Below are 144,179 nucleotides of genomic sequence, written 5' to 3' on the forward strand. Positions count from 1 at the left end.
TGCAAGGATGAATGGCTGTGAAGCATTTTTCAGACTGCAAGTATTATACTATCATAAACAAACGCAACAAATTATGGCAAATGGCACCTGATGTCTTTGAAGGCTGTGGCTCCAGCAGCATTTTTATTAGTGTGACACTTCAAAGAATGAAATTCCTTGCAGTAATGCAAGCTCTGTGCTGTCCGTCAACTTCACTTTAAGAAAGCAAAAAGGAATGTCTTTTCACACTGGAGAGAATTTAAGGCCGGCAGCACTGCAACAGATCTACCATTGTGCTTTGTTTCACACATCTTCAAGGTTGTAATTGTAAATCTTCAGTAAGCAAAACTCCCAGCATTCCCACAAAGTGGGGAGCTGCTTCAAGGAGCAGTCATCCCCACTCAATACAGCAGTCTCAATCTCACCAGGAGTCTGTTAATGCACTGTCTGCAGCTTCTCTCCCAGTACCCTCATGGGTAAGAATGTGGGGAAACATTGTTTACAGGGAACCCAGTGGGATCAGATGGAAGAGCTCACTAGCCTCTGCATTTGTAGTAAAGTACACTGGTTTATTTAGTTGATATGCTTCTTTACAGAATGCAGAAAACACATCTTTAAAATAATTATATAAGGACATAAAAACACATCAGTGGTTGGTGAACACTTTTAATACAAGATTCTCTCCCACTGTTACAGTGTCTAGTGGCATAAATAAACAGCACTGGTGCTTAGGGGGAAGGCGGCTGATGAGAATGCCATTGTTATTATTCTGTTCACTGCCCCTTCGCCTCCAGTTTCTATGGTGACAGGTAGGCCCAGGCCTGAAACTGTTTGTGCTTGCGCATGACCAGTACAAAGTGGTATCAGTTGCTAGGGACAACGGCACTGTTTGGAAGGCCCTTCTGACTTGCAGCATTTGGGCTTAGGAGGCTCTGTGTATTGATAACTTGGGAGACATTTGAAAGGCAGGCCTGCCAGTGTAGGTTTTGGCACTGTGCTGCCATGGCTAGTGGCTGAGAAAGGGGAGGGCTCTTACAAGCAGGTTTCCACCATCTGTTTAAAAGTAGCGCCACTTGATCCCTTTCCCTTCAGCTAGCACGCCTATGTGAGTACTGGACCACATTGCCTCTCCTCATCTCAGACATACAGCAACAGTCGAGGGGGTGAGGGGAGGGGAGGGCAGAAGAGAGGAAGTTTGGTTTTGCAAAAAAAACAAAACAAAAAACAAACAAAAAATTTTGTAGGACAAATGTATGCCTACCAAACTAGTCACAGGAAAAAACTGAAGGCTCCTTTACAGCCATCCTCACTTCAACACATACCGCCCGCTCCCCCCCCCCCCCCCCGCCCACCTCAGGGGGCAGAAGCAGAGTGCAGAACTACAAGGGCCCTTAATCAAACTAACATTTGATGTGGATAGGTAAAATCCTGTTCAAGTAGGTTTTTTTAAAAAAGGCTTGATGGGAAATGCCACCCAGCAAGTTCAGACGTGCAGGTCATCTGAACCATTCATCCACTAGTTAACTGGCCATGTCAGCACACAAACATACTTTGCAAAACAGTCAATATGGCTTAAAAAGTGTCTGCTTTGTGTGCAAAGTCAGCCAGAGGCTGCCCAGCCCCCAGCCAGGGGATGGACTCATTATTGCAAAGGGTTTTGTCCTCCCTCTTAATGTACCAAAAATAGTCTCAAATGGACAAGGAAAAAAAATCCGTGCTTAAAATGTCTTTGTCTAAGGAAAAAAAATGCATGGGAGTGACCTTGAGGGCAGCTCTAACTTCCCAGGAGAAAGATGTGAAAGCTCACTTTTCAAAAAGGCAAGAAACTCAGACATGATTCTAATATTTAAAACAGTGACTATGAAAGACCAAAAAGGAAAACAAAATAAAATCCAAAAATGAGCAAAGCAGTCAGTCCCATTGAATTGATACTAAGAAGCTAAGCTCATACAAACTGCTGGCAGCGTTACCGTTTTTAATTATTTTTTAATAAAACAATTTGAGGCTGTATCAAAAATTTAGTAAAAAATTAGAGCTGAGAGTTCACTGATTTTAACTATGAACTATTTCTGGCGCTTTTTATTTTCCCAACCGCCAGACAGCTACTATTGTGTCTGTGTGTGTGCAGAAGAGAACAGGGAGGGAGTGGGATGGGACAGCCAGACGAGACAGGGGAGGAGGAACTGTTCCAATACTGTGGTCTAGGAGGAATTCTGATGTGAGGAAACTGCATTACACTACGTAAAAATATTGCATCTTCACCAAAATATCTCAAGAGTGTTTCAAAAGCCAGAGTTTGCCTTCCAGATGAAAAATCTCACAACAGCACCATGAACCTTGCAGCCTGAGGATACCACTGCTGGGCCTCCAGTTTCCCAAAGGCAGCAATGTCACTACATAGCGAGATTTGACAAAGCCTTCTGATAACTACAAAGAGCTCCCTAAACTTTTTTGAGAAACCTTTGGCTGTCAACATGGCATCTGTACAGCAACAGCAGGGTAGAGCAACAAGACCTCTCTCTCTCTACCTTTTGCAAAAAGACCCCCACCTGATGACTGATTTGTATAACGTGTGAAAAAATAGGATTCCTTTGATAAAAAAAGACGGTCCCTCAGCCTGACTGGCATTGGAAACACCCCAGGAGCTTATTTGTAGTAAAGCACTTCCCCTCCCCTTCCCCAAATCTATACATACAAGTTTAGGTAACAGCGATTAAATGTAAAAACTTAATGTTGACCTCAAGAAAGTCCTCTGAATTTAATTCTTAGGCTATGTTTCATGTTATGCCCTGTAGCTAGACACACGTGAATAGAAAAAACAGTACAGTTAGTTTTAAAGGCAAACAGCAGAGACCCAGCGTGCCACCCCTAGTGCTGCCTGCATGTCCAGCCAGTCTCCCTTTGCACAAGTTCACTGATGCTTTGAGACACCTGCTGTCAGAAATACTTTTTGAGCCAAGAAGATTTTTTTTCTATGAATAAACAAAACAAAAGCTGTTAGGCAAAAATAAAACCAGTCTCCCGAAAGTTCCACAAGCACTCTGGTGTAGCAAATGCATTTGGAGAGGGCCTGCTGGGACCGGGCAACATTTGAGATTCTGGATGTTGGTTTTCTGGTTGGCAATGGTTTTGCAGGCCAACGATCCTTACAGACAACACTGGTGTGGAACTGTAGGCCCTATCTCCACACGCATCTCTTGTTCATTAAGGAGGGACATAAGGGGGTGGAGACCTGTACGGGGTCATGTTCTTCGGGCGGGAACCTTTACCTTCCATGGGTGCTGTGAAGGGTGGGGGAGGCTGATAGGGAGGTGCATTAGGGTCTTCATCCCGCAGTGGTGTGTACTCCCCTATGGTGTCTTGGTTGAGTGGTGTGGTCTCTGGCATGTTCTGATTTGGGTACTCAGGGGGTGGGAGAGGGGCTTTCTCTTCCTGTAGGATCAATGGCATGCTGGAGGAAGGAGGTGGTTTAGAATCATCCAGTTCATCTGCAAAGATTATTGGTACTCCCTTCTTGATAAAGGTAGCCTGGTCTTCTATGGTTAGTTTGCCTTTTCTCTTCTTGCGATAGCAAATCATAGCAATAATTCCAGCAATAAGCAGAATGGCTGCCACCACAACTGCAGGGATTACGGTGTGTAGATATACATCATCCTCACTTGTCTTTTCTGGATCTCGCCCAGGAAGCACATCTGTAGGCGGTGCAGTTGTAGGTGGTCCTTCTTTAGTTACTGGAATAAACTGAATGTGTCTGCAGCTGCCAGCACCAACAACAGAAATGTTGATGGGCCTAAACTCTGGTTCTAAGGCATTAGAGAAAGCTTGGCTTGGAATACCAAAATCATCAGAAATTTTTTTGCTCAAGGCTCGAATTTTCTCTTTTGGGCATGGTTCAAAAGGCAAAGTATTGTTTGTCCACTCAACTACAATAGAACCTTTGCTGATGTTGTCTATGGTAATAGTACTACTGTTTCTGTCTCCGAGTGCAAATGCCAGCTTCTTTACCAACAGAATTTTCTTATAAATGTCATTAGTAACTGTATTATGGTCTCCGTGGAATTTGGCCTTAAATTTAACTGGAGGCACCTCATCAAGTTCAAGTGCATGGACAAATATTTCAAATGCATCCACAGCTGTAAGGCCACCTTTGTCAGTGGCATGCATGAAATATTCATGAATGCCTGAATGGGTGCGATTAGGCAGCCCATACATTAGCTGACTAGTGCTATTGAATTGCACCCAAGAATTTTCTTCCAGAGGTTGTTCACCTAATAGCTTCATGGTCAGCTGCAGTTTATCAGTGGTGGTATCTTCCTTGTCATAGAAAGTATCTGAAGGTATTTTAAGCTCAAAGTAAGTGCCCACCCATGCATCTACTCTGTCAATGTGGTTTTTTAGCACAGGTGGATCATTGGGCACACGGGGAGTTCCAATGGTAGTAGTGCGCATGCGAGTTGGTGGTGAAGCTGTTTCCTGTTTAATGAGAGGCGACCGAGTAGTCCCAGGTGTCTTTGAAGGTCGAGGAGTTTTGGGACCTTTTTTAGGAGGTTTTCGTGTTGTAATATCAGTGGTTGATGGTGTGGCTGGTTTTGGAGTGGTTCCTCTTGGTTTCTTTGTTGTGGGTGGGGTAACTACAGCAGTAGGTTCCACATACCCTGGCACAGTTGGCTGAATTGGCCCAGGGAGAGTAGTAGTTGCTTCTCCCACTCTGGTTGGCTGAATTGGTCCAAGAGTTGGTGTCTGAACAATAGCACCTCTTGTTCTAATAGTGACTGTGGGTTTCTTAGGCAATGGTACAGGTTCTCTCACTGGAGGAGCTGTTGTTTCAGTAGGAGGTGCAATGGCTGGAGAAGTGGGTGTTGGAATAATTCTAGTTGGGGGCTCTTGGAGGCCAGTTGTTGGTGGTCCAACAGCAGTCACGGGTGTTGGTGTAGCATTAATTTGCCGCCGAATTCTCTTTGGAAGATTAGGTTTCTTGTTAGCAATATGCCAGCCAACTACAGGATAGCCAAGATGGGCAGACATTGTACCTTCTTTAGCTGGAGTTTCAACATTGCTTATGTTTGGGACGCTATTTTGGCTCAAGGAACAGCCCAATTTCCAGGAGAGTAAAGCTCCATTTTCCACCACCTTCTTTGCATTCCCTGGTCCAGCCATAAATGCTGACATGTCAAAAAGTCTATTATTTACAACAGGAACTAATTTCATGTTAAAAAGTTCCACTTCTGAGAAGCTTTTCATGCGATTTAAAAGTTCAATCCTTTGCTTTGGTGTCATTTTTGTTAAGTCAGCATCCAAAATTACAGTCAAAATAGTGACTGGTTCCTCTGTGCTACACACAAACGGTGCTGCTTCATTTACATCTTGTGAAGTCACCCGTACCGACTGAGGTTCGTTGTGATCTTCAGGATGAACCTCAATTGAAAAGACATTGGTGGTTTGGGGTATGTAGCTTCCATTAGATACTAGTTGCATTGCATTCACTGAAATATAATGAATGCCCTTATCTGTATCAAGTGGGAGACCTTCCAGGGTGCTACTGTCTGGGTCCCAATGCAGCCAAGAAGGCAAAGATTCTTTTCCAGCTTCAGTGATCTATGAAAGAGAAAGGACAGGCATAGTAAATTAACCCTTCTTTAAGAAATCAGTAAGATAAAATCTAAGTTTATGCAGAAGCAGTCCCTATTGTGTGTCTACCACAGTAGAAGCATTAGTGATAATTCTATTCTGGTTTTAATATGAATACTGATTTTTAATTTATCTGAATTTTAAACTCTGTAAGCTGCCCTGAGCCCGCTTCAGTGGGAGGGGCAGGGTATAAACTACATAATAAAAATAGATCAAGAGCTCATTTTGCAAGGACAAGGAGGCTGAAGACAACTGCAAGTTCATTGGTTAAAACAAGCTTGTAACACACTAGTTACTGTGGCAAGTAAAAATAATCTCCAAGTAATATTTATTAAACAGAAAGTGATGTTTTCTTTTAGGTCATTTATGTATTACAAATGATATACATATAGCAATGTGCGTGAGTGAAGGTAGGCAAATATCCTTTTTTCAGGACAGTAATCTTCAGAGACTTGTGCATGGCTAGGTACATTGTACGATATCCTCCTGGAGGACCTGTTACTCTTTATTAAAGGATAGCTTCCCATGATCACCAGGAAGCCTGGTGCAAGAGTAATAACAAGTTAGAGAAATATGAGAATTACTTGTTGCATTATAGCCATGGATATGGACAGGACACACAGGAGCAACATGAAAGAGATGGTAGATAAGTTAACCAAATCCTCAGCTATTATAGGGCAAAAGGTAGCAAAGTTGGGAATCTTGAAACTAAAATAAAAGAGCAATTTAATAAAGTACATTGGCCAGTTACAGACTGAGAACTTAAAAAAATTCTGATGCCATTTCAAATATGTTTGGTGCTTAATGAATACCAACACTCCTAATCCATACATTTATGTGAAAATTTTCCTATTTTCCCTCATCTCTAAAGCCTATTAATTCTTGTCTGGGGGTTCTCTGCATACTTTAAATGTCAGTCACAAAAGGATACCTGGCCCAACTGTCCTCTTTATCAAACAAGGCCTATCCTCTGTTGCTAATAACACAGAAGAAATCAGTTGCACTACTCATGCTGAACTATTTAAAAATTACAAAACTGGTTTTCAAGTCATGTACTTTACTCTTCCATGGAGACAGGTCAAGATGGGTAGCTTTGTCAGTCTGTCAATAGCAGTAGAAAAAGAGCAAGAGTCCAGTAGCACCTTAAAGACTAACAAAATTTGTGGTAGGGTATGAGCTTTCCTCAGTCACTGCTCACTTCAGATGCTGTAACTCACAAAAGCTCAAATCCTGTCATAAATTTTGTTAGTCTTTAAGGTGCTACAGGACTCTTGTGATTTCTTCTGCTTTTCCTGTAAGGTAGCCACAGCAATCAGAACTCAAATGGTCTTATTTGCAGCATGCCTGACTATTTTAATCAAGATGAGTGAGGAACTCCCATTCGGCTGTGCACTATCTGTGAGCACCAAGGATTCATACATGCAGGGAGACGTTCAGGATTGCATGCGCTGTTTATGACAGCCAGTAAAAGTACTGTCTGACCAACTTTATTGATGCAAGGTCCAAAGCACCACACATCCCCCCAAAAATTAAGAAACATAGGGATTGTGTTTCTTTGCCGAACTTGCCTATACCAGCTAAAGATCCATTATAGTTGGCTCCACTTGTGGCCAAGAACCAAACATTTGATTAGATACTTTCCCAAAGTAACTGTTCCATGGAAGATGGCAATGATTAGAGTCCAATGACTAATATGAATGTGTACTCAGTATCCTGTGGCTTAATTTAGCAAGTGGAAACTTAAAATAAGCAAAGATCACACTTCTATACACTGAGGAAGACTAGACAGAGATACCTGCATTTGGTTCACTCTCTGCCCTTGATTCTCCCCTCCCCTTTCACTTCCTCACTTCCAAAACTGTATGCACAATAATATAGTTCACATTCTACTGGGAGATGCATATCCATCTTACTGAATTTTGGGGAGGAATGCACTCTCAGGATATATCCAAGCAAACTTTACATATAACAACTCTATCATTTATGTATAACACCTCTAACAGTTAGAACAGGGGTGTTAAACATGCAGTCCGCAGGCCACATCTGGCCTGTGCAGGTCTCAAATCCATCTCCTCAGCAACTTCCTTCTCTTGCTTCCTTTTGCAGGGCAGCTGCAGCAGCACTGTAGCTTTCTCTCCCCCCCCCCCCCCGCGCTCCCTCAGTGGCTCTTTGCTTCCTGCCTCCCTCTCCCTGCCCCCAGGCACACAATTGAGCTCCATGGCTGCTTCCTGTGGGAGACATACAAACTTTGGCCCTTTTCGCAGTTGACATTCACTCCAGGTTTTTTCAGCATTAGATTCAAAGTGATTAAGTCTGCAGCAAAACAGCATTCAACCCCCCCCCCCAGGGCAATAGTGGGGTGAAACTGGGCTGACCACTGATGGGAAGTAATATAATGCAGAATGGGAGGGGGGCAGAATATACAGAGGGCTGGATTAAATTTTAGTGCAGAATTCCCTAGAGGAGACTGCAGTGAGCATGGATTAAAAACAAAGTGCAGAAAGGGCCTTTCATTCTCTCTCACACACGTGCACACACACAGCTTCTGCTTTCTTCTGCAGGGATGTTCCTCCTCTTTTGGTGAGGAAAGAGAGAGAAAACAGCTTCAAGACCTACAATGTTTTATTCCAGGTATAAGCTTTTGTGTGTAAGCACACTTTGCAGGAAATGAGGGAGGGTGGGTGGATTCCACCAACAAGCACAATGTACATTTTGGCTTATTCTGAAAAGCTGTTCTTTTAAAAAACAAATGGATTTCTCTGCTATCTGGATTCCTTTTCTTTCAAAAAAGCCCTAATTAGAAATCAGAACACCTAGATTGGTCCTTATATCTTGGAGAGCGAAGTGATTTCAGATGCCAAATGATAATAGCACATGTTGATAATGAGACAGGAAAACTAGCTCTCAGTTCAGCCCAGGAGGATGCATTGTCTTGAGCTTTATTATTAATTGCAATTCAGCAGTCTCTCTTTCTGATCTTTTGGAATTCTTTTGTAAGAGCACTGCTACTCTTAACTGAATGTTGTGGTTTCTAATGTCAGACTTATGTCCATTTATTCTTTGCATCCTCCTGGACTGAATCCTCCTTGACCAAATTGAGATCTAGATTTCCTGTCTCATTACCAATGATGGTATCTCCAAGCCTACTACCTCTCTGCGTATCACATTTGCCTGCTATTGCCATTCAACATCTGAAACCATCTTTATAAAGTTTGTATCTCTGGTACCTCATGTTGCATTTTATGGCACACATGACCTCGTCCAACAAAGTGACATTTATCTCCAGATCTGACCCTTGTAACAAAGGAATTAGATACCTCCAGTCAGGGGCGACCCGATGCCCCATGGTGCCCTAGGCAGACTTGCTGCCTGGAGCCCCCCGCACCTCCCTCCTGTCTTCCCCACCTCATGTCAGTTTCAATGCTGGATCTGGCTCTAGTGCCGGTTTCGGTTATCTAAAGCCCCCCCCCCCCCAATCACTCGCTCGCTTGATGGGTAAAACTGCGCCGCGCTCAGTTTGTCAGGACCAGTGTCCTGAAAGGGCAGCCTCGCTGTTGCTAACTCCTCCCCTCCCCACTTTCTGGATAGAAAAGGTCCTCCCATCCAGGAAGTGGGGAGGGGAGGAGTCAGCAACAGCGAGGCCACCCTTTCAGGACACTGGTCATGATAAACTGTGAGTGCGGCCCCGTGGCGTGGTTTTACCATCGAGCGATCGAGGGGGGAGGAGACTTCAGATAGCCGGAGCAGGTGCTAGAGCCGGTTCCGGCATTGAAACTGACATGGGGTGGGGGAGGGAGGAGGAGGCGCAGGGGGGTAAAGCAGGTGTTTGCCATGGGGGGAAGGCTGAATCTGCCACCCCCGCCCTGCCGGCACCCTAGGCAACCGCCTAGCAGGGAAGCCGGCCCTGCCTCCAGCAGTTAGAAAATTCTTGTGATAGTAACACTGCACCCACTGATAGAAGAAGTATTTTGCCAAGCTCTTGCCCAACTGCTAGAGGCCTGGACATTGCTGCAGAAAGCTAACCTTAACTACACTGCTACTGTCACTCCACTCTTTTCACACCATATGGGTTTTGGAGCTATTCTAATAAAACTAGACTTTTGTTTAGATAGGATGACTGACACTGAACCATAAAATGAAATTGCAAGCCCACTGGCAACTCTAGTTCCAACTGTTATCTAGATCACAGCTGGTTACTCAATAAGAACATTTTCATTTCTCTGCAGCTCTGCAGCACTCATCCATATTTTCACATTTGACAAAAAGTCAGTCAGGTAACAAGTTGCAATTATGCACATGAGACTGAATGCCAATAAGGGTGAAGCTTCCTTACAAAACTAAACACAAGAGAAAAACACAGTGGGTATACAGAAAATTATTCCACATTTTAAAAAAATCCTGTTTTAGCTCTTGCAGGGGGGATATTTAATAAATAGAGGAAAGCACAAAAGTAAGCTTGAAACTCAACATCAAAAAAACTTAAGATCATGGCATCCGGCCTCATCACTCCTTGGCAAACAGAAGGGGAAGACATAGTAGTGACAGACTTCACATTCCTGGCATCCAAGATCACTGCAGATGGTGACTGTGGCCATGAAATTAAAATATGTTTGCTCCTTGGGAGGACAGCTATAGCAAACCTAGGCAGTATAATAAAAAAGTAGAGACATCACCCTGCCAACGAAAGTCCATATAGTCAAAGCCCACTAGTAAAGTATGGCTGTGAGTGACTGAAGAAGAAAAATAACCCATTTGGAAAAAACTCAGTAACCATATTATTACAAAGGTCACATTAATTTATGTGTCACATGAAGAATGAACTTAAATAATGAGAATATTCTATCATTTAGCAAATTACAACCTTTGTTAACTTCCTACATAACAGATAAAATGGAGAGAATTTGTAAGTTTATCAGCAGAGTAAAATATTCCACAAAGATGCCAAGTCCTGAAGAGACTATTTACAACATTTGTTTTTACAACACAAAGATGACACAGAAATCATTTTTTAAAAAGCAGAGAAAATTCTGGGCTCAGTGCACATGAATCTCCACAAGTGATAAAAACTGGTTTCAACAAATCTTTAGAATGTAACTTCAAACATTTACACAAGTAGTGGATGTTTACCAGGCAAGGCAAAAAATAAATGGCAAACAAGGTATCCACAAGTGGAATTTTGAGATTTGTTTTAACATTCAGAATCCCCTGCCCAGCATGTGTGTATATTTTGTATATTTAGAATACCAATCTGGGCACAGTTCAGCCAAAATATAATCATACATCTGATTAATTTCAACAAGTGAGATAAACAAAATCACTGTCACTTAAATAAACAGGACTGAAAAGTGCTTTCTGTTGACTGGATCATGTCCTGCTTTTACCTATTATTGCCAGCCACTTGGAAGTAATGTACCATCAACTTCCTTTGGGAAGTCAGCATTTTTTAAAAAATTGGCCCCTCAACTTACTGCACTCTTTCCCCCTAACAACCAATAGTCCTAGGTCCTTTATGCTAAGAGTTTACCCCTCAAAATCTGAAATGCTTGTTAATATTTACATGGCACAGTGGTAACTTAGTTAAAGTAAACCTCTAACAGCTCTGATCAAGAATCCTAATTATTGTTTGATATTTTAGGCAGTTACCTAAAACTATCCATAATATAGAAAACAATCTATAGTTCGTATTGCACATTTTGTTGTATGTCTTATACTGTTTAACTGTATTATCTTCTAATTCTATAACCCATTTGAAGACTCCACAAGAAAGGCATATTATGAATGAAGTAAAGAAATGACATCACGACAGGTCCTGAAGAAGCAAAGGTCTCAAAAATTGACAGGTGAGAGGCAAGCTGTGTTATATCTCAGGCGTCGCCTGTTTAAATTCCTGTATATTCCCCCCCGCCCTGCAAAGAAACAGAACTGTATTGTGTATCAGAACTACATTCTTTGTTCTTTATTCCACACCTCATTATCTTTCACTGATAGCCTAAAATGGCACCAAAATGGATGGGTAGGATGGAGACATGCTCTGATTTTGGGACAAGTAGAAAAATCCAGGTACAGGACACAAAAGCATGACTTCTTAAAAATTCTGAAGGTTTTTAACTCACTATTTGAAAGTTTTTAAACTTTACCTATGAGGGCTTCAAGTGTGCATTTAAAAACAGGGTCACTACCAGTATACCTTTATTTTTCATGTCCATTCTGCTAAAAAAATCTCTTTATTACAAACTATTCTTGCTTGTGGCATATCAGTATCAGTACAATAAATATTGGTGGTAGACAAAATGGCAACAACTGACCTCCCAACAGTAAAGCAGGGCTTTGGTGTACAGAAAATAATACAAGCATTGGCAGTTTGTACATAACATATACTGAAAGTCTCTCTAATTCAGTCTGCTCAGGGGCCTATGCCCCTAGCTTACTGTTTCAAAAGAGCAACTAGAGTGGGGATGTCGAACTCATTTGCTATGAGGAAAATGAGAACTTATTATTTATTATTTTATACTTTTCTATCCCACCTTCTCTGCAAGTGAACTCAGTGCAGCTAACAGTCAATTAAACACAATTTAAAATTACAATTTAAAACAGTAAAAATTAACAATTAAAATATATTTCATGGTGCTATTTGTCTGGCCAGGCTGCGTGTTTTCTAAAACGTAATGCCGGGTAGCAGAGAGACACACTTTATAAAATACACAAAAAAACGCAAAGGAAGCTCTGGCTCTTTCCCTCCCTCCCCAGGAGATGAGGAGGGGGTGGAGCCTCAGCCAATAGAAGGAAAAGAGGCTTGATTCAGTAGCTCTGCTGTGCAATTGAAAGAGCATGGCAAAGCAAGCTGTCCCTCTGCCCCTTCCTCCCAAGGGAGGAGCTTCAACCAATGGAGAAAATAGAGGGTTTGTTCCATAGCTCCTGTGCAATTAAGCAAGCCTGGCAAAGCAAGCTGTGACACAGAAGGAAGCAAGAGAGGGAGAAGAAAGACTTGTTCGCTGGTCTGATAGGAACCTTCCAGGGGCCTGATTTGGTCCCCAGGACGCACGTTTGACACCCCTGAACTGGGGGTTCCCATAACCCCATCTAGAACAGGTACAACACAGATGTTTCTCTGCCTTGACTTCCTTATGACTGTATAGTTTTCAGGAGCATCTACACATCATCTTCCTTCCATGTTTTCCTCCACCTTGCTGTGATTTTCCCCAGGCTTGGTATCATTTTGTTTGAAATACTGCAGTCAACGTGCTTTTGGGCACCATGTTAACCAGAAGGTGCACTTTTTATTAGGTTCTACCTAAGTAAGGGAGGCGTACTAAAACTAGGCAGAATGCTGGAAGTTAGGTGTATTGCTGCCTACCAAGGTTTCCAAATCCACAATAAGAACGCTTTACTATCCATTTATACCTAGCTCCAATGATGGCACATTTTTAAAGGCTAGGTCCATCTAGAACAAGAACCTTGACTCTTGGAGACATTTTGCATAAACTCTTTATTTACAAATTTGGAAAGTAAAAAGGGGTTAATTTAAAAAGTAGAAAAGCACTAACCCTAAAAGAAAATCCACCACAAAAGACATCAGTAAACATTTTTGCTTTTAAACAATCCATACTGCTTCTGCAACCTCAAATGTCTTATGAATTCATCAAGTTCTCCACCCACTTTTCTTCATCCATGAGCTATGGCTATTATGTAGCTGAATTGTTCACCTCTCACCCAATCCCTCCTCCCGATTACAAAAAAGCCTCCACTGCCCTAAATAAAATAGTAAATCTTCACTTAAGAGGCAACTCGATTACTAAAAAGATGATCCTCTTACACAGCACAATGAAACTTTTGGCATGTGCAAAATATATGAATTAATGTTGAATTGCCTAATTTAAAAGCAATGTCTCAAAATTCAGAGCTTGATTTCTGCCAGAAAAAGAAAAATGTTGTACATGTGTTACTGCAGGTTCTTTCGAGTTGTTTGATTAAAATCAGGCAGTATTACTACTAGTTTGTGAAACTGACTGGAGAAAAACAGAACCACCTCACTGCATACACTGGTCAAGCTTTACCTTCTCTGCAAGTTCTCTATTAATTTAAAGGTCTGCTTGCACGTAAAAATGCAAGAGGAACCTTATTCAAGGAGAGGGGCTTATTCTGAGACTCCCATCAACTGAAGTCACCAACATGCAGAATAGCAAAGTGGTTGGGCAGGACACTACACCCAGTAGCAGGAATATAACCGTATAGGTCATTTAGGGCTTTGGGGCAGGAGAAGAGAGTTGCATTACCACCTTACAACAGCAAAAGCTGCAGCATTCAGGTACCTCCTATTAAGACTGTATAAAATCCGAAGCCCTGAAGCAATTCAATTTGAGAAAGGTTTCCGTGTCTGGCTACAAAATATCAGCACCATCTCTGAACTCTGCCATTTCATAAAAGACAGAAATATCCCCTCAGATACTTAAAGAAGAAAGCCTGTTTTTGTTTCCAAATTACGTTGGTTCAGTTACAAATCACACACCAAGAAGCTTCCACAGAGGATAGTGTTGTTCTTATGATTCATAGCAGAAAAGTAACATGTACTCAGAATTTAAGGACAATGCCCTAGGAGAATTTATACATATATAAATAGTAGAATTATAGAATCAGAAGGGATCTCCAAGGTCATCTAGTCAACCCCCTGCACAATACAGGAAATTAGATGCACAGGACACATGCCAAGTAGGTTAAGAGCCTCACCTCTAAAGCTCTTATCTAGCCAATTTGAAACTGAACAGTTAGGTTTTGGATCCAATGAAGGTATGGCTAGATATGCACATTTAATGGTGGGTCTGGTAGAAACAGCAGAACTTCTTTTTGATGCATTCCCCAAAGCAGTGACTTCCAGATAATTCTTGGAGATGTAGTTAATGAGTCCCACATTTGACATATTGATTACTACTGTATTTCATGTCCCCTCAATCAATTTTAAAATCTGAATATTTTCAGTTGTTTATGCCCCACTACAGTAGCTGATGGAAGTTATAAACTATTTATATTCACTTATAGGCATTTAAATAACCCTGCCCTCAACACCAAGGCCATAGGACTTAAAGCACAGAGAAATGTTTGCACACACCCAATAGGTGCACCCTTTTGAAAAGCCACTCTTCATTACTTGAGAAGTAGGAAACCACCTTAACTTTCAGTGATGGTTTCCTAGACAGTACGTGATGCTGTTACCAAATCGTGTGTGTGTGTGACAATTAAGCGGGGTGACAATTAAGAAGCTTCACAGCCTTGTAGAGCTATGCACCTGACACCCACCCCAGCAGCCCTATCTATCAGATGGTACTGCTGACAGAAGAAATGCCACCCCTGGCAGCCTTGACCCACATGCTTATTAGACCCCATGGAAACTACAGGAAAGAGCTACAGTACTTGCTTCCACACATTTGTGGAATCCAATTCCAATTTTTTATATTAGTCTAAATGGTGAAATGAAAACATATAACTCATCTTGGTTACTTCAATTTTATAAGCTTCCTCAGAATTCTAGCCAATTTTGCTGAATTTGGCATCAAGCTAAACATTAAATAAAAGTATTTGTAAACCCAGGTGTATAATGCATAAAGCATGTTAAAATATATCTGCTCTGACTATTCACATGTTTAGAAAACAAATGTCTATTTATAGGTAGCTGAATGTACATAGCATGACTATGGAGCACATGAGGCTGAAAAGACTATTTTGCCCCCCCCCCCTTTCTCAGAGCAGCTTCCCAATCCATGTGGCTACCCAGCCCATGTCCATGAGGGTCTCATAACCCCAAGCCCCCACTTTTCTAAGTTTAGAAAGGACTGATGATGGGAGATGAACAAGGGAAGATCTGCAATCCTTGTGCCCACGGATTGCTGGATCCAACCCAAGGACGGCTGATCAGTGTCTCCTCTCCTAAAGATGGACTCTCCCCCCTCTGGTTATTTGTTCTACTCTGACCCTTAAACCCACTAAAAGCAAGTAAATATGAAAAAAACCAAATATATTAACTTTAGCATGACCATCGATACCAGCACACATTGTCTTCTTGAACTTCAGATTCAAACCAATTATGGCAGAAGTTAGGGTAAAGCTATTATGGTTCCCACCCCTGGACTCCTAATAGTAAATAGCACTGGGAACTAAAGCGTTCAACATTCAGCAGAAATCCAGACACCATTAAAAGACTGTGAATGCTGAAACCTTTGGGATTTATGCATGCCATGGCACACCAATGAGGATTATACATTTTGGCAGAACCTCCTGAGTTCACTATATTGAATATCAGGCAAGCCAGATTTTATGCTAAGATCTGAGACTCATGCAGTCTGGCACTCTGTTTCCCAAAGTGGCTAACCTAACCCTGAGAGTAGGGTGAGATGCAGATATTTATTCAGTTTGTCCTAGACATCTTTAGAAGTTTATTTTTGCTACCATGGCAGACAGAAAATCTAATTCTTCTTTAAAAAGCAATCTAGGCCACTAGCCATTACTATGTTTTATAGCAATCATCATCGTGGATACAATAAAAGTCTTACAGGTGGCTCGAACCTCAATTTTTATTGGAAGTTGTGGCTACCACAGGAGTGGCCTTGCACTCTGTCTATCACGACTCCCTGCTGTCATTGGGTAGCTTCGCTGTGACCCGCTTACTGCTGGCCCTGTCAAGTCAGAACCCCATCAGTCAGCGTCTGACTTCTGACGAAGACAGTTGTCTGCTGAGAGATTCTCCTAGAGTCTTACTGATTACTACTGTCTTTCCCCAGTCCCCAGTCCATCTCCCTGCCCCAAAACAATGCTGCGACCGTTTTGCCACCTCCAGCGAACACTGCCTGCCAAAGCTGCACTTGCCCAGTACACTCCCCCCACCCTTACTGTTTGGGAGGTGAGGTATTTATATTTATAAATATGCCAGAAAATCCTCCTCATGTGGCAGTATGCCACCTCTTCACTTACAGCACAGTCTGTGGTTGAATTCAGTGTGAACTAATATTGTGTGTCACACATACTTGCTCTGAAATCCATTTAATAGCTATATACATGGAAGCTAACCCTGACAGAAAACAGTTAAATCTCTTCAACAGAAAAGGAATGTTCCAACACAACGAGGGGGAGGGGCAGTTCAGAAGCAGATAAACAGGATCTCTATACTCTATATTCTCTAAACTCAAGCTCCCTTTCCACCTGCAAATAGTCTTCACTCTTTCTATTCAAATTAGGCTACAGTAGGCTGCTTGCTTTAAGAGGCAGGGAGCCATTTGAAGGCTCCCTTTTGCTCCCCCCCACCTACAAGAAGGAGGGGGTGAAAGGCAGGCTTCTAATAGCTGCCTGCCTGCTTGCCTGTCTTCCTGTCACTTCTCTGTCTCCCTCCCTTCCCCTTTATTTTATTCCTTTCTTCCAAACTTTAACATAACTCTCACTTCATTCATTCCTCTCATTCTTTCTCTGTCTGTCTTTTTCTTTCATTCTATCTTCCTGTCTCTATGTATTTAAAAGTAATTGTTTACATTGCATATCGCTGTCACTTCTGTCTTGCTTTGCAATTTCTTAAGACTTCTACATTTATTTTTTTTTAAAAAGCAACGAAAACAATTTCATCCTGGAGTTTATTTATCTATTTATCAAATTTATGTGCCCTGCCCGGCTGCTGTCACCTTCAAGGCAAAGGCATCCGGGTGAGGCATTGGTGCAGCTTCTCTGAGCTGGCCTTCCCTTGCAACAGAGGCCCAACTCAGAAGAGAATGTGCCCCACCTGGCTGCTGTTGCCTTCAAGGTGAATGCAGTCATGTGGGGCATCAGCACGGCTTCTCTGAGTATGACTCGGAGAACCTTCCGCAGTGCATTCTCAGAGGTGCTCTGAGCAGGCCCGGCTCCGCCAGAGCCTGTCCAACCCTCCTTCCACACTGCTGCATCTGCTCTCCCCATGGGCAGGGGCGTGGTGGCAGGGCAGGCAGTTGGGGGGCACAGGACAGGTGCTGGCCTGGGGTGCCCGAGGCCCTAGCACTGGACCTGCCAGGGTCCCGGGCAGGTGAAAGAGGTGGTAGCAAAGGAAGGCAGCCTCCAAGTGGCAGAGGCCCTAGCACTGGACCTGCCAGGATCCCAGGCAGGTGAAAGAGGCGGTGCACGGCAGCAATGTGTGCACTGCCACGCGGGGGACAGGAATTCTTGCCTCGGCCTTCCTTCTTTTCAAATATCAAAGTAAACCTCCATAAAAGATGAGGAGCATAGTTTTAAATGTAGAAGCATTTTGAATATGAGTTTGTAGCAGGTGGATTCAGTGCTCAGTAGATCTGGAGCAAAGCTGAATGGAGAGAGGGCCTTTCACTCTTTTCTCTCCATCTTTTCCCTACCATTCTTTCTTTCTCTTTCTTTCTCTCTTTCTTCTGTCTATCTTCCCTCCTTCTTGCCACCTACACATTTATCACCCCCCTCCCGAATATTTTTTTCTAGGGCCCGTTGTATTTCTTCCTACAAAGGGCTTTACTGCTAGTCATAAATAAAAGCCCTATTGCGGTGACAAATCTGGGGATTTTCATTGGTTGGTGTGGCTTACGCAGCATTGGCTTGCACTCTGTCTCTGGTGTGCCATTGGCTGATTCTGCTCCCCCCTGCTGGACCCATCAGGCAAGAACTCCACCAGAAGGCCACTGACCTTTGTGGGAGACAGTTCTCTGCTAACAGGTTCTCCAGGGGGCTTGTTGATCACTACTGCCACTCCTCAGGGCCTGTTGTAGGAAGTCCAGGACAGTCCACCCCCTCTCCCACCCCCCGCACAACAATATTGCTGCAAAGCAAGCAGTAAATTGTGATAGACTTGTTCATGAGAAAAAACAGTAGCAGCTCCTTCTCTTCAACTGACACAAAAGGAATGTTCATTCACAACAGGGAAGGGCCAGTTCCACAGCAACAGATAAACAGGCTGCCCCCTTTCCAGAGATCAGATCCCCTTGAGGAGAGGGGGAGTAAATGCCTTCAATTGGGTGGGAAGACAGCAAGGGTGGCAGACCCAGAGCCTCTTTCTAGAGCCAGTTGCATTTTTCTTCACAACGGGCCTTTCTCCTAGTGAATTCCAGTTCCTTATTTAGAGAACAAGAATGTCCCTGCATTTTTTCAAAAAACTAATTCTCTTACATTTCAGTACTATCTGGAAACCATGAGCCACAGCTGGGCTCTATTGACCAAAGAGTTTTAAGCATGAGTCAAACAGTCAGAAATTTAAGCGGGAAAGATATTCTAAGGATTGAGTCTTGCAAAATAAAGGCAAAACCAAAATACAGAAGTAAATTGTTTTTTATATTTTCCTGAAGATTCCAAAGTCCATGATCTTATTTACTCAATAAATCTCCTTTATTTTGGGACCACCCAAGAATTCAATACATACTCAATCTAACCTCCAGATACCCATTGCATCCACTAGAGGGAGCAATGATGTTCACACTGGAATACTAATTATTCATTTATGTAATACCTACAACTAGGTATTTTACAATTAAAGGATAAAAAGATATAAGGGGCAGCCAAAAAGCTTACAAACTTTAAAAGGCTAGTGCACCAAGCCTTGAGTGTTCAAACATATAAGAGACAGCTTTTTTTAAAAAAAAAAAAAAATCAACACACTCAGCTTCATCAAGAGCTCTAAGACAGGGGTGTCAAACTGATTTGTTAGGAGGGCCAGATCTGACATAAATGAAACCTTGTTGGCAAAGGCTATGTGTGTCATAAAAGTAATGCCAGGAAGTGGAGATACAAACTTTATAGAGGACACAGAAGTGCTATAACAAAAAAAAAAAAGATGCTTTCTTTGTATCTCTCCTGTGGGATCAAGGCAACTGTGCAAGGGAAGCGTTGGCTCTTTCCCTCCCTCCTCAGGTGATGAGGAGGGAGAGGAACCTCAGCCAATAGAAAAAAGAGAGGCTTGGCTCAGTAGCTCTGCTGTGCAATTGAGAGAGCCTGGCAAAGCAAGCTCACCCCCACCCCCAAGTGAGAAGCCTCAGTCAATGGAGAAAATAGAGGGTTTGCTCTGTAGCTCCTGTGTGCTTGAGCAAGCCTGGCAAAGCAAGCTATCACATTGAAGGACACAAGAGAGAGGGAGAAGGAAGCAGACTTGCTTGAGGGCCTAATAGGAGCCCCGGCCACCAGGTCGCATTTTTGACACCCCTGCTCTAAGAGGATGGAAGCCAGCACAAGCAGCACCCTGAGGACCTCTGTTGCACATATTAGATTCTTGGCCAGACCCATTTTGCAGATGTGGAACTGACAAAAGGTTGCCCAAGATACTTGCCTTTGAGTCTATTATATACACTCTGTGATTGACGGTATTGTTCAGAGATCAGTAAAGGTCTGAACAGATGTTCCAGCTAATACCATCCTGTAACTCCCACTGTAACGCCTTCATTTCCAGATGTACCCATAAAGAAGCTCTTCAGAGGACAAAGATTTCTTCTCTTGCACAGCAAGAGGGCATGCATTAATTTCACTGGGTGGTTACTGTGAAACACTGAATGTCCAATGAAATGCTCCTTTCATTGGCAAAAGCTGCCAGTCTGGAAGAAAAAAACAATTCATTTAGTCTATTCTAGCTGGATGATGTGTTCTTGGATGAGCCTGTTGCTTGCACCCAGCTATCCATTTTTGTTAGAAGTCCTAAACAGGACATCAAACTTTGAACAGTAGCTCTTGTTTTTATATAACCTTTTCATATGCAAAAAGCCAGAGGAACAAAAATCTATCAGACAACATTTGTACCAGATACTAGGTGCTTATTGATGATCAAGGCTCCCTACAAATCATCACTTGCTACTGTTTTTTTATAGTCAGCAGATACCCTTTTTGCCTGAGTTGGCACCAGGGTTCATGCTGTGACCTTCATCCAGGCCACGCACTACCATATGCTGTTATTCACTGGTTACCACTCTCCTTTAAACTCACAAGTGCTGGAGGAAGTCATTCCTAAACAGCACTGTTGAGATTAGGAATTTTCAACCCAAGAAGTTGGTCTATAATCTGAATAATCTTTTCAAGTTTGGAGCTTGTTAATGAAAGTTAAAAGGCCAAGCCTCTGCACCATAGACAGCATGCAAGGCTTTGGACAAAGGTTCAAGAGTTCCTTTCCAGGGGCCTCTGTGATCAGATCCCCAAGAGCCCACAGGTGTTACTGAACCACTGCAGCATGTGACAGGCAGCATCAGGTTCCCACAGACCCAGGCACGCAAAACTCTAAATCCATTAGTTAACAGGCAGCCTGCCAACTGCTCCCACTGCATTAGCCTGAAGCTTTCACAGAAAGTGCTCTTTGCACTATGTTGACCCTAATCTTGAGTTCATGTTCAGTTAGAAATACATGGGTTAATCTCCTTAACAGAAGCCCAAAAGAAGAAAAAAACAACATAAATGACTACTCCACTTCTGAATGCAGAACTACTAGCAGTAATAGGGACAGACTAAGGTCCTGCACATGTGACTTTACTAACAGCAGATAATGAGCCTGTTTGGTTTCTGCAAATGAAACTCATCAGATCCTGTTTGTGGATGAAATCGCCTTAATATCTGATAAGAATAAACCTGTTAAATAAAAGCCTTGCCAGCAGATGGTAACAGTTATTGGCCTTGTGAAAAGAAGTCTTGTTTGAGCCCCCAAAGCAGCTTTGTTCAGATTTATTGCCAACTGGTTTATCAGTCACAGAAACACCATTTAAATGAAGTCATAAGCAAAGTGGAACCTATTAAATGAATGGGATTTGGTTTTGCTCTGGGCAGTTCAGTGCCATCTCTACGTCAGCTAGCTAGCATCCTTCAACCTGTATACTGAACATGTCAAAAATATAAATGGCTTAGGAATCTAACTCCAGTAGAACTCCACACTTCCGTTTTCCTACAAGTCATGGAGCCTCTAAATGGACCTTTAAGGCTGGCTGTAGCTTTTGAGGTAGGTCCCAATTGGCCCATCACTCTACTCCCAAAGAAATACCAGCTGTAAAAGGCTGGTCTGTTTTTCAGTACAGAAGTCAGAAGTCTGCCCAATAATGTTCAACAGAACTCATCATCACCAACTTATCCACTAATTGCTTCTTTTTTTAACTGGGTATCAGTTCCTTACCTTGCCAAAGCAGGGCTGGGTCTGGGAGTTTATTAGGTGGATAGTTTGCTCTGCAGAAGGCTGAATAATCTCTGTGGGATTTTCATCAGCAGCATGACAAGGGAGGAAGGTACGGTAATTATTTGCTAGATTATTATTGCTCCCCTAAATTTTACAGCACCCATTCTGGCAGAAAGGCTAATGACATCTTTAAAAGTACGTTCAAGGAGAAGAAGCCATTTTTAATTTGTAGTGGCACTGGTGAGCCTAGTACCAGAATAATACAGATTTCTAGATGCTCACATGGCTTTCTGTAAGGCATGATGTCTTCTGCAAAAAAAAAAATGAGTGGCTTGTTTTCTATTCTTTTCAGGCCACTATGAAAAGGGCTAACATAGTTATATGTGCGAAAGAGTAAGTTTACTGTAGAACATAAAAAAGAAATCATGTCATCTTTAAGACTAATCAAGTTTATTTCACAGCATAAACTTCTGGGAGTCAGAACTCATTTCTTCACTGAAGTAAATCTTTCTGAATGAGTCCCTGTGCAAAGGACTGAAACAGACATTATTATCATCATTATTATTACCTTTAATTTATAACCCGCCCTCTCTGTAAGCGGACTCAGGGCGGCTAACAATCATGTTTATTACACTTAACAATGAGAGAGGTCAAGGGTTCCAAGCTTCTCATGGGATTCAGTTGCCAACAGCTGAATGAGATATCATCAAAAGATGAAATACCAACTCACATCTGGGCCTATACAGAGATGTGGGCTTAGTAACTCACTGTACCTGTTAACAGTCAGCAGATGTTAATAGGTTCTTCTACCTGTTGAAATCATACTATTATACTGTATCACACTGTATTTCCTTGGAAAGGACTTGTTTTGCAGACTTTTGCCTGATCTCTCTGCAACTTTATCTCTCAGCAACTGAACCCCATGAAGACAGGTCAAGATGAGTAGCCATGTTAGTCTGTTTGTAGCAGCAGAAAAGAGCAAGAGCCCAGTAGCGCCCTACAGACTAATAACATTTATGGCAGGGAATGAGCTTTCCTGAGTCACTGCTCACTTCTTCAGAAGATAGCTCATACCCTGGCACAAATTTTGATAGTCTTTAAGTGGATTCTTGCTATTTTGAACCCCATGAGAGGCTGAAATATGTGACGTCTCTCAGCATTAAATATAACCACGTCTGTTCCTGTGCCTTGCACATGGCCTCATTGGGAATGACCTGCTACAAAACTTTGTGCCACAACTCTGCCTCCCCTCCCACCTCACACTGTGATTGTGATTACAAAGACTGGTGTGAATTTTTCATTTCATATTATGCATCTGGAGTAGCAAGGTCTGACTCATGAAAGCTTACGCTAAAATAAACTTCATCTCAAAGTGCCAACTGATTTGCTTTACTTAGCTATATCTGAAGAGACAAGCTACAAGAAAATTGTTGTGAGTGGGTAATTTCTACAGACTTGCTTACAAAGCTGAAACAAGTCCATTTCTGATGCTGAGATTTCTAACACAAAAATCTGAAAAACAAGCCAAGAGAAATCTGAATGTATTACAGACTACCAAAAGTAATCTGAAGCATGTCAAAACTTAAAAAAAAAATACTGACAGTACAGATGAAGCATGTTTTGGACTATGACTATCTGGCACTAAAATCTCAACAGAAAGCTGCTGGCAGGTCACAGATTGCTAGAATTAAACAACTCTAAACCAGCAACTAAGGCATATATTTGGGAATGAGGCTGATGAAATAGCCAAAGAAATTTGTTGCCCCTGGAGCCTTCAAAGTGAAAGCTTAGTTTAAAAAGCAAAACTATGATTATGGAAGCTATTTATCCCAGTTACTTAATAAGATAAAATGGCCTGTATTATGAAGATTACAAAGCCATAACTAATCAGCTCATAACAGCCCTCCTAATTTTTGGAGTTTTATGAATTCTTCATAAAGCAATTCAGATCACATACAAATAGAAAGTTAAGAGAAGGAACAATTTACTTCCTGGGGAAAAGGGCTACCCAGAAGATCAGGCTTGTATATATGGATGCTTTCTTGATCTTACCATATCAACATTTAGAGTTTTGCTTTGCAGGAACCTCTGAATGTTCTGTAGCTGCCTGAGACAAACACCTCTCATTTTCTTTTAGCTTCCTCCATCTGAAGAGCATCTTAGTGAGTAAACCTGAAGATCTTCCATTTATTTATTTATTTATTTTTAAAAACCACACAGCTTGGGAACCACTTAAGAGCTCACAAACAGATTCTTGCACGCTACTAGCAGCTATCAGTAGCTATCACTTTCTCTTGACCTTCGTGCTGTAAGGCAACACCCATTGGGCTTTCTACGAATGTACTATGCAAACAATGTGGCTACCAAAGCAATAGCTTGAGTACAGAATACTGAAGTAGCTCATGCACAAAAATGGTTTATTGAAGCTTCATCAAGTTAAGAGGTCTACTTTAAAATACAGCAGAGTCAGTGCAAGGGAGATCCTCCTTGTGGCCAGCCAGTGTCAGAGGCATGGCAACCAAGGCATTTAGACTTCAGGGCACTGACTAGCACACCCAGGTGCCTTTAAACAGGCACAACATCATAGGATGAGACTGCCTTCTCTTCTAAATTACATTGGTTTATCTGTTTTGAGCAACACCAGTTCAGTCTCTTCACTAACCCTTTGTATTTTGTAGTCCCCCACAATGCCAGTGCAATTAACCAAGGTTGAGACAGATACAAATGGTGCTTCCATTAAAAAGAGGGGAAAGGGAGTAGTGTTGGCACCACCAAGTGCTCCCTGATTCTTTACATCTCTGGGAAACTGTCCTGTACCTTATTCCATGTTCTTCCTGCTGCCATCTACAATAATTGGTGTAACTGTCTACTTTGTCTTACTGTCCCAGACAACTATAAAATCCACCCACATGAGCTACTTAATGGCTGAACTTCTTCTGGACACTGCAACACTTTCCAGCAGGCCAGAAATGGTCATGGCTTCAGGTCTGTTGCTTTTCCTTTTAGAGAGCTTGCCCATTTAAGGCCAGAAGTGTCAGCACCTATGCCATCTTGGTGACTCCTTGACTCTGGGCTGTATGCTTTGGAAACTTCATTTGCTGTATAACATGGTGGCTTGCCTCCTGGCAGGGGCATCAGAACAAACATGTTTTGCCAACCTTAAAACAGTTTCATTGGCTGTCTACATGTTTCTTGATTAAATTCATATGGCACTAAGTTCTTACCTTCAAAGCCATTTATGGCCTGGAACTCACATATCCGATTGCATCTCCTATATATTTTAAATATAACTTTATGATTCTCTTACTGTTGGTATGTTTGTGGGCTTAATGTTTGTAGCTTCTGCATATTGCTAGCCATAAACTTAGAAAAGGACGCATTCCCTGTAATACAAAGTATGCTATCACAGACACCAACATTGTTACGGTCCAGGAAAAATAGCTGCAAAGTTGTGTCAGGGCAAGCATTTGTTTGCCCCTTTCTCTTGCTTCCTTAGTTTGTTGCCAGCTCAGCCCCTCATTCCAGTGTCAAATTTTAGATTCCAAGGAAAACATTCCAGACATCATAATGTGATTGTCTTAGACATACTGGAAAATACTGCATAGTTTTCTTCCATCATTATCTTGGGCATTTGGACTTAAAGAGCACTGAACCTAGGGGTTTGTTGTTTTTCTAGAAGTACAGACATCATGACATGGATGATGGGAAGGGAGAAAATATGGGCACAGCAAAGGGAAAAAGTAGCTTTGAGATAATAGGGCTTAATATCCTCACCTGGATAATTTCTCCATTGGAAGCTATTAGGTCTGTTGGGATGGTGACTCTGAAGGAACGACCCACTACAGCAGAGCTGTCTGGAATCCCCACCACTGCTGGCACGCTCTCTCGGAGATCTGAAAGCACCGAATGCATTGAGGCCTCTAGCTGATTTTCCCAGTCCCGTACAACTTCTGAGGCCTCACTAGGCCAGTGGCACTTAACAGAAGTAGTCACCATCAGCACCAGTAAAGTCCTCCCCAGCACTGGGGGCAGCTGTATAAATCCAAGAGTCATTCTCTCTGCATGCACCATGTACAGTATTCTAGCCAGAAAAGGGTATCCAGAAGCCAGCCAGCTATGAAGAGCCACAGCTGTGTATCTACCAGTTCCTCACACCAGATTCATCGTTGCCAGGCTTGAGATCTGTAAGGGGAAAAGAGAGGCATATGATTGTAAACTTTACTGTGTAACTTTTAAATGGTACCCAGGTTTGCCAGTTGGCTAATACATGAAAACTTCTGGCTGCTGAAGTCCAACTGCCCCACACTGTGAATGCTTCCTTTTTAAATGCTACAGAAATGCAAGAGGCCATTCCCTTATTCAAAACAGTTCCTAGACAATTTTAGATAAGCAAAAGCAAATTTCTGCCACCAAAATGAAATTCATTTTTGCAAGACATCCCACCTATACCCTCTTCTCTTTTCTTCCAAGTAATAGGATGGCTTTGAGCCCAGCATCTTGCACTGGGAGCACCTCCATGGGCTGAACAATTCCTGTCCATAGAGTGCAACTTTCTTACCTCCCCCATCACTGCAGCTTAAAGTGCTCCCCAAAATGTTGTTCCAAGTGGGCTTCCTGTCCTGTGGAGCAGCAATTCAAGGGGCATTTTGGCTGCAGCCAAGGGGGTAAGAGAGAAGGTCATGCTCCACAAGTGGAAACTGTTTCATCTGCAGAAATGCTCCGGTGGATCCAAGCCAATATTTTTTGTAAAAAAAAAAGGGAGAGAGGGAGGTTTAGTGTTGCAGGAAGTCAGATTTATAATTTCAGACACAGAAGAAACAAATGTGTTTATCACCACAAATAATAAGTGGAGTTCTTTTCCAAGCTCTGTCTTTGTTAAAAAAAAATAAGGCATACTCTAATGCTCAGATGCCCTTTATGCAAAGTACCAACATTACGCATCCACCAAGACTTTCAGAATTGCTGTTTTTTTCAAAAAAAAAAAAATTAACTTGCTTTGTTTTTCTCTCCCCCCCTCCCATGTTCATTTGTTCAAGATGCTAGCAGAATAGGCCTTAACCCATGCTAGGATTTTATGGAAGCATTCCATTAACAGAAAAGAATGTCTGAACCAATGGCTGATCTTTAGTATTCATTAGAATCTTAGGGATGGTTGTGTGAAGCAGTTACTGATTGAAGAACAGAGGGAATGGAAGACACAGAGGAGAATCACAGGGAAAGACAAACAGGCAAGACTGTCAAATGGCTTCTGTGGCTGCAGTTCTAACACCAGGACAAAATAGTGCTGTCCTTTACTCTGTGTAGAACCTTCCATCACTACTGTATGACAAATCCATAATATGTTGAAACTGGCTGATACACAGCAAGATTCTGGCACAAACACCTCCTTTCTTCAATTCATCAGTGTATTCAAAAGGCCTGCAACTCCATCACAGATACAGGCAGGTGCACCTATTTTTCCCACCTGTGCAAAACTATATGGGAGAAATAAACAGGCAAAACTATTTGGGAGAATCTAAGTTCAGATAATGGCTTAGTTAACACTGCAGTGTTTCCACAGGCAGATGGTTTTCTGCCCACTTTCTCCCCTTCTGATCCAGCCCAAGATGCCCCCTGAAATGTTTCTTCGGGGACACGTAGGAACAGCATAGGAGGGTATTAGGGGTTGAGCAGAATGAGAGGCAAGAAAGTCATGGTCCATGAATGGAAATCCTTCTAACTAGAGAAACACTCTGGTGGAGCCAAGTCTGAAGGCACTGTTACAGGCAACCAAGCCTAAGCAAGGGATTTTGTCTGGTGCCACTGTGGTCATCTTTAAGTCACAGGGTGACGTGTGTCTTGTTTCCTTGAGTTTGACAATTTTACAACAGAAAGGTTCCTTTCACAGGAAACTTTATTACTAGCTGCTGTTATAGCTGCTATTCAATGTGGAATTTATATCGTTTTTGTTTTATGTATTAGAAGTCATCTTGAGTGTTTCAACAGAGGCAGAAAGATGACACAATACATAATATAAAGCACTCTCTTTACACTTTTAGAGGAATGGGTGTGAAATAAAATTATTCTGATCAAATTCTTTGACTCTGGGGTTTTGTCTAAATTGCCAGTAATGGCAAATGATTAATCTTTCCTTGCTTATCATACCAAGTAGCAGCAATACCTTTGAAAATATCCTTGACATCTAAGACTAGCTGATCACTGTTCCTTTAACTATTTCTTCCCAGGAGTGGGGGGAAATAACCCTTGTGAATCTAACAAGAAAGCAGGTGGGATGCAAGCATTTTCACTCAAGACATACTTGGAAGTCTTTGCTTGGCGCCCAAAGGTCATGCAGATGCCTGTAGGAGGTACTTCTTACTTTAGTAAATAAACCTATCTATAGCATTTCAAAACATGCATTTCAATGTACAGAGTTTTTCAGGAGATTAAAACAAATAGTCTCAGACTATTTGTTGCCAGTAGTAGAAAAAATGTTTAAGGGTATAAAGATCAAGAATTAAATTAACACAAAGTTCAGTCCTGTCAAAGATGAAACAAAAATGGAGGAACATTTCATTGTGACACCATCTACTGGCCTGTAAAATACATTCCAGCATCTATTCTTGGAACAAAAAGAAACATGGATTTGAAGCATTATAAGACTTGGCAACAAAAAGACCAGACTTGCTCATGAGCATAGCAGGAGTTCAGTTCAGGGATTCTGAAACTTTCAAGCAACATAATTACAATAAAATTGCCCAGTTTTCCAAAGTAAGCTTGGGTGTTCTTACATCATATGCCACATGGATAAGCACAGACTAGAGCAGTCAACACAAGCTTGTTCTAGAAATGCTTTGGGTCAAAATTGTGGCCCAAAAGGAAGTTTAACTATGGGAGTATATTATTGCCCACCAGATCAAAAGATAGAGGATGATTATAATATGATGAAAGAAATATAGTGGCTAAATATAAAAACTGTCATAATAGGTGATTTTAAATACCTGCAGATTGATTGGGTCAATATGTGTTCTGGTTGGGAAAAAGAGATTGAGTTTCTAGCCGCCCTGAGCCTGCTTCGGCGGGGAGGGCGGGATATAAATAAAAAAAAATTATTATTATTAGACACTCTCAATGACTGTGCTATGGAGCAGATGGTCACAGAACCTACCAGGGGTGGAGCGATCCTGGATTTGGTCCTAAGTAATGCTCAAGACCTGATGAGAGATGTAAAAGTGATTGCGCTGCTTGGGAGCAGTGACCATAATGTTGTTGATTTCACCATTTGTATAAATAGGGAGTTGTCCCAAAAGACCAACACAACCACTTTTAACTTTAAAAAGGGTAAATTCTCTGAGATGAGGAAGCATGTGGAGAGGAAACTGAAAGGAAAGGTAAATAGGGTCAAAACCCTTGGGGAAGCTTGGAGGCTACTTAAAACTACAATCTAGAAACTCAGATAAATATATACCACAAATCAGGAAGGGCACAAAAAAGTATTTAAAAAGCCTGCGTGGTTAACAAACGAAGTACCAGAAGCTGTAAAAGGTAAGAAGAATCCTTTAAGTGTGGAAGGCTAGTCCAAGTGAGGTTAATAAAAGGGAACACAGGCTGTGGCCGGGGCCAGCCCTACGACGCCTGGAGCCCCAGGCAGACTTACGCCCACACGCCCCTGGGCTGACCTCATCCCCATTTTCTCTCCACTCCGCTTTCCTCCCCCAGCATGCTCGGATGCCAGCCTTGTGCTTACCTGCTTTGGCAGGCATCAGAATAGCGCTCTCTCTTAATAAAGAGCAGAACGAGGCTTCGCTTCCCCCTCCCTTCCTGTTGCGGACGAAGCCTCTTCCTGCTTTTTATTATTGCAATGCCGGCCGAAATAGGTAAGCACAAGACTAATATCGCTACTCTGAATGCGCAGGGGGGGGGGGGGCGCAGGCCACCTTCTGTGTCTCCCCCCATCGTGCTCAGAGTAGTGATGCTAGTCTCGTGCTTACCTACTTTGGCCGGCACTGCAATAGACCCTTCTCTTAATAGAAAGCAGGAAGAGGCTTTGTTTTCACCCCTCCCTTCCGGAACAGGAAGTAAGGGGGGAGTGAAGCCTTGTTCTGTTCTCTATTAAGAGAGAGAGAGCTATTCTGATGCCCGCCGAAGCAGGTAAGCACAAGGCTGGTGTCTGAGCATGCCGAAGGGTAGAGGTGGCCTGCCCACCCCCACCGAAATGTCCTGCGACAGTCAGGCATTTGTCTTGGGTGCCCGGGGGGGGGCCCAATTCGATGCCCCAGGCAAATGCCTAATTTGCCTAGTGCAGGGGTAGGGAACGTTGGATCTCCAGATGTTTTTTGCCTACAACTCCCATCAGCCCCAGCCATTGGCCATGCTGGCAGGGGCTGATGGGAGTAGTAGGCAAAAAACATCTGGAAAGCCAACGTTCCCTACCCCTGGCCTAGTGGGTGAGCCAGCCCTGGCTGTGGCAAATCTAATGCAAGTCTGTGATCAGGCAGGCAAAAAGGGACTATGAGGAGAATATTGCAAAAAACAAAGACCAACAATAAAAATTTCTTCAAATATATAAGAATCAGGAAACCAGCCAGGGAGGCAGTGGGGCTTTTGGATGACCAAGTAAAAGGATTACGGAAGGAGGACAGGGAAACTGCTGAGAAGCTAAATGCATTTTTTTGCCTCCGTCTTCACTGTGGAAAATAAGTGTTTGCCCACTCCAGAACCATTAATTTTGGGAGGGGGGTTGAAAGACTTGATTCAGATTGAGGTGATGGGAGAGGAGGTCCTACAACTGATAGACAAATTAAAAACTGATGTCACCAGGCCCAGATGGCATGCATCCAAGAGTTCTGAAAGAACTCAAAGGTGAAATTGTGGATCTCCTAACAAAAATATGTAATCTTTCATTGAAATCTGCCTCCATTCCTGAGGACTGGAAGGTAGCAAACGTCACCCCCATCTTTAAAAAGGTTCCAGAGGAGATCCAGGAAATTACAGGCCAGTCATTCTGACTTCAATACCGGGAAAGTTGGTGAAAACCATTATCAAAGTGAGAATTAGCAGGCACATTGATGAACAAAAGTTATTGAGGAAGATTCAGCATGGGTTCTGTAAGGGAAGATCTTGTCTCACTAACCTGTTAAGAGTTCTTTGAGGGGGTGAATAAACATGTGGACAATAGAAGTTTACCTTGACTTCCAGAAAGCTTTTGATAAAGTTCCTCATTGAAGGCTCCTTAGTAATTTAATTGATTTTATTATTGCGATCATTGGGGGGTTTTTTCACAAACAATTTTATTATTTTTTTCATATTTTTACAGGTAGAAACAGTTACATAGCTGTACAGCAACTGAACTACATCTGTGTCTAACAGCATATTCTCCCATTAGTTGTCAAACAAGCAATTATTGAGTCTAAGAATTACAAGATAAAACTCTCCAATGCAACTTAAGACAAAATAATACTCTTATAAATTACACATCTGTTGACAGAGGCAGTATATTGAGGATCTATATCAATTTTATCCAGAACCGGGTACCATTTAGCATAAAATTTCCCAATTGCTTTAACAATTGCTGAGAGTTAATATCAGCAGTAATTTTCTCTAAAGTAATATACTCCCGAATCTTACGCATCCAGCTATCTACACTCAGGGGACCGGTGGACTTCCAGTTTTGTGCTATGATGGTTTTGGCCGCTGTTTTAAGAGTTATAAGTAATGAGATTTTGGAATCTGATGCTTTCAGATTGCCAGTTATTTGAGAGAATTACCTCTGGTCACCTAGGAACCGATATGCCTGTGATATTTTCAATTAGGGGCAAAACCTTGTTCCAAAAGGCTTGAGCCACCAGACACCCCCACCAGCAATGAGTGAAGGAGGCAACTATTCCACATTGTCGCCAACAGAGTGAAGATTGAAGTGAGCTAATACGAACTAGTTGGCGTGGCGTGCGATACCATCGTGCCATTACTTTATAGTTTTGTTGCAAGGTATTGATTGAGTTTGTATGAATAGCTTCAGTTTCCCAAATAAAGTCCCACTGGGAACTGGTTAATGTGATGTAGCTTTCCTGTTGCCAATGTGCACAATATGAGGGCTGAGTCTCACAAGCTTTTTGAATTAATATATTATAGATTTGCGAAATAAGACCTTTAAATTTAGGACAGGATCTAGAAAAAATATTTTCAAATTATGTCTGGGGGCGGGAAGTAATTTCTCGACCTAAGGGACTATTCAAAAAGTGACTTAGCTGTAGGTATTCAAACCATGGAATCTTGGTCAATGTTTTCTTTTCTAATTGAGCTTTGGTTAGTAACTTCCTGTTTGAAAATAGTTGGAAAATAAATGTAACTGACGCCTTCTTCCAGGTGGCAAATGAAGAAAAACGCTGCATCAGGAGAAACCATGTTTGCCCTGTAAAAGAAGTTAAGAAAGACAATCCAGGGGCCAATTCCTGAAGGACCTGGTCCCAGACATTGAGTAAGGCTTGTATGAATGGGTACAAAATTTGCCAACCTGGTCTCTTTTTTCTTAAGTCAAATAATTTGGTTCGAGAGGGAAGAGCTCCCTTCGGCCTGGGTGGACGTTTTGCCCACCATTTCACAGCCAGTTAGAGCGTCACAGGCCCGGGTAGAATAATGGTGTTTTTCACCTTGTTTGAGAAATTTGGAAAGATTTTGGGTAGCCCAGGAGGATCTGGACTTACCCTTCGCTCTTCCCACCATCTAATCCAGGTAAGATGTGGTCCCAAACCAGGAGGAATATACAATTTGTGTGGAGCAGAGAGAGAGCAGTTCTTTCAGGCATCCACCATGTTCCACAGCGCCCCCCCCCCCCCGCGATTATCGTTCTATGATCTGATGTAAGTCGCCCTGAGCCCGCCCTAGCGGGGAGGGCAGGGTATAAATCAAACTAAACATAAACATAAGCTCAAGAGTCATGGAGTAATAGGACAGGTCCTCTTGTCGATCAAAAATTGGCTAATTAATAGGAAGCAGAGAGTGAGTATAAATGGGCAACCTTCGCAGTGGAAGATGGTAAGCAGTGGGGTGCCGCAGTACTGGGTCCCATGCTGTTTAACTTGTTCATTAATTATTTGGAGTTGGGAGTAAGCAATGAAGTGGCCAAGTTTGCAGATGACACTAAATTGTTCAGGGTGGTGAGAACTAGGGGTGTGCAAAAAAAATAATAATTCGGAATTAATCAGATTTGGAAATATACGGGGCCAAAATATTCAGAATACCGTATATTTCCGAATACCGGTATTCAGAATAGCCGTATATACTGAAGATATATGGCTATTTCCAAATATATGGCCCAATTATACCCTATGGGCCATTGAAATCAATGGCAAAATAGGGTATACTGGAAGCCACCTGGAGGGGAGGGGGGTTGAGGGAGAGCCCCCAAATTCACAGGGGACTCTCCCCTATGAACTTCCCAAGTCCCAAAAAGATTGGGCCACGGGTTCCCATTCCAGGGGCACCCAAAGAGGGTTCCTCTAGCCCACCATTATACCCCACGGGCCATTGAAATCAATGGCAAAATAGTGTATATTGGAAGCCGCCTGGAGGGGAGGAGGTTCGAGGAAGAGCCCCCAAATTTCCAGGGGACCTTCAAGGGACTCTTCCCTATGAACCCCCAAGTCCCAAAAAGATTGGGCCAGAGGTTCCCATTCCAGGGGAACCCAAAGAGGGTGCCCCTATCCCACCATTATACCCTATGGGCCATTGAACTCGATGGCAAAATAGGGTATAATCAGAGGCTACTGGGGGGCAGGGGTTTGAGGGAGAGCCCACAAAGCTGCATGGAACTCTCAGACTCCAAAAATAGCTCTATAAAAACATGAAAGTGACCCAGCCCACACACCAACCCCCTCACAACAACCAGAGGTAATTAAAAAAACCCAAAATGTGACAGAAAGAAACTTAACTTTTAACAACCCCCCCCCCCAAAAAAAAAACCAGAACCAGGAAAAGGAACAACAGGGACACGATGAAAAACCAACAGTAACAGATCTAAACAGATCACTGAGAAAAGGCCAACGAACTCAACTGTTAAAAAGGTGACCTTTTTAACAATGAAAATTAGGCGAAACACCCCCCCCCCCAAAGAACCAGAAGAGAAAAGGAACAGCAGCAGCACAACACAGCAGCAACAAATCAAACACAGAATCCTTTTAAAACAGTAAAAAATTGACTTTTAACAATACAGGAACTTAACCAACCCCTCCCCCCCAAAAAAAACCTTCACCCTAACCCCAAGCCACCCAAATCAGGAAAAGTAAAAGGACGCTGCACTTTTAAAAGTCCACTCACTAAAGTTAGATATAGGCAAATTGGCAACCACCCCACCCCAAGCCCCCACCTCCAGCAGAACCCCCTAACCCCAAATAAGCTACCTACCCACTCAAATCTGGATAAGTAAAGGGATTCTGAGTCTTAAAAAGTCCTTTTACTTTTATCCTAACTAAAATAAAAACAAGAACGCCAAGACTGTCTTACCTTAGATGCCTTCTCCAGGTAGGTCAGGCAAGACTGAGTGAGAGCAGCAGCAGAGGCCAAGGGCCAGCGCAGCACAATCTCTCTCACACACCAATACCAACACAGCAGCAAAGGAATGAAGTCCAGCCAGGCAGACTCCTTAAAAAGGTTTTCTGGCTCTACACAGAGCAGTTTCAAAAAATACCACTGCTCTGTGATTGGCCAAAGAACAGTGTTTACTTGAATACCCAAGTAAACAAAAGAACAACAATGTTGCTGATGGCTGGGGGATTAGCCCAGCCATCAGCTACACAACAGCCCTGCAAAGCATGCATTTGAAATGCTTTTTGCAAATGAATGCTTTGGATTGGCTGCTGGGGCTTCTCTCCCCCTCCCTCCCTGATCCCAGGGAAGCTATGGGAGAGGCAGGAAAAGGCTTCCAAAGGTGGGAAAGGAGACAAGCAGCTTCCCTGAGGCTGCAGAAGCTCCTTTCCCACCTTTTACATTGAGTTCCGTATACTTCCGAATATTGATTCGGAAGTATACGGGGAGCGTATACAGCTCCCGTATAATGGCTTCTAATTGGATTCGGAAGTATATAACGCCACATACTTCCAAATCAGGGGGTATTCAGTCTATTCGATTTGGCTGAACCGTCTCTTAGTGAGAACCAGAGACGATTGTGAGGCACTCCAAAGGGATCTGTTGAGGCTGGGCGAGTGGGCGTCAACATGGCAAATGAGGTTCAACATGGCCAAGTGCAAAGTAATGCACTTTGGGGCCAAAAATGCTAACTATAAATACAAGTCGATGGGGTGTGAACTGGTGGAGACTGACCAAGAGAGAGGTCTTGGGGTCGTGGCAGATAACTCACTGAAAATGTTGAGACAGTGGATGATTGCAATAAAAAAGGTCAATGCCATGCTGGGAATTATTACGAAGGGAACTGAAAACAAATCAGCCAGTATCGTAATGCCCCTATATAAATCGATGGTGCGGCCTCATTTGGAATACTGTGTACAATTCTGGTCACCACATCTGAAAAAAGATATTATAGCATTGGAAAAAGTGCAGAAAAGGGCAACTGGAATGATTAAAGGTTTGGAACACTTTCCCTATGAAGAAAGGTTAAAACGCTTGGGGTTCTTTAGCTTGAAGAAACATCGACTGTGGGGTGACATAATAGAGGTTTACAAGATTATGCATGAGATAGAAAAGGTAGAGAAAGAAACACTTTTCTCCCTTTCTCACAATATGAGAACTCATGGTCATTCAATGAAATTGCTGAGCAGTCAAGGTTAGAACTGATAAAAGGAAGTACTTCTTCGCTCAAAGGGTGATTAACACATGGAATTCACTGCCACAGGAGGTGATGGCAGCTACAAGCATAGACAGCTTCAAAAGGGGATTGGATAAGCATATGGAGCAGAGGTCCATCAGTGGCTATTAGCCACAGCTTATCATTGGAACTCTCAGTCTGGGATAGTAATGCTCTGTATTCTGGGTGCTTGGGGGGGGGGGGGTACAGTGGGAAGGCTTCAAGTCTCCTGGCCCCACTGGTGGACCTCCTAATGGCACTTGGGTTTCTTGGCCACTGTGTGACACAGAGTGTTGGACTGGATGGACATTGGCCCAATCCAACATGGCTTCTCTTATGTTCTTATGTTGTTTTCACATGCAACCAACATCAAGTTAGCAAATATGAACAGTAATAAGGTGCCTTTTCCCAGAATCACTTCCTTGATCAGATCTTACTGTATTTATTTCACTCACACAGTTTCAAGTACATCTGTCACTAGCAATAGGGAAATGCAGCCCATGGGAGCAATCTAGAAAGGAAAAAAAGCATGACTGCTGAAAACCATGTGCCCCAGAAAGGAAAAGTTACTTAATTTTTGCTATTTATTGTGAACATCCACTGCCAGCCCTAAATCACCATATATTCCAATCTCATAGCATTCTGCAAAAAATGGTCTAGTAGCAAGACCAACTTAAACTGATGGATGAGACTACACCAGGAATTTTGGCTCAGACATTTATTGGGAGAATGACACATTCCAAGCTGCCTCCTACACTCCAGCCACTCATTTCTTCATTAAATTGAAATGGCACAAATATATTTTTTTAATACTACCAGGTATACAACATAATAAATGGAACATTAGATCGCTCAAGCCAATTAATGTGAAACTAGAGTTATTAAGAAATCTCCTCTAGAAGCCCCGATTGCCAGCATTCATCAGTTCACGTTTGGAGAAACTATCCCAGCGTCTTGCATTCATAATACCTTTTGTAATGTTACCAGACTTCAAGGAAGTCATTCCAGTCTTGTCTAAAGACACTATAAAATTCATTCATTTGCTGCATACTTAAGGCCATTATCTGTCACTCCAAATTCCAAACATAAGTGTTTTGCAAGTTTTGATAGTTCTTCAAGAAATTCCATATGATCTGAAACACTGTATTCATGAAGACAGATTCAGATGTGTAACTGTGTTGGTCTGAATCAGAAGAACAAAGTTTGAGTTGGATAAAACTTTGTTGGTCTTAAAAGTTGCCAATGGACTCAGGATGTATTCATGGTAAAAGTGTTGCAGAAGATCTACCATATTATTTGCTACTGTGCCCAATATGTAAAGAATTAAGCTTTACATATCTGTAAATGTCAATCTTTGGAAGGATCTTTTGGTCATACAGACCGGGGGGGATCAAATTTGTGCCAGTCAGAGATAGTGATATTCTGGAAAAGTTTGTGGGTTTCACTTCTACAGCTGCAACGATGTGATAAAATTATCTACAAGTGATTAACTGTTTTTAAAATAACAAGTCTGATTGGCGCCTTCTCTGTGCTTTTTATGCTTTCTAGAACTATGGTTTCATTAAAATTTACCAAAGCAAATTCATGCATTAAGTAAGGCAACAGAAACTGGAAAAACCACATTCCTGATAAGAGGGGGGAATAAAATAATTTGGATAAAAAACCTGTTCAGAAGGCTGCAAGCAAACTCACTGAACAGAGCTGAGGATCATAACTCCTCTCCCCAAGAACAGCACACACACAAGAAGTGTACTGGGTTCAGAAAACTCATGACACACCATTTCTCAAATTGGGATTGGACACAATTTTGCACTTAGAATGTCATGACTGAGGGTTCCCCAGAGTTTTGTTCATAATTTCAATGGCATTGCTAAAGAGAGGGAATACGAACTCTGATACATGTCTGATCACGAAAAGTAACAGTAGCTTGGAAAACACCATGCTGAACAGAACCAGAACACATGAATTTGGAAGCTAAATAAAGACAGAGGGACTATGCTGCAAATGAGCAAGTATACCCACTAATATTTAGAGAATGGGGCTGCATTAGTTTAAAAGGTGGGTTAGTGCGATGACAGAAAAACTGAGCTAGCTAAGCAAGGGCATTTAAAGAAGGCTGTTTTTAATTCTGTCAGATATCTTCTTGAAGAATGAAGTGTTAATCTTTGTAATTATGTTTGTTCTCAAACAATACAAGAATTTAATGTAAATCAAATATTTAATAACCTTTGCAAATAACAAAAGGAAGAAGATGCTACTACTCCATTGTTAAATGATAATTTATTTATTTACTAGGAGTAAGGCCTGTTGTGAAGAAAACTACAACAGGCTCTAGGAGGCAGTTCTGGGGGAGTGCCCCCCCCTGCTGTCTTCCCACCCATCCAAGTGAAGGAATTCATTCCTCCTCCCCGCCCCTCAAGGGGAGCTGATCTCTGCTATTTGGAGAGCAGTTGTAATTCTGAGTGATCTCCAGCCCTCACCTGGAGATTGGCAACAGTGGTTCCCCATGAGGAAATGGCATTGTACCTGTCTGAGGTCCCATCCCTCCTCAAACCCCAACCACTCCAGGCCCCTCCCCTAAAATATCCAGAAATTTCCCAACCTGGAGTTGGCAATCCTATCTCCTTCCTTTATCTGCACCACTGACTTCAGCTTTTCATTGCCCCCCCGTTCCCTGCAGCCTCTACATAAGATAAGGTCAGTCTCTCTCCCTGGGAGGTGGGGCAAAGCAGCTTACATCAATCTCCTCTCCCTCCTTTGACCTGAACAACAACCCTGTGAGGCAGGTTAGACTGGAAGTAAGCCCTAATGCCTATACCCTCTTCAAACTCCACCACAGAATCTCCAGGGATTTCCCACCAACCTGGAAAGGTATCACTAAAGGCTGCTGGGTGAGTGCCCCCCCCTCGCTGTCTTCCCACCCACCCAAGAAAAGGCATTCTCTCCCCCTCTCCACTTCAAGGGAAGCTGATCTCTGCCATCTGGACTCCAGACAACAGATCTCTCTCCCCATCCTGGAGAAAATAACTTACTTGGAGGGTGAACCGTATGACATATTCCCTGAGCTCGCTCTCTTTCTTGACAAAAGCAGCCTGGGTAGCCTAGCAACAGTCTCTGGCTAGCACTTCCCAGGGGGCAGCCATGGGCTCAAAGGAAGCACTCTCAGTGGGGCCTGTTATCCTTGACTATTTCTGTGGCCTTTGGAGGTTGTATATGCTGGGAGGCCTTTTGTGAGGCCGCAGTAGTTCAACAGCCCTTTCTGAGGCCAGTTGACAGGACACAGAGAAGAGTTGGAGATGTGGCTGTCTCTGAGGTAAGACTGCTTTTGGCAGTTTGTTCAACATTCCTGGGCCTGCAGTAGGCAGGGGAGTCACCCAATGGAAGGCCAGCGATGGTGACTGATGTGTAATGGTCCAATAGTGTGTTCCCACAATAACTGCCAGAACTAAGGTTGGTTGCCTTTTACTGACAGAATCAGCTTTGCTGGCTAGCAACAGCCACTTGGGTGGGAGAGAGGAGCAGACTTAACCAATGGCATGCAAGTATTCTTGATTGAGAGTTTGACAAGCCAAAGGTTGATACCCCACAGTCCCACCAAGCCCCAACCAATCAGGATGGTCAGATCTGCCACCATGACAGGAGAATTATTATTATATAAGATTTCACTGGATTTATTGGCCACCTGTTCCCTGTGAGCAGGGCTCAGGGCAGCTTACAACAATGTGAAATACAAAAGCTAGATAGAAATCGAAATTAAAATCAGATCAATACAAAAGTTCACAGTCAGATCAATACAAAGGTAAAAGCATAGTACTGCATAGATTCTTGACTGGAGTCACATCCCCTCATGCCTGAATTGCCAATAGAACTGCTACCCACCTATTCTATTTTGCAGCTCTTCTACCAATGCTCTAACATGCAACTTTCAGCACAACTTGTAAAAATTTCTAGACATGTCCTATGCAATCTCACTCTGCAGCTTGAACATACTCCACACATTCTGAGTAAGTGATACACCTTTCTTATTTTCTCAGAAAGAGCCTGCAGCAATTTCACATAACTATTAATATTCTCCTAATGCACATGCTAACACTGTGTTTAGCAGAACTCTTTCTCCTTGTCTTTAATATAGCTAGGAAGAAAGACAAAAATGAACTTTTGAAATATGTCTTTAATTCTATGCATCATTAATATCTTGATTTGTGATTAACTCAAAAAGCACCAAACTGAAGCCTTATTTTTGTATCTAAAATTGAAATGTTGAGCGAAATATTTGATTTTTGAGGTCCAGCATTATATGTATGACACAACAGGATACAGACAATACTACACTGCAACAAGTTATAAACATTTATGGCTACTGACCAAACAGCCAGGACATTTACTTTCCATCTCCTGAAACACCCTTGCCTTTTGCCACTAATTACCAGCCTTGCTTCTGGAAAGTTCTGAGCACTTAAGTGTGCCAGTCTGTAAGGTGAATCTAAACTGGTCTGTGATGAACATCTTCACGAAATGGATCTTAGTTTGGATTCAAGATGATAAATGAAATCTGTCCACTTTGCAAGTGCCCCTTTGTCTCTAAACAAATATAACTACACAGTGCAAAAGGCATTTGGATTACCTGACTGGAAGTTTTATGTTCCCAAATAAGACTTTTATTTAGTTGCAAGCCAATATCACTACATCTAGGTGTAAACAGGTAGGCCCAATGCCAATTACAAAAGCAATTAAACCAAGTCAAAAACAAATAAGGTAAGGGTCTCTCTCAACATTCTCACAGATGGGGACTTACCAGGAAAGCAGAAAAATATGACTTTCTAAAGGATACATAAGAAAAAGAAAGGCAGTTGGAAAATCAGTAAATCTCTTCCAGGAGCACAGAATATTTTATTTAGCATATAAGGGATACAGATGTTACGGTGAAAGCAAGGGGGGGGGTCCCCTGAAAATTGCCCCTCAGGTTTTCCCATGGTATACTGGGAAATGTTAAGGAATACTAAAAATTCTTATGATTTTTTTTAATTAAAATGATTGAAATGCTTTTTAAGAAAAGGTTTTGCTCACTCAAAATGTATAGTATGAAAGTCTAACAACTCTTTCAGTTTGGAACACTAGAAGAACGGAGCATTGGCACTTACCTGAAGGATCCTTCTCTTCAGTGGGGGGAAGTCATCCAGAAGTGGTTAGGTCACGCCTCTGTTCTCTCGATAGGGCTATGCAAATTTCTTTTGTTATGTGTGGCTCCTGTCAGAGAGACCCGGCTGACCTCTCCAGTTATGTCCAAGCTTTGTTCTGTGCAGTGTCTCGGTTCTCTGTGTTCTTCTTTTGTTCAACTTGCTATTGCCTCTTTTTCTTTCTCTCCCCCCTCTTTGTTTTGTCTTGTTGACTTGTAATTTGTCTGTAGTTTTATTTGAGGGAGGGATGTGGATGACTTTGCCCCCACTGAAGAGAAGGATCCTTCAGGTAAGAGCCAATGCTCTGTTCTCCTTCAGTGGGGGGAAGTCACCCAGAAGTGGTTAGCAGTACTCAAGCTGGTTTCTGGGGTGGGTTTTTCTTTTTCTGCCTTTCCTTTTTTTTTTTTTTTTGGTACTCACGGTTCCAAAACTTGCTGTAAGACCTTTCTGCCGAAAGCAGAAGCCACTTGGTCTATTCTGTAGTGTCTCACAAAAGGTTGAGAAGGAGGTCCAGGTAGCAGCTCTGCAAGATCTCTGTTGTGGCCCTTGTGGCAAATGCTGCAGTGGCCGCTGCAGACCTGGTGGAATGTGCCATGACCGATCCTGGTGGGGGTAATCCCTGAACCTCATACGCCTTGGCAATGCATTGTTTGATCCAATAGGCCACGGTAGCCTTAGAGGCCTTTTCCCCTTGATTCTGTGAACAATGTGAGACAAATAGAGAATATGTCTGCCGGAATGACTGAGTCCTGTTCAGGTATATACGCAAGGCCCTGCACACATCAAGTTTGTGCCATGACTTCTCTTTTGGATGTGTTGGATTAGGACAGAAAGACGGAAGGATGACTGGTTGGTTAAGGTAAAAATATGAGTTTACCTTCGAGAGAAACGAGGGGTTTGTCCTCAATGTCACTGAGTCTTTTTGGAATATGCACAGTTCCTTCCTAGTAGACAGGGTCGCAATTTTGGAGACTCTTTGTGCTGATGTTATGGCTACTAGGAAGGCCACTTTGTATTATAGGTAGCGCAGCTCTACTTTCCTTAGAGGCTCAAATGGGGGTGCTGTTAGAGACCTGAGGACTTTTGGGAGACTCCATGTGGGAAACCTGTGATGGACTGGTGGCGCCATCTGTCTAGTTCCCAAGAGGAACCTCTTCACGTTTGTTTTTGGACAGGCTCTTGAGCTTCCACTGGCCCAAACAGGCCTGCAGTGCCGTCACCTGGTGCTCAAGTGTGTTCCAGCCATCAAAGAGAAAGAGCACTACCTCTTTGTAAGATGCTTGCAATGGGTCCCGGTTGTTTTTGTACGCCCACTTGGTAAAAGTTGTCCACATGTGGTTGTAAATCCGTCTAGTTGCTGGTCGCTTGGCCTGAACCATGATTTCGACCACCTCCCTGGGGAACTCCTGGGTCTCTAACTCTGACCTCTCAACCTCCATACTGTCAGTTATAACCATTCTGGGTCTGGGTATAGCACAGGACTTTGGTGTAATAAATTCAGTCTGAGTGGCAGTCTCCATGGTTCTGAGGTCACCATCTGTACCAGGTCGGAGAACCATGGTCTCCTTGGCCAGTAGGGGGCCACAAGCAGCACTTCTGCCTGCTCCCCCCGATCCTGTTCAGAATCCAGCCTAGCAGGGGTGGCAGTGGGAAGGCATACAGGAGTCCTTTGGGCCTTGGGTGCATCAGCACATCCATCCCTTCTGCAGCTGGCTCTTTGAATCTGGAAAGGAATCGGTTCACTTGACAGTTTCTCGAGGTTGCTAGAAGATCCATTACAGGAAGTCCAAATCTGTTCACTATCTGGGTGAAGACTTCTCTGTTCAAGGCCCACTATCCTGGGTCCAGGTCCTTCCTGCTCAGTCAGTCCGCCTGGCAGTTGGCCTGGCCCTTGAGGTGCTCCGCTCTTATGCTTGTGACATTCTCTTCCGCCTATAGGAGCAGAGCTCATGCTTCCTGAAAGAGGGACCTTGATCTGGTGCCCCCTTGCCGGTTTATGTGAGCCTTCGTTGTCATGTCGGTGTGCACAAGAACGTGGCGGTCCTTCAGCAAGTGGCTGAAGGCTACCAGTGCCAGTCTGACTGCCCGTAGCTCCAGCCAGTTGATGCTGTGCTTCGTTTCTGTCTCTGACCATTTTCCTTGTGCTACCTGATGCCCGCAGAGTGTTCCCCAGCCTCGCTTGCTGGCATCTGTTGTGACCACATCTGTTGTGGCTGGAGGAAGCTGGTCCCTTTGCTCAGGTTCACTGACATTGTCCACCATTTCAGCTCCTTCTTGAGGTTGTCTGTCACCACAATCCATCTGTGGCTCCGTCTGGCAATGTCCTTCTGGTAGGGAAGAAGCATCCACTATAAGGCTCTGGCATGAAAATATGCCCAGGGTACTATGTCTATGCAGGAGATCATCAGCCCCTGGACCGCTGCCAGATGCATTAGGTCGGCTTGCCTCTGAGACCTGATGCCCGTCACCATGTTGTGGATCTTTTATTTGTCCTCTGGTAGAAACACAGTGGCTTGGGATGTACACACCCTGGCCCTGAGATGCACTAGGTCTCTCACTGGTATCATGTTGCTCTTGTCCTCATTGATGAGGAACCCATGCATGCGCAGGAGGGCAGCTGTCCTCCCTGTGTGATGCATGGCTGTTGTGTGGTCCCTTACCCATAGTAAAATATCGTCCAGATACGGGTAAGTATGAATGCCCTCCAGGCGAAGACATGCCACCAATGCCATCATTACCTTGGTGAAGACCCTAGGCGCTGAAGAAAGACCAAAGGGCAAGGCTTTGTATTGGAAATGCTGCCTTTGGAAATAAAACCGGAGGAAACATCTGGATTCCAAGTGTATGGGAATATGTAGATAAGCCTCCTTGAGGCCCATGGATGTAAGGAAGTCCCCTTGCTGCAGCACTTGTAGAATATGTTGCAGGGACTCCACTCTGAACTTCCATTTTTGCACCCACTTGTTGAGGCCACTCAGGTTCAACACCGCTCTCCAGTCCCCTGATTTCTTTGGAACAACAAACAGGATGGAGTAGACCCCTCTGTAGTGTTGTTTCTCTGGAACTTCCTCTATTGCTCCTATGTCCCATAGGTGCTGGATGGCATGTTGTAGCAGTAGTCGTCTGCCTTTTAATTTCGGTGCTGGGGAGGGTGTGAAGCTATAAGGTGGGGTAGTGTTGAACTCTATTTTGTAGCCTTGATGAATGATGGACCGGTCTGTGGTGGTGTTGCTCCAAGTCTCTGCAAATGCCTGGAGCCAGTCTCCAATCTGATAGTCATGCAGTCTGCTTCTTGGTTGCAGCACCCTTGTCATTCCTGAAGGATGTGGGTTTTCTTGAGTTGTTTCTGGATCCATGCCTGGATGGTCTGAAGCCTCTATAGTCTTTGCTGTCCCAGCCTCAACTTGATTAGCGAAAGCTCCGAAAGGACTGTGCAGGTCAGCTTTTGTAGTCCTTGTCCTTACGGAAAGATGATGAAGGCATGGCCTTTTTCTTTTCCATTGTTTCTACCAGAACCTTATCCAGGTTTGATTCGCCAAAAAGCAGTCTGTCTGAGAACTTCTCTGTAGATAGATTGCTCTTGGAGAGAGTGTCCACTTTCCAATGTTTTAGCCAGATGTTGCTACGAATTATGATGCCTGCTGCCTGTGCCCTGGCACAGAACTGAACACTGTCCTGCGATGCATCCGAAGCAAACTCAGCTGCTCTCTTTATTTTTAAAAGGGCCCTCCTTAGCTCCACTGGTGAGACATCTGGGTTCTGGAGAAGACTGTTTGCCCAAATGACAATGGCTCTAGTGAAATTTGAGAGTACTGCTGCAGAACGCAGGGCTAGTGACATTGCCTCATGAGCTTTTTTGAGAGCAGTCTCATTCTTTCTGTTGTAGTATCCTTCAGAGCATTTTCCCCATCCTTTGTTAAAACAGCTCCAGAATGTAGAGCTACCACGGGCGCACCCACCAGGGGAACCTTTAGGTCCTCCATTGTCTCTGCTGGTAACATATATAGTTTCTTGGCCACTGATAACAAAGAGTTCCTGCCTCCAGGGATGGCCCACTCTGCCTTCATGATATTGTCGAAGAAGTCTGGGAAGGGAGAAATGGTCTGTACCTTGACTGGTTTCTTGAAGCTCCTTGTGTCCCGTTGAGCTGAAACTGAGGATATAGGCTTCTCTGTTTCCTGCATCTGGTAGTTCAGTGTGGAAATCACCTTACTCAGCAATCGCTGGAAGTGTTCCATTTGAAGCAGTATAGATGAGGAGGTCTGAGATTCAGATTCTTCCCCTGACCATTCACCATCCTCCTTTTCTAATCCTCCCTCTCCCAGAGAAGCAATCAAGGATGATCTGTCTGATCCAGATGAGGGGGGGGGGGAGTCTCTGCTGAAAGCTATTGCGATCATTGCTACTACTTAAAAGTGCAAGCCGCTCTGCCCCAGCCTCTTCCTCCCCTGAGGCCTCTGATGCTTCTGGTTGCGCAGGGATGGCAGGGCCTCTAGATCTCTTAGAGGAGGGTTAGGGGAGACCTTGATCCTGAAGAGGAATTGGGGGAAGCATGGTCTCTGTGACCCCTGTGCCCTTGGATGCTGACCTTCCCCTCTGCACTGAAGCAGGGTGATCCTCTGCTGTGCAGGTCACCCCCCTTGTGTTCCAAAGCTGGGTGCCCATTGGGAAGGAAGGGGCCAAGGAGACCCCATCATAGGCCAAAACCAGGGGGGGCTGCCTGAAACTGCGGGGGTAAGAAGGGGCCGGATGCCATGTTGTAGCATGTTGCTCCCTGCTGCTGTAAGGGCTGAAGTGGCTGTGAAGGCCCTAGGGGGTGTTGGCTAGTCTGCCCCCAACTCCCAGACACCCCTGAACCTAAGCCTGGCCCCGGGGCCGGTTCTGGGACTCCTTCATCAGGCCCTCCCCCAGGGGCTGGAATGGGCTCACCACGTGGGCTCACCGGTCCTTTTTGCTCCCTGCAGTGTCTACTTGCTTCCTTTCCACCAGCTGCCCTGTCGGCCAACTTCTTAGTCACTTTCTTCGGGTGCAGAGGGGAGCGAGAGCCTGAATACTTGGACCACTCAACCTCCCTGTCACCGCTGCTGTTCTTTGCCAGGGGCTTCTTCTCAGCCTTTCTGATGGTTGTTCCGTTGCTAGCTGCAGTCTTACTCGTTCCCCCCTTCACCTCCGAAGCCTCAGGGGTTAATGGGTCTGATGCCGCTACTTCCTCTGACTCCCATGCCGGCCCCTCCACTCCGCCCCCCCCACCGGAGCCTTGGACGGGGGAGGGGGCCTCTTCCTGCCGGTCTTCTTGGACGGTGTGGAAACAGTCTCTGCAGCCAGCATTCCCTGATCGCTCGTGCTTTTGCTGCAAAACTCTCTTCCCAAGGCTCTGACTATAAACAGCACCATGTGCTCGCTTTTTTTTTAAAGCTTGGAGCAGGAGCTCAAGTGACCTATCGAGCACAGGGCTATACAGAACTGAGAGAGGAGAGGTCAGCCGGGTCTCTCTGATAGGAGCCACACATAACAAAAGAAATTTGCATAGCCCTATCGAGTGAGCAGAGGCGTGACCTAACCACTTCTGGATGACTTCCCCCCACTGAAGAAGAACTCCTATGCAATTCTTCTTTTGGAATGAGTGAAATGTATTAATATAGCATCATGATGCAGCAGCATGCAGCTCTTACTTTAGTGATGAGCATACTTGCAATTTTGCTTTTAGAAAACTAAGGTATTTATAAATATCCATAAATATCCCCAAGTAACACAATTGTATATGCTTACTAAATTAGTGATGCATCTTACTTTAAAGCTGCACAATAAGTTTAGGTTTGGTAGGAAAATACTGCATATATTTCCATTACACCCCAAATGGCAGGGCTTCCCCCTCCCCAAGAAAATGGGAAAATGTGCCTCCTCTCAAAAAAAGTGTCAATTCCTGGAAATTTTACATCTCTCAAGGGCACTGCTTTTTGATCTGATCTCAGGAGGTTCTCAATACAACAATTAAACCAGAAACAATAATAATACCTAACAGGACAGACACTCCCCTGTAGCCAGGAGGCACTGCCTGTCTTATGGGAAGCACCCTTACATGCAATGGGGTCCCCTTTTTCCTGACCTAAAATGGAAGCTGCTTGTCAAGGGAAGGGAACAGGCCAAGGGAAACACTCTGCACAGGCCAGAGACATGTCTGGGCTTGTTCTGACTGAATAGAGGCATCCTCCAAGCCAACTCCTGCATCACCCTCCCAACCCCCATAATGGTTTGGGTAAAGACAGTTGGGTTCTCAGGTAAAGTATCTTTTATCTTAATCTCTGGCTAGCACTAATGGCTGATCTTTTCTACCTTCCTGCTCCTGCCTGGCATCTTTTGTCTTACCTCTATTGCTAATGCAGACCATGCTACACAAATCTTTTCTTTCCCTTTTGAAACCAAATTGATATCAACCATTAGGCCCATCATGGCTCTTCCTGACAAACCATTAAGGGTCATTCTTGTCCTTTTGGAAAGACCCATCAGTGACCATTTAGAGTCATCATAGCTCTGGAAGGGGACCCAGGCCCTCCAAACACTATAGAAACTGAGAGCAAATCCCACCTCTCTGTTTAATCTGGGTACACAGAAAGGTTGCACCCCCATTACTCTAAGTAATGGGACTCAGACATGGCACGATGGCTGTGCATGTCCCCATCTTTAATTTCTAAATGAATGCCTTCACATCTGGGCAGCTAGTATTGCCTTTATAATAAACCCTAAAGGTCCTTCTCTCTCACCTCTATTTTCCTAGCCTCTTGAAACATTTTAAAACAATTTTAATCTGGAGTCTTCCTTCTGATTATTGGTAAAAGATCCCTGCTCCAAAATAGCTCGGCCTAGGTCTACCTCTTGCTAATTCCTCTATCAAAAAGAGATCCCCCCCCCAGCATTTCTAACAACACCCCCCACCCCAGTACTGCCAATATAACATACCATCGTGGCACCTTCTTAAGTTAAACCACAGGCCTTCTGGATCAGATCTTCAATCCAGTCCAGAAGGCCCTCAGAAATAAATGCACCCCTTGAGCCTCAGTAACTAAACCTTGGTTGCTGGTTCCCTAAGGAAAACTCCTTATGTGGATCTCAGATCCTGGGATACACAATTCAAGTGGAGATGTCTTTCAAGTGCTGAGGCCCCAAGTGCTTTAAAGTTAGCAATTTGCATTGGGCCTAAAAACAAACTGAAAGCCAGTGCAGTTGGCATAACATTCTTGATATGATTGCGGCCATGCATTCCAGAAAGAATCCCAACTAGTGCACTTTGTATTAGTTGTTGTTTCCAAACCAACTTCAAGGGCAGCCAACCACATACAGCACCTTATATGCTGCATCAGTTAACAGAAAAGGTATCTGCCATCCCCCCCTCATCCTTCCCAAGAGTCAAAATCTCCTCTCCAAACAGCTTCCTAAGATCCTGAAGGCCTAGGCAGTCAGATACAGAAACACACCATACTTTATCAGGGAATGATCAGGAATATGTGCAATTACAGTGCACTTCCAAAGCCTAAATGAGACATGTTTTCTGGATAACAATCTTCCACTCTGCCTTCCTTATGGAATTCCCTTCCAGTGCACACTAATCTGGTAAGTCAATCAGGTAGCCCCATCACCTGCCCTATTAACATTCCCTGGAAGACTCCTGGGTTTCAGTTTCCTGTTGCTGTCAAGGAAAGGCACAAAACTTCAAGCAGCAATTCTCAGCAGGCACTTGGGGCTCAGTCTCTCACACCTATCCCTCTGTTGCTTGGACCAAGTGTCAATACCACTCTTGAGAACAAAGGGTGCTTATTTCTGCCACTTTCTCCTCGCCTTTCAAGTATTCCCCCCCAAAAGCCAGCTTCTCTGTTTCAGCTACCTTCCTTCCTTCAAGCTCCATTCAGAGGAACCTCAATCCTGTACCTTGCCTCCCAATTCCATATCAATCACCTCTCCACTTTCCCCTCATGGGCAAGCTCTGTATGTGGACTAGCTCTGGGAGGCCACATCTAAGTTAAGTGGGATGCCTTCTGCTAGGAATAACTTGCATTGCTATCTGATTGCTTATTCCCCATATTTTATATTGTACAGGTATAGAGTTCATTAGCTTAATAGCATATCCCTCCAATATTAGTATAGTCCAGGGGTGGCCAATGGTAGCTCTCCAGATGTTTTTGCCTACAACTTCCATCAGCCCCAGCCAGCACGGCCAATGGCTGGGTCTGATGGGAGTTGTAGGCAAAAAACATCTGGAGAGCTACCGTTGGCCACCCCTGGATAGTCCATTGTATTTTCTGCTCCTGTCTCTTTTTTCTGGCTATATATATGTTCAATAAAGATCACATCTAGTTCAATTTCAATTGCCATCTCCTCTGTCTCTATTATTTCACCCAAAATACCATTGTATCTGTGTATACACATCAAATCCTTTGCATTGGGGTCAAGAGATCCACATGTAAAGGCCATGCACATGCAGCTCTCTCCATCCTTCTGTAACAATGCTCGCTTTAAGAATTGTTAGAAAGCTCTCTGTTAAATAGGCTAATACACTCTGATGCTTTGGGTGGACTACTACTAAATTAGCAAAACTTCCTTACAGTCACAAGCTGAGCTGAAGCTGTTGAAGAGAACAGAAAACAGCAAGTACACGTGTTCAGGGTACAACCAATCCAGTCATTTTGATACTCCACAAATATTTGAAAAATGAAAACACTACACATTGTACAAAGCTAGCACTTTTCTACTTCCTTATATGTTTATGCAATATTCTGTTCTACCAGATTAAAAAGCAACCATCTTTGGGTTCCATTTTTCAATATGCTTTGCCGTTGAATGGGAACAATTTGGTTGCGTAGGAGATGCTCTGTTGCTGGTCAGAACAGCATGACAACACAGTATGCTGCTCATAAGAGCTAATGCTAACAAGGCCTGAAAACCTCAATGTTTTCAAGACAAAACTGGGAACAGTGAAATTTAATGACAGAACTGGCACAAAGAATAAGCCCTGCCCCCTGCAACTTTCCATAATTCTAGAAGAATTCCACAGGACCAGAGAGTACATATCTGCAAGCAAGCAACCCCAAAGGAAGTAGCAGCTACATTAAAACCATCACAGAAAAGTCACTTTCATCCACATGGGCTTTCACACAAATGATACAAGACGTGTTTGATACAGAGGAAAACAAGCCCACAGAAAAACGGTGGGTAAACTGATCTTCAGTGATGCTGATATCCCCTAAAGGCTAAGCTAGACTCTCCACAATTTAAGGCTTTTGAGTTCATACCCTAGCAAAAGTGAATTTCACACAGAGGTTCAGGACTAGCTTGGGAACTGCCTTGGAAGGTCCCTTCATTACAAATCCTCTCTTAAGAATCTAAATTCCTTTCCTCAATAGGCTAACAAAGTATGTGAGACCTTCAGACCAAAATCCTGCAAATGGAAAGCTTTATACGATTTCCAGGGGTGTTTGGGGGCCAAGGTTACAATGCAGATATTAGTATTGCTAATCACATTTTTAGGTATGTAATCAAGTAGACCAAAAGGAAGGGTACAAGATAATGAATGTTCCTGGAGTGAAAAACATGCAGCATTTTTTTCCCTTTTAAAGACCCGCTTTCCATGCTGCTGCTGTTCTTGTGCTATGACCACTCTAATGGTGTAGTGGTTAATAGCAGACACTCCAATCTGGGAGAGCCGGGTTTGATTCCCCACTCCTCCACATGCAGCTGCTGGGTAACCTTGGGCAAGCCACAGTTCTCTCAGAGCTCTCTCAGTCCTACCTACCTCATAGGGTTGCTGTGGGGAAGATGAAGGGAAGCTGATTGTAAGCTGCTCTGAGATGCTGAGTGAAGGACAGAGTATAAATCCAGTCTCCTCCTCTTCTTTTAAGCAGGCATATTTGAAAGGATCAGATAATACATAAACCCTAGGGCTGTCTGGGGCAGGAAGCCATCAATATTTTCTTGTTAAGCCCCCCCCCCCCCCCCCCCAAAATTATATACTGTTTAACAAGGTATTTTCAGGACTACTACAGTAGCCTAAAATGAGATACTAATAGCTTCCCTTAAATTTCACAAGGGTATGATTAGCTCCAAGTCATATGGATGTATGCACACAATTTGTGTTAATATAACTGAGCATTATGTTTGTGATTTCTGTTTCTTTGGTGACAGTTTATTTACTCATTATGCCTGTACTTTAGCTCCATACATTCTGCAACAGAGCTGGAACACACACTTGTCTCTCTCTCCAAAAAGTACTAATTAGATCAGCTTCGTTCACAGTCATGTGGGCAACAGAAAGCAAAAGACTACAGGGAAAGTGGGTGGGAATTGTGCGTAAGCTCAGCAGTGCTAAAACAAATGATACATGCATTACTTTCTTCATATAGCTCTATTTTCCCATTTATTAGACAACTAGAAACTTGCCTCTTTTGAGAAATAAGCATTTAAATACCCCTGGAAGGTGAACCAAATTAAAATATTGAGTATTCTACTATTCAATATCCATCAAGGACAGTAATATCTACTATAAGTGGCAATGGTTCTCTCATGTTTTACGTACAAATCTTTCAAATCACCAACTATCTGTTCCTTTTCACTGATGATTCTGAAGAATGAAATTGTGATCTGCTTCTAAAGCAGATGCTCAGTTACGGAGGTATGAAAGTTCAGCTGCTTTAGACTGCTTTCACAACTGGCTTTTTAATGGGCTTGAACAGAGTACCAATAGACTCTATCAAGCAGCAGAATGTGGCTTAAAGCTCAGTGCTGCCATGACTTTTGCAAAAACAACAACCACCTTTTAAATCTTTAGGAACATCAGCATGCAGTTCACTTCCCAAGTAACTTAGGCTTCTTATACAGTTTTGAATCCACTCTCCTTCTGGAACAAATTTCCATGTACAATACAATGTCCAGGAAGCCAATGTAAAGATAAAAGTCAATGTAAAGATGAACATATGCAACAGCACCCTATCCTAGGCCTCCTTCAAATGTGAAGAGAAAGCTTTTCATACGCAGACAGGTTGCTTGTCAACAGCTTCCTGGAACCTGCCTGTAAGCAAACTGCTTTCTAGTTGACCTGTTGCATTTGATCAGTATGTGATCTTTCCCTTTCAACTTTGCCTCTTGATCTGATCATAATACCATTTCATGCTAGGCACTGACTTATTTCAAGTCCCTACTAGGCTACAAAGCTCACTGGGTGGCCTTGGGAAATCCGTCTCCCAGCCAAAACTTCCTGATCGATGAATCTAGAATGCAGCTATGAGCTCTTTCAAAGATGGATGGGATACAAAAGTAGAACATAACTAATCACACTGGGGGATGGCCTAAAATACCCAAAATGAGACAGTAGCACCAGTTCAATGTTCCCTCTGTTTTCACATCTTGAGCAGAATATAAATTTTGTAACCTTATAATTGGCAATGGGCAGTGCAAGGCTCTGCACAACTCCAGACTGCTACTGAGTGGGGCTTCCTGTGTTAATGAGAGGGAACACTGAGTACCATCTGTACTTTAACAAAATTAATGGCCTCATTGGCCTTTGTTAGGCAATCACTACAATATTGCTCACCTTCAAGCCTTGGTTTCTGTCAATGAAACGAAAGGGGAATAGGCAGGACCTTTTTCAGGACTATATTGGTCTTTGAGGGAGTCAAAGGGTCAAGTCTACTAGGGTCAAGCCTGGCGGCAATCACAAACAATTAAGGCTCAGCTACCACTATCTACTACTATTCAGGTGCCAGACTAAAACGTTTCTTTTTATCCAGGCTTTTAGTTAAGACTTCAGGCTTTTAGTTGGAAGGCTGATCCTTTAATTCATTTTTACATTTTGTTTCTAGCCTGATCAGTAGTTTATGAGATGTGTTACAGTATTATGTGTTTGAGGATGTTGCTATGTTATTTTTTAACCCAGTTACAACTTTTATGGTATTAATATTATTAGTTTTACTTTGTTAGCCACCTTGAGCAGACTCTATGAAGACATGGTATAGTAACAGTTTAAACAAGCATAGTTGCCAGTTCTCACCAGTCACAACGTTTTCTTATTTGTTTAGGACATTTCATTTCCTGCTTCTTTCCCCAATATGGGGAAAGCAACTTACAACCAACAATACAATCTACAGCTAAAAAGAAAGAAGCATGCTAAACATCTTGAGCTGTTCCTGAATTCACTGGATTGGTCACTCAAGGCCACAAGCTGTTGCTTTGCCTCATGCCCAAAGCCTTGTGCCTTTGACAACATCCAGGCTTTTAAGTACCTGTAACAGGAGGAAGAGGAAAACAGAAGTTCAGCCATATCTTAAGCAGTTGGCAGACATGTTCCCACATTCCCCCTCCCTTGCTTAAATCTGAAGGAAAGAGAAAGTATAACACAGTCAATACAGAGTTAACATCTGATTTAATTATCCAAAGTGAGTATTTATACAATTGCTGCCTTACGCACTAGTCAATACATTGTTATATTCACACCTAGACCAAAATTTCTATACCCTATCATAAATCTTGCCCAGAAATTCTCTATTCCTTGAAAACCCGACCCTTCAGATACAGCTATGCAAAATAAGCAAATAAGACAGTCAATTTGCATAAAGCATTCAGTTGCAGAACTTGGCACTGACTAGATATAACTCTGACATTAACCTACAGACCTGGAATAATATTTCCAGTTCATGAGAACCAGCATGAAATGTCAGCTCAGTGCAAGGCTGAATATTTCAAATTCTTGGGTATGTTGGAGATTGAAGAGTCAAGTTTACCAACCACTTGAAACAATCCTGTTCAATGATAAGAATGGACCTCTTCTGACATCATGTCAACCTTATTCCAATAACATAACAAGCATTCAAAAAGTTATGACAATAGCTTGGGAAGAATGACATCAGGTACCACATTAACATGTATTTTATTTATACTCTGCCTTTTTCACTGAGACTCAAGTCATGAAACAACTGGTTAAATCTACCTACTATAACATGAGTTTACATATGTCATATAGAAAATAGAAGAAGCCTTTACTTTAGAGGTCAAAGCTAATTTAGTATTGCACTCAGAAACTCAGTAGGAACCAATATAGTCTATGGAACATGCTGCAGTATAATATCCTGCCCCATAAATAGCACAGTTCACTCAGCAACTTCATTCTGATGAAATTCTACTGTTGGCCCCCCTCTGCAAGGTGGCCTCACATTCTCCACTGGAGCTAGCTGTAGTTTTTCAGTAAGTCCCATTTCAGGGACTGCAATGCTGAAATTAAGCTACCTGCACACACCATTGAAGTTCTCCATTCAACCTGCAAAATCTGAAAACAAAAGTGGGCTATTAAAGAAAATGGGAGAGCAAAAACAGAGCAGGGCAGTCAAGAAGAGTCCTGAAAACAACTATTTTCATTTTATGTCCTCTGACACTTTGACTGTGGAGATATGCTTGAAAACAAGCAGTATCTCCAAAAGGCTTCGCCATCCAATGAATGAATCCTGCATATTATCCAGTCTCAATTTACCTTCCAACCCTATGCCTATCTAGGTGGCACCAAAACCTCAATTTACTGGAAAGGTTTCTCACAACCACAAAGCCCTCTTGTATTCCATATATCTCCTTTGAACCATCTCATCAAGTTCTGCATAAACAGCAGTTACGGCTGCATCTAAAAACATACCCCTGTGTGTGCTTATTCTTACTGACAGGATGCTGGGTGAAGTTACACCTTTCGTATGTTTAACAATTTTAATATATTATTTTAATTTTGAGTTGTTAACCATCTTTGAAGCCTTTTAGATTGAGAAGCAAGATATAAGTATTTTAGAGCTACAGGAGTGGTTCATTCTCATTTTCAAGATATACTATTAGAATAAAACTACATAGAAAAACCAGGTTGGTTATTAATGCAAATTCTCCACCAAGGCACGGGTCAATCCTGTTTACCCAACCTCAACCTTAGATGCCTCTCTTTACATACTTTGGATATTTTAGGTTGTTCTGCTTTTCTTCCACTTAATGAGTTTAGCCACATAAACACACACACTTAGGCATTAAGATTCTCCTCTAGCTTGGGCTGCATTCTCTGTAACTGAGGTATACAAAACTGAACGAAGTATTTTAGGTGTGGTCCTCCCAGAGGCAGGAATCTCTACTGCCTAAAGCTTTAGGCTGTGGTCACTAAGACCAAGTACAAAGAAACCCACCCCAGTTTTACAGAAGTATTACTTCCCTATGAACGGTGACACTTTATCTGTTAAAGTTACTCTAGCTTCTACTTTCTGCTCACATTTTTAATCCTAGCACTGCATAGTAACACATTGATTTGCACAATTCAGAAATGTGAGGAACTTGAAACTCTCTTTCATGAGCTCTTAGGGAAGCTCTGCACAATTTCTAGTAGAATCCTCTTGAACATACATTTCTAACATTTTTTTTCCAATTGGGCCCATAATAAGCTTACAGTCAAATCCATTTAAATTGTTTAGGAGAAATAGCATGACATACTGTCTGATACTATTTTCAATAACACAAGTGGGTGACAGATGCAAGCAAAAAACTGGCATCTAACAGTGCCTGGATAAACAAGGAATGACATTCCAGGTGCTCTAGGTATGCCATAGGGGAAAACCACCCACAGAGAGGAAGGCAGACTCTTGGAAAAACTGAAGGAATTTCAAATATTCTAAATTCTTTGCACCCAGCACTGGTGAAACTGAACAGTTTTCTGTTTTGTTACTGGAATCTGTTCTGCATGTCAAAATCTAAAAATCAGCTAGCTGCAATGAGACACCAAATTTCGTTGTTATTCTCCTTTACAATAATGATTTCAGACCTCATTGTGTAGCTCATAGGTTCAGATTAAAAAGTTAATGCCAATTTAAACTCCCTTTCTGAAACAGAACCCTTCAGGATAATCCTTTTTCAGCTTTGGGTATACATCAATATGAATGTCCCAACTGACAGTTCCACATTATGAGTTAATTAGCACAGGCAAGATCTCGCTGTTGATCAAGAGTTCCTCTTGAGTGATCCTCTAAACTACTGAGAGGGATAAATGAAACATACAAGGCACTTTTAAAAGCACTAATGGACACAAACAGCAGCTTTCAAACTGCAGCACATTTAGAATTAAAGTCAAAGGAGGAATGTGTCTCTGTGGTAGAGTATCTGCTTGACATGCAGAAAATCCCAGATTCGATCCCCAGGATCTCCAATTAAAAGGACTGGGTAGTAGGTGATGTGAAGGATCTCCACCTAAAACCCTGGAGAACCACCACCAGTCTGAGCAGACCATACTGATCTAGATGGACCAATGGTCCAATTAAATATAAGGTGTGCTCATGTGCATCCTGTGTAAAATGTAGATATGACTTTGGTTCACCTAGTCTAGCATTAAGTTTCCAAAAAGTGCCCACCCAAATGCCTCTGGAAGCTGACTATCAAGTCCTGTTGGCCTGCAACATTTGATATTCATAGCTATAGCACCTGTGAAAACAGAAGTTCAACTGAACAATCATGAATTACAGTGTCAACATTATCATTTGAGCTAGAATCAAACTGGCAACAAGGATGATTTTGATAGCACTTTCCCAGTCCTCCAGGACTTGCTCTATGAGTTACTTTCCTTTGATTTTGATCAAGGTTTACAAGCTAACAGAATTGGCCCATACAACAACATCAAATCTGTCTCAAAGCATTTAAAGAAAAAGACGAATTGCCTACCTGCAACCCATGTTCTTTGAACAGTTCCCTGGGAAGTCACACACAAGGGCTCAGCAGTCAGCACATGCACAAGACAAGTATCTAAACATCTAAGAGACCTAACTAGGAAATTAGCACTCACACTCTTTTCCCCTCAAAGGGACATTTGTAACCATCTGCACGGCCATGAGGAATAGACTGAATGCCTTCTCGCATTAAAAAAGGGCCAGTGTCCTCAGGTGAATATGGAGTAATGTCTGGCACAGACATCAACTTCTTATTCACCTAAGAACACTGGCACAGACATCAAGAGCATAGTGCTTAATGAAAGTCAGTCAGATAAACCAGAGACAAGCAATCACCAGCACATGAGCTGAAAGCAGCACATCAGACCATTTTGTTTTGCATTCAGGACCTGGCAATCAAGGCCCTGGCTCCTCTGCTGGGACCAGTGATAAGGGAGGAAGCAATACTGGTACTTACTAGGGCTCCTTCTGCTCCAAGGATGAGAGGGCATCTTGACATGGGTGATTCCCTTCTGTCCATCAAGGAGGCAGGATTGAAATTTTTCCAGCCTTCCTGTCTCCTGGGCAGTCACTCACTTTCCTCAGTTTGGTAACTTCCAAAGCAGTAACTATACTAAAATACTAAGTAAACCACTCAACATTTTAGGAAACAAGAAATATGTTAAGACAGGAAACAAGTTAGTAAAATGGCTTGTCACTTCTGGTGTAGGTGTATGTTTCTTTAAGAGAAATGTTATGGGAAGATGTGTATGTAAGTCAGATGTAGGAAGTGGGTGTGAATGCAGCTGTAGGAATGTGTTAACTACTATTTGGCTGAGACCTTAATAAACAGATTTCAGAATCTGACTTGGAGGTATTATTGAACAGACATAAACATCACCCTTCCTTTTAAATCAGGGTGGGACAAGAGCAGAAGGAACCCTCACAGTAAGCACCAGTGTTCCCTTCTCACTCTGAGGCGTAGGGCATCTTCTTTACATGAAACTTCCAAATTCCATGGGTGGAAAAATCAATCTGCCTGAGCCACTTGCTGTAACACCCTTTTTCTGAAGACTGCATCAGCTGAGGCAAGCGTATTCACTTTTAGCATCTGACAAAAGTTGACAGATAACCATGCAGCCACCTTACAAATTTCCTCAATAGAATCTTCAGTGTCCAATGCTGCATTAGTTGCAGCACTATGAACGGAGCAAGCTGCAATTCCAAGTAGAACCTTGGTTTTGCTAGACTGGTATGTGAGATGAATAGCCTCAGAGTGTTACTTATTGCTTCTCTAGACATTTTCTGTCCCTTGTTGGGTGGGCTCACTGAAATTAAGAGTCCATTTAATTAATCAGAAAGGTGTCCTGCCTTTAATCAGAATATGGAATACCAAACAACTGTCAGGTGGACTTTCAGGGAAGAGATGAAAAAGAGATGGAACTGATAGAATAATAACAACGACCTAGAGGAGGGGTGTCAAACCCATTTGTTATTAGGGCTGGATCTGACATAAATGAGACCTTGTTGGGCCAGGCCACGTGTGTCATAAAATGTGATGCCAGGTAGCGGAGATAAAACTTTATGAAGGACACAGGCAAACACAATTAAAGATTTTTTAAAAACTTAAAATAAAATATGCTTTGAAGATTAGCACTCTTGCAATATTTTGTTTATTTAACAGTTTCTGATAACTGACATGAAAGGCTTTGCTCTGTAGAGGATTTGCTCTGTAGCTCCTGTGAGACTGAGCAAGCCTGGCAAAACAAGCTGTGATGTAGAAGGTAGCAAGAAATAGAAAAAAGCAGACGACAAGTGAGTTGCTCGCGGGCCGGATAGGAGCCCTCCGGGGGACTGATCCGGCCCTCGGGCCACACGTTTAACTCCCCTGACCTAGAGCAATAACTGAGACCTTGCTGTTAAACAAAAGCTACAAAACAAATTAATTTTCTTGCACATTATTTCAAAGTAGAACACACTTCAAAGTTTAGCAGGGCTTCCTATGTGTATGTATTAAGTGCCATCAAGTCTCATCCAACTTATGGCAACCCTATGAATTAATGACCTCCAAAATGCCCTATTGCAGAGGTGGCCAAACTTGCTTAACGTAAGAGCCACACAGAATAAATGTCAGATGTTTGAGAGTCACAAGACAGATGGATGGAAGGAAGGAAAATAGATGGGGGAATGAAAGAGGGAGTAAGAGATGGAAAGAAAACAACTTTAAATGCATTCTCAACCTGCCAGCTGGCTTGGCTTGGAGAAGTGATTTAAAGAGACAAGTTCCTTCTCCAAGCCAGCTGATGGGATGGTGAAGGCTTTGAGAGCCACACAATGTGTGTGAAAGAGCCACATATGGCTCCCGAAACACAATTTGGCTGCCCCTGCCCTATTGTAATCAGCTTTGCTCAAGTCTTGCAAACTTGAACACTATGACTTCTTTAACTGGGTCAATCCATCTTATTTTAGGTCTTCCACTTTTCCTGGTGTCATAAACTTTTCCTGGCATTATTTTTTTCGCCCAGTGACTTGTCTTCTCATAATGTGACTGAAGTACAATAGCCTCAGTTTAGTCATTTTAGCTTCTAGAACAGTTCAGTCGCCCTGAGCCACCTGGTGGGAAGGGCGGGATATAAATTCCAAATAAATAAATAAATAAATAAAAATAAATTTGATTTAGAACTCACTTGTATGTCTTTATTGTTGGTCCATGGTATCCATAAAACTCTCCTCCAACAACTTATTTCAAATAAATCAACTTTGTTCCTGTCTACTTTCTTTGTTGTCCAACTTTCACACACATACATAGTTATGGGGAACACTACAGTATAAATTATCTTGATCCTGGTCAACAGCAACACATCCTTACACTTAGCATCTGGAATGTGCCTATGAAAAATGGATCCTCCAAGAAGATAGTTTCAGTGCAAAGCTGTGTATGGCAGAGGCAGGGTGGTACCATAAGCCTACCATGCAGCTTTCCCTGAAAATCATTAAAATATTAACTTTTCACAGATTCAGAAAGGTACAGAGATCAGATTTTCAAGGTCCTCCTTGAAAATGATGAAATACAAGGAGTAGAATTCTAAGCAATGTTGAGATAGCAGACTTGATTTGAAGACTCCTTTGCAGGGCTGGTGACAGGATTTTTGGCACCCTAGATGAAGTGCTAGGGGCTGTCTCAACACACCCCCTCCACCCTCCACTCTAAGTGTAACAGGACTTTTCAGCAAAGGAAAGGATTCACTTTAAAAACAAACAAAAAGGCAAAGCAAAGCAAAAAACAAAACAAAACCCCAATGCAGCGGCAGAGTAAAGTTTGTGCTCCCTGATGGCCTGGGGTCTGGTGACACAGCTTACCTTAGGGCAGTAGCAGGAAGTAAAGCCTGGTGGTGGGTGGGAGTGGGATTTTGTGGCAGCCGAGGAGAGGCAGTAACAGGGGGATGGCAGCTAGTGTGGGGAAAAACTGAACGCCGCTTGCTTTGCCTAGCCCAGAGCAGCCCTGTTGAAGTGCACCAAGCCAAAGTATGAGCCAGTTTAGATGCTAATGGGGAGCTAGAATTTTTGCCTGCTTCCACACAGCGTCATGGTGCTCTTGAGAAATTTCTGGCATTTTTGCAGTTTTCCCATGATCTTTCCACAACCTGCTTTATTATGACCATTTCAGAAAGAACAAATCTTTCTCTGTCCCACCCATATCAGAACCATTTTTCAAACCCCAGCCCTGTTTGGTGGTAATTTTCTCCATAGCATAGTCAATTATTGGTTTTTAAAAACCTGAAGCACTTTCCTGTTAGCAATATGGAGGGCAGACATGGCGATTGCAGGGCACCAGGACAGGGGAAATGTGAGGGAACATACTATGTGGAAGGAGGTGGCAGAGGTGGTGTCTGGACAATGGCATCTGCGATTGATGGGGCAAGCTAGCTGGTTCCCTCCAGAGGCAGCCAGCCTGGGCTTCGTCCTTGATTGCTGATGGCCAGGCTGGATGCAGGTTTTCAGCCAGGGAGCCCAGGGGCGCGCACACACAGCCGCCTGGCCAGAGCCCCAAGAGGGAGGGAGCTGGCCAGGAGAGATGGGTTGGAAGCGTGGGCAGGCGCCACGGCACAAAGGGCCAGCACCAGGAGCACAGGTGAGGAGTAGGAGGGCCTAGGGCGGATAGGCGCCACCCTGGTGAGGGCTGGCTAGAGCAGGCTGCAGCAAAGGAACTTTGGCTGGCCAGAGGAGAGTCTGGCAGCAGCACTCTACACATGGGCCGGTGAGTGCTTGGCCAAGGCCTGCCCACCCACCCAGGCAACCCCCAAGCACGTGTGGCATGCCTCTCACCCCCAGGGAGGGCAGCCACGCCATGATCACATTGCTAGTGCCGGCCCTGCTTGGGGACTGTGCAATTGAGATGAGTAGATTGCCTCTGGCTCTACTGCTGCTGCCCCATACTGGCCCGCTGGGAAGGGAAATGGGGTCTGAGGTAGGCCTGCCACCTTTAAGAGCCGCCTCTGCCACCAGATGGCACTCTAAGCTGCCACCTACCTTGCTGTCTGGCTAGTGCCGGCCCTGCTTCTTTGTGCAAGAAGACACTGACTTCTTAGAGCAGCAAAGGCATCTGAGAAGAGTGATATAAAATATGCCTCAGCGACAGTATCAAAATATCAGACTTGACAGCATCTCACAGGTGCATGACCAAATGTACCCACTGGCCCTAGTGACTAATTCTCAGGCCACTAATGAGCATAAGTCTGTAGCAGAAGATCTGCATTGGAAATTAATAAATACCCAATACTCCCTCTAAGCCATAGAGTGTTGTGAGCAAAACTTCTGCTTCATGAGCTACTGGAATTAAAGTTGTGAGGGAGCAATTTGCTACTGCATAAATTAGTTTGCTCTGGGGCCATCCTTCCTGAGCTCAGACAAAAGCGTATGAGCTGGAGGCTAAAAAACTGAACTAGCTCACACTAACTCAGCTTAGAGGGAACACTGATCAAGACTGATAAGAACAGTAGTCTGAACCAGAAATACAGGATAGGTAAGAGTGAAATATCCCGTCCAGAAGCGCTATAAGACTTCAACCTGATATGACTTGCTTTAAGCGTCAATCATGAGTGAACACCAAAATGTTCTTCCCCAAACTCCTGAAAAGGCAATCATAACTCAACTGGTGACAGAGAAGGGGCTGTGGTTTCAATTATACATGTGTGTGTGTGTGTGTGTGTGTGTGTGCACACGCATATCTTATCCTTCCTCTAAGGAGCTAAGGGCAGTGGAATACAACCTTTCCCCATTTCTTCATTTTATCTGTACAACATCCCCTTGAGACAAGTGAAGCTGAAAAAGGGTGAAACTCAGAGTTAACCCATAAATTTCATGAGTAAGTGGCAAACTGAACCTAAAATTCCCATATGGTCTCCATTCAATGTGTACTTTTGTAATAGGACTGTGCAACAGAGCTGCACACTGCCTCTGCAAAGCAAAAGAACCAGCCATAGTCCTAGAGTCCCCATGGTGTGAAAAGCGCTGTTGATTTGCAGCTTTGAGAAACAAAAGGCTATTGCCCAAAACACTCTGGCAAAGTATTTTTTGTCAACTAGCAAGTGCTTGATGAGGGGCAACAACTGTTCCCATAGATAGTACTGTCAACAAGACATACATGCCTTTTTGTTACCCATGCCGAAACAGATTTTGTGCCTCATGACATCTAATACGTCCATCCCAATCTGTTGAGCTCAGTGAGGAACTGGGCATCCCCTGCAATGAGAAACCTTCTGTGCAAAAGAACATGGACCTACATGAGTGAACACGAATAACAGTCTTCCTGCTGAATTCCGTAAATATTCTCAGGTTTGCACAGTCAAGGCTATAGCTGATTTTTTAAAAGACTCTTTGGCTATGTCTTGGAGAGCTAGCAATTTTAGGACAGCTACCAAAGAATTAAGACTACTGACCAGTGATTTGATACCAGCTGCCATATCTCCACACAATGTGAACCATACACCTGACTTGCTCTCAAAGATACAGATGCCCTCAAAAGAAAATAATTATCCCCAATTTCAAACAACATGGTTCAGAGACCACTTTCAGAGTCTATTTCATGCAAAGCAGCATAGAGAAAAGCATTACTGAGCAGGCTACAATGATGTGGTCTCATGGACGGAAATGTAGTATTGTACCCAAGGACAAAATGTCAATCCATGTGGGGCAGAACCGAACAGGAAGTAGTCACTGTGATCATAGTTGGTACAGATCCAGCAGCCACTTTGACAACTTCATAAGAGTAATCAGAATATGTATGCTATTTTCTCTTTCAGGGTTTATTGCAACTGGAAAAGAAATCTAGTTCCTTCGCACTCTTTCCTTTAGGCTTCTTGGATGCCAACTCCGTATGAGAAGAGAGCTAGTCTGATGTGGAGAGCCAGTTTGGTGTAATGGTTAAGTGCACAGACTCTAATCTGGGAGAACTGGGTTTGATTTCCCACTCCTCTACATGCACCTGCTGAGTGACCTTGGGTCAGTCACAGTTCTAGAAAGAGCTGTTCTCTCAAGAGCAGTTCTTGGAGAGCTCTCTCAACCCCAACTACCTCACAGGTGTCTGTTGTGGGCAGGGGAAGGGAAAGGAGACTGTAAGCCATTCTGAGATGCCGAGTGAAGGGTGGGGTATAAATCCAATCTTCTCTTCTAATGAAGCTCAATGATCATTCACTTATATTGGCACCAAGTTGGAAAGGAATTGGGCCTACAAGCAGTACAGCCAAGGTCAACTTTGTACCAGTACAGAAGAGAACAGGGGTACCAATACAGTACACGGCAAAGTATTAACAAATGATACCTCAGGCTCCACTAGCTGATTAGAGATCACTGTAACAAGTAGTCTTACTTGAAAAGAAACGTGTGGCTTCAACTGGTAGCAGTATGCTTAGATAACCATTAGGTAATGGGGGAGGGGAGGAGACGTCTATCCTTCTAAGTTCTCCAAAGACAGTGTGAACCAACTCTGAGCTTGTCTTACGAGATCTACTGTACAATTATGATCATGAGAAAAAGCAAAGAAAATTAGTCTACAGGAAACAAGACTGTAGCCCTGCACACAAAGGGTTTTTTTAAAGGAAGGTCAAGAAGGAATACACCAACAGGGAAATCCTAAGTAGAGTTGTACCCTTGTAAGTCCACAGAAGTCAGTGGCCACACCAAGACATTAATTCTGCTTAGGACTGCCACTGTTAAGCAAAATTCATGGAAGAAAATTTTTTTAATGGTTCCTTTTGCAGCAAAGGATCTAGAACATTCTAAGGTTGTTTTGCACAGTTTTAGAACTCATACATGTGATCACAGTGATGCTATGAAGTATCAGTCATTTTTTACCAGCATCTTCCAGAAGTGTGCAGTTCAAAGCAGGTAACAGCTGTGCAAGTGCGCTAAGATTGCAGAATGAACTCTCCTCTGTGTACTGAAGTTTCTTCACAGCTGAATTTCACTCCTCCTCCTCCACTCCCAAGAAGAACATTTCCCATGACTTGCTTCCACTATCAGCTGCGTTCTTTCCAGTAAACATACTGATGAGGCCTGCCAGATGTGGAGTTAAGTCCACATAACACAGGCGAGTCAAGGTTTCAAAAGCATCCTGCACCTCTGCCAAATTCCCTTTCACTCTCACTCTGTGTATTTAAAACAGTGGCATTCACTACAGAACTTGTAGATCAGACTGCAGTCAGCACAGTCACTAACACCTTAAGCAGCTGCACCTTGGAAACCAAAAGTAAAAGAAAGGAAACCTGCCATGAACTTCATAAAGGTAAAGGTAGTTCCCTGTGCAAGCACCAGTCGTTTCCGACTCTTGGGTGATTGATGTTGCTTTCACAACGTTTTCACAGCAGACTTTTTATGGGTTGGTTTGCCATTGCCTTCCCCAGTCATCTACACTTTCCCCCCAGCAAGCTGGGTACCCATTTTACCGACCTTGGAAGGATGGAAGGCTGAGTCAACCTGAGCCAGCTACCTGAACCAGCTTCCGCTGGGATGGAACGCAGGTCATGAGCAGAGGGCTCCGACTGCAGTACTGCAGCTTTACCACTCTGCGCCATGGGGCTTCATACAAGGATGTATATCCCCCAGTTCCAAATTCCTTGTAAAAGTGAGAGTGGATTGAAAAAGTGGTTGCACAAGCCAGGTCAGAGATGGTTTAAAAAACACCACTCTCAAATGTGTTGTGACTGATAAGCACATCTGCTTGTCTCCACCTGCTGCCTACATTCCATACATTCTCATTTTTCTCAAACATTTTTCTTCTGGCAGAGAAACAGCCGCTTATCTGTTGCAGCAGAGATTTCAGGGGAAACAAACAGGGTCTGCTGGGAAAATATGCTACTCCAAGGTCTGAGCAGGAAAATGGAAGGTACTTTCCATCAGGATGGAGCTGCTGTTATTTATTCTTGCATCTTTGCTGGGTCCACCCAGTCATTTCAACCTCCTGTCAGGAAGCATGCCAAACATTATAGCATCTCCCTGTACATATTTTCTTATAAATCTTTTAAAAATAAGAACAAGTCTCTGGAGTGCCCAACCTATTATTTACACTAACACCTTTCCTGTGTTGTCTAGGCACACCCAAAACAAATGGATCAAACTGGCAGAAGGCCCTTGTTACTACAAGGTCACGAGGTCTTCACCCCATCTAAAGGAAGAGATCCCACTAGATGGACAGCTGAAGGAACAGACAGAGGAACAGCTGCAGCACAAACTACTTGAATTGCCTTGTCCTATTTCTGCAGAGACTACCAACAATGTGATTTTTACAGTACAATCCTAACAATGTTTACTATTATTATTAACTCCATCCACAGCCTGCCTTTCTAAATGGGACTCAAGGCAGATTACAAATTAGAAAGCAAACAGCATCAACAGACACAGCAGGACTAGATCTGGAAAACAATGCAAATGAAACACTGTCTAACACTGGGCATGACATACCATAATGAAGAGAAGTTACAGAGGTAGAGGACCTTGCAGTAAAAAAAGGGAAGGGATATGTATAATATTACAATAGGCTACAATGCGCTCCCTTACTGAAGCAACCTCCTGTGTTGGTTCCATTATGCTACTGCCCTCCTGAACATTTCTGCTTTTCGTTCTGCAAAATGACAGAAGCATGGGGCCTTTCTGACCATCACAGAAAATGTATATGTACGAGCAGTTGCTAATTCTATCCATTTGCAGGGTGCTGGCTTCAAAAGTGTTTGCTCAGATGAACAAAATCTGTCATGGCATAGCAGGAAAGGCAGTCTTACAGGTATATGGGTCCAAGACTATTTAAGAGCTTGTATGTAATAACCACAATCTTGAAATGAGCCTGACAACTGAAAAGTGACCAGTAGAGTGTCTGCGCCTGACAGTAGATAGGCTACAGCATTCTGTTTCAACTTTCAAGCTGTCTTTAAGACAGACCCATGTAGAATGCATTACAATAATCTAGTCTTGAGGTAACCATAGCATGGATGCACATAGTCAGATCATACTCAGATCAGCCAAAGCAAGGTAGAGGTCCATCATTCAAGTCCAGTGATGCCCTTTTTTGCAGCTGCAGCAACTTATTTCTCCAGCAATAAAGTGTATCCAGTATAATTCCAAGGTCATTAACAAAATCAGCAGGTGTCAGAAGGACTTTATCAAAAGTGGAAAGCACATCCTTCAGGATATCAGTGGGACTTTTAAACAAGTATGCCACAAAGTGTAGCTCTTGAGTCTGGAGCTATTGCCAACAAAGGAAGCATTCTGACTTGAAACCAATCTTTCACCACAAATGAAGCATTCCTAGTTGCAACCAAGCTTCCAACATGAAGCAGCAATTCACGATATCAAATTATTTAGGGCAACAAGCAAGCTGGACAGGGAAATAGCAAAATTATTATAAGTAGCAAACAAGGGAAAGATGCTCAACTAGTATCTCTCACTGGTTTGGAAACAGTGTAGAAGATGATACTGGATTTATATCCCACCCTACACTCTGAATTTCAGAGACTCAGAGCATCTTACAATCTTCATTTACCTTCCTCGAACCACAACAGACACCCTGTGAGGTAGGTGGGGCTGAGAGAGCTCCCACAGAAGCTGCCCTTTCAAGGACAGCTCTGTGAGAGCTATGGCTGACCCAAGGCCATTCCAGCAGCTGCAAGTGGAGGAGTGGGGAATCAAACCTGGTTCTCCCAGATAAGAGTCCACACACTTAACCACTACACCAAACGGTATAACTTCAGTTGTAGTGATGGCCTTATTGTTGATAATCATCTACAGAAAAAGATACTGGAAACAAATGGAATTTCATTTTTGAACTAATAGGAACTACCTTCTTCCTATGTAATTTGGATCACTTGTTTTCAGCTGTGGACTAAAACACCAGCTACAGACAGCTCACTACTCACTTTAAAAACCCTTGCGAATAAATGTGTTTTGGAAGGCAGAATGAAAAGCTCAAATGCACCAATGAGTTCTGAAGGCAGGTTTGTTCCAAGGAGCCATTTACTTGGCATACAGATAGAGAACTTGGCCATGGGACATCAGGAAATACCCTTCTGATAAGCACTTCAGCATACTGAGTAACCTGATAAGAAAAGACTGAGCTCGTATAGTAATTGTGTTTTGAGGATAAATTTTCATTATCATCAAAGAAGGCCGCATTCCCGTATTATGTACTAGCCCTTATAACAAATAGCTGTGCAAACAAAGGAAAAAAGCTTTGTACTTGAGAAAGTATCTTACTGAGAGCCAGTTTGGTGAAGTGGTTAAGTGTGCAGACTCTTATCTGGGAGAACCAGGTTTGATTCCCCACTCTTCCACTTGCAGCTGCTGGAATGGCCTTGGGTCAGCCACAGCTCTCGTAGAGTTGTCCTTGAAAGGGCAGCTGCTGTGAGAGTCCTCTCAGCCCCACCCACCTCTTGGGGTGTCTCATGGGGGAGGAAGATAAAGGAGATTGTGAGCCGCTCTGAGATTCGGAGTGGAGGGTGGGATATAAATCCAATATAATCATCATCTTCTTCTTCTTGAAAACTTTCTCTGCATGCATGGCTCCAGTTTGCTCTTTATTTACAGCACAAGTACTACCACTCCAAACAGACATGAATCTTGCAACAGGTAAATGTTTAGTGTCATACTGTTGCCACATGCTTAGGTGGAAAAAATGAGACAGCTTAGCCCAGTATCAAGTATCTAGTAACAAAACAAAAAAACCCCCCACAGAACAACCCCTCATAATTTGGGACAAGAAAGACAGGTTGCTTACCTGTAACTGTAGATCTTCGAGTGGTCATCTGTGCATTCACACTTGTGGGATACTGCGCCTGCGCCGGTCCCCGATCGGTATCTGTAAAAAGCCCGGGAATTTTCTGCGGTCGGCGCCACTGAGCATGCGCAGGTGTCCCATCGCGCATGCCCAACGGCGCCACCGCGGCAATCCCGCCAGTTCCTTCGTGACCGCTGGAAGCTCCTACTGGAGGGAGACCGTCAGCAGTGGGGAAGGAGGGCGGGTAGTGTGAATGCACAGATGACCACTCGAAGATCTACAGTTACAGGTAAGCAACCTGTCTATCTTCTTCGTGGTCTCTGTGCATCACACTTGTGGGAGATTAGCAAGCAAGGCATACCTGGAGGTGGGGAGACGGTCAACCGGAAGCAGCAGTCTGCAGCACCGCAGTCCCCAGCCGAGTCCTCTGCTGAGCATGCATGTCCAGCGCATAGTGCTTCATGAAGGCATGCGGTGAAGACCAGGTAGCAGCTTTGCAGACGTCCGCCAAGGGCACGCCCTTCAGGAACGCCACTGACGTTGCCATCGCTCTTGTGGAGTGTCCACGGACAGGTCCAGGCAAGGGCTTCTTTGCCAGTAGGTAGCAGAGCTTAATCGTCTCCGTCAGCCACTTCGAGAACCTCTGGGACGAGATCCTGGACCCTAACTTGGGAGCAGCGTACGAAACAAACAGCTGCTGGTCCTTGCGAAAAGCTTTAGAGCGTTTTAGATAAAAGAGTAAGGCACGCTTGACATCTAGAGCGTGCAACCTACGCTCCTCGTCCGAGGAGGGGTCAGGGAAAAAGGTTGGTAGCCACACCTCCAAGTTAAGGTGGAATTGGGAGGCCACCTTCGGGAGGAAGCTGATGTCTGGGGCCATAGAGACACCAGCCTCCCTAAAAACTATGTAAGGGTAGTCACAACGCATCGCTGTGAGTTCTCCCACATGGTGAGCAGAGGTGATGGCCACCAGAAAGGCAGTCTTCCACGAGAGGAGCTGCAAAGAACACGTGGCCATGGGTTCAAAGGGACGCCTGGTTAACCTGTCCAGGACTAGTGTCAGGTCCCACAACTGGGGGGGGGGGGGGGGGGACCTTGATGGTGGATGCAGCCTGAACAGCCCCTTCAAAAACTTCTTGGATTGAGGGTGGGCAAAAACAGAATACCCCCCCCACAGGGTTGTGATGGGCAGATATTGCTGCCAGGTAAACCTTAATAGAAGAGAAGACCAGGCCTGCATCCACTAAGGATAGCAAAAATTCAAAAACTGCTGGTAGGCCTGCCTCGTTCGGTGAACCTGAGCGGTCGGCCATAAAGCTTGAGAACTTCCTCCACTTCCTATCATAGGATGCGCGGGTAGAGGGTTTCCTGCTATTCAGTAGGACCTGCTGGACCCTGTCAGAAAACTCTATTGGTCTATTAGCCACGCTGTCAGCTTCAGGTGAGGCACATTGTGGTGCAGGACGTGCCCCCCCTGAGACGACAGAAGGTCCGGCTCCGCTGGAAAGTGGTAGAAGTTCCCCCCCGACAGCTGGAGGAGGATGGAGAACCAGTTCTGGCGGGGCCACCATGGGGTCACCAGGATGCAGCGTGGCCCCCTCTCTTGCTATCTTGTTGACAACTTTCGTTAGTAGAGGAAGGGGTGGGAACAAGTAGAGGAAACGACCCGCCCAGGAGAGGAGGAGTCCGTCTCCCAGAGATGTTGGGTCCGCCCCCCCTCTGGAGCAGAACATGGGACACTTTGTGTTCTCTGCTGTAGCAAAGGCGTCCAGCTGTGGGTACCCCCAACGCTGGAAGACTGGCTCCAGGAAGCGCCACTGCAGTTCCCATTTGTGCGGTGACGCCCCCCCTCTGCTGAGGGAGTCTGCCTGCCTGTTGAGGGCCCCTGGGAGGTGTGCCGCCTTCACGAAGATGTCGTACTGGAGGCACTCCGACCACAGGTCCATTGCCAGTGCACAGAGCCGACAAGATACTGTCCCACCCTGCCTGTTGATATAGCTCAGGGCGGTGGTGTTGTCCGTGAGCAGTGCCACTGTCTTTCCTGCCAGTTTCGGGCGGAAGGAACGAAGGGCGAAGTGCACCGCCAGTAGTTCCAGATAGTTTATGTGATGAAGGGTCAGCTCGGGCGGCCACTGTCCCCCCACACATAGGCCTTCCATGTGGGCCCCCCAACCCCACAGGGAGGCATCTGTGGTGATGGTCACCGTGGGAGCCGGAAGGGGGCTCCCTGACAGATGTTGTCCTTCGACTCCCACCACTGGAGCGATTGGAGTGTCATTGGTGGAATGGTAAACCTCTTTTGAGGTGAGTCTTTGGTTGGGCGAAACTGACGAAGAAACCATAGCTGTAGGTCTCTCATCCTCAGTTTCGCGAAAAGCAGCACGCTTGTCGTCGCCGCCATCAGTCCCAGCATCCGCTGAAGCTGATGCGCCGTGCCCCACCCTTGCCTCTGAAGTAACTGCACCGTGCTTACAATGTCCTCTGCTCTCTGGGCGGGAAGGAATGCCCGATGACGATCTGTGCCCAGCACTGCCCCTATGAACTGCACTGTCTTTGATGGGGTAAGTTTTGACTTCTCTAAGTTGACCTGCAACCCCAGGGCATCGAGGAGACGTAGTGTGGTCATAATATGGGCAACCAGGCTTTCCCTTGATCTGGCCACTAGGAGCCAGTCGTCTATATATGGAAAGACCACCACTCCTTGTAGCCGGAGGTGGGCGGCCACCACGCTCATCATTTTTGTAAACACCCTGGGTGCTGTGGACAGGCCGAACGGTAGGGCCGTGAACTGGAAGTGCTGGGGGCCCACTGCAAACCTTAAAAAGCGTCTGAACGCTGGGTGGATGCTGATGTGGAAATACGCATCCTTGAGATCTAGTGTGACCATCCAGTCCCCTTGGTTGATGAGGGGCAAGATTGACTGCAGCGTGGACATCCTGAACTTTTGGTACAGGATAAATTTGTTCAGATTCCATAGGTCCATAATGGGTCTCAACCCTCCATCCCTTTTGGGCACCAGGAAGTAGCGGGAGTAGAACCCACCCGCCCTGTCCCCTGTTGGGACCTTCTCTATGGCTTGTATTTTGTAGGAGGTTGGCCACCTCCGCCAGCAGAGGTGGGGAGGGAGGAGTGGTGACTACTACGGACTGGTATGGGATCTGAGCAAACTCTATCTTGTAGCCCTCTTTGATGATGGATAGAGCCCACCTGTCTGAGGAGACCAGCTCCCAGGCATGCAGGAAAGGGCGGAGGCGGATAGATGATTCGGTGGGGGCGACAATGCGTGCAGCAGTAAAGTCAAAGACCCTGCTTAGAGGGGCGGGCACCCTTCGACTTGCTTGCAGGCTGAGTCCCGTAGCGGCTTCTGTTGTTGCTGGGGTAGGCCTGCCTGTCGGGTTGTGAAGATCGAGGGCGCCACTGCTGTTCTGAGGACGGCTTGGGGAAGGGCTTCTTGGTCCAGGTTCTGCTCCACTGCCTGGCTCTGGGTTGCTTGGAGGGTGCCTGGACCCCCAGGTTCCTGGAGATTTTTAAATTTTTATCTAGCTCTTGCAGGGCATTATCTGTTGTTGTGCTAAACAGACCATCTCCTTCAAAGGGCAGGTCTTCAATGAGTGCCCTGGTGTCCTGCTGTAAGGAGGTAGACCTTAGCCAGGAGTGCCTGCGGATGGACACGGCAGACGTGATGGCCGTGGCCGACACATCTACCATGTGCCTTGCTGCGGCCAGTTGTTGCTTGGCCACAGCAAGGCCTTCTTTCTGCAACTTCCTTGCCGTCACTCTCTTGTCCTCGGGGAGGGAGGAGAGGAGGGGGGAGAGTTGTTCCCACATGGCGTACTGATATCTCGCCATGCAGGCCGCATGGTTCGATACAGGCAGTGCCACAGCCGGTGATGTGTCCCGCTGCATTATGTCGAAGACGCTGTCGTCCACGACTGGCTTGGGTTGAGAGACAGACAGGGAGATGGTGGCAGCCATTCTCTTCACCATTTCTGCGTACGCTCTCAGGTCTTCCGAAGGCGAGACTGGCAGGTCCTCCACAGTGTTGGGATCTGGTGAGGGTTCCCAGGCTCTCTCCTGCCCGTCGCTCTCCGACCCCGATGGTGAAGACTCTCGGTGCGCTGAGTGCTCCGACAGAGCTGGTGTGGGCTCCCTCCGTGGCGACCGGATCGGTGTCGGCTGTCGGCGCTGAGGTTCTGCCGGTATATCCCGTCTCTCCGGAGGAACCGAGATCGATGCCGATGCCCTCCTCGATCGGTGCGATGCTCGAGAGAGGCAGGACATCTCGGACCGCTGTTCCCAATCCGGGTGCTCCCTCGGGTGGTAGCATTGGTACGGCGGGTAATATGAGTAGGATGGCTGCCATCGATGCTGCTCCCATGGGGGGATCGGTGGGAAACGCCGGGACTCGACCGAAGGTTCTCGGTCTCTTCTGCCCCTAGGTGCCGTCTATCTGGCTGCATCGGCCGATGTCGACGCCTCTATGTCTGAGGCCGATTCGGCACTTCGCCGATGGGAACCCGCCGATGGAGATCGTTGTGTCAAGTCGATCTCTGCTTCTGATGCAGGAGGGCGAGGCCGATACACGCTGCCCCTTGGAGTCGATGGGCTCCGGAGCGGGGGGGACAAGGCCTTCCTCGGCGGTTCGGTAGCGATCGGCGCCGATACATCGGGGGAAGGCGGTGGAGTGCGTGGCCGCTTTTGCTTCTCCTTGGTCTTCGCCTTCTTGGAAGAGGACTCTCGCCCCGAGTCCTCCCGCCGTTTCTTGGCGGGCACATCCGTCGACCCTTCGAGGGCTCGTTTCGAAGGGCCTCGCTCCGTCGGCGCATCCGCCTCCACTTGGGTCACATCGGCCGATGAGACCATCGGAGCCTGGGCGTCCGCCATTTTCGGTACCGATGCCGACTGGCCCGCTGGTGATTTCGGAGGACGAAGTGCTGATGCAGTTAATGCGGCCGACAGCCTCGCCGCCCTGTTCTTCCTCGTTTGCTTGGAGAAGTGGAGGCAGTGTGGGCAGGCCTCCACACGGTGCGCTTCACCCAAGCAGAGAAGACACAGGGAATGGCCGTCTGGGGGGGGGCGATCTTCTTCCCACAGACTCGGCACCGCTTAAAAAACCCCCAGCGACTGTCCATAGACAATCGTCGCTAAGCAGGCCCTCTCAGAGTCCTCTGAGGGGGAAAAAATTGGGGGAAACAACAGGGGGAAAGCCCCAGGGGGCGATCCGCCACTAACACGCACACAAAAAACACCTTTTTTTTTTAAACTAACTAACTAATAAGCTAACTACTACTCTAAGGAAAATAACAAACAGGCTATATATATAATAGGGAGAAAAAGGGCAAAAACCCGAAAGCTCACCGACCGGGAACACGAGAAAACGCAGCTTCTCCGCGCAGCGGTCAGAAAGGAACTGGTGGGATTGCCGCGGTGGCGCCGTTGGGCATGCGCGATGGGACGCCTGCGCATGCTCAGTGGCGCTGACCGCGGAAAATTCCCGGGCTTTTTACAGATACCGATTGGGGACCGGCGCAGGCGCAGTATCCCACAAGTGTGATGCACAGAGACCACGAAGAAGATCTGTAAATGCTCACCAGTTGAACAAGTACTGCCTCTCAAAATGGGCATTTCCAAAACAGCATACCCACAGAACTTAGGAAGATGCCTCTCTTACACCCTCTGCACTTGCATATGCATCTTTAGTCAAATCTAACACATCTGTGGAGAAAAATTTATTCACTTTGCATTTCAAACATGAGCACTCTGTAACAGCAAGATAAGGATTAACTTTATTTCATTAATATTTGAGTTGTTTATCAGTTTGGGGAACCTTGTACAAACAGGAACTCTGTGTGAATGAAAGGCTAGTTGTAAAGAAATACATGATGAAGAAAGAACTCACTTATGTGCAATAGGAAGAACTGCTTGGCACAGGGATCTCCACTGAGTGTGCAGGTAGATACCTGTTACTGTCCAAGTTACACCAGCTTGACTGTGCAAATCTAACTGCATCCCAGGGACTGTATTTCTACAACACAGCAGTTACCCACATGGTATACTGTCACGTTTACCATCTTTCCATGAACTTCTGTCAATGGAGACATGCCTAGGTTGTCTGTTCCCAAATAATACTTACTGCAAAGAAAATATTCTGCACCAACGATTAAGCTTCTGTAGGACTTTCTAGCCCTGCTCTGCTCCAAAATAAGATTCTAACAGAAGATGAGAATAGAAGGGGGCAGGCAGAAGCCAGACAGACTCCAGAAGTCTAAAATAAATTATGCCAAGCCTAACTGGTCACAGTAAAAATAGTTTGGTTTTCCCTTCATTTCTAAGACCAGATTTTACAGGAAAAGGCAGCATAACCAGGCTACATAACATACTCCTAAAATAGCGAATCTCAGACCTGAGGTATTATATTTACCTAAGCATCTGCCCTAAGAAAGGTCAGCAAATAAACATGGTGGCTTTTATTTTTTTTTATGCAGCAACCCAAACAGTGGTGATGGACCACCTAATTTAAAAACTTTGTATCTATTTTAGTCAACCAAGGTGAGGTGCTCCCTCCAGCCTATGTATTGCTCATATCCACCTCAGACGTAAAGAGCAAACCACAGTGTACAAAATTCTCATGACCCAAGAAAACTCAAAAAACAATATTGCTCAGCTTACAAATGCCAGTCAACATTAACTTTCCTCATTTAAAAAGTCCAAGCAACTAGTACTCCCAAAAAGATGTTCCTGAACTAGTAAATTATTATTTGGGGGGGGGGGGGGGCGGGATTCTAACATTGTCCCAAAGAGATACATTGGAATTTGCAAGTTCATCCCTCAAGTCATGAAAGAGTTAACTTGTTTATGTATGCATGCTCATGTTAGCTATTCTGGCTTAGGGATCAAGTAGCCTTACATATATAGTTCCCACCAGAGAGAAGGTGACAATATTCCTAATGAGTACAGTCTTAGAATGTCTACTGGCTGACCAGCTTTATTGGGGTGCTATTCACTTTTCATTGCACAGGAAGGAAAAAAAAGAGGGGCCTTAGGAAGACTTTATTGTACTTTGTTCGCCATGCACAAGGTCTGGCTTCCAAACAGCTGACATGGAACTTAGAACTAGCTAGGCAGGATGTCTGTTATTTTCATCACAAATCCAACCTTTTTCTCCTTTTATATTGTAAAGCTTTTCCCTTAAATATACATGTGCTGCCTTCATTACTCTGTCTGTATATTCCAACAAGGTAACTGTACAGTTTCTAAACATAATTATGTTTTTTAAAGCTTCCAAGACCACTAAAGCAGTATTTTCTCATCGTGCCCAATTTGCATATGGAGCATCATGTGCCCTCATTGGACATGCCCTGCTAAAAGGCCAGGCTTTTCCTACTCTTGAAATTCCTGGCATTCCAACCCTGAACTTCAGCTTCATATTTTAAAGCACAAAGGAACACTGTCTTAACCAACAACAAAGACCAGTCCCTTACCATACTTTACATCTCTTCCCCGCCCCCCCCACCAGCACAATTTTGTGAAACCATCATTTCATATACTTAATCAGAACAAATTCAAGCATCAGCTCTTTCTCGACTGCACAGTGACTACTGCACAGCTGCTCAGTGAGTAAATGATGATCCTTCATGCCAAAATCCCCCTTTTTCCTAGAGATTTCATTTACATTCAGAGAATCCTATAAAAACTGACCTAGGTACTGGACACTGCTGGAAGGAAAGAATCTGGCCTGGGAATTAGCCTTGTCAAGCCCCTGACTATTTGGGGTGTCAGGATGGGATTTCCAAAATTTATCCCCAGTAACTCTTCACAAGCACCCACTTGTTCTTCTGAAGAACTTCTCTAAAGCATTCCCACTTCCTAATACATTAAAACCAAAATGCAGAATAGTATTGCAAATAATGACTAGGAAGAACAAGTTGTTTGCTGGTAAAACAGATTTATATGGGAGTCAAGATGAATGTGCCCATTATTAATATGAGCAAAACTCATTGCTCAGAAAGTTTTTCTGTAGCAAAACAATCTAAGAAGCTATTAAAAATATTCACTCCTGCAACACATGCAAACACAACACAGCTTCATACTGCTGTTCTTTCTCACTTTCTTTCACATCCTGAAATAAACTGATAAATGTTTGAAAATACAATCAAGGAATAATGGGCATTGATAGCTGATAAATCAACGGTCTTATGTGTTCATCATAGCAGGTTCCTGTTAACATGCTAGCACCATGTTTTGTACCAACTGACATTTTAGGGATAATATAGGAGCACATCCTATATCTAATTCTCAACCTGTCTCCATTGTAGATGCAGTGAATGTGGCCAAGTAAACAAAAGTCATTGTTCTACAGATTTGGGGAGTTCATCCACAGGTTTGCAAACAGCTCCTATATAGGAGGTTTGCATCCACAAGTTTGCAGACAGCTCCTTTTTGAGATCCAGCTGTGGTGTAGTGGTTAAAAGTAGCAGACTAACCTGGAGAACCTGGTCTGATTCCCCACTCCTGCACATGAGGCCTTACTGGGTGACTTTGGGTCAGTCCCAATTCTCTCAGAGCTCTCTCAGTCTTGCCTATCTCATAAGGTGCCTGTTGTTGGGAAAGGAAGGGAAGGTGATTGTAAGCCACACCAAGGTCCCTTTGGGTACTGAAGGGCAGTGTATAAAATCAACTCTTCTTTTTCTTTTACCTAACGATCAAACTTTCCGCTGCAAGATCTTGGCCACCATTTCTGGAGCCAGGAGCAGCCATACACACCTGCATGAGCCAAGGAGACAGGGGAGGAGTGAGAGCTGCCATTGTGTAGGAGAAGACCCCCTCATCGCCCTCTCTTCTGCCATGAGAGCAGACAAGCTGGAAAGGGGAAGCCCCCACTGTCCCCCTTGCACCAATGGCAATGTTGATGGGTGAGGAAGAGGAGAGAAGAGCATGACCAAAGTATGTTGGGCTCCTGTGTCTGCTGCCTGAGCTGCTGGAAAGATGGCTGGATATTCATGTGCAGCAGGCAGAATCTCTTTGGTCCCACCTTCCTGGGCCCAACAGAGTGGCTTCCCTTTCAAGCTATCCAGGAAAGGTGCTTATGGATAGAGGTGCCTGTGGCAAGCCACTGGCCCACTCAATAAATGTTGCCACTTATGTAAGCATTTGAATGGAGTAACTGGCTGGGCTGGGTGCACTGTGCACAGAAGCCTGGGCAAGAGAGAAAAGATTGACACTTATATAAGTGGCAGCATATGTGTGGAACACCAAAGGTCGGGGGCAGGGGAGGTCTACTAAGCTGGGTGAGCCAGAGCCTGCTAACCCACATACCCAAATGTGCACTGCTCTTCTGCCTCCCTCAGCAGCACAGAGAGGATCAAATAAGAGGCAAAGGCAAAATGCATGTACACTCCCTGAGTTCCTTACACACAAGCACTGCCTGATGTAACAGCCTGAATGGAAGTGGGGGGGGGGGGGGCAAGGTGAAGGTCAGGAAAGGGAGCAGGCATTCAGAAAAGCACACACAGCAGAGGCAAGCACTGGATGTGCATCTGTGCACTTGCACATGGGAAGTAATATTTTAGGTGGATAGATAATGCTGTGCAGATGCTTATCCAGGAAACAAAAGTCTGCAAAGGAAATTTAAGTGGATCTGGCAACTTTGGAGAGTGGCAGTGCTTGGAGAGTGCTTGTGGTGTTGGGAGTACTGCAGTACCCCTTGTGGTTCAGGCTTTTTGCTGAATTTGGGACTTTGGCAGAGGGAGGTGTGGGATTGTGTGGCTGCCACAACCCCCTCCCCAAAGCCTGTTGATCATAGTATTTTCTTTAAGGCAGGGCTTGTTGGATCCCTGGTTGATGCCACTTGGCCACCTGCCTTTGGCTGCCACACCAGCAGCAACAGAATGCAGCACTTAATGTTCCACCTCAGCAACAGGTTCTGAAATGCATTAGTCTTTAAAGAGCCATGAGAGTCTCTGGCTGCTCCACCTTGATTGTTAGGCAATAGCTCGCTGTGCTGTGCAAAACTTCTTATGCATACTGAGCAAAGGGTGGTCAGTTAGGTGCTGAGGAGGGGCGTGGGTCATGGTCAGTGGTAAAGTATCTCTGATACCTGGCATTACATTTTATGACACACATAATCCAGGCCAACAAAGTGACATTTATATCAGATCTAACCCTCTAAGAAATGAGTCTGACACCTCTGAGCTACTGGGAACAGGACTTCAACTGAAGGTCTTTATGTCTTCTGCCTTTTTGCAATTGACATTCAGTTCCTATTAGTAACATGGAACCTACTGTCTATTTACTATGTGTTGGATCTCACAGAAACAGTTCCCAAAGGAGCCAGATCTTTATTCGCCTCCCCAAGGCCCTGTGGCTTGTCCTGAAAATCCTCTGTGTTGAGGGATCCTCATGAACAAAATATGCCACAGAACACTAGGCTGAAGCAAGAAGAGGGAACCTGCCACCCCTTGTGCTTTGGTGTATTTTGTTACCAAGGGACCTCTGATCCTGAGAGAAGATTTTCAGGACAAGCAGCAGGCTGATGGAGGACAAAATCCACTCTGCCAACTCTTTGTGACCTTTTCTTCATGATCTGATCCACTGTTTTATCTGCTAGGATCTGGGAGACCCAGGCTTGAATCCCTGCTCTACAATGGAGGCTCACTGGGCCAGTCATAGCTTAATCTACCTCAAAGGTTTACGGCAAGAATAAAATGTAGAAGGAAGAATAATGTTAGCTGCTTTGGGTTCCTACAGGTGAGAAGAGCATGATATAAATATGTTATTGGTCACACTGTCTCCCCCCCACAAAACACACACAATCTTTCTCCCTTATTTAAAAAAAGCTTAAAAAATTGAGGCCAATGCCCTGACCTTGATAGCCCAGGCAAGCCCGATCTATCAGATCTTGGAAGCTAAGCAAGGCTGACTCTGGCAAGTACCTGGATGGGAGACCTCCTTGGAATACCAGGAGTCGGAGGCAAGCTTTATTCAGGCCCTCAGTAGAAGTTAAACCAGACGTCACCACAACTTTCAGGCACAGGCACATTAGCACACGCATACACACACACACACACACACAAAAATTGAGACAAATGATTGTAAGCCAGGATGCAACACTATTGGGAGCAACAACTAAAAACCTGAAGCTAGTAACAGCAGACTAAAGCTGTAGGAGTCGGAGTCAATTCATGGCCTGGTTCTAACTATATATTCCTTAGGCTTAAGGCAGTTAAGTTCCTTAAGGGTGGGGCCAGAAATTTCTGCCAATTGCCCTTACCATTGACCCCCCCCCCCCTTGCTCCATATGCTGTTTCTGAGCTTTCCCTGGATACTAAGTTTCAGGAGGCTTAATGGGTTTCTTTAGATTTCTCTCTGCTGCTAACACCACTTCCTCTTAAGTCTAAGAAATGCGTGGATAGATACAGGCCACTATATCTGAGTACCAAACCTACACTGGGAACTGATAACTCTCAAAGAGGTGCACTAAGATGTGCTTCAAACTGACAACCTGTAATACTTTAATTAATGAGCATCCTGGTATTATGTGCTCTAATTTTTAAAATCAAGTTGTCTTGAGTTTCCAAATCAAATAACTTACTCATAGCTCTAGAACTTCTGTCTCCTGGTTGCTTTCTAGAAGCAAAGGATGTTTTCCCAAGACTTAACATACAAAAAAAGCTCACTGGAGTAAGTTCTAAGAAAAGCATATATTGGGTAACTGGAGATAATCATCAACTTGCCTCCCACTTTATTTTTCTGGGGGTTTACAATACTTAATTACTCACCATTCCGCTCAAAAAACATGAAATTTTTTGGAAATAATCTAATTAAATACACCCCATCCAATATTAAATAGCATTACCCAATTAAATCAGCAGAGGTCTAGGGCCCCTCCTTTCCATCACTATGGATCATGTACTCTTCATACAGCCTCCTGCAACTTAACGAAATCCTAAAGTTGCTCCAAAGACATGCACCTTCATATTAGCACACCTGTTGTAAGCCCAAAGATTAGCTTACCAGTAGAAGAAGCAAATGGAAACATGTATAAAAGCACCTTTTATGGAAGACTTCATGCTATCATTGAAGCCAATATTCATTTAAATTGCCTTAACCAATCATCTGTAAATAAACTGGCTGCTGCAGAACTGCTGACTTTGACAGACTCTCAGGGCGGAAGCATTTCAGAATATTTCTTTGTAAAACTCTGTGCTGCAAGCAGAAAACAGCCAAACACCAAATGTCTTCAAGGGTTGTGCTTTGCTTTTCATCCCAACTTCACCAGAAATTCAGGAGTGTGTTTCTACATTTGGACTAGCAAATTATCATCAACCTTGTTCCAATGACTGGGATTCCAAAAGTCAGCATTCCAGAAATTCACTTGTCTGCCTGCCAACAGCAAGCCTCCTCCCCAACCCCACGTCTCCACCAAAAGCTTTGTTTCTGTAAGAAAAACCAAGCTGCCTTCCTAAAATGAACAACATGGAGGAAGCAAAGATGGGGTGGCTTCATCCCTTCCTTTAGGCCTAAAGTTCTGGCAGAAGGGTGCTGCTATGGCATTCTGCCAATTGCTCAGCACAAGGGTAAACATCCTTCTCTTCCCTAAATTCTCTGCATATGCCACAGAACTTGTGCAAGGGAGGAGGCCTGTGGCCCTCACAAATAAAAGCTTAGATAGCAAGTCAAGCCAAAATTTGTAGACCCTTGCCCAAAACTAAATGATCCTTGTCATTACTCAGGGCAATATATTATTCAGTAATACAAATCTTGGGGCTGCAGCCAATTGCAAAGCCTTGGGAAACAGATAGTTTGTGAGGAAAAAATCAGCAGAAGAGCAAGCTTAACCCTTCTGCCAATGACTTCTCACCAGGATCCTTCCCTTACAGGCTAGGGTTGTTAACCTCCAGGCGGGGGCTGGAGATCTCTCAGAATTACAGCTGATCTCACAGATCCGTTTCATTGGAGAATGCTTTGGAAATGCCCCTCAGTGTTCCCTCTAAGCTGAGTTAGTGTGAGCTAGCTCACCGATTTTTAGCCTCCAGCTCACATTTTTGTTTTAGCTCAGAAAAAATGGCCTCAGAGCACAATAATTTTATGCAACAGCTCACAACTTTAATGTCAGTAGCTCTCAAAGCAGAATTTTTGCTCACAAGTCTCTGCAGCTTAGAGGGAACATTGATGGCATTATACACCTCTGGAGTCCCTCACCTCCCCAAACTCACCCTTCCCCAGGCACCAACCCCAAATCGCCAGGTATTTTCCAAGCAGGAGCTGGCAGCCCTAGTTCCAGCAGAGGTTTCCCTGGTAGAGGAAAAGCCGTTTGGGAAGTACAATGTGTGCCCACAAGAGAGAAATGATAGGCAGGAGAAAGACCAAGCATCCTCTCCCACCATTTCTCTCCTATCAACTGCATTCTGTACCATTCCTTTTCAGTAGTTTAGCAGGATCCCAGACCTGGATCTACTGCTAAATGGTAGTTCAAGACCACACATCACCATTTTATGAGTCATTTTAGGAAGAAAGACTGCCCATAAATATTTTAATATAAATGTTTCCTGATATTGTTGCATAGCAGCATCTGGGTGCAATGTACAGAGCACAACTCAGCGTCAGAAGTGTAGTTGTTTCTAGCCTAACTGCTCCCTTTCAGGCTATCACAGAATAGCAATACTCAGTGCCATTTGTGGGGAAATAATGAGCTGAGTTACTGTAAGAGATACAACAAGATTTGCTCACTCTTGTTTTGTTCTAAGTAGACCCTTTACAGACTTAGTGAATACATTTTCAGGAAGGAAAAGTATACCATTTCATATGTTACTTTATTTTGCCTTGCAGGGAACAACTAAGTGGCCTGGCCAGTCCCAACCTATGCTTGTCAAAAAGGCAAACAATTTGAAATGTCAACCCATGTAACCAGTGGACAGTGGCAGGTAACAGTGTCCTAAATATCTGCTAGCAACATTACTTGGTTCAAAACTTGCTATTCTGTAGCAACTACATTCTTTCTGGCATCCATATATTTTCTATCATGAACAAGGCAAGTACTGCCACAACACAAGGGGATTTTTATCTTCTGTTCAGGGTCTGGCAGTTTTGGCAATTGCTGCTCAGCTAGTTCAGACATCCAGTTAACTCAAATGACAAGCTGACAAGTTACCAGAAGAACTAACACAAAAGTTCTGAGAGAGAGCGTGCGAGAGAAACAGGAACTTTTAATTTCTTGGAAAGCTAGGGAGGATTTTTGAAAAACAGCAGGCTCAGTGGGGAAGACAGTAAAAACAATGCAGAGCAGGAAAAATATATATTCTCTGGGTCTACTCCATGAGAATTCTGTGCCAAAATACTGCTGTGATCTGCCTAAGTGTGCATTCACACTTCTACTTTCTAAGTATGATCCATGACAGTAGCAAACAACATCTGAATATTATTACCCTGAATAAAGAAACCACTCCCTTCTTCATCATCAGGAAATTCTCACACTAAGTTCAGTCCAGCAACCACCTCCAGCAGCCAGATGGATGGGAAGGAATGAGCACAATCTGAACACACACACAGGTTACAAGATAGGCCACGTCTTATTTCCAGATTTTAAATAGACACCAGTGGCCCTTGCTTACTGTTGATATCACCTTTCTCAAGCTATGATAAAACAATGATCCTGAACCTTAAATGTCATACACCCAAAATGTGTATTTAACGTCCTGTCTTGATCTAACATCCTGTAAGCAATCCTAGAAAACAGTCCACCAGAAATGTTTACTTGCCTGCCTTTCTACCAATAATGGGTTACTTATTTGTGGCATATTTCTGACTATTTACAAGTTTATTACAAGTGCTTCTTTTATCTTCAATAGCATATTTGCGGATTGCCAAAGCCGCCTTCCACGAGTTGGTAGAAAGTTAGCCAAAAATAAAACAAAGGATCCAGAATAGAGGCAGACTGATCATGTGGTATTTATACAAATAAAGAAAAGTTGCATAAGACATGAAAATATTTACTTGGAAGAAAAGGAAGCTAAATAACTGATGTTAGTTGTCACAAGGACAAATGTATTAAGAGCTGGGAAGCACAAAAATCAGAACTGATCAAGGCTATTTAATCTGTTATGTCAGGGTTATGCTATGTACTACCGGAGAATCCCTACTAGCACCATCTTGAAATGGTTTAGGATGAAGTACTTTACAAGTACATGAAAGTATACAGATTACAGCTTGCAAAGTGAATGCCATATTATCCAGAAAATAATAGAGTGGCAGAAAATAGATTGTCCTTCAAATTACAAAGGTGGGAAGCATACTGACCTTTCAAGTTGAGAGAGGACAGAACTGAACACTTTCCTCTAGTGGCAGGTGCCGGAGGCGGCACTCAGAGCCCTCTCTGTGGGCATGCGTGCTCCCTCGGCCCCCCACCCACCCTCAAGGCTCTGGAGTCATATCTCATTGAAGCTCCTCCTCTCCCCAAACTCAGGCTCCTTCCCCTAAATCTCCAGATATTTCCCAACCCAAACCTGGCAACCCTAACTGGGTCTCCTTCAGAGAGACAACAGGGCACTCCAACCTTTTTGAACTCATGGGCACCTTTGACGTGGGGGGTGGGTGCAACCACAATGCAGACCCCAAGCATAACACACAGAGGAAAATTCCTTGCAGGTGTTCCTGCTGTTTTAGGGAGGGAGTTAGATGGCACCCACTAGGGCAGAGGTGGCGAAACTTGCTTAACGTAAAAGCCACATAGAATAAATGTCAGATGTGTGAGAGCCACCAGACATGAATGTCAGATGCCTGAGAGAAGGAAGGAAGGAAGGAAAATAGGTGGGGAGGGAGAGAGAGAGGTGGAAAAAAAGCAACTTGAACTTTAAATGCATTCTCCAAGCCACTGGCTGGCATGGCTTGAAGAAGTAGTTTAAAGAGACAAATGCCTTCTCTGGTGGGGGCTTCAAGAGCCACACTATGTGTGAAAGAGCTATATGTAGCTCCCGAGCCACAGTTTGGTCACCCCTGCACTAGAGAGATGGGTATAAGGCAGCTTCACGTTTTCATGTGCCAAGACCTGGTTGCATTTTATATTTCAAAACTGTTGTGGCACGGTCCAAGCCAAAGGAAAGAAGAGAGCATGGGCGTGTGGGGATGGGGGGGGGGGGGAGAGAGATCAAGACCTTGAATCAAGCATGTTTTTTTGAAGGGATGTGGGTTTATTACAGGAAATGTTGGATCCCACTAATTTGGCAGAAACAGCAGCTGGGATCGCCTTTAGTTTAGGAGTGGAAAGGGAGGAACTGCAGGCTTCCTTGTTTTCAAATATGATGCTTCTGATAGCAGTATCTGAGCAGAGCTCTTTCAAGCTACAGGGACCATAAGGCAAATTGTTGAAAAACTGTTTTTGAACTGTTGCGCTGCTGTTCTGGTTTTTCAGAGCATCCCTGTCAAGTGTTTGTCCAGCCGCTGCTTAAAGACTGCCAGCGAGGGAGTCGATTGCACTGTTGAACAACTCTTACTGTTAAAAAGTTTTTCCTATGCCAGTCCTCTCCTCTGCTGCCAGCAGGAACAGCTCCCTGCCCTCCTCTAAGTGGCAGCCCTTCTAATACTCCAAAAGAGCAATCATGTCTCCCCCCTCAACCTCCTCTTCTCCAGATTGAATATCCCCAAGTCCCTTAGCCTTTCCTCATTGGGCTTGCTCTCCATGGTTACTTGGAAGTAATCTACAGGGAGCACTGTGACATCTACTCTCTACACATGCACAGGATTGCAGTTTTAGTTTAAAGAAAGAAGATATTAGATTTATATCCTGCCCTTCACTCTGAATCTCAGGATCTCAGAGCAGCTCACTATCTCCTTTATCTTCCTCCCTCACAACAGACACCCTGTGAGGTAGGTGGGGCCAAGAGAAGCAGTGCGGAATCAAACCCAGTTCTCCCAGATAAGAGTCAGCACACTTAACCATTACACCAAACTGGCCCTCCTTTCTCATATTAGACCTTCTAGTGAATACAATTCAGACTATCCCTGAAGTTTCCAAGGGTAGCCATGCTGATCCATAGCAGAACAACTAGATTCAAGTCCAGGAGCATCTTAGAGACCAACAAGATTTGGGGGAGGGGGCACAAGCTTTCCAGCATTAGAGCTCCGTAGATTAGATAAAAGGAGCTTTTACTCTCAAAAATCTTGTTCGCTAAGGTGCTGTTGGACTCAGATTTAGCCATATATATCAGTGGACTCCTTTCATCCACTTAATTTATTAACTAACATTATGGATCCCCTGCCTTCCTCCCCCAAAAGGACACTGAAGTGGTTTGACACACTCTCCCCTTCTCTTTTATCCTCACAACGAACCTATGAGGCAGGTTAACTCAGAGTATATTACTGGTCCAAGGTTTCCCAGCAAGCTGCCAGGGCAGAGTGGGCATATGAATCAGGACCTCCCAGTTCTGATTTGGATACCCTAACCACCAGCTCCTACTAAAGACACTATATTTTAATGTATTATTTTTTCTAATGGCAAACTAGAATGATGTTTATAATGTATGTCACATGTTCAAAAGTAAATTAGGTGGACAGGAACAGTCTCTGGGAAAGGCATGTTCTCCGTTTAACCCAGACCTGGAAGCAACAGAGCAATGAACAGCCTCCATTTATTGCTTTATGACACTCTCACCATCATTCTCCCATTCTGACATGTAACTATTTTGTTGGTTTCCCAAGCAAATGCTATCCACACCAAATTTTCTTTCAGTTTGTTAATTTCACTATGAGTTGTTTTTTCTAAACTAAAACCTCAGTATTCAGGTTAAATTGCCCTGTTGGCACTTTGTTATAAATAAGTGGGTTTTGGGTTGCAGTTTGGGCACTCTGTCTCTAAAAGGTTCGCCATCACTGCTCTAGGTCATCTTTTCTCCAAAATTAGAAATTGCAAAAGAACTTCAGACAAACACTCCTGAAAAGTCTGGATTTAATGCAGTTTCAGCACTAGAAAGGGCTCAAGAATAATCTTTGTCAAACCATTCAGTTTCTCACAGCAGGTCGTCAAGAAAGTTCCAGTCTAGAGAGCAGAGTAACTTTCAGAGTCACGGTAATAAGGCTAATTCCTTTCCAGTGAGGGGGAAGGGGGAGGGGTGGGTGGTAGACTGTAAATGGAACAATTGTTTGCCTATGAATGTACTTTGCAAATCAGTTCAGCCTGCACATTGCTCCAAAGCCATAAGACATTAGCCTGATTGTAAATTCTTTGATCTGGTTCTTACCCTCTCCTGTTATCATCACCTCCATTACGGCATGGCTCCCCAGAGATGTATCATCATATTGACGGCTGGGGTCCCTCTACATGCTCTAAGTAGATATGAGACACTACAATTTGAAAATTGATAATATGCATGCAAATTCCTTAATGTGTCTGAGGCCAGACCCTAAGAACAAAGTACCAGTTGATGAAGCTAGTAAGACATAAGAGTGATTATTTAAAGAGCTACTTGAACAGCATTTCAGAATACCTATTATTTTCCAGGAAAGACAGACACACAGTTAGCGCACTACCTGCAATAGAATATCTATGTTCTTCGACAATGCATGCATAATTTTTTTCATATATGCATCCTGCTGGGAGTTCACACAAAGAGTCATTCCATTTTATTCTCATAACAATCCTGCAAAGTAAACTGAATACAACAAAAGTTAGAGTCAAGTAGCATCTTTAAGACCACAAAATTTTATTCAAGGTATACGCTTTTGTTTGCAGCACACTTCTTCAGATACAGAATTGTGCTCACACATGAAAGCTTAGACCTTGAATAAAACTTTGTTGGTCTTAAAGGTGCCACTGGACTAAAACTTTGTCCTGCTGCTTCAGACAAATACGGCTACCCAAATGAATAAATTGGGTAGCGACAGAGATAGCGACCTGTCCAAGACAGCTCAGTGACCTTTAAAGCTATATGAAGTTTCAAATCTGGACCATCAAGATCAATAAACTATTCTAACATTATCTTACTCATGCACAAATTTCATTGTGAGAGATACAGGCAGGATAACATCAAAAAGATACCAGTTTGAGAAAACAGCATAGTTCTAGTTCAACATTTCTTCAGAATACTTCAAAGCAGTGTAATGTGTCATGGAATGGAAAAAAATAATTGACCAATAGATTCAATGATGTCAGCACTTGAAGACAAAGAATAATATCTTGCCTAGATCTGTTCTGTGAGATAAACAGGAAAAACTTCGAAGAATTGTTGAATCACACTAAACTAGCTTCTTAAACTGGCATTCTTCCCTTACTCTTTCCCATGTCAAATTTTAGTAATGAGCACTGGGAGTTTAGCCACCATTCTCAGCAAAATGGTTGTGTTTCTAGGACTAAAACTTTGGCAGCAAGCATGAAAGATACAGAACGTAAAATATGGGGAAACTGACGAGAAATAATTATGGTAATGCAACAACAATAATGGCAGGGGCTTTTGGACTTTAAGGTGTGGCATTTCTACTTAAGAAACAAAAGAATGACTCTGCCTTATGGCAAAGACTCATTTAATACTGTTCACAATTTGGTCCCATGTTAAAAAGCCAACCAAAACAACTGATTATCAGTTGCTAGATTAGCAGCAAGTATGGAAAAGCTTTCTTGTGAGAGATGGAACAGAACATTAAAATTCCGGTTATTACTGTACATGGTGCATTAAATGGATTAATTTTTTTTAAAGCCCTTGGATTAACAACTATTCTGGACACTAATGGCTATGGTTCATCAACATTTTAGCAGTTTTAAAAGAAGCTTCTACCTATGAGGCTTATACTTCAGATCAGTCTTCTACTCCAGGACAAAAAGCTACCCTGATTTAAGAAGCAACCATTTTGTGAACTTTTTTTAAAAATCTAGTGTCACACCTGGACCCCACTAGAATTCAATAATGCTTTCCTTTCTGGATTTTCATTCACTTCCTCAGCAGCAGAAGAAACTGCTTTGTCTAAAGATTGTATATTGCTTGTGAGAGATTTGTTCCGGGTGGTGGTAGGGAGAACTAGCTCGGGATGTACAAGCTAGAAAACTGGGAAGGGATGCTAACCAGACCACTTGTTAAATGAAAACTTGCTTGAGCAATCCTGACTCAGCATTAGTGAAGTAGACAGGTACCAGCATCTTAAGGAACATCATTCATTCCACTGTGTGTGGGGCACATTACGGAGGATGAGATTCCTCTACATTTTTATCTACTACATTCCTGGGCGAAAGAAGCTCCCTCCTCCCCACCCAGACATTTATATGCCATCCCAAGAACACAGAGAAGGGGAGGAGAGCAGGCAACCAGGAGGCTCACTCGCCTCCTTCCTGAACTAGTTACCATATGGCCTCCCCGCCTCCATAGCTGAAGGTGCTGTTTTTCACGGGTGATCCAGGATGCCTAACCCTGATACATAGCCCCTGCTCTCACCACACTGAGCAGCACCATGTTGCCCTCATAGCACAGGGCTGCCAGGGACCACATCAAGGCACAATTGTCCCATGCTTGTGGAAGAACTGTACATATCATGTCCAATATCTGGATCTCTGCCCAGGCACACGATGCATATCTTTTGCAGACTGCACACTATTAGCAACTCAGCAACATTGGGGGTGGGGATTCAGAACCTATCGGTACATAGGTACCGGCATCTTAAGGAACATCATTCATTCTATTCTGTGTGTGGCACATAACCCACACAGATTCCTCCAGATTTTTATCTACTACATTCCTGGGTGAAAGAAGCTCTATACAACTATAACAGTTGTATAATCTGAACAAAATAGTTTAGGTATGTAAATGTTTTATTTGTTGTCTGTTTATGGTTAGTTTACTGTTTGTTTCATAAAAAATACAAATTGTTAATTTAAAAAAAAGAACCTATTGGTGTCAGGCAGGATCAGAACCACCAGCTATTGCCATGCGCAGCTGCAAGCCAACCCACTAGACGGGCCGCATATGGCAGACAACATCTCAGCCACATTGAGAAACAGGAGTATGAACCTCTCCATGAGCTTCAAAGTGAGCGATGGTGCTGCAAACATAAAGGCAATGGTACAGGCATTGGGCCTCAGGCACATTTACTGTATGGCCCACCTCCACCTTGTGGTTAGGGATATCTTGAGGCTGGGTTCTGCAGAGAATCCCAGTTTGGATGCTGAGACCTGTGAGCTCCAGCATCTCCTCCAGAAATGTCAGCACATTGCGGGTCATTTCTGTCACAGTACAAAGGACACCTATCTACTGCATAAGAATCAGACATTGACAGGGTGCCGGTGCACCACCTGTTTGGTGATGTACGCACTCACTGGAACTTCACCTGTCCCATACTTGAGTGCTTGGTGGAGCAGGAGAGAGCCCTGACTACCCTGATCTCTGAGACCAGGGTCATTCAGGAAGAGAGCCGCCTCACCCACAAGGAGAGGCTGACCATCTCTCCAACTGTGAAAGTTCTCAGATCCTTTAAGCACTGCACAGAGATTATCTTGTCTGACATGGCAAATCTTGTGCTGGTCACCCCATGATCTATACGTACATGAGAACTTGGTCTCGTTTCTTGAACCATTTCATTTCATTTTCATTTTATTTAGTTTATATCCCGCCCTTCCCACCAAAGTGGCTCAGGGCGGCTCACAACACAAAAGTTCTAACATAGGATTAAGTTTTAAAATACATCAATTTACAACATTTAAACAACAAACCAGTAAAAACAGTAAAACGAAGCCATTTACCAAAGTACCATACTACAGCCTTCTATTCGAAATTTTCAAGTACCGATCAGTTGTATGCCAACTGGAAGAGGACTGTCTTACAGGCCCTCTTACAGGTAGCCTCTTCTGGTAGCTGATTCCACCAGCAAGGGCTGTGATTGAAACGGCCCTGGTCGACTTAAGTCGGGCCTCCTTTGGCCCGGGGATTGCAAGCAGGTTTTGAGAACTCGATCTCAGCACTCTCTGGGGAACATGTGGGGAGAGAGATGGTCCATAAGGTAGGCAGGTCCTAGGCCATATAGGGCTTTAAAGGTAATAACCAGCACCTTGTACCGAACTCGGTATATTATTGGCAGCCAGTGCAGTCCCTGGCGCCCCGGCTGGATGTGCTCCCATCTAGGAAGCCCTAATAGCAGCCGGGCAGCGGCATTCTGCACTAGCTGCAACTTCCGGGTTCGGCACAGCGGCAGCCCCATGTAGAGGGCATTACAGTAGTCCAACCTCGAGGTGACCGTTGCATGGATCACCGTTGCCAGATCGTCATACTCCAGGAAAGGGGCCAACTGCCTCGCCCGCCTAAAATAAAAGAATGCGGACTTGGAAGTGGCTGCTATTTGAGCCTCCATTGTCAAGGAAGGCTCCAATAGTACCCCCAAGCTCCTGACCTTGTGCGCCGTTGTCAGTGGCGCACCGTCAAAGGCTGGTAAGGGGATTGCAGACACAGTTCCAACAACCCGCACTGGTGAAAAGTCTGCAAGAAGGACTTGACAGACCTTCAGTCTCTCATAAAGCAAAAGGTCTACATGCTGGCAAGCATGTGTGCCCTGTGCACAAAGTGCAGGATCACCAAGTGGGCCGATGAGTTCAATTGCTGGAGAGAAAAGCCCTCCGGGTGAATTGAGTACATGCAGCCCAAGACAGGCACGTCAGCACAAGCTGCTAGGCAGCATCTCCACAATGACCTGCGAGATGGCAGTTACAGGGCAGATGTTTAACACCTCTGGGAGCGGTGAGTACATGAGACAAGATGTGGCAGCTACAATGGTGAGGGAGTACCTTTTGGAGCCAGGTATGTCAAAGGCTACCTGTACACTGAGGTACTGGGTCATGAAGGTGGCCTGGCCAGACCCCCCCTTCTATCATGACACAAAAACTCCTCTCATGCCCTTCAACGAGTACGCAATGAGCAGGTTTTTTCTCCATGAAGGCGACATTATCAGCCCTCATTGTTCATGCCTGCTCCCCTGGACAGTTGAATGGTCTTTCTGAAAGTCAACTTGCCACTGTTTAGCTACCTTGCCCTCAACATTGAGGGTGACTGAAGTGAGCACATACTTGTGCCTGTACCCTCTCTCAGTCTGTGCTAGGTAATATTGCACTGGTACTGCAACCCCACCTCCCCCTTGCTCAGATTGTGATTCTGTGCTGGACATCAGTCCGGTTGAGCAAGCATTTGCCACAATGGCAATGGGCTTTGCTGCTGCACACTAGCAGGTTGGCACTGGGTTCCACTGCTGGGCACTAGTAGATTGGAACTGGGTTCTGCTGTTCTTGCAGAATGCCCTTCTCAGTTTGCAATTCAGAGATTCTCATATTTGACCTTAGTCCTGCTGGGGTTTTGGCACCAGCACAGTGGCACTGGTTCTGCCACTGACCTTGTGAACATGCTTCCTCACACTTCACTTTCTACTGCAGAGATTCTCTGGGACATGCTGCTGGGCTTGTATGCCTTGCTAATCCCCCCCCCTATAGAAACAATGGAGGATGGAAGCACCTTCTTTCAGTGTCCACAGAATTGGACCCCCAGGTCTAATCTTTTTGAAACCTGGGAATTTGTTTGGAGAGATGTTCTAGCAGTTGTGTTGCAAATTTGGTGCCTCTAACGCAAACCCCCTCCAACCCAGACCACTGAATATATCCTAGGAGATTTGCCATTGACTATAATGGCCCCTTAGGGTATAACGGACCCAAATATATTCGGAATTCCTGAAAACCCACCTAATCTGAATTCCATACTGGTATTAAAGAATATTGATAAATATTTTTCAGGTCCAATATACCCAAATTGGGAGGGCACACTCTCACAACTATACCCCCACATTTCCTCCAAAAGGAATAAAAGATGCTGGAAATTTTGCTTGGGCATATTATACACAACTGAAGAGGCAATGTACACATTTGACCCTTTCTTCCCAAATCTGGTACCTTCAAAACCAAAGGTGAAAAATCGGATTTGAACGCTCCCCCATATCATAAATATAAGAAAAGGGCTACAGGAGATAACCTTTTCCCCTTACACTGCACTGGTTCTGCTACTGACCCTGCAAACTTGCTTTCCCCCAACTTCACTTTCTACTGCAGAGATTCTCTGGGACATGCTGCTGGGCTTGTATGCCTTGCTAAGCTTCCCAGTGAATAATAACTGCCAACTTGGAGGAAATATTCAAACATGTGATTTTTCATTTGCCATCTGAAAGTGGAACTGTTGCAAACAATAATACAAAAACACATTCAGAGCACTTTAATCTGATAAAGACAGCAAGTTAAGTCTAGGTACACCTTAAAGATCAACAAGATTTACAGAGAATAAGCTTTCAAGAGTCAAAGCTCCCTTCATCAGATGATGGTATCTGACAAAAGGGAGCTCTAACTCTTAAAAGCTTATACCCTAGAAAGCTTGTTAGTATTTAAGGTGTTACATGACTATCCACGTTAAACAATCTGATAAGAAGTACAAGATATCCCAGAATGATTCATTAAAGTACAACTGTACCTAGTTGTATTGCTGGAACTAACATCCTCACCTTTCAGTCACAAAGCAGATTTATTAATAGGGCAAGTTGCCCTCTACAGTTTCATCTTATTCTGCTGTAGGCACAAATTCTGCCACATTGAAGTTTAGAAACATGATTAAGGTCTGAGATAAATCTGAGAGATTTCAGAGAAAAAACATGTTTCCCTGCTTCCTTCCCACACCAACTTTTCCCAATAGATACATTGGAGAAATTGAAGTACACTAGAAAAAACTTTTATGAAATATTTTCTCCAAAAACCCTTTACTCACTCAAAATGTGTTATGATTTTATGTGCAACAATTAAAAGGATTAGAGAATGACAATTATTTATGTTTATACTGGAATATACAATGTATTTTATCACTAAATGTGCCATCAATTAACATGCGCATGATAATAACTGCTCTACTGAATGTTATAAAAGTTAATTCAACCTGCAAATTAGTCTAGCAGTTCTACTATCGCTGTATCAGACTGCTTATGTTTGAATCATACACACTCTTGTTTACAAAAAATGTACATCTTCTATTTTTATTTTTCCATCTTCTCACTTGTCATAATCTCAGATACATATGCAAAGGTTAACACAAAGTGCAGCAGTTGGCAACTCTCCCATGTATGGGGTATATTTACAATTTTGTTTGTAGAAAACAAAGGCATTTACACCTTTAAATTCAGTAAATACGCTAAATAGTACAATTGTATATGCTAAATTAAGAGCCCCGTGGCGCAGAGTAGTAAAGCTGCAGTCCTAAACTCTGCTCACGACCTGAGTTCAATCCCAGCGGAAGCTGGTTCAGGTAGCTGGCTCGAGGTTGACTCAGCCTTCCATCCTTCCGAGGTCAATAAAATGAGTACCCAGCTTGCTGAGGGAAAGTGTAGATGACTGGGAAAGGAGATGGCAAACCAGCCCATAAAAAAGTCTGCCGTGAAAATGTTGTGAAAGCAACGTCACTCCAGAGTCGGAAACGACTGGTGCTTGCACAGGGGACTACCTTTACCTTTTTATATGCTAAATTATAAATGATGCATTTTAACTTAAGTCAGACTACATACAGTCTGATAAGAAAGTATTGGGCATATTTCAAATATGTCCAAACTGAAGATTTTGGAGATGAGCAGAAGTTGGACAAGATTTGATAATCTAAAGACTACAATGGGGGGGGGGGCTGCATATGCTGATGTGCTACATGTTCTCACTAAGAACAGGTTCAAACACAAACAGAATACTCACTGTTCACAATATCTGTTTGCACTACTTGCTTTTGTTTAGAATTATTTCAGTGAAATTATGTGATCCACATTAGAAAGTTAAAGATTATACTGGAATTTATATACTGTTTTTCAATTTATAGGCTGCTTTTCTACTCCATTTTTTCTACCTTTAAGGAGACTCAAAGTGGTTTACAATTGCATTCCTTTCTCCTCCCCATAAGAGGCACCTTGTGAGGAAGGTGGGGCTGAGAGAAATCTGAGAGAACTGTGACTAACCCAAGATCACCCAGCAGGCTTCATGTGGAAGAGAGGGGAATCAAACCTGATTCCCCAGATTAGCGTCTACCACTTTTAATCAGTGCACTGGGTCTCCTTAATAGCCCTTAAAGTTACTTCCAGTCAAAAATGCACATTTAATATTAATTAAACTGTACATTTACTACTAATAAAAAGCAACCCAAAAAAACAACTGAAACAGATAGTAGAAACCTGAGAAGTTCAGGAACCAAGGAACCACATCAATGAAAGCCACAAAACACATGAAACTGAAAGCAGATTTCCAGATTCTTGGGTGGAGCTTTTTCAGATTACCAACTACCTGCATTGAAGCTGAGACCTTCTGCATGCCAAGGAGATGCTCTACCACTCAACCACATCCCCTCCAGCGGATCTCTTTTGAGCAAAATTCACACCACTGACGCCATCAGTGAAAAAGCCCTTGCTCTTTTTTATTGCTAGAGATTGAAGAAATACTGAAAATTCAAATAGAAAAGAACATTTCAGCAGCAAGAACGAATAATAGTCAAATATTACAATACTACAGAAGACATTCATGGTTTTGTATGAACAAGAGTCACAATACTAAAGGGGGGCAGGGCAGACAAGAAAGACCTAATACCATCCCCTCGCTTTATGCAGATGCTACTTTTTGCTCATGCTACTCAGATCAAAGGTTTGCTCAATTTGTTAATTTTACTATTCTATCATTGTACCATTTTACATTCTAAACCACTGCCTACCAGATAATTTTACTTCACCGTCATTGGTTCTTAAATCTGTACCATGTTGCATTCTGGGCCACTGCCTACCAGCTATGTATGGCTCTGCTCAGCTATGTATGGCTTTGCTCACTGTGCTGGATTCCTCGTCTGATGAAGTGTGCTTAAGAGCACACGAAAGCTTACGTTATAAATAAAAATTGGTTGGTCTTAAAGGTGCAACTTGACTCCTGCTTTGTTCAACTGCTTCAGACCAACACAGCTGCCCACATGGATCTATCTTTACGCAGAGAAAGAAAGGAAAATTCAGATAGGGCTACAGAAACAAGAAGTCATCTTGTTGATTCCAGCCCCTTCATCTTCTCAGATAAAAGTGAACTATAAACACACTCACTTGAGAAAAGGAGGGTACATGTCCAGCAAGACTAGCAGTAGTCTAAGCTACATCTCCATGACTCCCTTCAATGAAAGGAAGAAAGGACAGAGAACTTAGATTGTATTCTATGCCTGCCCAAGCAGAAGGCATGCCTCTCTGCAGTTACAAGTATGAACTCCTCCCCCAATTGTCTCTGAAGTCAGCAACTGTCTGTGTTCTGAGTGCTACGGAAACTTAAACAACAACTGTGATGGAATACAGTAACCGCAGATTTCTAATCTTCAATTCCTACCTCAGAGACCAAAATATATGCTAATAGACCTACATAATCTAACCAGATTTCTTGTCTTTATTCTTGTGCCTTCCCCCACATCCTTGATAATAACTAGCACTTATTCAAACCATCTAGGTTTTCTTTGATTTTTAAGAAGCTTGAACAATTTTATTCTTGACTTTAAATGAACTACTATGACACCATCTGAAAAACTGCTGTTCTATGGCAACACTCGTTCCATGTCTTTCAAGTACAAGAGCTCTATTCAACTCACACAAAGATAGAACATCATGAAGGATATAATATGCTCAATTATGCACATGACCACATGAAAGAATGCAGTCTAAACATTCAAGTTACATCTCTATGCATATGTTATATAATAGAGGGTAGCAAAAATCCTGCACTTAATCAACTTAGAATTTGTCACCTCCTACAAATTCAAAATACTTTCTAGTTCTATGCAGAACTGGCAATTCAAGTTTTCTGAATATTTTACCCTTGCCTGCCCCAAATGCTTGTGACTAACATGAAGTAATGAAAAGACACAATGAAAGAGAACTATAATGAAAAGAAAAAGTCAAACCAACTGAAAGGTGGTGGTTGTTTTTTTAATATACGGTACTTGGGTTGGAGAACAGCAGACTTTTCAATTTAGGTACAGAAGCGTAAGTTAATGTAAACATTATCTTAGGATGGTACAAGTTAGGCAATTCTAAATGTTGAATTAGAAACACTCTGTTAGCACTTCCTATAATTAACATTACCAGTTTTACATACTTTTGTTATGACCAGTTAAGGAGTTAGACCTCTCCAACTGTTTATGCATTATTTGGGCTGAGTTAAAAGGTGGCCACTCTGTAACTGACTGTTCTATTGCTCATTTGTAAGTTAATGTTTAGCCAACACTGCTGTCAGATTTATGATAATGAAAAGTAGTCCATCCCCATTCCCAAAGGCAGTTACTGCTTAACCTCCCTGATGCACATTGGTATCAAAGCCAACCTCTGAAGTATCAGCAAAGCAGCTTGCACAACAATCCTGTGAGGCAATATTATTTGCATCTACAGGAAAGTCAGCTGCCAAACAATAATTTCAGCTTGGATCTACCTGATCTTGTTCCCATAAAATGCACTAATTTTCATACCTTCTTTTGGCAAAAATAATTATCACTGCCATCTAGAGATATGAAGGCCCAGAGAAAACCAGGAAAATTCCAACTTCTCAGACATATATAAAGGTATATAAAACACAGCAGTTTACAGCTTTCCAGTCATTGGGTATTTTACAATTTTGCTAGTAGGAAACTTAGACATTTACACGTTTAAATTCCATAAATATGCCACATAGTACAATTTTACATGCCAAGTTATAAATATCGCATTTTATATTGTTTACTCAGTTAAAGGGTTTCTTTTTTCACAGGAAAGTATGGCATATGTTTTATTTATTTTTCAAAATTTCCATACACAATCCAAAATTTTTCTGGAAATTTCATAGTGTCATCACCACTGTCATTTTACTGAACCAGAATTACCACTAATTCATAGCGGATCTGGTAATTCAATACTCATAACAAGGCTTAGTATTCCTACTTGCAGACAATACCCAAAACATAAATCCAAAGTGATTATGAAAACATGGAGATAGTCGTAGAAGCTCTTCCAAGGACCAATCTAACCTCTCACATACATATTACAAAAAAATCAAACATTAACAACCCTGCTGGATCTGACCAAGAACCCATAAAGTGTAGCATCCAGTTTCCAACTGAAGTCAGCCCACTCAAACCAGAAGTTCAAACCTAGTGCATTGAGCAGTCACTGGTTGCTGCTAGCCCACCAACAACTAATATTCAGATGTATACTTTCTCTGAAATAATCAATATAACTACATAAATTTATCATTTTGGCTGAACTGAATTTACTGTCATTTAATTTCACCAAGCAACCTTTAGTTCTAGTGTTATGGAAAGAAAAGGAAAAAATTCTAATAATGTTCTTCACAACATAGTTTTCTGTCATGATTCACCCCACCAATCATTTTTAAAAGGCTAAGTATTTTCCTTGATATGAAAGATTCTCCAGCTTTTTGGTAATTTTGGTTGCTCTTTTCTGCACTTTCCCCAGTTCTGTAAGGCACCACATAAGATAGGGCAAGCATATCATACTACAAGTGTACCTGTACCATAATGGTGTTCAACAACTGGCCATTTTATCTTCAGTCATTTTCTTAATTCCTAGTGTACAAACTGTCTTTTTTACCATCTCCATAAACTGAGTTGATGTATTTATTAAACTATCCACTAATACCACAAACTCTTTCCCATTTAATCACCACCAGTTCAGACATAAATAATTTAAGATTTCTGTCCCAAAAAGTTACACTGAACTGCATTTGCCATACTGCTGTCTATTAATTCAGGCTAGAGCGAAGCTCTCTGCGGTTTGCTTAGGTTTTCACCACCTCAAATAATTTGGTAATAGCTGAAAACCTGCCTAATTGCTCATCTCTTGACACCAATCATTTAAGATTAATAACAGATCTCTGAAGGATAGCACTGCTCACTTCCACCAAGTGTAAAAACTGCCAGGTTTACTCATGATACTCCTGGTGATTTCCCTCCCCAAAAGCTTTTTGTAAACCCAAGTATTCACCACCAGCTAGAGAACTACTATTTATCAGGGCTGTCAAACATGTGGCCAGCAGGATGGATCCGGCCCTATCAGGGCTTTTATGTGGTCCAACTGGCTGTCATTTGTTTCCTTCTCCCTCTCTCATTTTCTTCTGCATCACAGCTTGCTTTCACAGCTCTCTCAATTGCACAGGAGCTACAGAGCAAAGCCTGTCTTCCCTCCACTGGCTGAGGCTCCTCTCTTGAGGGAAAGAGCAAGAGCTTACTTTGCCAGGCTCTCTCAATCACACAGCACAATTACTGAGCCAAGCCTCTCTTCCTTCCATTGGCTGAAGTTCCTCCCCCTCCTTGCCCCTGGGGAGGAAGAGGGAGGGAAAGAGCTTGTTTGGCCCAGTTCTCTCAATTGCATGGGATGGATACAAAGCACCTTTAAGGCCAATGAAGGTATAAGTATGAGATATGAGTTCAAGGAAGGTATGAGTATGAGGTATGAGTTTTTTTGCCTTGCTACATAAAGAGAGAGAGAGTATTGATGGGCTCATTATGCCAGAGCTCTCCTGGAAGTAACTGGGTTCCCCTCCTCTTTTTTACTATATCCATGCCCTCATGATCCAGTCTTTCTCTGCAGGAAAGCAAAGTGAACAATTTAATTAGAAATAACAACAAGCCAGACAAGTTAATTTGGCTGAGGGTGTGTATCCAGACCAAGTTCATTAAACACATTTCATTTGTAGATAGGGGGTTTTGAACCTAGGTTTCCCAGATTTTAGGCTAATACCGACCACTATACACTGCTGTTTCTCTATTCTTGCACTGCCACTTAGGAGTTGTAATTTCTCTGGGGAAGACTACAGTTTTGTGGATAAACACATAGCCCTCAGTTTGTACCATGGTGCCTTCACATGTTCTTCACCAGCACACAAAGCAACTTATGTACAAAAGCTCATGATGCCCAGCTATGTTTTCCTCTGGGTCCTAGGCTCAAAGCATTGACCATGAGATTTCTGTAATGAATGTCAATAAATCAAAAGTAAGTTTGCAACTTACAGATACACACTTGAACAGCATACTCAAGATTTCTACAGCACAGACATTGGTCCAGTTTTTGATGCAATAACTCAGAGCAAGAGGTATCAGAGACTGTTAAATAAACAAAATATTGCAAGAGTGCTAATGTTTTATTTTAAGTTATAAAAGAACCTTTAATTGTGTTTGTCGGTGTCCTTTATAAAGTTTATATCTCTGCTACCTGGCATTATGTTTTATGACACGCATAGCCTGGCCCGACAAGGTTTCATTTATGTCAGATTCGGCCTTCATAACAAATGAGTTTGACACCCCTGATTTACATGCTTAAGATTGGCGAGAGGACTTCTCTTTGTAGAAGTCATGCTGATTTTTACTCTGCAAGGTTTATTCTTCAACATGTCTAATAATGCTTTCCACCAAAGGTACCCCAGAGTGATACTAGGTCAATATCATTCACTAATAGGTCATGACATGTAGTGATATACCTAATCGGTACATTTTTAATTATGGGAGAACATGGCCAAACAAACAACTAGCATGGCTCATGATTATACAATCAATAACACTAAATAAAGATTTCTTGAGTATATGACAATCAGATCCAAATACTTCTTAACTTTTAATTTGTCAGCCTTAGAACATCTTATTTCACCCTCTGCCTGACTTGCATCTGTGTGAATTCTTCTGACACCCTCCCTAAAGATACCAAGGAGATCTCCACTACTGACCCACAGCCCCTCCCCAGTCTTCAGTCTGCTTTTAAAAGAAATTAACAGAAATTATGCTACCAATACACCCAGAGAGTACCAGAATTAAATTTTATCATTCATGTATTAAGTGTAGTCAAAACTAACATACAGAAACCATATCCATTTACCCTCAGCTATTCCAATAATCCTATCACAATTTGATACTCCAACAGTTCCCAGCTAAAGTAACTACTTACATAACCTGGATTCAGGTGAGTAGTCATTTTGGTCTCAAGCAACATAACAAAGTTTGGCTCCAGAGGCACCCTTAATACCAACAAAGTTTAATTCAGGGTAAAAGCTTTTGTGTGCATGCACACTTCTTGAGATACCTGAAAATACCTGAAGATCTGAAGTGTGCATGCACATGAAAGCTCATAACCAGAATTAAACTTTGTTGGTCTTAAAGCTACCAATGGACTCAAACTTTGTTCTATTTACATAATCATTTGCCTCCTAACCTATAAATCTGGAAAATAAATGGTCCAATCAGAAGTCAAGTCTTGTGGACAGCAAATTTATGTTAAAGTGAAGCCCTGAACTGAAGTGATCCCAGCAACTGTAACAGGAGCTCAGAGAGTGTTTTAAATACACCAGAGCCTCCCTACTCATGTGACTATTAGGAGGCCATAGGTGCAAGTGAGACACAAATGTCTCCTCAAACACATTGCTGTTTCAACTATCAAGCACAACAGTTTGTCATATATATTCACATTAATAAAGACACAAGCAATCTAAAGACCCACTCCTACACTAAGAGTACACTAAGAATAAGACCAGGGTATTTAGAGTTTTTAAAAATGCATCCATCATTTTTCAGACTGATGCCCCAGGCTTTACCACACTGTACTATATAAATCAATGGTAGAAAAATTGGATAAAAGACAGAAGTGAAATGTCCTATGGCACAAATGCACTGCCAAACTCCTAACAGGTGGCAAGTCACCACTGCTGCTGCGGTCGTTCAAATTTTAGTTATATTTCAGTAATAAGAGATTTCCACAAGCCAGGTTCTCAACATAGGCCACAATGTTTTGCAGCTGATCATGGTGGCTCAGGCCACTGGTTATGTGAAATGCATACAGTCAAGCCAGTGAGGTGTTCATTATGCCAGAGCAATCCTAAATGCATAGTCAGTCTAGAGATTAACACAATGTTTCTCAAATTTCTGAAAGTTGAAGCGCTATGTTTGCTATGAGAAGGCCTCAGATTCAGTGGGAGCTCACAGGAGCACAGCTCCTGAACCTTTCTGAGAGTCCCTCCTCCTCCTCCTGAGAGTTCCACCTCCTTGTCCATTGAATAGCTGCATAACAATCCCTGGATAAGCTCCACTGTTTTTCTACAAAACAACCCCTGGCTATGAGACACAATAATCTACTCCTCTTACAGAGTTCACCTATGAAGGTACATAGAAGTTGCTTACAACATAACTTCCTACTGTGAAGAACAAGCATGAGTGAAAGCGTAGACTACAATAAGGAAAAGCAAAAGGAAGACCTAGTTTTAAAATAAATGTTTTAAAAGTCAAACTGCAACACGCATAAGTACTCACATTCTATAAATACAATACAGATGGAAATAACCTGGCTTCTTAAAACAGAAGCCTGCTGAAAAACAAAGCAGGGTTTAATGTTACCTTTTGTTTATAAAACTTGTTAGATCCTTTCATAAATAAGGCAAACATTAAACAATTCTGCTGAGAAATGTGTACATATCTTCAGTTATGTTATGTAAATGGTACAAGCTATAATGGTGTTAGAATTTCTTCTATGGAATCTTCTACATTGCCTTCATTAAAATTGCCTTCATAAGCAAGTTTTCTTAAAGAGTGTCTTCAATCCCACACAGCCCTTGTATCTGGGCATAGTGGTTACAGCTAGCATACAGGGCTTTCTTTACTGTAAATAAAATGAAAAACACCTGAATGACTGTGTCCAATTTTTGCTGGAGTTATTTCCCCAGAACTTCCTCCGATCCATAAGATGCACTTAAGACCAATCCCCGCAGTGCACAAACTGGTACCTTGCCCATCCACATGGCTGACAAGAACAATTGTAGAATCAATGCAGCAGTATAAGAAAAAAGGTATCTGACTTTTCCTTCAACAATACCCACACTCCCAATTGTACACTGCAACCCAAAACCATGAAAGCATGTCCTGCTTCTAAATATACTGAGTATTTTTATTAATTGCACTGAATGCCTGTATTGGACTAAGCATTTTGAATGCCTTGCTCATTCTGCTTGAGCAGAACAGCCAGCAGTTCCTGGTTTCATGACAGCATTACCTACAACAAGAATGGTTCACTTTACAAGTCAATAGAACCTCTGGTGAACAATTGATTCTTTTAAACAAACTTGCATTTAACCTATTCAGTGTCAATTATTCCTGCAGGCCTAACACTCCAGGACACAACAGTAAAGCAACCCCGACATATAAACATGCATTTACATGGAAGCAATGCCTCCTACCTAGCCATTATAAAGTTTCTAACACTTTTAGTGGTACAAATGCAAACTAAATATACTAATGGAGAAACAGTTAGCACTGTACCTTACAGGGCAGCTGCAAGGATCACTAAAACAGCCAACCAAGTTGTTTTAAACAGTCTAAAGAGCTATATAAACTCACACTATTACTAAAGCAGCCAATTACTGATCCAGGGCACTGTGGATGCAGGGCCTTGAAATGGGCATAAGCCCCCCCCCACACAGAGAGAGAAATCACAAAAAGTGTCAAAGGAGTGTATCCTTCTGAGACTTCACATATTAATATAAAAAGAAAACTACTAATAAAGAAAATATCTGAAAACACCTGGCTTAGGCCTTAGGCGTCTCGTTCCTCCAACAAAAGCAAAACGAATACACGGACCTCATTCCTCAACATGGCAGGCAACTGCAGAGAGTTTTGTAAGGAGGAGCCTGCAACACTCCCCAAATGGGAAAAGGCAGCAGCAGAAGCGCAATATTTTTCCACACTACAGATGTCCCAATTTCCCAGTCGCAAACACAATAGGGATGCGCCGAGACCACCCAGGTCCTTCAAAGACACCGACCCTTTCCATGCATCTCAGGCGCAAAACACACCGCAAGCGCTCCAAGCCAACGCTGCACCTGCTGAGGACTTCCTTTAAAAAACAAAAGCCCAAAAACCCACCCGTCCACCAGCACTTCAGCCATTCTCCAAGCTCCCCACTCCCTCCTTACCATCAACACGCCCTAGGGAAAGAGCGGGACAGCGGCCCAGGCCCACCGCGAGATGCCCCCACACCGCGAGCTCTGTAAACAGGGAAGGAGAGGGGGGAAGGGGAAAGGAAGCTGGTGCTGGAGATGCAGAGAGTCCCCAAGCTGTCCGGGGTCCGGCTCCGCCCCAAGCGCCAGGGAGGCCTTTCCAGTAGCACAGATCCCCGGCCTGCTTGGGCCCGACGGCGGGCCCCGGTCGCCGCCGCCACTACCACGCCAGAAAGCGCCTCTGATGCGAGGGTTTGCCTACTGCGGCGCGCGGCCCCTATGAAGTCCGGCCCGCGAGGAGGCCGCTCCCTCCGGGGCCTCGCCGCCGGCACAGTGACCGACAGATCAAGCGACCGAGCAAGCGCGACACGTACCTGGGGGAGGGGCGGCGCACAGCAGCCTAGCAACCACCGGCACGAGAGCGCCGCAACCAATCACGAAGCCTTCCCCAGCCGAGGCACCGCGCCGCTCAGCTCAGCAGCGTCTGCCTGCTTGGCTCACGACAGCCCGACCCTACCCGTTAGGCTCCGCCTCAAGCGCACCAGCTTCCCCTACCCGAACTCAGGACACGCCCTCCCTAAAGCCACGCCCCTACCCTCGGCGTGCAAAAATCATCGGCGCTCGCTGCCTTGGCCACACCCACCGGGCTCTGCATTTCAAGGACCGCACATCAAAGGCTCGAGTCCACGCCCATCATCACACTTTTTATTGGGCGAATGGAAGAGAGTTCCGATTGCTTGCTCCTCCATTGGTCAGTCCTAAAAATTCTTGTGGGTGGGATAAGGTTCAGGCAGCGTGCCTTGTCCCATCTGCAAACCCCGCCCAGTCCTTTTCATAATTGGGACAAAGACTGGGGAAGGGATCAGAGTATGATTCTCCATCTCCAAAGCCTAATTTCCAGTTCAGTCATTTTGGAAGTCCTCGTCCTTAATGCTAAATTTGCAGTTATTTCCTGCTCAGTGGAGAGCACGTTCTGTACATGCTCAGAGATAATAGAAGTTAGGAATAAGGGAACTTTAAAAGTAATGAACACTGGGATGCTAAAGTATGTAAACCATACATAAAGTATGTATGGTTATGTTATTGTTGCTTCAGTCTGATGATGCATATAGAGTGTCTGTTTCTTTAGATTTATAAGGTGCCAGAGTATAGCCGAAAGGCAATTTTGCTAAAGCCAAGCAAATCTGTCATAGGTTTAACAACTCCACCTTGGGAAATTCCAGGAGATTTGGGGGCAGTGCTTCAGAAAGGCAGAGTTTGGTGATGGGAGGGAGCTCAGCAGATATATGGTACCACAGAGTTCACCCTCTGAAGCTCCAGGAGAACTGATTTTAGTAGTCTGGAGAGCAGTTGTAATTCCAGAAATATGCCAGGCTGGTGGTTGGAAACCCTAAGTCTGGGCCTCGTTAGTTTCTAGATGGGGTGTCTCCTGCTAACTCCTGTGTATACTGCCTCGGTTTCAATGATGAAAGAAAAGCAGGGTAAAAATGCAATAAATAATCCAATGTATCCCGAAGGCTTGGATGGAGTATGTAGCAACAAGATCTCTCCAATCATCACCAAAATGTATAACCTGTTTAACATGAAAGGCTAACTCAATGGGTAGGCCTTGCATTACTTCTACTAAATGTTCAGCTTAGACACTGGCAAATGTGCCATAATTGGAGGCAATGACTGTTTGGAACTGACATACAGAAATCTTTTAAGATAGTTTTTGTAGTATTTCTTTATGGGGCACATGGAGGAGCCAGTGTCTAAGATCTGTTGGATCGGAACCATTTCAGCTTTTATAGATTATAATATATTTATTTAAATAGTCATACTCCACTTGATCTCCACCCAGGAACTGAAAGCAGTTTACCTATAAAATATACCAAAAACCCACAAATGTAAACAGACATATGCAAGCAGGTACTCTTTACCAGACGATGGGATATAAAGTCATCCTGAGCTGCGGCTGATTCTGGCAGCACACCCTGCACAGAGCCACAGGCCAAGAACTCTTTGGCTCTTGCCCTTTCGCTTATACCTTTGGACAAGCCCAGGGTTAAATTACCTTCAGAATTGGAAGGCCAGATGCTCAGCCACATGTTTTGTTCAGCTTGCTCAGATCCTCCCAATTTCCTTCCCTCTTCAAGTACTAAAACTTGCACATTGAAGGGGCCTGTTGAACCAGTGCAAATGTTACCATGACTATTCAGCCACCGTTTTGTTGACATCAGTCTTTATCTCTCTTGCACCCATAACCAACCCACTTTTTCTGCCAAACTCAGAATCTGGCAAACTGCCAACCTAAGAGAAGGCAGGAGGAGAGTCTTACAAGCCCTATCTAGGTCTTTGTGCTGAACCATTATAACAACCATATATATTTTTGAGGGGTTCACAAAGAAGATGAAAAGTAGGTCTAGAGTTTTCTAACACTTTATAATGCAATACTACAAATATATATAATCTTTAAGCCAGATACCCCTCAAGGACTAACAGGTACAAAACACAGTATCTCCTGGGCATATGCTATACATCTAGAAATTGGGAGATCTGGTTAGACTAGAATGCCCCACTAAATGCAATAGTACTTACTTTTGAGTACAGATACATAGGCCAAGGCTACACATGAAGAGGAATTGCAGCTGTAATCAGCAGTGATACTGTAATCAGCCGTTAATGACATTTGTTTATATCAAGTGGTTCCCCTGTGTATGTGCTGTTTAACTATTTTATTGTATCTGTTTAACTGTTTCACTCTTACCTGAAGAAGTGTACTTGAACATGAAAGATTATACCTTAAATTAAATTTTGTTCCAACTTTGTTCTGCTGCTTTAGACCAACACAGCTACCTACCTGAATCTAACTATTTTATGCAGGGCTTTTTTTTTGTAGCAGGAACTTCTTTGCATATTAGGCTACATCCCCTGATATAGCCAATTCTCCAAGAGCTTAAGTAGGCTCTATAAGAAGAGCCCTGTAAGCTCTTGGAGGATTGGCTACATCAGGGGCATGTGGCCTAATATGCAAAGGAGTTCCTGCTACAAAAAAGCCCTGATTTTATGTACAAGAAGCCTCTATAAACGGTTCATTTTAAAGAGTATAGTCTCTCTGTAGTCAGTACTTATTCTCACTATTTTCTGCAAAAAATTTGCACTTTTCAATCATGGGTATTCTTCTGCCCATTATCAATGTGATAGCATAGTTACGTTATGCTATACCATTGGTGGAGAGTAAGCAGATTTGACTGAGTTTTTCATTGTGTATTTTTATCTTGTTGATGGGCAGTTGTAATGGTTTTGTGTCCTTCCATCTCTTGCTGCTTTGTTAGCTTCCTTGAGACTGAGACAAATAAGGTGGTATATAAATATTTTATACAAATGCTTCGAGTTACCTCTTCCAGTTTTCCCCACACCCACCCTTACCTTCTGCCCACCATCTTCCTGCTACATACTTCCTTATATTGGGAAACTCTTCCTGTTGCTGTGACCTTTCAGGTTTTACCACAGAGCAATAAAGAAACAGATGTGGGTTTTTAAAATGAAGGTTGGGGTGATTTTAGATGTATTAGCTAAGGATACCGCACTGTGCTGATGTACAGAACCTTTGTGAGCTGGGGTAGTGATATATTAGAGGTTTATAAAGTTCATTTCAGAAAGGATGAAGAAGTACCTGATTGCAGGAAAAGCTTGTGAAGAATGTGAACAATATAAAATAGTATTGTTAAGCTTAGCTCACTGTTTATATACATTCTCTGAGGTTGCTGACTGACCAGAAAAAGAGAATTCTGTTGTGCTCCTGGACCTGTAACAGCACCTTAACAATGTAGGGGTTAGGATGTGAAGGTTGGCTGCCATTCTTCACAGCTAAACCATTTTCATTTGTTTTCCTGGAGTATGATTTGCTATACATCACATGATGTATGTCCCTGAAAATGATAGCTAAGCTGATTGAAGGCTAAGACACCCATGTCTGAGAAGCAGTTGGCTTGCAACTGTGTCCAGATATAAATTAGCACCCTGATGAGGAGAACAGTGCAAATTGACCCTTATCTGGCTATGAAGAACACAGAGAAAGCTGCACCCGCTGCCTGTATCACAAAGATCCCTTTAGTGCAGCCTTGAGTAGGGATATGTGGCAGAGAGAGAGAGAGTGTACAGGTATGCTCTGTGTACTTTCCTTTGAAGTCTTTAAGCATGTTGCTGAGATTCTGGCTGATAGCCGTTTAGCCTCTGGGCATGTATGATGCTTTCATGCTAGCTATTTTCAAGTAGTAGAAAAGAGCAAGAGTCCAGTAGCACCTTAAGGGCTAACAAACTTTGTGGTAGGGTATGAGCTTTCATGAGTTATTGCTCACTTCTTCAGATAGGACTAGTCTCTTACTCTTTTCTACTTCTATAGACAGACTAACATGGCTACCCATCTTGATCTAATTTCAGATAGCTTCTAGAATGTGACAAGGAGTGATTCAGGTTCAGGTCAACTGGGAAGATCTTTCTTTAATTTCACAAACCTGGAAGGGAGTTTAAGTAAGGCAACTGTGAGGGATCTGAAAATAAATTATGACAAGTTTTCTTTGTGAATGTGTGCTAGTGAGAAGCCTACTACTATTGGGTGAACTGCTCTGATGTCATAGCTGGACTAAGCAGGAAAAGGGGTCTGGAGTTATAAGAGGCAGTAGTGAACCAAGAAAGGAAGGGAGTACAGGTAGCAGACAGAGCCTGAGGCAGAATGAGGAAAATCATCAAAAGGAGATGGTTAATAAGGGTGCGAGGAAGACATGGAATGGCAAATCTGAGGAAGGCGTGGAATGGGTAGGTGAATTAACCAGCAGAGGAGGGAGGGAGGAAGGTTGCATAGCGATTGCATCCTATCTAGAAGCCTTGGATAATTTAAAGGTATAGGTACTATCTCTGGGATATGACCTAGTAGCTTTGATCAAGGGCAGTTCACACACCCCAAACTGTGTTCCTAGTGCCACTGGACTGTTTAATTGTTAGTGCTTGTGTTTTGAGAACAGAGATTTTAGTTTGCTTGTAAAGTTGCCAGCTCCTAGGTGCTTTTATATTTAACTGTAAGGCAGCAAGGCGGGATGGAGCTGCTTGTACCTCCCCACCACATTCCTCCTCTATTACCTCAATCCTATCCTTGCTTGCCTGCTGTATGGCAAAAAGTGGAGCTTTGACAGCTGAACCAAGCAAGAGAGAGACAAAGGTGGCAGTGAAAGTGGTTAAGAGTCATAGTGATCCTGTCCTTCTGCTGCCTCCAGATATAAGGACTTGGCAATTCTCAGGTTGGTCTTGTGCCCAACTGAACACAACAGTCTTATTTCCCCACCAGTTCCCATATCTTTGCACACTGGCTTAGGAAGGGATGGGAAGTTTTTAAAGTGCCCTGGATGGCCATGAAGTGTTGCCACTAGGATGGTGGTAAGCAGATGGGAGAGAAAACAATCAAGGGAATCTCTGAGTGCAGAAGCTCAGGAGGATGTCAATATTGGGGGAAGCTTAATGGATCTGGGTGCTGAACAAGAGTCCCTGCAGCCATAGATGTGGGTAGAAGGTCATGATGCTCATGAGCTGCAGTGCTGGCATTTGTGTGCAATCTAGAGTATGTTTATCTCAGTGAGTACGCCAAGAGGATCTCAAGCACATTCTTGAAATGTCCCATAGTCAATGCTATCATTGTCCTACTGAACATGCAGGCGCAGGCTGGGCTCTTGCTGCCTGCAGCCCACAGCCTAAAGAATGCTGTGTGCTTCATTCTGCCCTTTCCCAGTGCTGACTCCAGGCTTCTCCCAGTATTGTACTCATTGTTAGGCCTATCCCACTGTGGCAAAAAGTGAGAGAACCTGATAGCTGTTGCAGGGACCCTAGTACCTGTCACTTGATCTTTGCCAAGAGGGCAGGCTGCCTGGATCTGTGTGATTGTGGGTAGGGACCTGGCTGGCTGGCTCAGTTGCGTGTGGCAGCATTTCTCACACCAGTGTAAAAAGGAATGGTGCTATCTCCATTGACCATTTCTGCAGGCACAGTAACAACAGAGAAGAGCTACCTTTGAGGAGTTTGTTCTGGAAAGACAAAGACTTTCTCCTGGCTGGACTCTTGTCCCTCTAATAGTTGCAGGACAATTCAAAACTCTGTGTTTTCCCAGAACAGAGATGCAGTGATGGGCAAATACGTCACCTGCAGTTTCCAAATTTCTCCAGTCATGTGACATTAATAGTGCAAGAGCCTTTGCTGGGGAGGGGGTGTTGGTTGTCCACATAATCAATTGAAAAGGATACCTACTAGCCTGCATACTCAGAACAATCATAGACAGGGACAGTGTTTTCCCCTCTACCTGTTCCTGTGCTGCTACATTCTTTCTTTCTCTGAGCTGGCAACTGAGCAAACACTTCTTTCCCGGCAAGCTAAGCACCCAGAAATAGGTTCCTGGCAAGGACAGAAGCAGCCTTGATTTCTTCAAGATCTTGGGGCTGTAGCCCTCAAACAGGTATTGAGAAATCAAGGAAGGTTTGGCAGGGAGGGCTGGTATTCGGCAGGCGGAAGGTTCCAGATCAAGTCTATCAAGAACCAATGTGATGTAATAGTGTTGAACTAGCGTGACTTGGAATCAAATCTGCCATGAAGATCACTGGGTTACCTTGGCCCTAATCACTCTCTCTCAGCCTGTTTACAAATTTGTTGTGAGAACAGAATGGAAGAGGGGGAGCACCACGTTTGCTACCCCAAAAGCCAGGGAAGCTCTTTGGGGGATGAGCAGAGTATCCTGCCTTTCTTCCTTCATGGAACTCTAAAGTAATGACTGGAAGAGGTTAAGAGATTCAGGATTTGTGTAGAGAATAACATTATAACTGTTTATTAGATATGGCAACTCAGGATCATTCTCTGAAGGAAACAGCTGATGTATATCAGTGGTTGTAGGGCAGAATGACAGATAACCATGGAAGTGCCTTCTCTGCCCTTGTCTTTCAGTGTTCCCTACCCGTCTCATCTTCTGTTTCTGGCTCTGGGGTATTTTTAGCTGCACTCTTCCTTCTACAGGTCTGCTGCACGCCTCTCATCTGACTCAGTGGCACCAAAATCCCTTTCCCTGGAATTGGACTTGGCTCATTTTACAGCTCCGTTTCATTGTGTGTGAGACGTGCCAAACTCTAGGGCAGGGGTGTGCAGGACTGCCAGCAGGGTGGGAGGGCAGCCATGGAAATGCTTGGTGAGGGGGGTAGGCATGGGGGAAGGGTGCCCATGATAGCATCTCTAGTGTTCAGCTCCAACTGTGCCCTTTCTATGGCAGCTGTGTTCTGAAAAGAAAGGACTGGGGTGCCTTTGCCCTGAGTCACTAAGGGAGGGGTTGTCTGTGCGCCTAAGGTATTTCTTACTAGGCTATATGTTTGTGCGTAAAAGGCTCCCTCAGCCTGATTCGCAGTGTCTTACCATCATCCCTGTGAAAAATCATAGGGCAACCAGAGTGCTAGTGGCCCAAAGCTCTCATATAACTTTGGAGAGTTCTTTAACCCTGGAGCCAAAGTAGGTGAGAATCACAATTTCCCTATATCAAATTTCAGTGGTTTTTTAAAACTTAGCAAAAGCTGAAAAATAAAGAACCCCATCAATCATAAATCACTTTAAAATTAAATTCTATTTTTAAACCAGTATTATGGTTGGACTAATTATAAATGCAGCTGCCCAGGGATATTAACCCTGCATGTACTAAACACAGCAGTGTAGAGCAAAACCAGTTTAGTGTTGCAGCAGGAATTGCAGAGAAGTATCTGTGGGATGCCTTCCACCATAGTTAACTGGATTCCCTATTGTTATGGGCCATTTCCATCAAGCATGTCTGGAATATTCATTCTGGTTCCCAAAGTTTCAATAATCTCTAGCAAGCAACTAGGCAAAAAACCCAAACAGGGTTGGCCTTTTGACGTCTGAGTTCAGCTAGAATTAAACTCTCTTGATAGGGCAGGATTTTGCCATCAGTCCCAGTGCAGTACTGGTTAGTACTCCAGTATTAAAAATAACTGGTTGCCAGTCTAATGGCCAAAGCTTGGGCATATGGGTTTGCACCATAATAACGCAAAGAAGAAACAACACTCCTTTTTTCTTCCATAAATACATGTGTCATAATGTTTGTTCTATTTTTATGGCCCATAACCAGGGCTTCTTTTGTAGAAAAAGCCCAGCAGGAGCTCATTTGCATATTAGGCCCCACCCCTACATTACCATTGTTTAGTTGACCCAGCAGAACTCATTTTCATATTAGGCCACACCCCCTGACACCAAGCCAGCCGGAACTGCATTCCTGCTCAGAAAAAGTTCTGCCCATAACCATTCCATTGTATGTGTTGATACCCATGGATATGAGTGCAGCAAGGTGCCTTGAGGCCCAAGCAAGGATATGAGTGATTCCATGCTGTGGATAATTCCCCAAGGTCTCCAAGTCTAGTGCTTCTCAGCTTGTAAAAGTAACCTCATAATTTTGCCAGCATGCAAAGTGATGCACTTAAAAGCACAAATTTTCTCTCCAAACCTCTGACTGACCTGCCTGGATTTCAAGGAAGCCAGGAGTTAAACTGTTGCATGCTTGAAAATGGCTATTATCGCTGGAAGGCACTGAGACATGTTTTGTAGCCAGGTTGGATTTCCTTTGACATGTAATTGGTCTTTGAACTCTCACACAACAGCGGAGCTGTGGACTGGCCCGACCAGTTTACTCTTAGAGGATTATTGTTCTGAGGCATTAGGAGACAACTCCAGGCCTGGCTCACTACCCACTCACATCCTGCTGTACAAAAGAGGGTAGAAAATTAACAAAGGCTCCTTAGTCTTGTACCGATTGTGTGATATTAAAAAGTCCAGCTTTTCAAGCAACCTGCCAGCTGCCTCCAGCCACAAAGGTGAATGCAACCTCTGGCCAAATCCAGCTTTTGCAATACGTGCATATTTCTAGGTTGAGTTCAGCGTTCAGAGTCTGAGTATCCAGTGGTCAATTTTATGAATGTTGAGTGTGGCTGGCTCCTGTATGTTTCCACCTCTAAGGATTCCAGAGGGGTAGCTGTGTAGCAGCAAAAAAGGAATTTTTATTGCTTAATTGTGCCCAACAGATTTATTGCAGCATCAGATTTCATAGAATCAGCATAGGATAGTGGTCTAGGATCTGAAAGACCCCAGTTCAAATCCTTGCTCTGCCTGGAAGCTTTCTGGATAACTGTAGGTTTTTCATGTATTCTTAGCCTTTCTTACAGTGTCATTGTTGCTGAGGATAAAGTAGAGAAGGGGAAAACCATGTATGCATCCTGAGCTCCTTGGAGGAAGGGGAGGATAAAATGTATTGAATAAATAAGTAATCAGTGACCATAAATGTTCGCAAGGGTGGAAGACAAAGACCAAGCCTTATACCATTCTGAGTACTGTCTGTGTAAAACCCTACAATTTGTATTCTCTGCTCTTCATAGGTGTTTCTTGACTTAGGAAGCTGGATAATTTTGCATTGGTCTCCTTGATTGATATGGACAGAATGCTTGGGACTGTGAAGGCCACCTTCTGCAAGCTGTATTCCTAGCCTGTCATGCTTGTTGGGGGTGGGGGGTGAGAATAGGAAGCCTCTAGCAAAATCATTAATACATCTTCAGTTCAGGGTAGCTTTGTGACACCTGTAAAGAGGCAGTAATTACACTTCTCTGCCCCAAAAGTAGTTTGGCTAGAGACAATATAGCCAAACTGACCAAGCAGGTGGTAGTAGAGTGACATCAGTTTTACCTGGATGAAATATCTACCATTGGCCCACTTTAGACCTAGATTTGGGAATGAAATTTCTCTAGTAACTCTAGTGGCTGATCTCTGTTTACTGTTGCATATAGTTAGTGCTTCTCTTCTAATCCTTTTAAATCTGTGACTTTTGACCCTAAAGAGCTTGGTTATGAGATTACAAACTATAGTAGGGAAGAGGCGAGTGACCTTCTGATAGCTTCACATTTATTTATTTATTTATTTGCCCAGTAGAATGCAAACAGTTTCCATTGGAGAGATGGAGTCAGCAGTATGCCATGGAATTTAACCTCTAGAGTCCCTCGGTGATCTATTACCTTGCTATGCTTTGTGATATCTTTGGGGTTGGCTGTTGTCCATGTACTGATGACACCCATTTCTGTATTTCTTAACCTAAGCCTCCAAAATCTGAAGCTGATATTTTAAATGATTGTACTGATACTGTGGTCAAGTGATTGAGAGTGAAAAAGTGGAAATTAATTCAGACACAAGTCAGGAAGGTTGATGTCCTAGATGGGACTTGTCTTTGACCATTCATGTGAAGAGCTTGGGGGTCCTTTTAGACCCAGCCTTGCTAGGAGAGAAGCAAACTAATGCAACTGCTTAAAGTACTTTCTTTCAATTACATATTTCTTGTATGATCTCCTTAGAACTTCTGAACTTGTCTCAGTGATCCATGATGCTGAAGTCTTTAGGCTGACCTGCTGTAATGTCCTGTGTGGGGGCTTGCTTTTAAGGACAACTCAGAAGTAGGGTTATCAGGTCCTCCTTGGTCAGTGGCAGGGGATGAGGGCAGGGTAGGGTTGCCAGCTTCAGTTTGGGAAAATCCTGATTTGGGGGTGAAACCTGAGGAGGACAGGAACGTCAGTGGGATACAATGCCATAGAGTCCATCTTTCAAAGCATCCATTTTCTCCAGGGGAACTGGTCTCTGTCATCTGGAAATGAACTGTAATCCCCATGTCCCAACTGGAGGCTGGCATCCCTACAAAGTTTCAACTATTATAGAATATTACGGCCCATTTTTTGACTGATGCATTGCACTTGGAACATATTGTTTAACTTAGTAGCTAAGGACTGGTCCCTGTACATGTAAAACAGTCTGTACAGTGGGGCCAGCCATGGCTACCAGGTAGGGTTCTGCAAACCCAAAAGAAAAAAAAGGTTATTTTAAAAACATAATTCAGAGGTTTTAAACTACTCCCCAAAATAAGAGCAAAAAAAAAAAATCAAAAATGAGTTCACTTTGGGTTCCCACTGGGGGGAAAGGCGGGGCACAAATGAATTAGATAAATAAGTTCAGTTGAAACCAAGGAGGGGAAATGAAACAAAAGACAATGTATCTGCCAACTGAGAACATATATCTGATGAAGTAGGCTGTAGTTTAGAAAAGTTTGTGACACAATAAATGTTAGTCTTCAAGATTCAATAAAACTAAATTTTCTTTTAGTTGAATTGGGACCTTTGTTTTCACTCCCCACCCTCAGCCTTTTAAAAGGTACAGAGACAGAAAACAAGACTGCCTGTTGCTGCTGTGTCACAGCCTCATGGCAATTTTTACAGAGCTAGATTGTCCTCTATGTGTGGATCTGATATGGGGCAATTGATCTGCTGCCCTTTAAGAGTATTTCTATGCTTCTAATCTGTGCTTGACTTGTAAATTTGTAAATAAAGCCAGTACTATAAATGTGGCACAACCTAGTGTTCCCTGTAAGGTGTACACATGAACTGCTGCTCATTAACGCAGGAAGCCCTGTTCAGCAGCAATCTGGAGCCATACAGGGTCTTTCATGGCCCACGGCCCATTTTAAGATTACAGCAGCTCTATTCTGCTCAGGAGGTTAACTGCTCTGCTCCGAAGAAATTAGAGGGAACGTTGGTGCCAAGAGTCTCCAGTGTTTTATCCTCCAACTGGAGCCAACCCAGAAAAAGTGCTGACCCTGGCTGGAGCTTCTCATCACTTAGGGAAGTATAAAATGGCAGTGTTCTGTGACCTGCAGATCCTTGAATAGAGGCTACCTGTTGACGGGTATGTAGGGGCTAGTGTCTGCATGAAGCCTTCCAAAATGAAGGGCTAGCTGTTTGATCAAAAAATACATGAACTGGTCAAGGGGTTTATAGACTGTGGAAGTCTGTCTTTCATATAAAGTAAAATATACCATTCTTAGACACATTAAATTACCATGTGGCTCCATTTCATGGAAATGCTGTATTCTAGTTCACACAGTCACAGTATTGTCTTCAAGCCAGTGAGAACTATTTCACATTTTACCTTTAAAACATGCACATTTCAGATCTACATTCTGTGTCTTCTAAAACTGAAACAGTTGAAGTGCTACGGGGTTTTTTTTAATCTCATGTATCCCTTGGAAACTCACACACCACAGAGCTTTTGCACTCTCTACATCGTTACATTTTTAGTGAGTACATAATATAGACCTATTATGTGTGCCCTCTAAATTCATATTGTATGAAGCAGCCCTCCCAGAAAAACGGGGAGAAGAGAGGAAGGCAGAGTAGAAAATATGGCTATCTTTCTGCTTGGGTGAAAGAGTTTGTAAGACTGCACAGCCCCCAAAATTGCTACCTACAGTTCTTACCATTTTTGGTTCTCCCATTTTCTGTGGTCAGCACAGGAAGGAGAGAGGGCAGATGTCCTCCCCACCCCCAAGGATTTGTCAGTGGGTGTGCCACCAAGGATGAGACGGGAAGGTTGATCACCTGTGTCTGTCATTCCTGTCCATTCCTGCTCTTCATGTGATTCAAATAGCATGGCTTTATCTGGCAAACAGATGAATGACTTGGAAGGAATGTTTATGGGTGAGGGGAGATAAGCAACTGCATTCTCCAACCTTGCCTGGACCTGCAGTGGCCAAATCCTTCCTCACCTGCCTGCAACTGAATAATGCTTTCCGCTCTGAAAGATCAGACTTTGCAGTTACTTTACAGTACAATGGATACCTGTCTTTCCTGCACTCCCCACCATGGCTAACAGAAGCTTTGAGGGATTACTTCAAGGGAAACAATATGAGGGAGACATAAACCTCTCCTCCTTTCCCAGCCCCATGGCTCCCATTCATTTTGGGGGCCCTGTAGCTATAAGCATTCCTTTTAATTTCAGAAAATCTAATCATGTCTCTTCTGCATAATGTGCAATTTGGCCCTGAGTGCTAATGTATTATTCCAGCTTCAGGGCTGTTGCATAAGGGGGCTCTATTGCTCCATCATCTTGTGATGTATCTTGTCTTTTCGTCTCATGTCTGACAGGGATTTTTTCCCCTTTTCCAAAAGAGATTGCTCTTATTCATGTAACCTTCCAAACCAGCATCACTTCTATCTTGTCTGGATACAATTTCAATGTTTTTTCGAATGACAAGGGCATTGACTGAGAACAAAGAGTGCAGCATCCAGAGGTCTTGTGAAAGAGACACACAGCTCAGAGTAATCACCATACTGATGACAGCCAACTCCAAAACTGCTGAGGGTATTGTTTGGGGCCTCATGCACACTTTTTAAAAATTGGAGAAAGGGCAGAATCCTGTGGCATACTACAGTATTAATTCCAGACTAAGGAGGCCATCTCTGCAATGACAGCTTTCTGCCACATATTTCAAGGAAGAAAGTGCAGAGCTCCACCTTAGGGCCAGCCTAAAAGTTTGAGTTTTTAACAAGCTGGGTTCTTCAGACCTAACTTGGATTCCCTGCAAACCCATAGAACCAGCAGGAAGTAGCTTTTTAAAAATACAGGACAGCCCTTGTGAGCTCAGAATACTGCCTGGGTGAGGAGCAGGGCCTTTTTTGTAGAAGCCCATCAGGGACTCATTTGCATATTATGCCACACCCCCTGACACCAAGCCAGCCAGAACTGCATTCCTGTGTGTTCCTGCTCAAGGGGGGGGGGACCTGGTGGGGAAAGAGCTCATGACCCCCCTGAACCATTTTCTCATGCAAAAACTGCTCTAGGAGGGCAGCTGTTTCCCTGTTTTTGCTGGTCTGTATGCAATGTTCTGTGCATGTGGAGCAGCAAATGTGGGGAAATAACCTCCCAGTGCTGTTTCTGCATAGGAAAATAGCTGGGGTGGTGGTAAGTCAGGAGCTCTTCCTCCCCTTGTGGCAACATTATGAACCTTTTGGGATTCTCCTTTATTTTTAAAAAGTTATTTCCTGCAGCTGCTGCATGGCCATGGGGCTGGGGTGGGGGGAAGGGAAGAAGAAGAAGAAGAAGATATTGGATTTATATCCCGCCCTCCACTCCGAAGAGTCTCAGAGCGGCTCACAATCTCCTTTACCTTCCTCCCCCACAACAGACACCCTGTGAGGTGGGTGGGGCTGGAGAGGGCTCTCACAACAGCTGCCCTTTCAAGGACAACCTCTGCCAGAGCTATGGCTGACCCAAGGCCATGCTAGCAGGTGCAAGTGGAGGAGTGGGGAATCAAACCCGGTTCTCCCAGATAAGAGTCCACACACTTAACCACTACACCAAACTGGAAGGGGCTGACTTGGTTTCCCTTGACTCAACTTGTTAAAAACCCAAACGTGCATCCAAATATTCTCACTAATCGTAGAGATGCTGCACTGAAACTTACTGATGGAACGCACAGAATCAAGCAAGCAGGCTTTACCATCATTAATCTGAAGCTGTAGATCAGGGCAGGGCAGGGCTGGCCTTGCCACTAGGCAAACTAGGCAATTGCCTAGGGTGCTGGCCTTCTGGGGGTGCCAAATTGGGTGCTCCCCATGTGACTCGGTGATTATATCAGTGCAGGGGAGGGTGGTGCCAGAAGTTAGCCTTGCCTAGGGTGCCAGACAGTCTAGGGCCAGCCCTGCATCAGGGGTCTTGAACTCATTTGTCATGAGGGCTCGATCTGACATAAATGGGACTTTGTTGGACCAGGCCATGAATGTCATAGAATGTAAAGCCAGCATGCCTGATGCTGCTCTGCCACCATACATTCAATTGTCCTTCCCAAAAAAGGCATATTTGACACTGGTCTACCATTCACCAGGTCCACTTTACCCAAAGTTTTATCAGACTCTGATAAAAGTCATACTATAGCATCTTTCAGGGCTATTGGAAAATTCCCTTAGCCAGGGAGTTAATCCTGCTCGAAGAAACTTTCATCTCCTCTTGGTATGCTAGCCAAGAGGGACACAGTTCTAGATTACATGTAGTGGACTTCACAACTCCATTGACATCTGATAAAAAGAGCATGCTGACATGATCCAAGCAATCTGGACAAACAGGCACAATCTGAAAATGGATCAGTTCTTAATCTGGACTGGCAGCCAAATTGGAACAGATAAGACAGACTATCTGCAAAGAATCTAGCAAAAGCATCACAGCCAGCCAGCCAAGCATGCTTTTCAGAGGAACAAGCACTGAGTGCTAACAAACCTTGGACAATTTTTAAAAGCTCCTTTGGACGAAATTCAGCAGATGCAATGGCAATGGAAGGGAAAGTTTTCTTTGCTACTTATAGGCCTGTAAATGGGCTCTATAGTGTGTACTTTGTCCAATTTGTCTACAGCATCCTCTGCCTGATATATCATAATAGTTGCTAAGTGGAAGCATACCAGGTGTGGAAATGGCAGTAGTGGGGAGGGGAGTTGATAATAAAAAGACAAGTGAGACCAGAGATAAATGTCAGGCATGGTCTCTGATGACCTGCACTGCACCCCTACATTAACAGAAGTGTGGTTGGTGAGTGCAAGTCAGAGGACTTTCTCAGCTGTGGCCCTGGGCTTTGTAACTCTCTGCCCCAAGAGATTTGTCTTGCTCTCTTGCTTGTGGCCTTCCAGACACCAGTTAAAACTATTGTCTTCTGAAGGGCATTTGGTGATTCCTTGATCAGATATTGTGATTTGTGTCTTTATATAGGTTTGCTAGTGACTGACTGCTTTTAAAATATATATATATATTGTGTTGTTTGGATTGTGTTTCTGCTGGTTTTAGGCTTTAGCAGCTTTTGAACGATAATTTTAACGTTCTTTTTAATCATATAGCTACTCTGTACTGTTTATTGTAGGATAGTAGAATATAATGTTTCTAAATAAGTTTGATGAACAGTGTGAGGAACTGTGCCAGCAGCCTGGACAGAGAGAAAAGACACTAAAAATGCATATGAAGTGTCAGACCTGATGCACAAATTCAGATGACTGTAGTACATCTTGCAGACTTTCAGACTTCAAACATGACTTCATATTTTGATTCCTGTTTCCTTTTTAGTATTTTCCAGTATGCTTGCAGAACTAAGTACATGAAAGCACAGCATATGTCTTCCATAATTCATATGTACACCTACTGAGTTGCAGATTGTGTATGGGGGTGTGTATGCATACTTTGAAAATATGGGCCGTGTCAGCATACGTGTCTGTGTTCCATAAATTTCCTGAAGTTCTCTAGTTCCCTGGTAAATGGCAAGGACAACTCACTTGAGGCCTCGTATGTCATACTTAAACACGTGATACATGGCAAGCCTTTTGGGAGTGAGTGAAATGTAAATATGAGGGGATAAACTCTGATCCCCCCTCCCCCGCAGCACATGTAGGAAGCAGGTTAGAGAATAATTTATTTATTATTCCATTACATTTAGGCCCCATCCTTCTTCCATCACGGATCTAGAGGTGGTGTATGTGAGGTTCTCAAGTGGTCTCCGGTCCAGTCCCTGACTGAGAGACAGCTGCTTGGCCTCAGCAAGGTTGCTCTGTAAAGTGCTTTTAGGCCAGACTCCTGTTCTCTAAAGGAGCCATCTTCCTTATCTTTTTGAGTGCTGCCGTGCCCAACAATGTTGCAGAAGTGCTTGTGTCCTCTGTTGCATCTGGGTGCTTTTCTTCACTATGGGCTCTTTCATGCTTTGCATAGGATGATCCAGTGGCACATTGAGCCAGCCGCACAATGCACAAATGGGCAAATGGACCTGTGAGTTGCTGCAGCATCCTATATGAAGTTCAGAAAGGCTCCTGTCTAAAAGAAAGGCCACAGCTAGTCTGTGTAATAGTTGCAGGATGGGGAGGAGAGAGTTTTGCTTGACTCCATGCAGTTTGTAAAACATACTGGGGGAGCAGGATAGCATCCATTGTCCTTTGTTGATATTCTGATTTACAAGTAGATGCCAGCTGACCTGGACAGACCAGGCAAGCCCAATCTTGTCACATCTCAAAAGCTAAGCAGGGCTGACCCTGGCAAGTACCTCCAAGACCCTGACCCTGGGAGACCTCCAAGGAATACCAGGGCCAGGATGCAGAGGCAGCCAGCAAAACACCTCTCTGAACATCCTTGCCTCCCAGCCCCACTAAGGATCGCTGGAAATCAGCCATGACTTCCAGGTGCACGCACACACACACACAAAATGAAAATTAAAATGGATACCAGCTGTATTAAAAGTGGGTAGCCATGTTGGTCTGAAACAATGTGGCAAGGTTAGAGACCAACAGCACCTTTAAGACCAACAAAGTTTTATTCAGGCTATGAGCTTTCTTGTGCATGCACACTTCATCAAACAGGATAGAATCAGACTTGTGTGTGTGTGTGTATTTACAGCTCTCTTTCACAAGTACTGGGGGCCAAACCTTTTCTTGCACACAGACAGCTCACCAATCTCAAACAACTCCTCACCCACAATAAAGCAACATCTGTTTTGAACATGGACACTAATACCAGAGCTTGCAGTAAACCCAAATGCCAACTTTGCTGCTATATACACCCAGACACACACACACACACATATATATATCGCCAGAGGTTGAACAGAAAATTAGCACACAAGCATACAATATAATGAAATGTTTTAACAGATGCAAACAGAAATAACAACCTAAGTTAATAAAGTCTTTATCATTTAGATTCAATTCTGGGAGAAAACAGGCAAATAAATGTCCCAGAGTGTTGAGAATGTTAAGAGTGATTATATGACGTCCCCTCTCAAGTGTGGAGGTAACTGATAGTATCTTTTTCTTAGCTGTGAAGTTGGTGTCTCCTCTGTTGCCAGCATTTCAAAATACCATTCTGATTCATTGCATTACCATTACATTCAATATTCTGCTATTTCAAATAAGAAATACACTAAAACACAGAGGGTATATAACCTTTCTTGGTGAGAATACAGATGTAAAGACTGAGCGAGTTTAGCATATGTAGTGAGATTAAAAAACCCAACATAATTGGACGCTGGAGAAGTGTTTGTTCTAAGTGTAATCATTTTTAATTCAGCAATTTCTCTTTCCATTATGTTCTTGAAGTTCCTTTGCAGTAAAACAGCTACTTTGAGGTCACTCATTGTTCTGGAAGGTTAAAGTGGTCTCCTACAGGTTTCTCAATTTTATTATTTCTGATGTCAGATTTGTGTCCATTTATCCTTTTGCACAGGATTTGACCTGCTTTTGTCCTATGTAAAGAACTGAAGGGCATTGCTGGCACTTAATGGCATATACAATGTTAGAAGATGAGCAAGTGAATGAACCTGAGATATTGCAGTTGGTGTTGTTAAGGTCCGGTGATTGTGTTGTTTGGGTGTATATGGCAGTAAAGTTGGCATTTGGGTTTATTGCAAGCTCTGGTATTAGTGTCCATGTTCAAAATAGATGTTGCTTTATTGTGGGTGAGGAGTTGTTTGAGATTGGGGGGCTATCTTTGTGCAAGAAAAGGTTTGCCCTCCAGTACTTGTGAAAGAGAGCTGTCATTGTCTTGTAGAGTAGTATGTCATTGATGACGCATTGAAACCTTTTGAGTTGAGAGTTGTATCATGTAACCACTAGTGGTGTTCTATTATTGTCTTTTTTGGGGTCTGTCTTGTAACAGGTTTTCTCTGTGTACCATTCTGGCTTTGTTAATCTGTTTCCTGACTTCATCAGCTGGATACTTTAGTTCCAAAAAGGCTTGTTGTAGATCCCTCAGTTGAGAATCCCTGTCTGTAGGGCTGGAGCAAATGCAGTTGTAGTGTATAGCTTGGCTTTATACAATGTATTGTTTGGTATGATTAGGATGGTAGCTGGAGACATGTAGTTTGTCATTCAGTAGATTTCTGGTATAAGGTGGTATCTATGCACCCATTGTGTATTTTTACAGTAGAAAATGTATTTCTTGCATAGTTTGGTTCATTGTCAGGTTGATGGTGGGGTGAAAGTCATGGAATACTTGGTGGAATGTGTCCAGGGCTTCTTCATCATGTGGCCAGACAATAAAAATGTCATCAATGTAATAAAGGTATGAGAGGTATGTGGGTAAGAATCTAGGAAACGTTGTTCCAAGTCAGCCATAAAGATGTTGGCATATTGTGGGGCCATGTAGGTACCCATGGCTGTACCATTGATCTGGAGGTACAGTTCATCACCATATCTGAAGTGGTTGTGGGTGAGAACAAAGTGGCACAATATCAAAGTGGCAAAGTCAGCTGTGTTTTTGTCATAAATTGTATTCCTTATGGTTTATAATCCATGTTGGTGTGGGATGTTGGTATACAGAGATTCCACATCCATGGTGGCTAAAATAGTATTCTCAGGAAGGTTGTTTAAAGATTGTATTCCCCTCAGAAAATTTGTGGTTTCGTGAGCATAACTAGGAGCATTGGTGGCATAAGGTCTTAGAATAGAGTCCATATAATCAGATACCCCCTCAATGATAGTGCCTATGCCTGAGACAATGGGGCGTTGTGGCTTGCCAGGTTTGTGCATTTTGGGTAGAAGATAAAATAAATAAATAATTGTTTTTATTTATACCCCGCCCTCCCCGCCGAGGCAGGCTCAGGGCGGCTAAAAGATACCATGTCGAGGTTCTTATGGTGTGTCTGAAAGGATTTGTTCCTGAATGTATTATAGTTTGAGCATTTCAGATTGTGGCAGCAGCAGTGCATTGCCACAGTGGTACCGAGATGGTTATATAAGCCACAGAATGGAGCAGGGGTGCCTGTGTTGTGGAAAAGTACCTGGAATTTGCAGCCCTGGGCAAATGAGATAGGGCTAGCATTGATTCCAGTTGACAGCCTATAAGTTGCAGGTGACCCAGGATCTCTGTCTCTTGTCTGCTGAAGTTGGAATGAGGAACAAAGGCAGGATTTCCGAATCCTACAAAATGATGCATCAGTCCCCTGAAAAAATGGGAAGGGGCCAAGGAATCTTCTTAAAGCAAAGACAGCATTTTAGGAAAAGGCACCTGATGTTCTCTTATCTCCTCTCATTTATCTGGGTTTAAAAGTGTGGTGTTGGTGATGACGCATCTGCAGTGTGAGGTTTAAAAAGTAATGTGACACTGTGGCATGGGATGATCTCCACTATCACTTCAAGCTGCTGGCTCAGTCGTTGCTCTCCTTATAAGATCAAGGTTTACTTATGCTCAATGTCCAAAGAGGTCCTTCCAGGCATTTGGAGGAGGGTGTTTTTGTTTTTTTTTTACTACAGTAAATTGCTCGTTTCTTTAGCAAGCAGAATTCAGGCATCTCTCCTAAGGAAGCACATCTGTTGCAAGACATTCTTTCAGTAAAGAATGTCCCTGGAAAAATGTGATACTCCTCCAAGCAATGTGTCCTTGTATACAGACTCAGATACTGTGTGATTGCATAAGAGTCATGGGAACCTCTTGGATAATGCCTTCTATGTTACTTCTGATGAGTGACACAAACCCCTCTTCTTTTGTGACAGTACCATGTTGTTGTGATCATTATCTGAGCCCACTCTCACTCTCACTGTGCCATTTTAATGCAGAATGGTCTAGCCATTTTAAAATGTAGTGGAGAACCTCTCCCTGAAAAATAACCCTGAGCTTTCATTAATTTGGGTTTTAAAAGAATTACGGGTGTAATTTAAGGCTGTATACTTCCGTTTCCAGCACTGGAACAATCACCTGTTTTGATACCTTTTATACCAAAGAGCAGCAAAGATCTTATCCTATTGCAACAGCGCTAGCACACAACACACACATTATATGAAGACTGGATATCCCACTTCTGGCACCAGATCAGGTTAGCACAAGTAGAGAACTAAGAATAAAACCAGGGAATTATTTGGAAATGTTCTAAGAGACATCAGTCACAATGGCAGTTGAAAGGCAAATTCATCTCCAAGGAAGCATGGCAAGTGCAACTACCACATGAGTCTGGATGTATCCAGAGAAATGTATCTGTAATTAGGTGTTCCAGCATAACACATAAGAACATACCAAAGCTGTTCTGTTGTGTCAGGCCACTGTGTCTCCTACCCTGGTGTTGCCTACTCTGAGATCAAAGTACTTTTCATTTGAGATGCTGAGGGTTGAGCCTGGGGCCTTATGCATATGATGTTTGTGCTTTCCCACTGAACTTTGGACCATCCTGAACATTTATTTAGTTAGAAAATTTCTATGCCACCTCTCCAGAGCTGTTCAGGATGGATAGCATGATAAAAATAATACAATATATTTATTAAAACAGCAGTTATAAAATTATCAATATTAAAATGAGCCAATAGAAGTTTAGACATAGAAGCCACAGCTCTCCCTTGGCCAGAATCAACACTGGAATCACATCCACAATATGATGGTCATGCATGTAATCATATCCACAGGCTTAATCCCCTGAGCCATGGTTTCCTAGGCTATTCCTTCCTTCCTTGCATCTATGATGTATCCATTCATACTTGACACTATTTATGAGCAGGGCCACCCCTAGACTGTCTGGCATCCTAGGTGCCCCCCGGCACTGATAATGTCACCAAGTCACATGGTGGGGCGGTGCCCATTTTGGCACCCCCAGAAGGCTAGCACCCTAAGCAGTCTCCTAGTTTGCCTAGTGGCAGGGCCAGCCCTATACATGGGCATGTCATATTTAGTTTTCTTTTATTCTGTTGCACACACCAAAAAAGAGCTAAGCACCTCATCCTAATGGCTGCAGACTAGATATTACAATGCATGCCACTGTCAGTGAGCTGAGCAGCTGTAATTATGGCTTTACAGAATTCTCTTAGGTCAGTACCAAAAAATGTAGTCCTATATTCTGCATGTGATTGACTAATCTTACTCTTTCGTCTCATCCTTGTACGAGAGGACAAAAAACTAGACAGGTCATCTGCTAGCCAGTCTCTAAGCTGAACCATATGTTGCCAGTTGCTGGTTTCAAATTTTCTCTTCTTTGTGCAAGTGTTAAAACAGAGATTGTGTGTAGGTTCACATCCATTCTGTGATGCTCAAAACAATAGACCCGCCCCCACATAGAACTCAAAACATAAAAAATACATGATACCTCCATGTGGTGCCCCTTGTGAAATGTAAGCACGGTGCACAAAAAAGAGAGATCAACTTGAGTGTAAACCTGAGAATAAAAAGGCAACATGATGAAGAAGAGAGACAACATGAAGACATGTTTACATAGACAGACATGACACGGGTACCCATTAGTATACACTAGTCATATATGTTTAGGCCCTTCATTATTGCATCCTCAAGACAAACTCCGTTTCACACAAATGCAATGCAATGAATCCCTAACAGGTCAAATCAAAAGCATCTTCTAGAGGGGGCATTTGGAGCTGAAGAGCTGTGGACTGTGTGTGCTTTGCCCAACCCCAATCAGCTGTTTCACACTAAGGCTGGCCTTGGCAATACAACCCCTCTCCCTTTCTAGTGGCTACTGTCCAATGTCCATCTGCCGACCTGATAAAGTAGACTCTAGCCTAGGGTTGCCAAGTCCAATTCAAGAAATATCTGGGGACTTTGGGGGTGGAGTCAGGAGACATTGGGGGCAGAGCCAGGAACAAGGGTGTGACAAGCATAATTGAACTCCAAGGGAGTTCTGGCCATCATATTTAAAGGGACAGCACACCTTTTTAAATGTCTTCCTTCCATAGGAAATAATGAAGGATAGGGGCACCTTCTTTTGGGGCTCATAGAATTGGACCCCCTGGTCCAATCGTTTTGAAACTTGGGGGGGGTACTTTGGGGATAGGCACTAGATACTATAATGAAAATGTGGTGCCTCTACCTCAAAAAACAGCTCCCCCAGAGCCCCCGAAACCTCCAGAACAATTCCCCATTATACCCTATGAGAATCGATCTCCACATAGGGAATAATGAAGTGTTCAGCAGTCCCCCCTCCCTGTTTCTGGCAACTCTGAAGCGAGGGATTGGCCTCTCCACTCATGAGTTGCTGCCAACTTCTTCAAAGTAACACAGACACACCATCCCAAGAGGAAGCCTTTCAATCGGAGACTGAAGCCTCCAGAGGTGGAAAGGCACATGGTCCTCTGGGAGCAGGGCTTCCCCCTGCCAGCTAGCTGACTGGGGGCTGGAAAGAGCCTGGGAAAGCAGAAGAACCTCCACTGGGACCTGGGGATTGGCAAGCCTACTCTAGCCTCTGCTACAATAAAAATGTGTTTGTCTTTAGGGTGCCACAGAATTCCTGTTTTCCCCTCTGGAATATTCCCACTTTAACAGCTGTCCTTGCTCTTCCCTTTTTTTCAGTTTGAGTTCCTCTGTAGTACCTAGATCACTGTTTGAAGGTGCTTAACAGTAGCCGAACAGAACCAAGAACTTGAAAGAATGTCTGCTTTACAAAGTGGGAGACTATATAGTCTAAGACTAGTCCACAATCATTCAATGACCCTATCGGCTTTAATGTGGCCCTGCCTGTTTTTCTGTGGCAGCTGCCTTTCTTCCAGCTGCAGTATACTGCAGAACAGAAATGCTCCAACTACCTAAAAGGCATAGAAGTCAGACTTGTGCTGAAAAGCAGGGACAAGCATTGTTCTTTGTGCCTTGTTGATTCAGGTGCCTCAGGAAATCTAAATGTTGTTTTAACTAATAGCCAGGCCTAGACCCTGAGAAAGCAGGATGTACCACAACACAGGCAGTTATAATCATTGGAAGTGGATCAGGATTGATGCACAAAATGGAAGAGTCTACCAAAGTGGCAACCAGCTTAATATGGCTCTGATGGAAGTGTGTAGAGTCTGCAACAGCTCTGTTGTAATACTGATTAGCTCCTTTAGAAATACCGGGGAGTCCATCACTGATTTGGGATTATAAGATCCTGGGGCTTGGTACTTCTCAGACCTATTTCAGGAAGTCCTGCCAGCAAGGTAGATCCAGGCCATCCTGGTGGGTAAGAACATAAGAGAAGCCATGTTGGATCAAGCCAGTGGCCCATCCAGTCCAACACTCTTTGTCACACAGTGGCAAAAAATTGTATATATACACACACACTGTGGCTAATAGCCACGGATGGACCTGTGCTCCATATTTTTATCTAAACCCCTCTTGAAGGTGGCTATGCTTGTAGCTGCCACCACCTCCTGTGGCAGTGAATTCCACATGTTAATCACCCTTTGGGTGAAGAAGTACTTCCTTTTATCCGTTTTAACCTGTCTGCTCAGCAATTTCATCGAATGCCCACGAATTCTTGTATTGTGAGAAAGGGAGAAAAGTACTTCTTTCTCTACTTTCTCCATCCCATGCATTATCTTGTAAACCTCTATCATGTCACCCCGCAGTCGACGTTTCTCCAAGCTAAAGAGTCCCAAGCGTTTCAACCTTTCTTCATAGGGAAAGTGTTCCAGCCCTTTAATCATTCTAGTTGCCCTTTTCTGGACTTTCTCCAATGCTATAATATCCTTTTTGAGGTGTGGCGACCAGAACTGCACACAGTACTTCAAATGAGACCGTACCATCGATTTATACAGGGGCATTATGATACTGGCTGATTTGTTTTCAATTCCCTTCCTAATAATTCCCAGCATGGCGTTGGCCTTTTTTATTGTAAACGCACATTGTCTTGACATTTTCAGTGAGTTATCTACCCAAGATCTCTCTCTTGGTCAGTCTCTGCCAGTTCACAACCCATCAACTTGTATTTGTAGCTGGGATTCTTGGCCCCAATATGCATTACTTTGCACTTGGCCACATTGAACCGCATCTGCCACATTGACGCCCACTCACCCAGCCTCAACAGATCCCTTTGGAGTTCCTCACAATCCTCTCTGGTTCTCACCACCCTGAACAATTTAGTGTCATCCGCAAACTTGGCCACTTCACTGCTCACTCCCAACTCTAAATCATTTATGAACAAGTTAAAGAGCATGGGACCCAGTACCGAGCCCTGCAGCACCCCACTGCTTACCGTCCTCCACTGCGAAGACTGCCCATTTATATTCACTCTCTGCTTCCTATTACTCAGCCAGTTTTTGATCCACAAGAGGACCTGTCCTTTTACTCCATGACTCTCAAGCTTTCTAAGGAGCCTTTGATGAGGAACTTTATCAAAAGCTTTCTGGAAGTCAAGGTAAACAACATCTATCGGGTCTCCTTTGTCCACATATTTGTTCACCCCCTCAAAGAAATGTAACAGGTAGCACATTTTATTTTGTATGTATTTATTTATTTAGGATTTATATCCCGCCCTTCCCACGAGGTGGCTCAGGGCGGCTTACAACAGGGAGTCAAACATAAAATTAATAACATTTAGATGTATAAATATTTAAAACATTTAAAACATTAAAACATTAAGCATCATAACAGAATATATAACAGAAGTCTGGAAAGCTACGTTAAGTTTCTCGTCAGTCAGGTGTAAGCTAGCCGGAAGAGGGTTGTCTTGCAGGCCCTGCGGAATTGAACAAGGTCCAGCAGGGCCCTCACCTCCTCCGGCAGCTGATTCCACCATGTAGGGGCCATAACAGAAAAAGTCCTATCCCTGGTGGATTTAAGGCGGGCTTCTTTTGGCCCGGGGATAGCGAGAAGGTTTTGGGTTCCCGATCTCAGTACTCTCTGGGGAACGTGTGGGGAGAGACGGTCCCTCAGGTAGGCAGGTCCCAGGCCATATAGGGCTTTAAAGGTAATAACCAGCACCTTGTACCGAACTCGGTATATTACTGGGAGCCAGTGCAGAGACCGAAGACCCGGTCGTATGTGCCCCCATCTTGGGAGGCCCAGTAACAGCCGGGCCACGGCATTCTGCACCAGCTGCAATTTCCGAGTTCGACACAAGGGCAGCCCCATGTAGAGGGCATTACAGTAGTCCAACCTCGAGGTGACCGTAGCATGGATCACTGTTGCTAGGTCGTCGCGATCCAGGAAGGGAGCCAACTGCCAAGGGAGCCAATTTATGTCTGTGATCTCAAGGTCAGAGAATAAGAACATTAAGGAGCAGGTATCAAACAAGGGCAAAATTTCCGTGTGTGCCCTCAGAAAAACAAAAGAGTTTTTAGAGCTAGCCAAGGCATCACCGCCAGTCATGTATGGCTTGGAAAGCTTACCTGAGGGAACAGTTCTGAGATGAAGATGGCCACTTGCCAGGGAGGTTCTTCATTCCAAATTTCAGACTGATGGCGGAAACTGTCTTGTTTTTATGAAAAATAGAACCTTCAGGCATTACATGAAAGATTGTTTTCAAAGTTAATTTGATTTTTAAAAAACATTTTGACTCAAAAGGGGCTATCTGTTATTAACTAAAAGACTTTCAGTCCAATAAAATCACACCACATTTTAAGCATGACATTTTTGAGACTCGCCTGCATGTTTAGACCTGAATGAATATGATTTCCTATAATCTGCCAAGCCACTAGCAAAACTGAGACTGGCACTTAGCGACATCATGTGGTCATTTTTGTTTTTGCAAAGTTTTACCCAACAGCTTCTTCCAACTCTTTTCCCCCTTGATTTGATTTGATTTGATTTATTTGACTTATATCCCTCCTTCCCACCCAAGCAGGCTCAGGGCAAGTCACAACCTTTCAATCAAACAACAATATAATAACAATAAAACATCAGTGTTTAAGTAGAACAACTCATTAAACAAAGTTAACATTAAAATGTAAAAGCAGACTACAGTTCAATCAAATAGATCAGGGGTGGCCAACGGTAGCTCTCCAGATGTTTTTTGCCTACAACTCCCATTAGCCCCAGCCATTGGCCATGCTGGCTGGGGCTGATGGGAGTTGTAGGCAAAAAACATCTGGAGAGCTACCGTTGGCCACCCCTGAAATAGATGGCAGCTCGTCAAGGCAGATTCATAGTGCCTCCTGTGCCAATGCTCTGTGGTCTCTGTGAGCAGGGCAAATTGTGTCGAGCACTGCAAGCAGGGGAGGCTGAGATGGTTGGTTGACTGCCACCTCAACCAAAGACCTGGCAAAACAGCAGGGCTTTTTTTGAGCAGGAACACACACACAGGAATACAGTTCCAGCCAGCTAGGTGCCAGGAGTTTGGCTTAATATGCAAATGCATTCCTGCTTCTTTCTACAAAAAGCTCTGTGTGAAACAATGGTGATGTCAGGGGGTGTGGACTAATATGCAAATGCGTTCATGTTGAGCTTTTTCTACAAAAAAAAAGCCATGCCCTATAGGATTGTAATAAATCCCACAAGGCCCTGATTTTAACTGGAAACATGTTCTTATCTCCCAAGAATGCAAGTATTGCCTTAAGCTGAACTAAAGGTTCCCCTCCTTCAGCATTTGCTTCTAGCATGACCAGAAAAATGCTGCTGGGAAATTCACAAATGCAGAATGTTTTTCTTGAAGGAATCCTCCCACTGAATGTGGAGGAGATTTAGCTATTACAGCTAATAGGCAGTAATAGACATACCCTCCATGAATGTGAGTAGTAAATAGCCCCCCATGCATTTTTAATGAAGGGGGCGTGGCCAGTGATGGCACTTCCGGTGACGTCACTGGAAAAGCTGTCAACCCTTGCATAATTAATGAAGGGGGCGTGGCCAATGACATCACTTTCACTGACGTCACCGGAAACTGCGTCATCAGGGTCATGACCCCAATGACGTCACCCAGGTCATGACCCCACCCCTGCGTGACCTAGCCCCCGCCAATCACCATCTGATTGGCCTGATGACGCAGTTTCCGGTGACGTCAGCGGAAGTGACGTCACTGGCCACGCCCCCTTCATTAATCATGCAAGGGTTGACAGAGTTTCCGGTGACGTCACCGGTTGTGCCGTCACTGGCCACGCCCTCTTCATTAATTATGCAAGGGTTGGCGCCGCTTCTGGTGACGTCACCGGAAGTGATGTCACTGGCCACGCCCCTTCATTGAAATGCATGGGGGGCTATTTACTACTAATGTGCATAATAACTGTTAAGCTTCTGAAGGTAATGAATTTGATTCAATGGTGATTTCCATAGATGAAAGAGGTTTCCATCAGTGGGACAAGACTTTCCTCTCTCTTGCAGCAGCCTGAAATGCTGCTCCTGGGGGACAGGGCACTTCAAGAGGCAGCATGGGGGTGAAATGTAGATATGCAGTGAATGGAGGAATTAACAAAAATGGTCTCTATTTCCATTAGCAGAAATTTACTGCTGGACCCAACCCAATGGCGATCAGCACATCAGGTAATAATAGAGTGCAAATAAATAAACAAAGCTACATAGTGCTTTCCCCTCTTTTAATGGCCTATGTGAGCACTCACACATTACAACAGAGAATTGTTTTAAAAGAATCAGAAACAAATTCAAACTTTTTAAAAGGGGAAATTGTTCCTAATTATCTATGGTAATCAAATACATCACAGGCACTACCCATTGCGCCGTTGTGATGGTTGCACAGCCATATTACATCTAATAGCAGAGCTGTTGCTAGCACCTGGGGAGAGCAGGGCACTTCACTAGGAGCATCCAGTTGCTGAGTGCCTACCCAGCAATGGCAGTGCAAGATGCTAGGAAAGACATCTGTGGACTCTGCAACTAAAGAACAACACATGTGCTGTCCTCTCTCAAAAATAGACATGGAAGACCTGGTTTCCTCACTGTTTCATTCTTATTTTCCCAGAGTAGGGTATTCTGTATTGCAGGGGTGTTGAGCATGAGGCCTGGGGGCCAAATAAGGCCCCCAGAGAGCTCCTATCAAGCCCCTGAGTGACTCACTGTCATCTGCTTCCTTCCCTCTCCCTTCCTTCTGCATCACAGCTTACTTTGCCAGATTTGCTCAGTCACACAGGAGCTACAGAGTAAAGTCTCTATTTTCTCCATTGGCTAAGGCTCCTCCCTTGAGGAGGAAGGGGGGAGGGAGAGCTTGCTTTGTCAGGCTCTCTCAGTCACACAGCAGAACTACTGAGCCAAACCTCTCTTCCTTTTATTGGCTGAGGCTCCTCCCCCTCCTGGCTCCCTTGGGAAGGAAGGAAAGAGCCAGAGCTTCCTCTACCCAGTTCCCTGGGTCACATGGGAGATACAGAGAAAACACCTTTAAGACCAATGAGTGCTAATGTTTTCAGCAATTTTAAAAAATATTTAATTGTGTTTGTCTGTATCTTTATAAAGCTTATATCTTTGCTACTTGGCATTACATTTTATGATGCACATGGCCCAGCCCAACAAGGTCTCATTTATTTCAGATCTGGTCCTCATAACAAATGAGTTTGACACCCCTGGTTATGGGATCTGCTGCAAAAATGACCATTCCTCAAGCACTTGACAACATTCACAATGTATAGAAGCTATGAGTCAAACTGAGGGATGTAACTCCCACAGACTCCTATACTTTGCAAATATTACCATGGTTTGTCTGATGGGAGAGAAAGGAGGAACAGACAAAGCAAAAGTTGTCATGCCAACACATCAGAGACCAGAAAACAGATGGAGCAAAACCCAAGTCACTCAGATGAATGATTCTATTGTTATTGCTAGAAAGTCTGTTTTGCGGTGCTGTATGCATTTCTCCCTTTCTAGATAGTCAAGCTTTCCATCTATCTACCAACCCCTATGGCCAGTCTAGCGGCTATTATGATCATTAGAAACCTATGCCTTTTCTGTCATCACTGTTGTCCAAGCCATAACAGAGCTCTTGTTTTGAGAAAGCAGCTCCTCCACCAGTTTGCCTTTGGCAGAGTAGACAAAGAAAGTGATTGCCAAATGTAGCAGTCATACAAGCCAGCATTCAGCTGCCCACAGAAGAATATCTGGCTTCCTTCCATGTTAGCAGCTAAGCCTGGAATTCCCATGACTGAGTTCTAAAAGAGAATCCAGATGACAATGCTGGCATTTCATTGCATTCCAGTGTTTTCTGTGGTGTTTGCCCATCTTTTTAGAGACACGATTTGTAGCCATTTTTTTAAAACATAAAATGCAGTTGCAATACTTGTCCTCCATGTGTGGATGGACAAAGTATCACTGTCCCTTTAATTCCACCCCCCAGCTTAATTAATTATTTTCTGTCTTGCTAGAGGCCCTGGCATTTGTGATGCATTGTTCATTTTTGTTGTTTGAGGGCTGGGATAGGGCTTAAGTATTGTGATATTTTATACTCACTTTCATATTTTTTATTGTTACTGTAAGTACACAACAGGGCTACAATACAAAATGAAAACAATGCAAGTGGCTTTACTTGCAAAATGAAAACTCTACCTAGGAACACATACACTATCCAAGAACTAATAATTAAGATTTGACTTGGGAGTGTTGTGGCCATAAGAGAGAATAGGAAGTCATAAATTAAGTTGTCAAGCCAACATGAATAAGGAACTTTAAAGAGAAAAGCTAAATGGGATTTACTTCTGGGTAAACTTCCTATTCATGATCTTGTCCCCATATACAGATGCTGCTGGATTTTTATGGGAAATACAGTGATATGATATGTTCTGCTTGGAACCATCAGCACAAGTTCAGCACAGTTGAATGTGGAAAAGTAATGACTGAGCACTGCAAACTGACTTGGGAATGGACACAGGCCTGTGGTCTAAGAAAGCAACTGTGGGGACCACCAGTTTATACATATATCAATGCATGTGGAAAGAGAAAATTTACAGTACAATCTTGGGGGAGGCAAAAGCAGTTATGGATCTGACTAGCTGCTACACTTCTTTGGAGATATGCTGGCACAACCTGGAGATGTGCCAGTGCAAACTGTGGCATGGCACACCGTAGCTCTCCTCTGGAGTGCCACTGGGCCTGGGGGGTAGATGGGTTAATTGGCTCCCTAAGTTGCTCCAGCCAAGGAATGCCCTCCTGAACCTGCAGAAAGATACACCAGCAAAAATTCATAGCATAGCCCACAGGCACCTATGAAACCTGGCAGAATAATGGTAATAATATGGCTACTGTTCCCCAGGAACCACAGGAGGCTGACAAGTGTCTTGCCTGGCACCCATTGGTCCTTAGCCAAACACCCACCCCCTTGGCATGGCCAATGGTGGCAGTCAGATGGCAATATAAACCCCAGACTGTGTGCAGGAAGGCCAGATGCCAGGTCATATGTCAAGGTGCTATATCAGTGGCAGCTCACATACATTTAAGCAATGAGCACACCATGTGGGAACACAACTCACTGACAGGGCAGATGGGTGTGGGAAGCAGCCACAGAGGACCAGCAGACACCTGCAGACCTTTTTCTGCTCATGGAAGATGCCCCTTTGACCCCAGAAGCTGCTGCAATTGCCCCCAGATATCCTCCAGGCCCATAACAGCTGCCAGCAGGCTATACTCAATGTCATGCTGAAGTTGTCTCATGGCATTCACTTCCCTCTCTAGGCATCACAGGATGGCTGTTACCTAGTCCAGGCAGGCCTCCCTGTGGGACTGAACTGCCAGAAGAGTCATGAGGATGGAAATGAGGGCAGGATCAGTGCACAGCTGGCTGCAAAACCATCATCCCAGCCGACCTGCAGGCTACAACCTCCCAGCCACTGGATGCAGGTCAGGGGCAGCCAGTGGTCCACCTGCAGATTGCAGGGCACCTGGGGGCTGCCACCCCTCTCCAATCCAGAACTCATGTGGGGGATACTCACCTTCAACAGGGAGGCACATCAGCTCCAACCACAGACCAACACCTCATACCCATTGTCCTCTGCACCTTGAACCCATTGGTGGTCCCAACCAAGGGGCTTGTTGTTCGTCCTCTGGGGGCAGGGATCTCTCACCTCCAGCTGGTGCTTCCCAACCACCACTCAGCTGGACAACTTGGGGAAATGGTGGCAAATGGAGGGGGGGACCAGCAGCTTCCTACAGTGCTGATGTTATTCCCTGTGTGCCTGAAAGTGATGTCAGTGCATGACCAGGGAATGCTGGAGACAGACAGGCATTTGGCCAAAGAGTTTTGCATCCCTGGCATCTCCTGGCAGCACAGTGACATCACTTCTGGGCTCACAGGGAGGGACATCAGTGCATCACCAGTGATGTCATTACATCAGCAAGGGCTCCCCCACCACCACTGATAAGTTCCCCTGCCAGTTTCCAGGCCCTGCCTGGCAGCCCTACTGGCCAAAGAGAAACTCATGAGGATGGTGGACTCCACCTCTAGTGTGAGCTCACCGGGCTCTGTCAGCTCTGGCAAGCTGTAGCCCCTGGAGGATCCCTCAGAGTCCAGTACAGCCTTGGCTCTCTCCTCGCTGAGGACTGCTTGCCCCAGGTAGCAGGGTGCTTGCCAGTGGAGGTGGGTGCTTTCTGCACTCAGTCTATCGCTGTAATGAGACATGGATGCTTGTGGGAGGAGCTTATGTGGGACAGGGGGAACAGCCCCCCATGGGCCAAGCAGGCCATAAGGGGTCATTTATGGCATTGGCACCTTGGATGGGTAGTTGCCCCTACCCACCTGCCCCCCAGAGACCAGCAGCACAGGCTGCCAAAGCCAGGGTATGTTTTTACTGAATTTTTTTTTTATTATTTTAAATGTTTTTAATTGTTCAATTTTTAAAAATGTTTTTATACTCACTGCCTTGGGGACCCTAATCTAGTGGAAAGGCAGCATAATTTTTTTAAAATAAATAAACTGAAGGGGCCACCCTTTGTTGCTCGCCTGGCTTCCATAGGTGTTCCTGGAACAGCTCTTGCTAGGCAATGCCCAGGATATTTTGACCCACTGGTTCCAGCAGCCCATCCACAATGTCCCCAGACCACAGGGCCTCCTCTTCCCACACTGTGGCAACAGCAGCTGCTGCCAGATATCCATGTTGTAGATATGGCACATATGGCAAAGAGCTTGATGATGACCAGGGGCTGCTTGGCCCAGCAGCCCCTGGTCTGGTGCAGACAATGGAAGTGCATCTTCAGCCGGTCAGACAACTGCCTGAGGATCATGCTATAGAGCACCTGAATGTAGGCAACACAGCCTGAAGCTGCCTTATACTGAATCAGATCGTTGGTCCATTAAAGTCAGTATTGTCTACTCATACTGGCAGCAGCTCTCCTTGGTCTTAAGCAGAGGCCTTTCACATCACCTACTACCTGATCCTTTTAACTGAAGCTGCTGGGGATTAAAGCTGGGACCTTCTGCATGCTTTACCACTGAGCCAGAGCCCTCACACCCTATCCAGGGCAGCTTTCCAGAAATTCTGCTGGCCCCTCACTGGCATGTGGCGTGAGCAGGTACAGGGCAGTCATGGCCATCTGTGCCAGGGAGGACAGCCATCAGGGACTCCCAGCCACAGCTAGTCTGGCGGGCAAAATGACACATCAGCCAGCCCTTGCCCTCTAGTCAGCCAACCAGCAGGTAGTTGAGTCTGGATGCAGTAAAGATCTGTGCACTCTACCCAGAAACTTGACCATGAAGATGCCCTTGTGGTTCAGGCTGTAGAAATGGCGGTATCGTTTGTGGTAGACCTGCGTCTCCTCTCAGGGGGCAATGAATACAAAACACGTACAGTCTGTAGAGCCCACGTCATTCAGGGAAGTAAAAAAACAAACAAACCTGGAACAGATGGTGGCCAGCTCTGCCCTGTCTGTGGGGAAGCACACATGCTTCTGCAGGAGCATAGTATCCAGGAAGCTATAGAGACAGTAGCTCGCCAAATATTGGGACACCTCCAGTACCTTGGCTATGACCACCCAGAATGAGCCCATGGCAAGAAAGCAGAGGGACACTTTTTTCAGGAGAGAGATGGTCCTATGGGCAAGTGCCTGGCACTGCAGTCCTGAGCCAAGCTCCTTGCAGAGAGCTTGGATGACCATCCTATCCAGGTCAGTCTTCCAGAAATTCTTGGGTCCAATATCTCTTTTTCTACAAACTAAGCACTTGCAAGAGGGAGAGGATTGCTTAGTAGACAAATTGCTTTGGAAGGCAGAAAAAGCACTCAGCTCAGGGGTGGTTTTTGTGATTCTGGAGACCCACAGAAAACTCAAGGATAGGCCCCCAGAATCACCAGATGCAAGAAGAAGAAGAATTGCAGATTTATACCCTGCCCTCCTCTCTGAATCAGAGACTCTGAGCGGCTTACAATCTCCTTTATCTTCTTCCCCCACCCTGTAAGGTAGGTGGGGCTGAGACAGCGTTCACAGAAGCTGCCCTTTCAAGGAAAACCTTGCGAGAGCTATGGCTGACCCAAGGCCATTCTAGCAGGTGCAAGTGGAGGAGTGGGGAATCAAACCCAGTCCTTCCAGATAAGAGTCTGCACACTTAACCACTACACCAAACTGGCTCTCATGCAAGCAGCATGACAGGGCCCCTGTGCCTTTGCCACACAGCTGCTTGCCTGCCAGGCATTGCTTGATTGAAGTTGCTGCCCCTTGAGTCACAGTAGCAGCTACAGGGCAGTGGCCAGCAATCAGCTGTAGGGTCAGGCAGCTTAATGGGTGGAGGGGTCCCCGAGGGTCACAGCAGCTGTGACTTCAACAGAGCAATGTCTGGGGCAGCTAGTCAGGGCCACTTGATACTGGGTCTGGGGCAGCTGCTCTGGATGCCCTGTGACTTAGACCTCCCCTGATTGAGCAAATTGTATAAGAGTAATGTGTTACTGCCCCAGGGATTAGACCAGATGGCCTTCTTGCCCCTTTCAACTGTGCCATTTATTCATTCTGCAGCTCTGTCATTGCTGTCCTTCCCTCCCCTAGAATAAAGAGACTTTAGGGGAAATAGCAAACATCAGTCAGAGATCATGCGCAAGAACTCAGTAACTTGAAATAAAATGGCACAAATGATGTGAAACAAAATTTCACTCCTGTATCTGTCTGTCCTCTTTTCTTTTTTCTTTTAGTAGTTTGTTTCACACCCTTCTAGTTTGGAGGAAGGCGGCATTTGTGCCTGAATCACTCACATACACTTGACATAAATATATCCTGTAGAGAAAAACCTGTGACAAGGTCACCCACAGAAAAGGTCAGATAATGGAGGTGCATTATGAATTCACAAAAGCTGCAATTTCATCTGGCTAAAGCCAAAACAATGTCTTCTCCAATATCTAATTCTTTAGTTTTTGCTATTTCTGGATTCCAAGAACCAAGGAAAAACTCACACTGTGCAATGACATTTTGAAAACTGATGTGCTCTGACTATTAAGAAGTGTGCGCATAGGGGACAAGATGTTACTGTCACAGCTTGGTTGTTCAGTTTGTTTGCGGTTCCTTGACTACTAAATGCCCAACAAGCAGGGCTACACTCAACTCTTCCTCATTCAAAAAAGAGACCCAAGGTAGTTAAGTCTAATTGCCTGGGCCTAATTCCTCGTATTCTTCTTTGCTCTGTGCCTATCTTATTTTCACCTTCCATTCCCACAGGCATGCTAGCCAGCTAGCCATCATTTCCCTGGAGCATCTGAATGAACCCAGGCAGGCTGCTGGTCAGGAGCGTAACCAAGATTTTTGAGGTTGGGGGACATTTTAAAAAACTGGGGGCACTCCTACCATGGCTGCCTCTCTGTCAAGCCAGAGGGGGGAGGGAGGCGGAACAACCCTAAACTGGGTCTTCATGCTTCCACAACTAGCTTTGAAGCCAGCTGCAAGAGCATGAAGACCCACCACAGCTGCTGCCTCTCACCTTCCCCTCCTGCTCAACCAAGCAGGAGAAGGGGACAAGAAGTGGCCTACCCAGGCCGAGTCTTCCTGCTTTCACAGCTGGCTTTGAAGCCACTGCGAGAGCACAAAGACCTGCTACCTCTTGCCTGCCCATTCTGCTCATCTGAGCAGGAGGGGAGAGAGAGGCAGGGCCAGCAGGCTAGGTCTTCCTGCTTTCACAGCCAGCTTTGAAGCCAGCTGCGAGAGCATGAAGACCCACTGTGGCTGCCTCTCACCCTCCCTTCCTGCTCTGCCAGGTCAGGGGTAGGCTTGCCAGCCTCCAGGTGGGGCCTGCTTTTACAACTGATCTCCAGCTAACAGAGATTAGCTCCCCTGGAGAAAATGGCTGCTTTGCAGGGAAGACTGCATGACATTGCACCATGCTGAGGCCCCTCCCCTCCCCAAACTCTCCTCTACCATCTCCTAGATCCACCCACAAGTCTCCAGGTATTTTCCAGCCGGCACCAGGGTTTTGGCGCTCTAAGCAGCAAAGAAGGGTTGGCTCCAGGGGTCGTTTTATAAAAAAACAGGTGGTGGAGCTCATTAGCATAACTCATTAGCATATGCTACCACCACCACCCCAGCCAAAAGCAACCAGATGCAAGAAAGCAGAGCCCCAGGCGAAAGAGGCCTGATTGGGCTAGCTAGAGATCCAGCCAGCCCAAGCAGACCTCGCTTGCCTGGGGCTCTCCTGGGCTGCCCCCCAACAGTCAAAAGGCCGGCAAGCCACCCGCAGCCCAAAATCACATAAGAAGTAGAGAAAGGGTGGCACAGGCTTCTCCAGGGGTTAATGAGGGCTGCTGGGGGTGTGGCAAAGCTCCTGGTGGCTGGCTGGCTGCCCGCTCTCCTAATCCAGGGATTGTTATGCAGGTGCATCTACTATTCAATGGATGGTAGATGGGGGAGAGGTAGATTTCCCAATCCCCAGGTCCCAGCGGGGGATCCCCCAATTTTTACAGGCTTCCCCCCACCCCCAGCCAGCTGGCTGGGGGGGAAGCCCCACCCACACAGTCATCATGTAGTTTTAGAGCTCCTGCAGATTTAGAAACCTGCAAACAGGTCCATTTTTAAAATGTGTGCCTTTAAGGCTGAGCAGGAAGCAGGAAACAGGAAGGGCTTCATGGGAAAGGGTCAGTAACAGTTTTGTCGGAGAACAGCCCCTCCCTTTCTTTTGCTTTCATTTTCAAAGCAAGTGAAGTTCTGCAGGAACAAGACCCAGTAAGTATTTGTGTGTGAGAGAGGGAGGGAGCAGGGGATTCCCTGGTTTGGAGGCCTTCCCCCCCTCGCTTTAGAAAGCATGGGGGAGGAAGAGAAATGTCTACTGTGCACTCTATTATTCCCTATGGAGAATGATTCCCCTAGGGAATAATGGGGAATTGTTCCGTGGGTATTGGGGGCTCTGGGGGGGCTGTTTGTAGAGGTAGAGACACCAAATTTTCAGTATAGCATCTAGTGCCTCTCCCCCAAATACCCCCCAAGTTTCAAAATGATTGGACCAGGGGGTCCAATTCTAAGAGCCCCAAAAGATGGTGCCCCTATCCTTCATTATTTCCTATGGAAGAAAGGCATTTAAAAAGGTGTGCTGTCTCTTTAAATGTGATGACCAGAACTCCCTTGGAGTTCAATTATGCTTGTCACACCCTTGTTCCTGGCTCCACCCCCAAAGTCTCCTGGCTCTGTCCCCAAAGTCCACAGATATTTCTTGAATTGGACTTGGCAACCCTAGGGAGAGGAGGGGGAACCCTCAGAAAGATTCAGGAGCTGTGCTCCTGTGAGCTCCTGCTGAATTCAAGGCCTGGTTGGCTCCAAGCACCTCCAAGTGCAGTATCCACTCCTGCTTAGCATTCTCAGGTCTGTGCACAGACCTGGGAAGGCTGAGCATGGGTGGCAGGGCAGCGTGTGTGCTCAGAGGTGCAGACTCAGGAAGGTTTAGCAGGGGCAGGGTGGTGTGTGTGCTCGAAGGTGCTTGGAGCCAGGCCTCCCTTGCCATGGTGTGCCCCCACCACACTGACCTGAAACCTCCACTCAGCCCCTTCCCCACTGCTGCCTGCCCGCAGGCCGCCAGGCTGGACAGTGAGGCAGGGGAGAGAGGCAGAGAGGCAGGTGGCAGCAAGGGTGAGCATGGCAGCAGGGAAGGGGCACCAGGGGTAGTGGGGTGCCTGCCACCTGCCCCTGTGGCCAGATGGCACCATAGGTGACCAACTGGGTCACACCAGCTTTGTTTCCAGCACAGACCTGGCAACCCTAGTCAGAGGCCCTGAGTTGGGGGACCTCGTCAGGGCCCCCAGAAGAAACCTTTCCTATTGCTTGGTCCTTTCCCTCATAATATCAGTCACCTTCTTCTTTGCCTGTGGTGAAGGACAGGCTTTGCATGCAGAAGATCCCAGGTTCAGTCCTCAGCTGAGCAGGATCTCAGGTTATAGGTTTGGTAAAGACCCATGCCTGATACCTTGGAGAACTGCTGCCAGTCAGACTAGACAATGCTGAACCAATGGACCAATGGTCTGATGTAGCGGCTGCATATATTTAAGTCAGTGAGGACAAGTGAATTTATTCATGAATATAATTAGTATACTACCTATCCAGGTAAAGGTAGTCCTCTGTACAAGCACCAGTCATTTCCAACTCTGCGGTGATGTCACATCACAACGTTTTCATGGCAGACTGTTTATGGGGTGGTTTGCCAGTCCCCTGTCATCGACATTTTCCCCTCAGCAAGCTGGGTACTCGTTTTACTGATCTCGGAAAGATGGAAGGCTGAGTCAACCTTGAGCCAGCTACTTGAACCCAGCTTCTGCCGGGATTGAACTCAGCTTTACACTCTGCACCACGGGGCTCCCCAACCTCTCCAGAAACTGGCTTAAATTCTGAATTCCAGAAAGCAAAAAAACAAAACAAAACCCCAGAAAGTTTGGAAATAATTGTGAGAGGTTTGACCTATTTGATGCTATAATAGACTTTCTCTCTCTAAACTTGATATTTTTGGCTAGTTTTTTCAAGAACTGTTGTATAGGTCATACATATAGGTCATACAAAGGAGAGGCTCCAATAATAATACTAAACATGCACTAATGTGAATATAGTTGTTAATTTAACTGAAACCATAAGAGGGCAGTGTATGTAAAGATATGCATTATATTTAGCCAAAAACAAGAACTTAGAGCAATCTGACAGTGTTTGGTAAAACAGTTTCCCCTGAAGTTTCGTTAATTTAGAGGCTGCAGGTTTTAAAATTAAACTATGGAATTCTGAGTCACAATTCCAGGCCTGTTCCACCTCATGTGTTTCAGGAAATCTGCATACGCTAAAGTATTTCCTACCCCTTTGACTAAAAGCAAAACACTTCAGTGCTTTTCTCCAATCCAGCACCAATCATATGGTCCACATGTGCATGTAATGAGGCCCTTGCACACAGTCAGGCATGTGTGTGTGTATGACAGTAATACCAATACAGGCACACAAGGAAGGAAAGGAAAAGGAAAGGTCCCCTGTGCAAGCACCAGTCATTTCTGACTTTGGGGTGACGTTGCTTTCACAACGTTTTCATGGCAGACTTTTTACGGGGTGGTTTGCCGTTGCCTTCCCCAGTCATAAGAACAAAACTGCAGCTTGTTCAGAATTTTGTTCTTTCCATATCACATTGGGTTGTCAGGGTAGAAAAGGTGTGGTTTGCCACAAAAATTCAATGTGGACCAGTTAAGTGTTCATTGCCATGAGGCATTCAGTCTACTCAGGTTTTGGCAGGAGTTGAAATGGGCTGGGAAGGCACCACTTATATCAGGATCCTGTTCCTCCCTGGAACTGTATGCCATCCTTCAAGTGACCTGGAAAATTAAGCTATAACATCTACCAGATAATTCCTGTCCATATGTTAGTTAACACTCTCTAAGAAGTTGTAAGGAGGGCTTCCTTTTGCAGAAATCATTTTTTGTCCTCCCTGGCTTGCTCTTTGATATGATCCTTTCCCATGTGAAGGTTCTCTTTTCTCTTTGGTTGGTTTTCTGCTCTTAATTTATTTACAGAAATATCTGTTTGTTGCTTTATGCCAGGAATGGCCAACGGTAGCTCCAGATGTTTTTTGCCTACAACTCTCATCAGCCCCAGCCAGCACGGCCAATGGCTGGGGCTGATGGGAGTTGTAGGCAAAAAACATCTGGAGAGCTACCGTTGGCCACCCCTGCTTATGCCTTTACCTGTATGCTCCTTTTTCTCTGCCTTATGATTGACTTGAGCTCATATTCTTTTCACATTAACTCATTTGGGCAAGTTTTCCACTTCTGAAAGGAAGTCTTCTTGTTTTCTATAGCTTCCTTGACACCCTCAGTTAACTACTCTGACATCCTGTGGACTTGATCACTAGTCTGCAGCATCTACTTGGAGTCGCTTTAATGGTGATTTTAAATAACCTCCAAACTTTCTGAAGGGATTTGACTCTCCTGACTCCCCCATTCAGCTTGCCCTTATCTGATTATGTCATATTTGGAAAAAAAAATCCCTTTTCTGGAATTAAATATGATTATATTGAACTTTCTAGAGATTTTTTTTCTGCTCACATATGTACTGAATTTGATATTAGTAGTCTTTGATTGCAAAGCAACCCGAGCCACCCAAATTCACTTGGTTGGATATATGGAAAGTCCCCATAAAGGGCACCAATGCCAACATGGCACAGATAGCAATGCAGATCAAGTACACTATCAAAAGAGTACCAGTTAGACTGGTACTCATAATAAGGACAAAATTTCCCACTACAAAAAATCCTTCATCTCCTCCTGGAGATGGTGTCTTCCTGCCAGCCTTGGTACATCTTCCCTTGGAGATGGTGCCTTCTTGCTTTTTCCAGGTAGTGTGAAACATCCCTTGGCCAACTGTGATGGCACTTTCTGACTGATCTTATCAGCCATCGCAGTCCTCAACTATATGCCCAGTGGAACATCTCAGTCTTACATGCCCTGCAGAACTGAGTCAAGTCCCATAGGGGTCAGCTCTCGCTAGGAGGAGAGTTCCTACAGGCTGGAGCCAAGGCTGAAAAGTCAAGGACAGCCGGACCATTTTGGGACCAGGGACTTCCAATAAAGTTGGTACCGGTTGAGCATAAAGCTCTCTGGGGAATGTATAAGGAGAGGCGGTCCTGCAGATACAGTGGTCACAGACTGTTTAGGGTTTTGAAGGTAAGAACAAAAAACTTAAAAATGATTTGGTATTCAATCTGGAGCCAATGGAAACTGATGGAACACAGATTGTATATGCACACTCAAAGCGATACGAAGAAGATGATGATGATGAAGAAGATGATGATGATATGATATTGGATTTATATCCCACCCTCCACTCCGAGTCTCAGAGCAGCTCACAATCTTCTTTATCTTCCTCCCCCACAACAGACACCCTGTGAGGTGGGTGGGGCTGAGAGGACTCTCACAGCAGCTGCCCTTTCAATGATAATCTCTGCCAGAGCTATAGCTGAGCCAAGGCCATTCCAGCAGGTGCAAGTGGAGGAGTGGGGAATCAAACCCGGTTCTCCCAGATAAGAGTCTGCACACTTAACCACTATACCAAACTGGCTCTCTGGTCCCATGCAGCTGCAAACTGGACTCACGCAGCTGCATTCTGGACCAGTTGACATTTCCAGAGCAAGTTCAAGATCAGCCCTGTATAGGGCATGTTGTAGTAATCCAGTCTAGGGGTGACTATTGCATGGACGCCTGTGGGACAAGTACGGGATCAACTGCCAGTCTTGGTGAAGATGGGAAAATGCTGTCCTGGCCATATTAGTGGCCTGTGACTCCAAAGTAAGAGGCATCTAAGATCACCCCCAAAACTCTTAAAGAGGAAGCTGGTATCAGCTGTACCCCATCTATAGTAGAAAGCTGAAATCCCAGCCTTGCCCCTCCCCAGCCCAGCCACAGGACCTCCAGCTTTTCAGGGTTCAGCTTCAGGCAGCTCTCTTTTAGCCACCTCACCATGGCTCTCAGATAACTAGCTAGATTTTCTGGGGCAGTGTCTGGCTCACTGTCCATTAACAAATGCAGCTAGATGTCATCAGCATATTGATGGTACCTTAGCCCAAACCTCCTGACTAAGAAGAAGATTTATACCCCACCCTTCTCTCTGAATCTCAAAGTCTCAGAGCAGTCACAATCTCCTTTACCTTCT

General features: G+C 44.1%; 1 protein-coding gene across 1 annotated transcript; it reads right to left on the minus strand.

Moving 5' to 3' along the window:
• Positions 1 to 527: 527 nt before the first annotated feature.
• DAG1 (dystroglycan 1) lies at positions 528 to 103,127 on the minus strand. Its single transcript, XM_060240102.1, has 3 exons — positions 102,983 to 103,127; positions 25,481 to 25,888; positions 528 to 5,574 (listed from the first exon to the last, which is right to left on the minus strand). Exons 2-3 carry the CDS (start codon positions 25,775 to 25,777, stop codon positions 3,184 to 3,186), a joined length of 2,688 nt encoding a protein of 895 aa, XP_060096085.1. The 5' UTR covers positions 25,778 to 25,888; positions 102,983 to 103,127; the 3' UTR covers positions 528 to 3,183.
• Positions 103,128 to 144,179: the final 41,052 nt, after the last annotated feature.

This window comes from Heteronotia binoei, chromosome 5 (genome assembly GCF_032191835.1).
Source record: "Heteronotia binoei isolate CCM8104 ecotype False Entrance Well chromosome 5, APGP_CSIRO_Hbin_v1, whole genome shotgun sequence".
In the NCBI taxonomy this organism is placed as follows: Eukaryota; Metazoa; Chordata; class Lepidosauria; order Squamata; family Gekkonidae; genus Heteronotia; species Heteronotia binoei.

Bases quoted from the DNA above. Each gene is read 5' to 3' on its own strand.
- DAG1 (XM_060240102.1), bottom strand. From the start codon at position 25,777: ATGGTGCATGCAGAGAGAATGACTCTTGGATTTATACAGCTGCCCCCA. The intron at 5,575-25,480 runs GTGAGGATATTA...TCTCTTTCATAG, and splicing joins CCAATGGAGAAATTATCCAG to ATCACTGAAGCTGGAAAAGA.